This window comes from Macaca nemestrina, chromosome 5 (genome assembly GCF_043159975.1).
Source record: "Macaca nemestrina isolate mMacNem1 chromosome 5, mMacNem.hap1, whole genome shotgun sequence".
Taxonomy (NCBI): domain Eukaryota; kingdom Metazoa; phylum Chordata; class Mammalia; order Primates; family Cercopithecidae; genus Macaca; species Macaca nemestrina.
Genome location: NC_092129.1, coordinates 95,765,995 through 95,910,173, shown reverse-complemented (window position 1 = coordinate 95,910,173; position 144,179 = coordinate 95,765,995). Strand labels below are relative to the sequence as shown.

At 38.2% G+C, this 144,179-nt stretch overlaps 1 protein-coding gene and 1 long non-coding RNA gene across 4 annotated transcripts; both read right to left on the bottom strand.

Annotated features, from left to right (window-relative positions):
• Window positions 1–27,071: 27,071 nt before the first annotated feature.
• On the bottom strand, window positions 27,072–30,453 carry LOC105496636 (uncharacterized). Its single transcript, XR_011623082.1, has 2 exons — window positions 30,016–30,453; window positions 27,072–27,359 (listed from the first exon to the last, which is right to left on the bottom strand). It is a non-coding gene; the product is annotated as an uncharacterized lncRNA (long non-coding RNA).
• A 30,885-nt stretch (window positions 30,454–61,338) lies between these two features.
• LOC105496641 (mitogen-activated protein kinase kinase kinase 7) lies at window positions 61,339–134,357 on the bottom strand. 3 transcript variants are annotated; one of them, XR_011623535.1, is made up of 18 exons: window positions 133,827–134,357; window positions 119,117–119,227; window positions 115,708–115,773; window positions 108,125–108,170; window positions 106,578–106,716; window positions 103,080–103,204; window positions 100,036–100,164; window positions 98,621–98,751; window positions 97,086–97,167; window positions 94,673–94,803; window positions 93,888–94,017; window positions 91,186–91,266; window positions 82,699–82,763; window positions 71,450–71,555; window positions 67,016–67,077; window positions 66,214–66,329; window positions 62,812–64,447; window positions 61,339–61,578 (listed from the first exon to the last, which is right to left on the bottom strand). XR_011623535.1 is itself a non-coding variant. In XM_011767173.3 (17 exons), the coding sequence occupies exons 1-17, from the start codon at window positions 133,944–133,946 to the stop codon at window positions 64,267–64,269; spliced, it is 1,821 nt and encodes a 606-aa protein (XP_011765475.1). In that variant the 5' UTR covers window positions 133,947–134,357; the 3' UTR covers window positions 61,339–64,266. The 3 variants fall into 3 exon arrangements, 2 of the variants coding, with proteins under 2 accessions (XP_011765475.1, XP_011765483.1); XM_011767173.3 differs by having other exon boundaries at window positions 61,339–64,447; XM_011767181.3 differs by lacking the exon at window positions 91,186–91,266 and having other exon boundaries at window positions 61,339–64,447; window positions 133,827–134,355.
• Between the last annotated feature and the right edge of the window lie 9,822 nt (window positions 134,358–144,179).

The following is a 144,179-nucleotide window of genomic DNA, read 5'->3' as shown; positions in this document are numbered from 1 at the left end:
GGTGGGTGGATCACTTGAGACCAGGAGTTCAAGACCAGCCTGGCCAACATGGTGAAACCCCATCTCTACTAAAAATATAAAAAATTAGCCAGGCATGATGGCAGGTGCCTGTAATCCCATCTTCTTGGGAGACCGAGGCAGGAGAATCCTTTGAATCCGGGAGGCGGAGGTTGCAGTGAGCCAGGATTGTGCCATTGCACTCCGGCCTGGGTGACAAGAGCAAAACTCTGTCTAAAAAAAAAAAAAAAAAAAAGAAAAAAGAAAGAAAGGAAAGAAAAGGATTTCATAGACGAGGGTATAACAGAACGTGGCTGGAGGGTTTATTGCTGGTGATTCATGATAGGATAATTGTTACAAAGATTCTTACAACATGTCTTAGAGAAAAATATGGTTGACAAATATGGATAATAAATGGTGCTAACAGAGCACAGTGGTTAAGAGGGTGGACTTTGGCATCAGCCACATGTAGGTTCAAAGCCTGGCTCTACCACTTACTGGCTTTGGGACTTCGGGCAAGTAATTTAACTCAGTTTACTCATCTGTAAAATGGTCATAATAACAGTACCTTCTCCCACCGAGTTGTAGTGGGGATTAAATAATTCATATAAAGAATAGAGCATAGTTATTGGTATACAGTTAGAATTCTTTAAAACTGTACCATTATTACTACTAGTGAAAACTAAAAATGCAGTGTAAAGATGGGTTGCCATAAATTGCACCAACAGGTATTGTGAATTCTAATTATTTTTCAAAGGTGGGTTGATGAAGGAATTAACACAGTACTCCCTGGTGTTTTTTTTTGAGACAGGGTCTCACTGTGTCACTTAGGCTAAAGTACAGTGGTGTAGTGATCACAGCTCACTGTAACCTTGGACTCCTGGGCTCAAGTGATCCTCCTGACTCAGCCTCCTGAAAAGCTAGAACTACAAATGTGTATTACCACTCCTGGCATTTTTTTTTTTTTTTTTTTTTTTGTAGAGAAAAGGTTTTGCTATACTTGCTCGGGTTGTTCTTGAACTCCCAGTCTCAAGCAATCTTCCTGCCTCAGCTTCCCAAAGCTCTAGAATTACAGGCATGAGCCGCCATGTCTGGTCTCCATGTATTACTATACTGGTATTAATAAGTCACTCCTAAGATTTCTTAGCAATAACTTCTACTGATTACATTAGAATAGAAGCTTAATTGACAAGCCAACAGATTTGTCCCACGAAACAAACATTTTGCTACTGGATAAAACAAAAAAGAAAAATCCTCCAGATATTTATACATATTTATTTTATGCACATAAATGTCTCATTTAAAATCTATTCAGGAAATATAAGCAAGTGTGTAACTCTGACAGAGAAGCTACAGATAGTGTAAAAAAATTAAAATTCAGAGGAAAATATGCAGTGGGTCAGCAATGTGAGGGATTCTCATCTTACTATATGAATACTTTACATTGTGAGGGATGCAACACACTATAGCAACCTTTCAAAAGGTGAAGAGTCAGCTGCCTGCCTATCATCAAGAGAGCTCTGCTCTGCCATGTTTGATTATGTTGGGCTTAGCTCATGGGCCCTATACTAGCATATGAATTTCTATCATGGTTATCTGAGTTAGTAAAATAAGATAATAATGCAGCAATTCTGATATTTTTGTCCCTGCCCAGAAATATCAGAATTCAACACAGGTTGAATGAGGCTAATCCAGACCACATGTTGTGCAAAATTAAAGTAAAAACCTGTATAATTTACAGTAGAAGGTTATATATAAATTCTGTGTTTTATGAAGCTTGATAACTTTTTGTAATTATGTGCAATAATTCTGTTAAGTTAAAATAGTACAGCTATGCCAGGGTGCCCATAAAACTATTGTACCTTTCCAACCCGACTCTTGGAGGAGTTAGTTATGTAGGAGACAGAGTTTTCTGAGCTTGGGTCCCCGTTAGGGAGGGCTCCATTGTAGTTCTCCTTTGGTACATAGGTACCTGGGGAGCTTTAAAACTTTGTAATGCCCTGCCCTCACTGGAGGTGTGTGAAGCTAGAAGCTCTGGCGTTAGAGCCCAGGCGTGGGTGTGTTTAAAAGATTCCACTGTGATTATGATGCACATGTGCACACTAAAGGTCAAGAATTGCATCTAAAGCAAATCTCTCAGATTTCATAAACTGCTATATAAATATATGTGTGTGTATATATACACATAGATATATATTCATTTTCACTAAAATATTTAGGATTATCTAATGTCTACAAAGCTAATGCTCTTGAGAGTGTGATTAGGAAGTCAAAGTGACTGAATTTTTCTGCTAGGTCAGCAAGGTATTTCAGAAGTTTATCACAAAACTCTTTATCAGATAAGAATGTTTTCAGCAGTAAGCAACAGAAAGCCCATCTGAGTCACTGAAATAGATAGAAAGGTATTTTTTCTTATAAAACTAAAAAGTCTGGGCCAGGCACGGTGGCTCACGCCTGTAATCCCAGCACTTGGGAGGCCAAGGCGGACGGATCACCTGAGGTCAGGAGTTCAAGACCAGCCTGGCCAACGTGGTGAAACCCCATCTCTACTAAAAATACAAAAATTAGCCGGGTGTGGTGGTGGGCACCTGTAATCCTAGCTACTCGGGAGGCTGAGGCAGGAGAATCACTTGAACCTGGGAGGCAGAGGTTGCAGTGAGCCGAGATCATGCCACTGCACTCCAGCCTGGGTGACGGAGCAAGACTCCATCTCAAAAAACAAAACAAAACAAAACAAAAAACAAAAGTCTGAAAGTAGGCAGCTCAAGGCTGATGCAACAGCTCAACGATGTTGATAAGAACTTAAGACTTTTTTCGTTCACGTCTGACATCCTAACCATGGTAGCTCATGATTTCATGGGTACAGCGTGGCCGTGTTAGCTCCATCCATCATGCCCCCATTCATGGCAGGAGGAAGGAAAGGAAAAGTTGCACTGGCCATGTTTTTATCAAGAAAGAAGCTCTTTGCCCATATCTTTTTGGCCAGAACTATATCTTATGGCAATCTTTTGCTGGAAAAGTGGCTATTTAGCTTTTCTTGTCCCCACAGTGGAAAAGAAACAAAAAGGAATGAGGGTTAGGAATGGCCAGCCCACACTGATAACCACATTTTGTAGGTCTTTCTGCCTAATCTATTAACTTGCTTCTCTGGCACTGAGGAAAGCGTCTGAATATACCTTCCCAGATCATTTCATTTTTCTTACTTTCATTACTGTCATTATTTTTATTTAAAATGACAACAGAAGCTGCAACTATAATTTATTGACTACCTACAGTGTACCTGGCATTGTGTTAGCTGACTTTTCTACCTTGCTTCCAATATAGTTACAGTAATCCCCACTGCAAGATGAAGATCACTGTCCTTATTTCACAGATAGGAAACTGAGGCTTAGAGATGGTAAATGATTTGCCCAGGACTATATATGAAGAAATGACAGAGTTAGAAATTGAACTTGAGTTTACATGGCTTTAAAGCCTATGCTCTTCCCAACAGAGTCACTGCCTCTGTACCTCCAACAAAAATAGCCTGGAGTAATCTACACACGAAAGAATATACATTTTTCATAATCTCTACATGTTCTTTTTATAGAGGCTTCAAGTATTACTCAGTTGCTGCTCCCTTACAACTCCCTGAAGTCATTTAAGAGAAAAAGTGTCATCCTGATGTTGATGATATCACCCGAGTGCTGTCTGGAACTGAGTGGGGGCAGCCAGTTCACCCTGGGACTCTCCACTGGCCCCTGAGTACAGCAGTCCCTTGTGCTCTTGTACGTCTACAGGATGACGCATTGCTTGGCAGGTTCTTGTTCATCTTTCCAGGAACTCAGTGAGGTATCTGGGAAACATGGGAGGCACACAGTTTGAAAAGTGAAAGTGCTATGGTCATATTACTTCTACAGAAAGCAGCTTTACAGTGGCAAGGTGAAGCCCAGGTTCCTGGGGGGGCCCAAACTGGACAATGGTAAAATGAGCAGGGAGTAGCATGTGGCAAATTGGCAGCTCTGGGTTCCATGCTTCTGCACCGGCACAGGGAGTGGACCTATGTGAGGCAGAGGGGCCTGGCTTGCTGAAGTCTGATCCTTGGGTGCTGTGCCAAGGTGCAGCACACAGAACCTCTGGTGGCTCCTCAGATGGAACTTTCTGTAGAGAGAGAGCCAGCTGCACTTGGGAGTCTTTCCCTCTGTTCCAGAAAACCTATGGGGATATTTTTCTACTGGGTTTATAAAACCAAGATCCCCTAGCTTTACAGACCAACCTCTCATGGCCTTGGGATTCTCCAAAATGCTTTTGAAGTCTTTGCTGTATGATCCCTTGAACAGTCAGAAGCCACCCGTGGGTGGAGACAGCTTCTGAGGGATCTGCTTCAAACTATGGAAGGGAAGCCCAGGTAAATATAACAAGATCTGCAGGCTAGTCAGTGCTTAGCATTCTCTTGAGACTCAAAGGCAAATCAGAAGACATTTTCCTAATTTTGACTCCTGCAAATCCTCAGTGTTCCTTGGGATTGTATGCATTAATTGTTTACTCTCAGGAGGCAGACCATCATGGGTGACCCAGGGACAATGCATCTTCTGTTTACCAACAAGCTCCCAGGAGCCTCTGGCTCCCGTAGGTTGGTGTGAGCCAGAATGGGACTTTCTTTCAGGTTTGGATGGCTTTGGGCAGGCGGCCCCCATAAAAACGCCCCGGGGACTTGGAGCCATAAACATGCACACCCTCTTCTTTTGACCATGGCAAACAAAGAACATCCTTTAGTTCCACTCTGTCTCCACCTTACCTGCAGCATTTTTCTCCACCAGCAAGGAGTTCCACATGTCAAGACTTTAGTGTCTGCTGCCTGCAAATCCTGTAAAGTGGGAAGTGCAGGGGAGAGATTTCCAAACTCAGAGGTCAGCCTAGAGCTCTGCCATGACCTCACAGCCATAGTAAACTACATGAAACTCCAGAAGAGTCTCACGTCATTTGCTTCTAATAATGGGGCCCTAACATTTCTAAGTTCATCAGTTTATAAATATCACTTCTCTCCTTTTCAAAGGTTAACAATTCAGATAAGGTTGTAAATATCTGAGGGTCCTCTGAGCTCATCCTCCAGACTCAAAATTCTTTCAGGCTTTTCTTGCAAAGCAGTAGAGGACTTGGGGTTTATCAAATTTTCCATTCCTGTTTTTGTTTACCTTACAAGGAAATAACCCAAATCACATAGCTTTTGCCATTATGTCATCCAATATGTCTCATGCCTTATTCCCTCTCAAGTCCTTAATTCTCTGTGACTTTTTGCTCTTCCAGGGATAAAATCCTTAGGGTAGGGATGAGAAAGGAGTTCACTTGTCCTACAAATGGGCCACCCTGCCCCAGGAGGCAGGAACAGCCTGTCAGTTGGGGATGTGGTGCATCATTTTCAGTCATTCTGAGTCAATATGCATTCAGCAAGTTTCCTTATGATATCACCATTTCTATCCTCTTGTCTTCAGCAATTCAGCAGGAAATTAGCAGCACACCACCTTCCCACAAATGTGGCAGGATTGTGGGGTGAGGGTGGGGGGCGAGGTGTCTGGTTCACCACAGACTTCCAACAGGGGAGTCACCGGAACAGTTTAATTTGAGTACAACTTAAAAAAAAAAAGCAGGCTATAAAGTCACTGCTGGCACTCCAGTGGTAAGAACAGACGGTCCCTAAATCCCTCTAGTGGAAGATACATTTGGAGATGTCTTCCCAGCTCAGGATAACTCCGTCTTCTCTGGGAATGGCTTTCACCTCTCCACTCCATCCAGAAACCATGCTTGCTTCATGGGACTCTGCCTTCCCTAGTGACAGTTGATTGGACCAGAGGTGGACAACACCTGGGGGTTTCCAAGTCAGTCTCTGTGGTGACCAGAAGTCTTTCCTCAAGTCTTACCTTCTCCCTGGGGTTTACTCTGCCCATGTTTAAAAGTGCATCCTGCCCACAGCACCCCTGTTCAGGCCACCTCCTGCTCTGGATCCCCTCTTACTCCACTCCATCCTTCTTTCTCTACAACCCTTATCATCTAACAAGCTATATGTGCTCATTGATTACACTCATGGTCTACCTTTCCTACTAGAATGTAGCATTGTTCCTGACGCAGCCCAAGCACGCACACCAGTGCCTGCCACTACAATATACAAAAATTAGTAGTATCCCAGCACTTTGGGAGGCTGAGGTGGGCAGATCACCTGAGGTTGGGAGTTCGCGACCCGCATGGAGAAATCCTGTCTCTACTAAAAATACAAAATTAGCTGGGCATGGTGGCTCATGCCTGTAATTGCAGCTACTCGGGAGGCTGAGGCAGGAGAATCACTTGAACCTGGGAGGCAGAGGTTGTGGTGAGCCAAGATCACGCCATTGCACTCCAGCCTTGGCAACAAGAGTGAAATCTCGTCTCAAAAAAAAAAAAAAAAAAAAAAAAGTAGTAGTTAAATAAATGAATTGGAGTTAGAGTGGTCATATCCTATTCTATGATTCAGAGGCCAACAGGAGAGCAGAGCCTTCTCCCAGAGATCCAATCCTTTCTTAAGTCCAGGTTTCCCTCCTGCCGTTATATTTCATGAGTTCTTGTAGTAAATTGTTTCCTTTTTCCCCTTAAGCTAGCTGTAGTTGGTTTCTATGACTAGCAAGAAAGGGGCTTGCCTGAGTAAACAGACAGACAAAAATCCCAGGCTTCCTAGAACTTACATTCTAGTGGAGACAAGTTTGAGAAACACTAAGGGGACCAACGTGGCAGGAGCCCAGTAAACAGGAGAGAAAAGCAGTGGGAGGACCAGGAAGCAAACGAGCAGGGTGGAGCCTTGTGGATACTTGAAGGACTTTGCCTTTTGGCCTGAGTAAGATAGAAAGCCACTGCAGATTTTGAGTGGTTTTGTATTTTAAAAGGGTCTGGCTGGCTTTTGTAAGAGCTCAGCCTAAGGATTGTGGTGGGCACGGTGGAAGCAGGAATTCCAGTAAGGAGCCCCTGCAATAATCCAGGAAACAGGAGGTGGCCCTGAACAGGGTGGCAGCTGAGGAGAGGGCTGAGAAGTGGCCCAATTCTTCATACAGAAGACAGAGCTAACACCTCCAACACCTGAGGCCCCATTCTCTGGAACAGTAGAGTTTGCATTTTGCTGTGTTGGAACAGCTGGGCTTTTGGTCCACTGTATCCTGCCAAATCCCCAGCCCATGCCCTCCCCATCCCCCAGCCATGGCCTCTCCTTCCACTTGTGAGGATGAGCACACACCACTAAGTAAAATCCTGTACAAGGCTGCACATCCCTTTCCACTTCGAGTCCTCTTGTGGGCTGTTTGCTGTTAGACTTTTCATCCTTTGGATGTGCAAGGGTGAAATAGACCCTGAGTGGCAGATTTGGATCTAGTCCTGTGCTTGGCTCTGATTCAGTCCTCAGTTTTCTCATCTGAAATGAGAGGCCTGATCTCCAGGATCACTCATGGTCCCTTTGAGCTCTCATAGGCTATAATTCTGAGGATCTGAGGACTGAGCGAGTCTATCACTGAACCCAGGTAAACCAAAGGTTGCATCCTTGGTCATAAAATAAGTAATAAATCGTTGCAGTGGTTTCTGGAGTGATTCAAGATGCTCAGACTTGCCTGGAGCCCACAGCTACTAGCCATGAAAATGGTCTGTGATATATTATTAGCTGGAAGGAAGACAGGTTACAGAAATGGAGGCTTACATTACATTTATGTAAACAAACAAAATAAGGTACATGAAATACTCCTAGTTTTAGCAAAGGTCCTCTCTGCAAAGCAAAGTTATAGACTTAATTTTTTTCCTTGAACTTTTCTATATTTTCCAAATCTTTTAATATGATTTAATAGATGCATGTATATATGCATAAGTTACATACTTTCATACTGTGGTCTTTCTTTGTTTTCCTCTTTTGATTGTTCCCTCCTGCCCCTTTTCAATTCTATACCTTCAATATCCATACCCCTACCCAGTCCCTGCTGTGATAGCCCAGAAAGCCATTGTCTATAATGAACATCAGTATTACTTTGGCAGTCACACAGCAATTGATCATTAATTCATTTATTTAAAAAAGTGACAGCAAGTCACAGTCTCAAAGCCTTCACCTAACATGGGAATCATCCTGGCTCTGACCTGTTTTTGATGGGGAAAGGAGCAGATGACCAAACCTGAGACAAGAGCATGGGGAGATTTCTGTTTCTTGTTTCCTGAATGAGAGTGAAAAACCCTAGGAATAGGCCAGGCACAGTGGCTCATGCCTGTAATACCAACACTTTGGGAAGCTGAGGCTGGAGGATCACTTGAGGTCAGGAGTTTGAGACCAGCCTGGCCAACATGGTGAAATCTTGTTTCTAAAAAATACAAAAATTTGCTGGGCCTAGTGGTGCATGCCTGTAATCCCAGCTACTAGGGAGGCTAAGGCAAGAGAATTGCTTGAACATGAGAGGCAGAGGTTGCAGTGAGCTGAGATGGCACTACTGCACTTCAGCCTGGGCAACAGAGCAAGACCCTGCCCCAAAAACAAACCACAACAAAACCCCTGGAAATAATAAATTGGCTCCTGTTTGTAACATAAGCAGACAACTGTGAAAGTGAGTAGCTTCAGGCTTTCCTATCAGCCTTTGACTCAGGGCAAATGACCACGGGACATGCAGTTTCTTAACATATAGTTTTACTAAGGAACTAGGAAGGCCGCATGTGTGAGAGTGGGACTGAGGGGTTGGGTGGTAGCATGCCATTTCCTGAGACACGCTGCCCTATAACTTTATTATAGAAACTGCGAAATGGTTAGGAGATACCCAATCGGTCAGCCACTCTAGCCTAAAAAGTCAAGCTGGGTGGCAGGCAAGCCTTCCCCAGCCAGGAACAGGATGTGTAGGAGGCCCCATGTGACTGGGCAGGATGTTCACTGGGTCATTTCCTGCCTAGGAGAGTTACCTTGATGAGACTTGATGAGATGAAAGAGCACTAAACTCAGGGTTATCCCAGTTCTCTGAATCTGCTCTAGAACACATATTTTTATATGTGCATGTATTCACATGTATGTGTTTGTGTCTATTTTTTTCCTTCTTCCCTTTCACATCTCTGACTGGGACTTTGCTGGTGGTGAGAAGAAATGCTTGTGTCCACTGAAAGGCAGGAACACTGCATGTGAGAGAAACAGGTCCCCAGGAAAAGGTGGGGGTAGCGGGGACAGACCAGCTGAAAGCCTTGAAATTCCGCAGTCCACCAGAAGGAAGTAGATAGAAACATAGATCGTAGCCATGAGGGACCCCAGAGGACATTCATTCTAGCCCCTCTCTTTGCAGGTGAGGGAATACACCCAGACATGTCAGGAAAGCCCTACTCTTCGGTAGCTCAGTGACCACAGATTAGACCTACGCATGTCTGCCTGCTTCAGCGAGAAGTGGTGGTTTTTATTAAGAAGAGAGGAATTAAGAAGACATATATTCTTCCTCTGTCATAAGAAAACTTTTTTTTTTTTTTTTTGAGACAGAGTCTTGTTCTGTCATCCAGGCTGGAGTGCAGTAGAGTGATCTCGGCTCACTGCAGCCTCTGCCTCCCTAGTTCAAGTGATTCTCCTGCCTCAGCCTCCCAAGTAGCTGGGATTACAGGCACGCGCCACCATGCCTAGCTAATTTTTATATTTTTATTAGAGATGGGGTTTCACCATGTTGGCCAGTCTGGTCTCGAACTCCTGACCTCAGGGAATCTGCCCGCCTTGGCGTCCCAAAGTGCTGGGATTACAGGCATGAGCCACTGTATCCGGTCCCAAATTTTATTGATTTCCTGAAGGCAAACTCAAATTGTTATGAATCCTTTTTCCTTTTCTGAACTGAAAAGTAAATCGTTCTTCGTCTTTCTGTGGGTGGGGAAAGATTGAATGTGTTTACGCGTAGGCTGTGCAAGATAAATCGCCCATGGATCTTATCTTCAGAGCCTTCTGAGTGGAGTTAGAACTTTTATCTTGTGGTTTGGATTTTTCATTCTTGGTAACTTAGTATTATTTTGGGAAAACCTAAGGAAGCGGATGGGCCTGAAAAGTAATCTTTCCAAACACCTTGATTTGGAGACAAGCATGCCCCAAAGCTGGGATTCTTGGCAACAGTGTAGCAGGGGCACACTGTTACCAGCCAGGAGTCTCTCTCCTACAGGTTATAAAATACAACAGAGGATTTCCTCCCTTTTCTGAAAGCCCACTGGGTCAATAGACCCTGGCTTAACAGTTTTGAAATATTTGTATATAGGAAAATCTCCTTAATTTGCACTTCTCAAAGAAAACCTGAGAGAACTGATTTAAAAGAAAAGTAGAAATATGAAATTCTAAAAAATAAAAATAAGGCAGTTACCAGAATCTTGTAATTAATCTACCCAACTTCTAGTACATAAGAATTAATATTTAGCACAGTTTCATTAAAGAGATTTGGTATCAATTGTTTGAAGTACAGGTACCGTTAAATAGTGCTAAAATACCTCTCTACTCTTACTAATTAAAAAAAACTATCAAGTTGTTAGTAAGATATTTTATTCCTAGAGATGGACCTGTGAAGTAGAAAATTATCACAGACTCCACATCCGGTTCAAAGTGTTTGAGAAATATTTTCTGGACAACCTTCACATGATCTCTACATTCTGAGATGTCCTTGCTTTTCAAATAGTAGTAAACCGATAATATTTGCTTTTTGTTTTTTAAACACAGGTATTAGGGTTCTCTAGAGGGACAGAACTAATAGGATAGATGTATATATGAAAGGGAGTTTATTAAGGAGTATTGACTCACACGGCACAAGGTGAAGTCTCACAAGAGACCATCTGCAAAATGAGGAGCAAGGAAGTCAGTCCAAGTCCCAAAACCTCAAAAGTAGGGAAGTTGACAGTGCCACCTTCAGTCTGTGGCCAAAGCCTGAGAGCCCCTGGCAAACCACTAGTGTAAGTCCAAGAGTCCAAAACTGAAGAACCTGGAATCCGATGTTTGAGGGCAGGAAGCATCCAGCACGGCAGAAAGATGAAGGCTGGAAGACTCAGCAAGTCTGCTCTTCCAACTTCTCCTGCCAGCTTTATTCTAGCGGAGCTGGCAGCTGATTAGATGGTGCCCACCCAGATTGAGGGTGGGTCTCTGCCTCTTCCAGTCACTGACTCACATGTTACTCTCCTCTGGCAGCACGCTCACAGACACACCCGGGAAAAATACTTTGCATCCTTCAATCAAGTTGACACTCAGTATTAACCATCACAAGGTCCTCTTTGAAAATAAATCATGGATGGAATAATAAAGGAAACCACACTTCTGAGCTATCCCTTGGTCTTAGTTGTCACCTGGCTGTAGAAATGTAGGTGGGGCAGTATACTCCCATGAGTCAGATAAGAAAATGGTAAATTTGGATGCTTCATACGCAAAAGCAGTATCTCCATCAATCCCTCCATGGGCAGGAGAGTCACTGCATTGCTTCTGCCCAGAGTCATTCTCCCTCCTCTCCACTCTTGAGTTCCCTGTGACCCATCACATCCAGCGGCGGGGATGGGAGCAGGGAGTCTGTGACTGCACACACCCCTTATCTCAGTGGAAGTCAAATGACCCCAAGAAGTATCATCTCCTCAGCATTGTCTCCATTATCACCCTTGTCTAAAAATGGTATCCTATGTTTGAACATTGTTTTCAAAAGGATTTGCTCTAGAAGACATACTGGCCTTTTTAGAAAACAGCTTCTGGCATGCACCAAGACATTTTGTGACTCTCAGCTCTTTGAGAAGGCAGTGTGTCTCAGAAAGCCAGCGGTAAAAGCGATGGTTGCTAAGGGAACAATTGAATTGCTGACACTGAGACATGCAATGTGACTGAAAACTCTTTTTTTCTTCTCCTGCCACATGGAAAAGCAAGCAGATGAGTCAGAGGTAATGGTGGACTGTCCTCTCTGGCCGTTAGGAAAGCTGAAAGGACCTAATAGCCTCTTAGCCTAAAGGGGAAGAGCCTCACGGTAGTTAAAATTGACGAAAGCTGCTTGCGAGTTGTGGATAAGTTAGTGAAGGCTGGGGCTGAAACTGTGACTCAGAGTGAGTTGAAAAGAAGAAAAGCCACCTACGAGCGAGACTGACATTTGACCATAGCTGATAACAAAATGCAGAAAGCACTACCTAGTCATATAGAGATATATATATCTGAACGCCATCTCCTAAATACTTTGAAATATTGTTTAATTGTTAGATTCATTCACTCATCTACCATTCAATTGCCATTTGGGGGAGTCTTCTTTTTTCGAACACCTTTTTTGAGGTATAATTTACCTACCTGAAAATTAATCCCTGTAGCTGTATAGTTGAATGATTTTGGGGGGGTAACTTTAGAGTTCTGCATTCCCCCAGTCCAGTTTTGGAACATCTCATCTCACTAACACGTTCCCTTTTGCCATTCACAGTTAATCCTTCCTCTTCGCCCCAAGCAACTACTGATGTGCTTTCTATAGAGTTCTATAGATTTGTATTTTCTAGAAATTTTATCTAAATGGAATCGTATGATCTACAGTCTTTTGTGTCGGGCTTATTTCATTTTGCATAATGTTTTTGAGGTTCATCCATGTACCATGTATTGGAAGCTCATTCTTTTAATGCTAAATAATATTCCATTGTGTGGATATATCCCATTTTGTACGTCCATTCACCAGTAGATGGACATTTGGGTTGTTTTCAGTTTAGAGCAATTATGAATGATGCTCATATGAACATTTATGTACAAGTTTTTGTGTAGACATGTTTTCATTTCTTGTGGGTACACAGCTAGGAGTACAATTACTGGGTCATATGTAAGTATATACTTAACTTTTTAAGAAACTGCCAAACTGTTTTCCAAAGTGGTTTTATCATTTGCATTCCCATCAGCAGTATGTGAGAGTTCCAGTTCCTCCACATCCTCTATGTTTGGCATTGTCAGTCTTTTTGATTACAGCCATTCTAATGAGTGTATAGTAGTGTCTCATTGCAATTTTCTATTACATAATTCAATTCAATTTCACAACTGTAATGACTAATGGTGTTGGTTATCTTTTCATGTCCTAAATGTTTCTTATTAAGAAAAATATTTGAAATAATACAATTTTGAAGGGAAAATCTGAAAACTATAAAGCACATGTCTAAATATTCTCCATCAGAATTTACAGAACAGTGTTTCTCAATGCAAACTGTGTGCATTAGAATTACCCAGAGTATTTGCTAAACATGCAAATCTCCCCCAGCCTACAGAACCAATACCTGGGGTAGGGGCTCCAGAGCCCACATTTTTATTTTTTAATTTTTTGTAGAGATGGGATCTCACTTGTCGTGCAGGCTGGTCTTGAACTCCTGGGCTCAAGTGATCTTCCCACCGTGGCCTCCCAAAGTTCTGGGATTATAGGCATGAGTCACCACACCCATCCAGAGCCCACACTCTTACTACTTCCATCACTGATGGGTGATTCTCACACTCTTACTACTTCCATCACTGATGGGTGATTCTCACGGACACTGGAGTTTGTGAGTCACCTCCCTAAACCCAAGGCACTTTTGCTAGCTTGGTGACCATTGCACTGACTGCAGGTTCAAGAATCACTGTCTCAGAGATAAGTAACCCTCTAAGACAGGGGTCCCCAACCCCGGGTCGTGATGGTGGTGAGTGGCAGGTGAGCATTACCACCTGAGCTCTGCCTCCTGCCAGGTCAGCACCAGCAATCATTTTTCATAGGAGTGAGAGCCCTAATGTGAACTGTGCATACAAGGGATCTAGATGGCACACTCCTTATGAGAATCTAATACCTGATGATTTGAAGTGGATGATTTTCATCTGGAAACCCTCTCCTTCTCCACACCCCTTATGTGGAAAAACGGTCTTCCATGAAACTGGTCCCTGGTGCCAAAAAGGTTGGGGTCCAATGCTATAAAAGATACCTTTGCCCCAAGCATCATGAACTCAATGTGTAAACCTTCAGGGAAAAACATTTTTCTGACTCTAGGACAAAATGGAATTCATCAGACACAATGTATGTAATCCTTGTGCCCTGGAAGTATACAAAGAAATGCAACAATGTTGTTCTTCCCTCCCTTATCAGTGGACTAGAGGAACACAGACCGGAGAATGTATGTAGGCGAAGTGCCCCGAGTTCAAATATGAAAACACAGTCTCAACCAAAATCATGAAAACACTAGTCATTTTTGAAAAGATAACACTGTTTTCAGTGTTATTCCAAGAAGCAAGGTTTTAACTTTATCATCGGATCCATTAAAAATTTATCAGTAAATGGCTTCAGTCCTTTCTCTGCAGGACTGTGGGTCTAGTGGCCCAGGCTGGATGAAAGCATCTTAATCATGTCACCAGCTCCACAGATATTTATCTGTTAAGGTTGGCTGACCTAACTGATTTAAAAACTACTCTTAGACTCAGAGTTCATTATGATCAGTAGGTCATGCTTTATGCGTAAGTTTGTAAGTGCTATTGCTGTAACACACACAATAAGAACAAAAATCCAAAATGCCTTGACCACTACAGGCTTTGGGAGGAGATTTTACTTTGAAAAGAAGGGTTGGGGGCTTAAATGGAAACATTCTTTGTACCTCATGATGATGGCTCCAAGGAGAAAGTGTTAATAAAACCAGAAAAAAAAGGGTTCAAAACAGCTTGAAGTGGGGTTGGGGCTGGTGGCCTGGAATCTTACCAAGACGCTGCTTTTCTTTCCATAAGAAGTCAGGCTAAAAAGAAATCTTCCCATTTGTACTTCAAATGAGTTTTAAATACATTAGGAAAAAATACATATACACACAACAAACCTCCTGCCCAGACACCCTCCCCCTTGCTGGTCCTTCTATTTGGAGGGTCTGTGGGTGGCATCCTGTGCAGCTGATACATCATTGTGTACTCGCCGTGTCTTCAGGGACACATAGAATATGCACACGTGATGGCAGGACAGGGTGCGCACTCTACCTGTGCTCTTTGGGGGACCATTTCCTTACAAATGGCTACTTGGAGGCATTGTGAAGTAGGATTGCTTTGTAGGAACCCAGAAATGCCAACATTTATGGAATTACTAGGCACAAATTACTTGGCACTGCAAATTGGAACAATTAGCAAACCTTTGTAATGAAGGAATGCTGAACATGAAACAACTTGAGAGTAGAATAAAAACGGACCTATTGTTCTTTGACTCAATTAAGTGCACATAATATATTCGGTCTGCTTTTGCCAAACCATATATTTACCTCTGCTGTTTGAGACTGAGGGTGGGACTACTCCCAAGGCCCATTGGCCCTAGCCCTGGCCCTTACCAACTTGGAATGAAAGGAACAAGCAGTTCCTTCAGATGGATGAGAACTAGCTCCATTGCACAATATCTTGTACACAAGTCGAATGATGCCAATAGCATTAGGTTAGTTTTTGTAATGGCCACAGATTTTTATAGAAATCCGTGAGAGAGAAGTGGGCCATCTGAAATAATGCCATTTAGTAATGTGACTTTTTCCCCTTTTAGATAAGTCCACATTACGGACATACTGTTCCCTGTATTTGCCCAGATGGTAAACGAGACATGTTGGTTGGAAGTGAGCTTTAAAATTGGCACATAATTAGAATCTCTGTCCTACTAAAATAAAAATATCGAGTAGCTTGTTAATACTTTAACATTTTCTAACGACCACAAAACCTTCTTCTGGCTTGTCTCTATCTGTATTATATTTAAATGTCACCTGTAGAATTATTGATGAACACCCTGTATGGGGATGAGTAACCAGTGACTCGAAGCTGCTGTCAGAGCTTGAAAACACTGTAAAGATGATCTTGGTCTCTCTTCCCTTCCTGCAGGTCAGGCGAACCCTCATCTTCTGACTTCTTGTCTAGGCTGCACCCCATGTTATAGGGTCTTAAGTATGTGCAAAAAATGATATTTGAGAGCTGAGTGAGGCTGCACAGCCTATCCTAGCCTATCATTCAACAGGGACTTTGTCTGGGCATTGCTTTGTTCTATTACCTCTTTCTTTGTCTCTCTCTCTTACGCTCTGCATTTTTTTTTCCTTTGAAAGTTATTTTTGCTATAACACAAATATTCTCTTCTGTCCCTCAAACTTTTCTAATTCTTGGCAGTCCTCTTGGTATTTATGTTTATAAAGTCATTTCTGTTTCAGCTGTGGTCTTCTTTCATGTTAAGACTCTCAAAATTAAAAAAAAAAATTGGTAAATTTAAAATTTTGAACTCATTTCAGAATTCCTGAAAAGCTGCAAAAATAATACAAAGAATTTCCACATGCTCTTTACCCAGGTTCTCCAATAGTTGATTTCCCTATTTACTCTATCATTGTCTCTCCATGTGTATCTACATTATTAGTTTTTTGTCTGAATGATTTCAAAGTAAGTTACAGCACGATGCTGCTTTACTCATACATCCTTCAGTGTATCTCACTATGAAAAGTATTGCACTTCAGTGCTGAAAAAAGAAAAAGCAGACAGGCAAAAGAAGGTAATTAAAATCCATCTGGAATCCCACCAACCAGAAAGAAACATTTTGCTGTCTATTCTTCCACTTCTTTTCCATGCATATATTCACATTTCTTATACAAATGTGATATTGTACATGCAGTCTTGGGCCCTGCTGTTAGAGGCAGCATAGTGGGCTGGAAGAGCTCTGGTTCTGGAGTCACTGTGGGTTCAGATCCGGAGCGTACCACTCACTAGCTGTGTTCGTTTCCACAAACCAGGTGGCTTAAAACAACAGAAATTTAATCTCACAGTTCAGGAGGCCAGAAGTGTAAGATCCAAGTGTTGGCAGAGTTGGTTCCTTTTGGAGGGTCTGAGAGGGAGTCTGTCCCCTGCCTGTCTCCTGGCTTCCGCTGACTGCCGGCAACCTTTGGCGTTCCTTGGCTTGGAAGCACGTGACTCCAATTTCTCTTCCACCTTCACATGGACTTCTGCTCTGTGTCTGTGTGTTTCTCTAGTCGCTCCTTCCTTTCTCATATAAAGACACCAGTCATTGAGTTTAGGGCCCACCCTAAATCTACGGGGATTTCATCTCAAGATCTTTAACAAATTATATCTGGAAAGACCCCATTTACAAATAAGGTCACATTCTGGGTTGTGGGTGGACGTGAATTTGGGGGAGGGGAGTCATTGTTTATCTTGCTACCCTGGCTCTGTGTCCATGGAGAAGGAACTTCACTTCTCTGAGTACCTCTAAGAGAGCGTCTCTGAGAGCCTTACTTCCTGAGTACTCTAAGTGTCATTTCCCTGGGGTGTTTAAAGGATTAAATGTGATGATAATACACATAAAGCAATTAATAACACCTAGCACATAGTTAGCATTCAGTAAATGCTAGTTATTGACTATGGCAATAATATAGTTAACATAATTTATTTGACCAATAGCCTATTGATTATTTAGGAGGTTTTTCCCCCCCATTTTTGTTATTATAGACAAGCTCCTAGTGGGCACTCTTGTGACTATTTTTTTTTTTTACATATTTATGATTATTTCCTTAGCATAAATCTCTAGGAGTGGTTTGCAAAATGTTAAGCCTTTTAATTTAACAATTCTTGGCAAGGCACAGGGGCCTGTGCTTATAATCCGAGCACTTTAGGAGGCTGAGGCAGGAGGATCAGTTGAGCCCAGGAGTTTGAGACCAGCCTGGGCAACATAAGGAGAGCCCCGTTTCTACAAAAAATACAAAAATTAGCTGGGTGTGGTGGCTTATCCCTGTAGTCTGAGTTAATCGAGAGGTGGAGGTGGGGGGATCACCTGAGCCTGGGAGGCCGGGGCTGCACTTCAGCCTGGGTTCCAAAGTGTGACCTTGTCTCCAAACAAGCGAACAAAACATTCCTTTTTGCACTGCATGCTTTGATGATTGGCTTTTGTTGCCCAGTTTGTGAAATTATCTTTTGCACAGCAGTCTGGAGGTCCATCTTAGATTTCCCCAAATGACCATTCCTAGAGACACACATTATGCTGAAGGTCTGAGAATGCTAGTGCTTGTTCACCAGCTGATTCTCCTGATGGTAACTCACAGAGGCCCGAGAGATGGGACAGCGGCGTGTCGCGGGGAACCAAGGCCGGTCAGGCACAGGAGAGGCGCCTGATCTGAAACAAAGTCACTGGATTTTGCAAAGCAGTTTTGAACACTCAGGTAGACGGTAAACCACAACAACTGTGGCAGGAAAACAGCCCACCACAAATAAAAGCCTAAAACCCCAGCTGACTCTGTTCATGCCTTAATAAGAAATTGCTCAGCAGTTCAAACGCCCCGGTTCAAAGCCCTCCCCACAAGGCGACGAACCTGAGGCCATTGTTCCGGGTAACCCTCAGGCCACGGGTGATTTTGAACAGATTGCACAAGGGCACAGGGTGTTTTAGAGACGCCCTCATCTTTGTCAATCCTGAACCCTCCCACTTCCTTCTCCTCAGCCCAGAGGTGCTACGGGATGAGAAAAAGGAAAGGGCCCTAGTGTTCCCAGCTGAAGTCAGAGGACTTTGGTTTCCTTTTTTTTTTTTTTTTTTTTTTTTTGAGATGGAGTCTTGCTCTGTCACCTAGGCTGGAGTGCAGTGGTGTGATCTCGGCTCACTGCAACCTCCACCTCCCAGGTTCAAGCAATTCTTCTGCCTCAGCCTCCTGAGTAAGTAGCTGGGATTACAGGCACCTGATACCACACCAAGCCTTTATGTGTGTGTGCGTGTGTGTGTGTGTGTACTTTTAGTAGAGACAGAGTTTTACCATGTTGGCCTGACTGGTCTCGAACTCCCGACCTCAGGTGATCTGCCCGTCTCGGCCTCCCAAAGTGCTGGGATTACAGGTGTGAGCCACCACAAGCGGCCTGGTTTCCAATTTTAATTTTGCTTTTCATCGTATCAGAATGAAGAGAGTTGCATCCAAATGCACCAGCAAACAAGGTCATAAAGGAGATGACAGAAGGCACCTGTGCACTAAGGCAGTGGCACATGACAGCAACATTTCCTTCTGCAACAAATACATGAACCTTTAGTCAGCTTGTTTTGACCACAGTTAGAAAATATTACCAGTGTAGTGACCACAAATGGTATTTGAAAACATCTCGACGGTTTGGAGGGGCCAAAACAAAAAACTCTCCACCTCCCACATATTTATACAGCCCAGCCTGTCCTCCACCTCCCACATAAAACTACCTTTCTTTTGCTTAACATTCTTTTTTGACATAATGTTTGAAATCGTTCAAAAAAGTCATGAACTTGGAGGTGAGTAGGTCTAGCTAAAAATCTATATTTAGCTTTGCAGCAGGCTTGTAAAAACTTGTTTTTATTTTGATTGTTGTGGGTTTGCACCCCTGGAGTTTCATTTTGACTTTTAGGGTTAAGTAAGTTTCAAAATGAAATGCATCCAGTTGTCAAATTTTCCCCCAGGTTTTAAGTTTTAAAACTGAGGTCTCTCTTATTTCATAGGTTTTAACGATTAGTTTTTTTCCCCCCAAAATTCCTCTCCTCTCCCTCTGGTACCTTGACAATCTCCTTCCTCCTATAAGTGTAATCCTTTTCTCTTGCCTCCTTATTCCCTTGGGAAACAGTAAGTAGAGGCCAGAGGAACACCCTTGTTTTAGGTGTCAAAGAGCTGAGCTCACATTCTTGCTCCTGGGTGGTGAAGGAAACTTGAGGAGATTGCTGCCTCAGTTTCCCCTTTGGAAAAAGAGGATGCAAATAAGAGCTCCCCTCTATTTCTTAAAGGTACCACGACTGCAAAACCAAGTTGAACTTGACTGAAAATTAAGGAGCAACGTTCCTCCTAAGTACAAACTGTCACGATGGTGAGGGATTCACTACTCAATGATTTCTATAAGTATTCGCAGCCTCAGGCCTTGGCACTGGAAGCTACAAACTGGATTCCTGCTACCCAAGGAAGGTATAGCCTCAGATAGGCAGGTACTCTGATTGGCAAAGAGAAGAATAAATTATTAAGCCAGTCTGCGAAGCCACAATAAGGTGAATGAGCTAATGGCACTCTATACTTCTTGCATTATCACATTGTATTGGGACTTTTTAAATGTCTGTTAAACATGAGGCAAGATGTTTCATAAACTAAAGCTACATTCGGCTTGTATTCATTCCGTATTGCTGTCGTAACAAGTTACCATAAACGCTGTGACTTTAAGTACACACAAATTCACTATCTTACGGTTCTGGAAGTTGGAATTCCAAGATCAGTTTTACTGGGTCAAAATCAAGATGCTAGCAGGACCTTGCTCCTTGTGGAGGCTCCGGAGGAGTATCTGTGTCCCGGCCTTTCCCAGGGACTACAGGCTGCCTGTATTCCTTGGATCGTGGTCCTCAGCTCTCTAACCCATATTCCTGCCTCCCTCTCAGAAGAATCTTTGTGATGACATCAGGCGTGCCTAGGTAATCCAGGATAATCGTCTCATCTCAAGATCCTTAACACAATCACACTTGCAAAATTCCTTTTGCCATGTAAGCTAACATATTCAGAGGTTCTGGGGATTGGGATATAAACATCTTTGGAGGACTCAGTATTTAGCCTAGACAAGCTATAAAAGCAGGGACTTGACCTGCCTTGCTCGCTGTTGATCCTACTACTTAGCACACACCTTGTTCATAGTAGGCACTTGATTAATGTAAATACAATGAATGAAAGAAATAGATTATGTCTGGTTTTGGCAGTTCGGATCATCAGATGCTTATTGTGTACCAACTGTAAGCCACACCCATAGGGGTGCAGAGCTGTCCTGTAGCATACAGTCTGACTGGCAGACAGTCAAGGAGAAAACTGAAACAATTGAAAGTAAACCCTGGTGTCCAGAAGCCCAGGAGAGCCAGGGCATCATAACAATTCTGTTTTCACTCTTGGAATTTCTTTCTTTATTGGTTGGCTGCTGCCTTCTCTAAGAATTCTTCGAGGCCAGGCGCGGTGGCTCAAGCCTGTAATCCCAGCACTTTGGGAGGCCGAGACGGGTGGATCACGAGGTCAGGAGATCGAGACCATCCTGGCTAACACAGTGAAACCCTGTCTCTACTAAAAAATACAAAAAAACTAGCCGGGCGAGGTGGCGGGCGCCTGTAGTCCCAGCTACTCTGGAGGCTGAGGCAGGAGAATGGTGTAAACCCGGGAGGCGGAGCTTGCAGTGAGCTGAGATCGCGCCACTGCACTCCAGCCTGGGCGACAGAGCGAGACTCCGTCTCAAAAAAAAAAAAAAGAATTCTTCGAACACATCCCCTTGGCAAATGTGATTAATGATATTTAGATTTATTTACTTCTAGTTTTTTTTTTTTTTTTTTTTTCTGATGTGCTAAGGGTCTGTACTTGAGAATCATTAAAAGAATTAACAATTAAGTTTCTGCAGAACCTCCTCATCCCCACCCTCTGCCCAGCATAGGGAAAGCTCAGGTGGCTTGAAGGAGGTCAGAACCAAAGTTCAGAAATACAGAAAAGCTTAAAGGGATTTCCTGAGCTAGCCTGGGAACCTAAGCGCTGTCATTCACTGGGTTTGTGTGTAAATGTGTTTCAAATTTCAAACAGTAGCAATACACGTGGCATTTCAGAACATAACTGCCAGCAAGTTATATGCCGCCTGCTTGTGCACCAAGGTCCAAAAACTGCTTTTCTATGTTTCAGTTGAAAATGACTCAGGTGAATTACAGAACACCTTATGGTTGAAATCCCTTTTATATGTGGTCTTCTGGGTTTCAGAAGGGCTGTCCACATGCAGACCTTCTAAAGAGCCAACCACCAGTTTCCTGTGTCCCCAGCCTTGGGGCTTTTTGCCATCTCTCTGCTTTTCTTCTTTCCCTTTAAATCTCTCTGTTATTAAACAGTCCGAGGTGGGCTGGGGGTGGTGGCTCATGCCTGTAATCCCAGCACTTTGGGAGGCTGAGGTGGTTGGATCATTTGAGGCCAGGAGTTCAAGACCAGCCTGGCCAACAGGGCGAAACCCCATCTTTATTAAAAACACAAAAATTAGCTAGGCGTGCTGGCAGGTGCCTGTAATCCCAGCTACTCAGGAGGCTGAGGCAGGAGAATTGCTTGAAGCTGGGAGGCAGAGGTTGCAGTGAGCTGAGATCATGCCACTGCACTCCAGCCTGGGCGACAGAGCGAGACTCCATCTCAAAAAAAAAAAAAAAAAAGTAAACAGTGAGAAATGGAGTCCCCTTTGTCTGGAGGGGGAACGGCTGGCTGGGAGGAGGATGTCAATGGGAGGCTGAGGGGAGATAGCTGCAGAGACTGCAGCAGCCATGGAGGGCAGGACAGAGGTGGATGTGGGAGCACTAGTGGACAGGCCATGTGTACATGGAGGATACTCAAAAGGCAAGGACTGTCTGACACTTGCAAACCCGCACCACCTCCCCTCCTGCCTCTAGGGCACCAGGCTCTTGAAGAAATATATACTTACCCATGTTTGAAAGGTTGACAGGTCTTCTGAGAGTTTGAAGGGGTATTTTCTGTTGTTCAATTGTGAACACATTTGGTTGCAATTTTGAAGACTTTTCTTCTAGAACTTTTCATGTCCTTTTAGCTGAGAACAATCCTGAGCATGAAAGTCTCTGTGCTGCTGCCCTTTGGGTACGTTGGAAAAAAATAGACTCTGCTAATCCTACGCGCCTGCTTTCAATTCTGCCCACAGGAGTTTGGTGCAGGAGGTTTGTTCCCTCTGAATATTTCTACGCAATCTTCAAAACCTGCATTTTTTTATACTAGCACATCTCTGCTGTCGGCATCTTAATGTACACACACATACACACACACACACACACACACACGTTGGGGCTCCATAGTCCTACCATTTGTGTTCTCAAAGGGAAGAGTTGGCGAGGGTGAGCTAGGATGACCACTAGATGACAGTATATAAAACACTTATTAGATGCTCAGGTGAATGAAGTTTGAAAACTGCCCAGAGCTGCGATTCCCAGATTCTCATCTGTAAAATTTTTTAAAAAGAAAAAGAAGGCCGAGTGTGGTGGCTCATGCCTGTAATACCAGCACTTTGGGAGGCTGCAGTGAAAGAATTGTTTGAGCACAATTTGAGACCAGTCATAGTGAGACCCTATCTCTACAAAAAATAAAAAAATTAGCCAGGTGTGGTGGCACACACCTGTGGACCCAGCTTCTTGGGAGGCTGAGGTGGGAGCATTCATTGAGCCTGGAGGTTGAGGCTGCAGTGAGCCATGATCACACTGTGTGGGCAACAAAACAAGACTCTGGGCGTTCCAGCTTGGGCAACGAAATGAGACCCTGCCTTTAAAAAAGAAAACAGGAGAGAGCCATTGACTTGCCAAGTTTTTATTTTGCCAGGGGACATCATTAAGATATAAATCAACTTCCACTGCTCCCTAAGGGAAACATTTTAGTCATGAAGAAATAGAAAGGACAGAATCTCAAAACAAGCAATTATCTTGTAAACCCCAAATGTAGCTTTATGAAAAACTTACCACACTGTCCTTTTGTGCCCATTTTGATGCAGACCAGTGAAAGAATCATCATGAACAAGCATTTGGGAAATAAACCTAGAGGAAGATTTATAATTCCAGGTTGTGTTTCCATGAGTGAAATTAAGATAATTGATCTTGCGGTATGTTATCTTCAAAATGAATCTAAGAGCTAAGTAAAGTTTCAGTCCAGAGGCACAAAGAAGAAACAGGGATTGCCATTTGATAAAACTAACTGCTGTGGTCTGAATGTCCCCCAGATTCGTGTGTTGAAACTTAATCTCTACTGCATTGTCTTAAGAGGTGGGGCCTTTGGGAAGTGGTTAAGTTGTGAGGGTTCCACCCTCATGAAGAGTTTAGTGCCTTATAAAAGGGTTGGAAGGAGCCAGCTTAGACTCCTCTGTTGCTCTTCCACCACGTGACAACACCTAGGTGGCCTCATCTATGAGGAAGGAATGAGCCTTCATCAGACACTGAACCTACCAGCACCTTGATCTTGGACTTCCCAACCTCCAGAACTGGGAGAAATAAATTCCTTTTCTTTATAAATTACCCAGTCTCAAGGTATTTTGTTATAGCAGCAGAAATGGACTAGGACACTCACTAAGATGAGGCGAGCACACAGGAATCACTGCATATGTACTGGGTGTGTTGCTGAGCCACCTCCCTCTTCATCTGCGCCACCTCAGCCTTCTGTTTGTCAGGATCAAAACTGATGATTGCTAAGCCTCCTTGGCCCTAGGGATGGGGTCGTTGAGCTGAACCTCTCCTGAACCAGGCCTGTCGGAACTGCATTCAGGTTCCAGGCTGGTGGGGAGGGTCAGCTCACGCTCTCCCTCCTGCCATCTTGCTTGACCTCTCCAAAGAATTCTGAACCAGAACACGGGTGTGCAACCTTCTGTGGCAGAGATGGGTGAAGTGAGATGCTATGCCCTGTTAAACGATGTGCTAAACACTAATATCGTGAGTCAAATTCTAACCTTCAATTAGAGAGCCCTGATTTCAAATTCTGGGGCTTGGGCAAGTCACTTCACCTTTCTAATATTCAGCCTTCTTGTTTGAAAATCAGGCCATTTGAACACCTACCTCTTAAAGCCATTGTGAGATTAAACGAGATAATCTACATAAAGTATATAATGTAGCACTTACTGTGTGTCCAATGTGCATTAACTAATATTAATAACATTGGTGCAGGGTGCTCCTTTCCAGAGGCAAGCAGGCTGGATCATCCTAAAAGATGCTTTGAGATATGTGCTGAACATCATGTTTTGGAAGAAATTTGCTGCTAGTAAATCCCTACCTCTGAATCTCTGATTTCCTTTTAACAGCGCGTACTCTACGGCTGGTCACAACGTGGAAGGAACTGGAGTGTTTGCAGCCTGAGGAGTTGCTTCTGTAGAGGAGATCTGAAGTGTCGCCTTCTGGATCCGAGAGGCCCTGCTTATTCATAAGGATGGAAATGACTTGGTATTTAAACGGTGGGGAGTCCAGTTAAGCTCTTCTCTCATTCACTATATTCAAGATCCCAGAGTAGGTATCTCCCCAGCAAAACTACACAGCCTCTCGTGAGGCTGGAGAGCACAGAGAAAACTCCAGATTACCAAATACACTGACAGCGACACCACACACTGGAGCTGTGCGATGACTCACCCTGCCCGGGTAAGAAAACTCTCCCGTCACTGCTGAGAGCAGGCAACGTTAAGGGGTCCTTGGAAGGCTGTGCTTGTACTGCCACCTAGTGGTTAAAAAAAGTAAGGCCCGCTCTGGGAAGGGTCCTGGATCCCATAGTCCGAGCTATGCAGTCAATCATTAAGTCAGCATCTTCCTCATGAAAATTTAATAAGATGAATATGTTATTGAAAACTTGGCATGCTAATTTCCTAATTTAATTTCATCATTCCCCCAACAAAGCACTGAAAAGTTTGTGAGAGTCAAAACAGAGTGAAGAGCACCAGCCTAGGGGTTCAAAGTCTCCTTTGAGTGACAACTCCCAGTGTAACTTGGAGGAAGTGGCTTAAACCTTCTGTTTTCTCTAGGAAAAAAATGGAAGTTAATTCCCCAAGTGTACCTCTCAGTAAATGGTTGTGAGGTTGAAATGTGGAGACACTTGTTCTCCTCTTTCTAGCATGCTGCTTCCCTGGCCCCATGTTCTCTGGCTTCTAAGCACACGTTCTTTGCATTTCTTTTTAATTTCTGAATTTGAGCGAAATAGTCTCTGTCTCTGGAGACCCTTTGGTTTCAGAACGTGGGTTTGTTCCCGTGAATCAACTGCTCCAGGAATATCAAACAGTGCTTACATGGGCCCGTTCTCTGTGGGTGCTTTTCTCCTTGACATAGCAACAGTTACACCAGCTCTGCCCCCAAATGTGCCAAGCTCTTGATACACAAAATTTGGGTGTTGTGTTGAAGTGATAGGTTCAAGATCCTAAGGGTCAACAGTCTGTAAACCTACTGTGAGGGAATTTTAAACTTCTCTAGTGTGGTGTGTGAGCGCAAAGGGGCATAGGACGGGAACTCTGAAGACCTTGGTCTACTCTCCAGTGCCCTTTGATTCTGGGCTCCTCACTTAACATCAGCACCCTCATCTGTAAAATGGGACTATATAATAAGAACTTCTCAGGATCGTTAAGGCGATCCAGTGAGGTAATGTTTGAGACAGTTATGTGTAAAACAGAGAGGCCCATACTGGTGTTAGTTACTGTCTTTATGATTGTTCCCTCATTTGGCACCTCTTCTATAGCAATTACGGTACTGGATTTGGGGTAACCACCATTACCTCAGGTTTACCAGGTGTATGCGTTTCCCCCCCCAAGATTTACTGTATTTAAACAATTGATGGATCCACCTACTATCATTATTTGAAGATGATGTAGTCACAGCCTATGTGGTTTTGTGAGCCAGCAAAGAATAGTTTAATGGTTCAATTAGCTCCTTGAGGAGATACATGGTGGTTGAGATATGCCAAATAAGCAGCATGCAACCTCTGTGGGGAGAAAAGAAGTCAGCCGACTTCTTGTGAAGACACAGCTTCCTGCAGAGCCAGATGTAGCTCGCATTTTCCTCTTGCTTGTTCCCAATAGCAGTGCTCAGGGGGGATAAACTTTACTTAACCTAATTAATTTTAATCACAGCTTTCAAATCTCATACTGTGAAAAGAATTACAAATTGGAATACATTAATAGAAGCCATAGTTTATGCTGCAAGCTAATCATGAAATGTGCATTTACATTTTCTGCATGAGTTTGCAATTACCATTAAAATAAAATTCCGTTATGTCCTTTTAAATTACCAAAATGTGAAGAGCAGATTGAGCCAGGCCCATTTTTGTGCTACATTACTAGACGAGTGTCTAAATTCCCAAGAATTAGACGACTTCCTCCATTTGAGTTGCAGTGAGGAATGATTTCCAGTTGTCTGCCTTGGGCAATTTCCGTTTTTAAATAATAATCTTTTAAACTGATTGTGCAAACATCTCATCCACTTTAACAAGAAGCCCTTTAAATGTAGTACAGAGAAGAAATTTTATGTATATATAAAAATTACGTGTGTATACATACATATATCTACATATGAATGATATATGCATGTAAGTTTTCATTTAAGTTCCATGTAAACTTTTATGGAGGTATACATGGAAGTAAATGCCAGCTGGTTCCCCAGAGAATCTGAGGCATTTAGAGGAAACACAGAAGGTATAAAAATAAAGCTTTAATAAAGAGTTAGTGCCCAAATTAGAATAGAATGGCAAGACGTCTGCAAAGTCAGCATGGCTTTTACGTGTGGAGGACGTGGCCATTTTGCCCCTCTTTCACATGTATCATGTTGCTCGGTCCTCACAGCAGTGATCCTGAGGTGGGCAGCACAGGTGTGATTTGATTGTCCCCATTTTACAGATGAGGAGACTGAGAGCACATCAGTGAGGAGCAGTGTGGGTCTTTCAACTCCAGGCGGAGACTCTTTTGGCAGGGAGGCTCCCTCCATCTAGAAAAACAATTTTTAAACTATCACAACTCAGTAAGGAGGGACAAGTAGGCATAAGCAGTAACTGACCACCTGCTAACATCATCCTGATACCTAAATAAAAGTGATGTAAAACACCATGGGGTGAATGCACCTTCATAATAAGTTATGCAACTTTGGCTGATTTGTTTGGCCAGCTAGCTGGACTTACGCAGACTTTGGATTTTCAGAAATCTTCTATGTATAATTATGCCTGAGAATGTTCCTAGCGTACTGCTGACTGGTTATTAGGCATGTGCAGAAATAGTACCCCACAACAACAGTGTAAGGAGGGGTAGGTAGTATCTTTTCCTCACTCATGGAATGAGGGCCTTTGTACCTACTTCAGAGGAAGGTTAGATAATTCTTTCATGGCCTGCTTCAGGGCAGAATGGCAGGAGAAGGTCAGAGAGACCTTCCTGCTTCTGTTTTCTAAAATGCTGAGGTGCTATGTATTGTGGTAGCATGTCCCGAGCTTCATCTTCATCAACAGCCACCACCACCACAACAATAGTAGTAAATAGCAGCTACCAAGTGTTGATTGCTTACTGTGTTCTAGACACCTTGTCATGTGATAGTCTTTTTCCATTTAGTTCTTTGTTGATATGGTTTGGCTCTGTGTCCCCACCCAAATCTCTCTTTGAATTGTAATCCCCATAGGATCACCACATGTTTACGGAGAAACCTGGTGGGAAGTGATTGGATTATGGGGACAGTTTCCCCATGAGCCTTGCTCGTGATAGTGAGTGAGTTCTCACAAGATCTGATGGTTTTATAAGAGGCTCTTCCCCTTTCACTCATTTGCTGTCTTTCTTGCCTGCCACCATGTAAGATGTGACTTTGCTTCTCTCTCATCCTCCATTATGATTGTAAGTTTCCTGAGGCCTCCCCAGCCATGTGGAACTGTGAGTCAATTAAACCCCTTTCTTTATAAATTACCCAGTATTGGGTATGTCTTCATAGCAGTGTGATAATGAACTAATACATCTGTCTTCTTTTTTCTCAGGTAAATATTCCATTTCTGCCAAGATGCCCACCAACCAGTGCATGCCAAGACTATGAGGTGCCATGAATCCCTGGCTGGCTCACGTGAAGGCAAATCCCCTTCAGGACCAGGAAGACCAGGTCACTTTGTCCAAAGGTGGTCCAGTTCCAGATACTTAGGTCTTCTTTAGATGTCACCTTCTCTTGACCTGCTTTCTCTTGGCCTAGCACCTCTTTCAGTCATCACTGATATCACTTGCTTTCAGATTCAGATATCTAAAGACCCTCCCCTAGGGCACAACGTCCTGTATCATCCATCTTTATGAAGATAGTGCACAGTGGGGGCAGGGGGTACCTGAAAGACCTGGGCTTTCACATTGTGCAGACCTGGGTGTGAGCTGGGCTCCACTGTGTGCCAGCTGAGATTGGGTGATTTGCTGAACTGCTCTGCACTTCAAGTTTCTCATCTGTTAGCAGGGATTTAAAATCTGTTTTGCAAGGATGTTGTGTGGAGATGAAATGTGACATCTATGTGATGCATGCAAACAGTCCCTGGCACAAAATCAGTGCTTGATGCCATGACTCAGAGGCTCTGCCTGGTCCCTTGTCCAAGCTCGTCTATCTTTCTTTTTATGTCCCTTAGTATCTTTCTTAGCTCCTTCCATAGGAGATATCGGGGCCCATTTTCTGAGCAAGCACCAGCTCCATCCCACAATTTCTACCTCCTTCCTCCCCACTTTCCTCCCCACCATCCAATTCTGGGTCCGTGGACTTAGTTACATACTAGTCAGCTCTCTGCCAGCCCTGAGGGCCTGGCTGGACTCCTGCTGGATGGGACCCTGTGCCTCGGGTGCAGGGAGGATCTGGACAATCTTCCAGCAGCCTCTGCACTGTTGGCCATGGAGTTGAGGGCAGTGGATCCCTATGGTTCGTCTCAGTTGCTGTGCCATCAAGACTGGGGGATGGGGTGGGCAGCGAGTGGATTAGATCTCAATATTCAAGTGTTGTCTGTGGACCGGCAGCACTGGCGGTCACCTTGGAGCTTGTTAGAAATGATAAATCTTGGCCCACTGAATCAGAATCTTCATCTTAACAAGATTTCCAGTCATTCCTTCTGAGCCCTGGGTTGGCCCCTAGTGGGCAAATGCCCCTCAAATCACTACACAGGAGAACTGTTGGCAAGATAATTCTTCCCTCCAGGGTCAGCAAAGGTATCTGCAAATCCTTCAGTAGGGGTGTTTGTGTTTAAAACACGCACTAAAGTCTAATTTATTTATGCAGGAATCATTTTAAAATTTCTTTCCAGATTGTTAAAGTAAACCTTTGAATCCTGACCCATCTGTGATGTAAGATGTGGCTGGCCTTGCTTCATGCATAGAAGTCACACCCCACAATAACAATGTAGGGGAGGGAAGGTAATATCGTTTCCTCACCCATGGAATGAGGGCCTTATGACCTACTTTAGGGGAAGCTCAGGGAATTCTTTTATGGTCTGCTTCAGGTTAGCAGGCCTGTGCCCATGTCATTCAGTAAAGTCTCCCTAAACCATAGCCACACTGACCCTTTCTCATTACGGAGACAGAATCACACACACATACACACATACACACACAGGCCATGACATGATGTTTTCCACCCCCGAACCTGTGCTTACATGTTATCTCTTCTGCCTGGGATGTCCTTGCTGTCCTTTGGGTGAATTTTAGTCATCCTTTAAGTTTCATTTAAAGTGTCAGCTCAGTCACAGTGCCCTATGTAAGATGGCTGCGTGATGGTGTTTCTGCTGTTACCACATTGCATTCCAGTGTTCTGTTGATGGTGTGATCACCTCCTGGAAACATTGAACTCAGTGAGGGCAAGTTCTGTGTTGTATTTATTCATCTTTGTATCTCCAACACCCAGCACAATGACAGGCACGCTGGAGATGCCCCATAGACGCTTATTGCATATGCAGAAAAAAAGCTTAGCTTGCTGTGATGGCTTTTTGTTTTGTCCTTTGAAGTTTAATCAGAATAAAAGAAAATAACTGCAGACTCTAAACGTTTGGAAAGTTTCTGTAAAACCTTACAACCCAAATGAAGAAAAAAGATCAAAGGGAAATTAGACAGCAATTTGTTTTAAAAAAATGTAGTGGCATTTTAATTAGAGAATATTCTTCTCATTGAAATGAGAAACTCCCAGGGAAATACTTGATGTGTTAGAGTCTCCCTCCTCACATTTTTTTCTCCAGCTATTACAGGACCTGCTGAGCAGGCTTTGTGAAGGAAAGCTCCTAGGATGCTGCACAATGAAGACACTCAGCACTTACACAGCGCTCTGCTCTTGCCACAATTAAGCCTTTCACTTCTCCCGGCCCAGTCAGGGGGAAGCCCGAGTTATTGACTCAATTTGATGGCTAAGAGGCCCTGAGGATAAATGACTTGTTCGAGTCTAGGCAACTGGACTGTCACAGGCAGAATTCAGAGTTTTGGACCTGCTTCTCATGCCAAGCAGTTTGTTCTGACCTCAGAAGGGAATCCCTTTTTGATAAGCAATGCACAAGGACCCCAAAGAGTCCCCAGAAGGCAGTCGTTTGGAGGGGATCACTGGGTGTCACAAATTGGTAACATTTTTGAAACTCAATATGGGAATGACTGTAGGATTGCCATCTTTTAATCTTGCTAATTAGGAATACGAAGAAAATATATGGCCAGAATTATGCCTTAAAGAAAATAAATGTTTTATACTAAAAAATAAGGAACTGTTTCAGAATAAAGCCCAGGTTTTTTTTTTAATTGAATATAGTTTTATTAAAAACACAGCACATTGTAGTTATTTTTCTCATTTTACAGGAGACCAGTGAAAACTGGCAGTAGTTTAGATTAGTGTTTGGGAATGGCTGTTTTTAACTTAATATGCTAGATCCCTGTTTTCTGTAGAAACGCCAAAGCCAACCTTCTGTAGCAGAAAAGTGAGTTAAGATTCACCTGCTGGCATTCTATGCCCAGGGCAGTCACCTGCTTCCTCTTTCCGCAACTATGGAAGTAGGCGTTACTTGACATTCTGAAAGTACTGTCAGAAAGTAATTCTGACAGCACTTTCCATAATTGGTGTGTTGTGGCTCTGCTTCATGTTCACTAGAGAGAGAAGATGGAAGACTAAGGAAGCCTCGATGTAATCTTTCTTAGTGAGTTTTAGGTAGGAGTAGGTGATATAGTTTGGCTGTGTCTCCACCCAAATCTTACCTTGAATTGTAACTTCCACAATTCCCAAGTGTTGTGGGAGGGACCTGGTGGAAGGTGTTTGAATCATGGGGACAGGTCTTTCTCATGCTGTTCTCACAATGGTGAATAAGTCTCAGGAGATTTGATCATTTTATAAAGAAGGGTTTCCCTGCACAAGCTTTCTATCTTTGCCTGCTGCCATCCATGCAAGACATTACTTGCTCCTCCTTCCCTTCTGCCATGACTGTGAGCCCAACCCCCCCCAGCTATGTGGAACTGTACATCCAATAAACCCCCTTTTCCTGTATAAATTACCTAGTCTCAGGTATGTCTTTATCAGCAGTGTGAAAGCAAAACAAAAGTTTTGAGCTTATATTCCACAGGGGAAATAGAAAGAGGTTGACGCTGCAGTGAACTGTGATAGGGCCACTGTCCTCCAGACTGGGTGATGGAGTGAGACTCTGTCTCTTCAAAAAAATGTAAAGAAGAAAAATTAAAAAATCTCCCTAAACTCTTTGTACAAGCTATCCTTCTACCCTCCAAGCTGTCCTGGGTGTGGGCCAAACTGATTTTGGGAGAAATTTAAAGTTTAAATATAACAACACTTCCCAAAAACAAAACTGCCCTTGTAAAACTAATACAAGTCCGCCAGGTTAAGGGGATGGGAGAGGTCACAAGAGTTGAAATGTCCCCAATTACTCGTGTAATTAATATCACTATTGTAGAACCTAAGATTGGCCTTTTGAGATCTTTTCAGGCTTTTGCATTTCTGATGACTGGATGGCCCCACCTGGACCTGGACCCAACCAGTTCTGTGGTCCCAACCCAGAAGGGGACTCAGCACATAAGGACCCTTTTCCACACCCCTATGATTGCATCCCCCAACAATCAGCAGCACCCTTTCCCTAGGCCCCTGCCCACCAAACCACCTGAAAACCCCCCAACCTTCTAGCCTCTGGAGAGATTGATTTGAATAATAACTCCTTCCCCTGCTTGGTATGCCAGTCTCACCTCAGTTAAACTCTTTCTTTATTGCAATGCCATGGTGTCAGTGGATTGATTTTGTCCGTGCAGCAGGCAGGAAGAACCTGTGGGGCAATTACATGAAGGAGGACAATTATGGATTTTTCTTTTATGTTTTCTAAGTTTTGTTACTGTATTTATATTACTTTTAGGATTTTAAGTAATTTTGTAATGATAAAGAAATGAGAAAAATTGAGAAATTACACCTTACTGATTGAATTTTCCAAAGACGGTCACAAGATTGCCACTGCTGCATGCTCCTCTTCCCATGGGACCTTAACACTCCTCCTTTGAGCTCCTCCCCCAAAACCCAGACAGACCTTTGTCACTGCCTCAGCTGAACATAGTAGAAGTGATGTTACTGGAAAGGGGTCCTGATCCACACCCCAAGAAGAGAGGGTGCTTGGCCTCGCACAAGAAAGAATTTGGGGTGAGTTCACAGAGTAAAGTGAAAGCAAATTTATTAAGAAAGTAAAGGAGCAGAAGAATAGCTACTTGGAGGAAAAGGATGGGCAATTTCCAGAACTGAGGGTTCCTCCCATTTTTAGACAATACAGGGTAACTTCTTGATGTTGCCCTGGCATTTGTAAATGGTCATAGTGCTGGTGGGAGTGCCTTTTAGCATGTAAATGCATTATAATTAATGTATAATGAGCAGTGAGGGTGACCAGAGGTCATTTTTATCACCATCTTGGTTTTGGCGGGTTTTGCCTGGCTTCTACGCCGCTTCCAGTTTTATCAACAAGGTCTTTGTGACTTGTATCTTGTGCTGACCTCCTATCTCATCCTATGACTAAAAATGCCTAACCTCCTGAGAATGCAGCCCAATGGGTCTCAGCCTCATTTTACCCAGCCCCTATTCAAGAGGAAGTCACTCTGGGTCCAAGGCCTCTGGCAGTGACACAATGTAACTTGTGAGGCTAGTGTTAAGTACAGTTTACAGGAGTTCACTATTTTGGACTGAGCTCCTGCAGACTCAACAGACCAAACCAAAACAGCATCACTCATGCCAAAGTTTCATATCACCACACCAATATTTGTCTGACCTTCCCAGGAATCAGGAAAGAGAGAGAAATAATAGCCAAATTCTGAAACAGATCACTTTTGGCCAGCAGGATAGGAAAATCCACTCTGCTTTACAAGGAAAGTAGCTTTGAAATGACCAATCTGCTTTTTGTTCCTTGTTTCTGCCTTCTCTGGCCTTTTTCTCTCAACTGTCCATGTTGCAGAGTGGCGTTCTTGGAACCTTTTCTTGTTCTGAGGATTACTTAATTCTCAAGTCATTCTTTGCTCAAAGATACTCTGTTAAATTTATTTTGGGTAAACTTTCTCTTCTACTGTTAGATTGTAAAAATTCTATATACTTCTGCTTTGCACCTTGGAATGTGGCCCTTTGATGTGGCTGCCACATTATGAGGAAGTGCAAAGCAGCTGCCCACATGGAGGGTCCACAGATAGGTGTTCCGATCAACCGTCCAGGTGAGGACCCAGATTCAAGTGCTGGACACGTAAGTGAAGAAACCTCCAGATGATTCCAGCTTCCAGCTATTGAGTCTTTGAGTCTTTCCAGAGGGGGCCTCTGATGCCATGGAGCAGACACAGCTGTCCCTTCTGTGCCAAAGTCAAATTCCTGCTGCATAGAATCCCTCATTCTAAGCATGATTAACTGGCTGTTTTGTATCATTAAGGGTTGTGGTTTGTTTCACAGAAGTATATGTATGTTATAACTCTCTTTTAGTAAGAGAAAGCAAGCAAAGCAAAAACAAAACCCAACACTCCTGAACATCTGCATATATATTTTTAAAGTAAAAAATGTTATGTTAAAATATACATAAGGTTTAACTTTTTTAACTCCTTTTAAGTACACAGATTTATAGCATTAAGTATGTTCACATTGTTGTGCAACCATTACCACTGTCTGTCTCTGGAATTTTTTCCAACTTCCCAAACTGCAACTCTATACCCATGAAACAATAATTCTCCAGTCCCCTCCTCAGAACCCTTGGTGAGCACGATTTAACTTTCTATTTCTATAAATTTGGCTACTCTAGAAACCTCTTAGAAGTGGAGTCATATGGTGTTTGTCCTCTTGTGACTGGCTTATTTCACTTAGCCTAATATAGGTTCATCCCTGTTGTAGCATGTGTCAGAACTTCCTTTATTTTTAAAGCTGAATAATATTCCACTGTATGTATATACAAACTCCTGGGCTCAAGTGGTCCTTCCCCTCAACCTCCCAACATGCAGGGATTATAGGTGTGAGCCCCTGCACCCGGCCCCATTTCCTTTTCTATTCATCCATCAATGGACACTCGGGTTGCTTCCACCTTTTGGCCACTGTGAATAATGCTGCTATAAATATGGGTATACAAATGGGGGTTTAAGTCTCTGTTTTTAGTTCTTTTGGTTACATATCCAGAAGTAGAATTGCTGGATTATATGGCAATCCTGTTTTTAATTTTTTGAAGAACTGTCACACTATTTCCTATTGTAGCTGCCCCATTTTATATTCCCACCAGCAGTGCACAAGACTTCCAATTTCTTCTCATCATCACCAATACTTGCTATTATTATTCTTTTTATAAAAGGCATCCTAAAGTATGTGAAGTGGTATCTCGGTGTGAGATCTCATTCTGATTCATGTTTTCCTAATGACTAGTGATGTTGAGTATGTTCTCATGTGTTTATTGGCCATTTGTATATCTTCTTCGGATAAATGTTTATTCAAGCCCTTTGCCCATTTTTAAATTAAGTTGTGTGGTTTTTGCTTGGAAATATTCTTTTAAATGTATATATAGACAAGGCAGAGGTATAGAAACAACAGGCTGTTACCTCAGAGAGTGTGTGTTGAGGTGGAAGAAGAGCAAACGTGATTCTTTTCTGTCTTTTATGTAATTGTACTGGAGGGCTCCACATATTACCAGCATGTGTTACTAACTGAATAAAGAAAAACAATTTAAAGAAATTATCAGTAAAAAGTCATCCTGTTTAAGTATCTCAAAATGTCTAACTTGAAGTTTTTAATGGTATAGCCAAGAAAATGAAAGAATCTTGAGCTGAACCTCCACACAGATTTCATTGGTAAAATTTTAATAATGAGAAGAAAACTTCCCTTCATTGTTCTAGTCATAGATCCTTGGCCTGCCTTTTCCACCTCCCCCCTCCTCCCTTCTGGAAAGAGCTCAGACTAAGAGAAGAGCCTGTCTCTCTTTAAAGAGACTATTTGTTTCCATGGTAACTTGCCTTCTTCATCTTCAGAGCTGTAAACTGGGAAATTCCATTAGAGGCTTATCCGGGCAGTTGCTTTTGAAACGGTGTCTGATATTAGCTGTCTGCTTCATTCACCTTTGCTGCTCAGTAATCTTTTGGATTTGGTGATTTTGTTTCTATCAAATGAAGGGAGTAAAATAAAACAATATGAAGCTGATTATAATCGGTCTTGGTGGGCCAGCTGTGCACTCTTGTTAGGCCCTGTGGTGGGACCATCATGGTGTGGCCTCCCAGGTGACTGTGATCTGTGCAGCTCAGGCCCTGTGAAGCCCTGCACACAGAGCTGGCCTGATTCAAGATGCCCCATGAGGTCATCTGGAAAAGAAATAGGAACCAACTCTGTTGTCAAAAATGACTTTGATTGTTAGTAGATTTCAAGTTTTATCTGTAGGATTCTGATTTGGGCACATGGAGATGCTAATACTGCTGGCTGTGAAAGCAACCGTACTTCAAATAGCTGCAAATAAAGCAAATAACCAGATTACCTGAGGCTAATGATTTTAATTTTTCTAGTAGCACCTATGATTATAAAGCTGCATTTATTGGCTATTGACATAGAAGGCTTGGGGGATTTTTATTGACCAGCATGGTTTATATGCATAAAATCTATATCATTTTTTGTTTCTCCAGATCCATAAAGGACATTTAAACAACAGTTAATAAACATAGAAAATATCTTCAAAACACCTTTTCTATTCAGGAAATTCAGTTACTTTATTCCTCTTGATAACAACTTCATCTGATTATATTGACAAAAATAACATTATATTTGGTTTTCCATTTATTTATTTATTTAGACACAGGGTCTCACTCTGTTGTCCAGGCTGGAGTGCAGTGGCATGATCATGGCTTACTGCAGCCTTGAATTCCTCGGCTCAAGTGATCCTCCTTCCTTGGCCTCCCAAAGTGTTGGGATTACAGGTATGAGCTACTGCACCTGGCCCGGTTTTCCTTTTTTCAAAAAAGCTAATTGCTGGCCGGGTGTGGTGGCTCATGCCTGTAATCCCAGCACTTTGGGAGGCCAAGGCAGGTGGATCACAAGGTTAGGAGTTCGAGACCAGCCTGGCCAACATGGTGAAACCCCGTCTCTACTAAATATAAAAAAATTAGCTGGGCCTGGTGTTGTGCACCTGTAAATCCCAGCTACTTGGGAGGCTGAGGCAGGAGAATTGCTCGAACCCGGGAGGCAGAGGTTGCAGTGAGCCAAGATCACGCCATTGCACTCCAGCCTGGATGAGAGGGCGAGACTCCATCTCAAAAAAAAAAAAAAAAAAGCTAATTGCTAATTGCTGATCAATAGTATACTTCCAACTTTTGAACACATTTCCTAGGTAAAATATTTATATTTAAAAGTAATGTTTAGATTGAATGACAAAAAGGTTCTGGAGATGGATGGTGGTGATGGTACAATGTGAATGTACATAATGTTACTGAACTCTATAGTTTAAAGTGGTTGAATGGTAAATTTTATGTTATGTATATTTTACCACAATAAAAATAATATTCAGAATTGTACAACTGGCAAATATGAAAGTATCTGCAATTGCTATGGAAAAGCATATTAACTGAAGCATAATTTGATGAGAGTCTTAGGCTCTTAACTTTTTATGTAGCTTTCCTTCCTCCTTAAACTTAGACTCCCAAGAAAATTCCAAATTTTGGTTTCCTTTGGCCTCTTCAGTTTTGAAGCATTTGAATGCATGCTTCCTTTTTCCCATGAGAGAGCATAAAAATACTATATTTTGTAGCCCTTATCTCTAGAGACATTTTTGTATTCCTTTGTTCTCAATCATTGCCTTGGAGAAGTTCACCGTCTTATAAGAGGAATCACAAAACAAGAATCATCTCAGAAATGTAGGGATCTCTGTGCAAACTTGTCCATCATCTTACCAAGGCAGGTGTCTTAGTTCTTTTTGTTCTGTCATGACAGAATACCTGAGACTGGGCAATTTATAAACAACAGAGATTTGTTTCTTACATTTCTGGAGGCTGAGAAGTCTGAGGTTGAGGGGCCTACATTCTATTCAGTAATGAGTAGCTCTCTACTCATAGGCTGCCCGTTCCACTTTGATCAGGCTCATTTACTAAACATTCACTCAACAGTTTGTCTTGACATTGTGCAGGGGGTACTGGGGATACCAAAGGGAGTGAGATAGATGTGGTCTGACTCTCATAAAGTTTACATTAGAATGTTCTTCTATTTTTTTAATTGAAACTTTGTCCATTTACCTTAGGCCCATTCGTTCTAGTTACGACCTCAGAGTCATAAAGAATGCACAGCACTGTGCACTGTGCCAAAAGCCCTATTGGCTTCATTTCTTTTGCTCCTCACCAGAATCCTATGAGGCAGGGAACATCACTGTCTCAATTTCACCACTGAAGAAACTAAGACTTAAAAGGGTAGGTATCTTGCCCAAGATCATACAGCTAGTATCTGTTTCTCCATTCACATTAATTCATCATTCATTCATTCAGCAAACCTTGGTTGAGAATCTACTATATACTTTGGCAATGTCAAGAAAACTTGATAGCTGCCCGTAGAAACTCACAGCCCAGCGGGGGAAGAAGTCAAGCAAACAGGTCTACTGCAGTGTGCTGTGCAGTGTGAGGGAGCCATGCTCTGCGGCGATGACAGCTGGCAGGCCGGTCTCTCACCCGGTCGAAGAGTTCAGTCAGGCTCCTGATTAGCACAGTGGCCCCTATTGGTCTCTGTAACACCTCACCCCTCCAATCCACCCCCCACCCTGCATCCGGAGTGATCTGTCTAGACTCACAGTTAAGATCTGTCTAGACTGATCTGTCACATTCACTCATTTTTCATTTAGCCAACAAATATTTTTGAGTATCTACTTTGTTAGCCCTTGGAGATACAGTGGTGAGTAAACCAGGCTTGGCTGGGACCTTCACAGAGCTTGCAAGGCAGGTAAAAAACAGAAACAGGAAGATGCACAGAAACATTAAAAAAAAAAAAAAAAGTTGGAAGGCACATAGCCACTGTGGAAGACAGTTTGGAGGTTTCTCAAAACATAAAGCATAGCGTTACTAAATCACCAGCAATTCTACTCTTAGGTATATACTCAGAGGAATTGGAAACAGGTACTCAAACAAATGTATCTACAACACTTGAAGGTTCACAGCAGCACTAGTCACAATAGCCAAAAGGAAGAAGGAATCCGGATGTCCATCAATGATGAATGCATAAGCAAAATGTGGTCTGTTCTTACAATGAATGTTACTGAGTCATAGGAAAGAAGGAAGCAATGATATAGGCTAAACAGAGATGAATCTTAAAAATATTATGCTAAGTGAAAGAAGCTAGACACAGAAGGTTATATATGATAGGATTCCTTTTAAATAAAATATCTAGAACAGGTAAAGCCATAGAGACAGAAAGTAGATTGGTGGTTTCCAGGGGTTGGGGGCAGGAGGAAATACGGAATGATGGCTTAATGGGTATATGGTTTTATTTTGGGGTGATGAAAACATTCTCGAACTAGATAGAAATGGTAGTTGCACAACATTGTGAGTGTACTAAATGCCACCCTGAATTATACGCTTTAAAGTGGTTAATTTTCTGTTATGTGAATTTCGTCTCCATTTAAAAAAAGAGTATAACAAGGGGCTTAAATTAGATTGGGGATCAAGGATGGTTTTGAGCTGAGACCTAAAGACTGAGCAAGAGCTAGCTGGGAGAAGGATGTAGGGAAGAACATGTCCCTGGCAAGAGGAAGAGGGTATGGGATGGAACTGAGGGGAGGCAGGGGCCAGATGTGGTACAACTCTGTAGGTCATGCAACATGTCCCCGATCTTAACCCAAATGCCTTGGGAAATCTACTGAAGGGCTTTCAGCCAGGGACCACGACAGAACAATCTATCTGTTCTCAAGTTCATTCTTGCTGCTCTGTGGAAATGGCCCACAGGAGCACAATCACAGCAGCTACAGGGAAGGACAATGGTGACCAAGGCTCCCTGGGGCTGTCAATTTAGTCCATATCCCTCCAGGGGACACACAAGGCTCCACGACCTAGTCCCTCCCCAGATCCCCTGGCGTGTCTCTCTCTCTGCCCACCTCACACTCTCTGCTCTAGCCATAGGAAGTTCAAGAGGTGAGCTCTTTTTCTTCAGGCCTTGGAACAGTCTGCTCCTCCTTGGGCATGTTTCCCCATATTTGCCTGGCCAAGTTCTCTCCAATCTTCAGCATTCTGCTAAGGCATCACCCCCTTCCAGATGTTGTCCTGGCTCCAGGCTTTAATAGGGCCTGACTTTGAAGCACCTTCCAGCACTTTGAGCCTAACTCTACCACAGCGGATACCGTAGCAGGTGGCCACAGCCTCCTTTATCCCCCTGAATTTTTCCCTTAAGTAATGAATTCCTTAGGGCAGAAACTCATTTGTCCTGGTGTCACTAGCACATGCGCCTGAGTAAATTAATGAATTCTTTCAAGAGAAGTGAATTGGAACTCAAGTGGTGCTCCTCAATCTTCCCTTGAGTTCTTGTTTAACCCCTATCTTTTTTCTCCTGAGGATGTTCGTTTCCATCTCCCACAGATACTGCCCCTTACTGAAGTGCTCGCCTTTTCCCACTTTTCAGAATCTCTCCATCCTTATAAAGCTTGAATTATGTTTTAGTTCTCCAAACTTTTCAGTGGTGAACAAGCCTCTCACCACTACTTTCCTTTGTAAAGAGAACACATTGGAAAATGTTGAAATGTTTTTTAGCAGAAAAATTTTCCTCATTTTCCGTGATCACATTTCTAGTTCTTTAATATGAAAACTGCCAGTTTATAACTGATTTCTTAATCAAGATATTATAATTCTAATGAACATCTCATACTCAGATTATAAGTGCTGGCCAATTTTTTTCCTCTTTTGGGGAAAAAATTTCAGAAAAAAATTCATTTCAATGTTTTTCAGGACTTTTACATTTTCTCAAAACATTCACCTACTGTCTCCCCTGGAGTGGTGTTCAGACTTCAGCACAATGTTGAGTCCAGAGCTAAACTGCCCACATTGATCCCACCTCTGCCACTCACTAGCTAAGTAACATTAGGCAAACCGTTTCACCTCCCCACGCCTTTGTGTGATAGGGACCAAACATAATATTTTGCTCACCCATCAGGTGCATGGCTGAGACTCCCATAACAAAAGATAGATTAACAAGAGAAAAGTCCAGGCACGGTGGCTCAAGCCTGTAATTCCAGCACTTTGGGAGGCTGAGGCGGTCGGATTGCTTGAGCTCAGGAGTTGTAGACCAGCCTGGGCAATGTGGTGAAACCCCAACCTTACAAAAAATACAAAAAATTAGCCAAGTGTGGTGGCACGTGCCTGTGGTCCCAGCTGCTAGAGAGGCTGAGGTGGGAGGATCGCTTCAGCCCAGGAAGTCAAGGCTGCAATGAGCTGAGATTGCATCACTGCACTCCAGCCTGGGCAACAGAGTGAGACCCAGTCTAAAAACAAATGAACAAAAACAACAGAAAAGCATACAAACTTATTTAATATAAGTTTTATGGGGCACGGGAACTTTCAGAAATGAAGACTTCAAGAAACAGGGAAATACGTGTATAGTAGTCTTCCCTAATCCATGGTTTCAGTCACCCGAGGTCAACCATGGCCTGAAAGTATTAAGTGGAAAATTCCAGAAATAAGCAATTCATGTTTTAAACTGTGCACTCTTCTGAGTGTTTCACCTAGGATGTGAAACATCCTTTGTCCAGCATATTCACCTCATCACAAGAAGGTGAGTATATTAAAATGTTTTGAGAGACTACATTCCCATAACTTCTATTACAGTTATATTTTATTATTGTTCTACTTTATTATCAGTTATTGCTGTTAATCTCTTACTGTGCCTAATTTATACACTAAACTTGTCATAGGTATGTATGTACAGAAAAAACCCCAGTGTATATAGAGTTCAGTATTATCCATGGTTTCAAGCATCCACTCGGGATGTTGGAATGTATTTCCATGAGTAAGAGGGGGCTCTGTATTTTTATGGATAGTTGCACGGAAGTATGACTGGAGGACGAAAGGCTATGGTCTAATGGTAATAAACTGTGGGGGCGGGGGGCAGAATTTAGTAAGGTCTGTTTGTTCAGTCTTCTCTGTGTCTTATTTTTTTCTTCCGGGTATAGGGAGGGCCCTTCTGAAACGAGAGTTTTACGACCAATTTTCAGGGGAAGGTCAGTGAGGTTTAATGGCCCATTTCAGGGGAAAGAGGGCGACGGAAGATCAGAGAGTCACCTTCTGCTTTTGTGGTTTTCTCAATTTCCTTCGAGTCTAAAATACATAGTATGCCAAGATGACGTATTCTGGGGTAGCGTGTTCTGAACTCCGTCACTGTCCTCATTTGTAAACTGCGGATAATAATGGTACCTAACTCAGAAAGATTTTGTAATCATGGAGTAGGTTCATACTTGTAATACACTCAGAATAGTGGCTGGTAATTGCACCAGTAACAAATCCCATCTGAGGAAGAGGAAGCAACAGGAGCTGTGCAGCTGCGGCTGCTGCGACCTCCTGTCTGCACAATCCCACCTACTCCTTTATCTGCTGAGTGAAGACAGATCAGCCAATGTCGGGCCCAGGAAGACTGCTGCACTCCAGTCACCCACGGGAGCAAAACACATCCTTCTGGAGTCACAGTAGCCTTGGGAACCTTGGTCTGGTTATCATAGCCATGACGTTGATTTAACAGATAAAAATATTCTCTTGAATCCCTAGCCTGTTTGAAAAAAATCCCCACCTATCAAAAGAAAGGAAAAGAGAACATTCTCTGGCATTACAGCTTAAACTTAATTTTCATATCAATTAAGCCTTTAATTGATAAAAAATAATCTGGGACAGTATTAGGAATAATTAGGAATGGAAAGTATTTTTTGAGGGGATGATTTTGTTTCCTTTAAGCAAAACTACATGATAGAGACATTTTTTATTCTATCCACTTTCTGATTAACCTTCAGTTTATTGAGCAATTATACTCTGCTCATCTGAAAAGTAAGTAGAAGTAGTTATAACTGCAATAGAATGGGTAATAGAATGAGGGATTTAATCAGACTAGAAGCCATGTAAGGGATGAAGTCATTTGGCCTAGATGCCATCTGCTGGGTACTGTGATGTTACTCAGGGGGCAGGACACGGAGCCAGGCACCTCTCTGAGATTGAACAAGGGTTGGGGAAGGAAAGGTCAGCAAACTCAGCTGAAGGTCAGGAAAGTTGTTTATCCAGGCAGGAGGACTCTGGTGTCCAGAGAGCAAGGTGCCCAGTAGAAGGTAATGGTGTGATCATTCAGGCAAGTAGCTGACCTTGAAAAGGTCCACCAGAGGGTGACAGGGTCTCATGAGCTGCTGGATGGGACATCTGGGAACAGACTATATTTGTCCAGACTAGCATGGAATTGCCCAGCCCAAGAAGGATGGGTGTGCTGCTAAGAGGGTCCCTACCGACAGAATGGGGTATATAAAATTTCAGATTCCATGATGGGCATTGGTGGGTTTAGGGCCAGCAAGGGAAGATCAAGGCAGGACTCCAACCCTAAAGTGAAGCAGTCATCCTATGAGGGTACAAGCTCAGAGTTAGATCAGCAGTAAGGAGAAGTCAATGGTAAGTCCCTGCATGACCCACATCCCCCATCTGTGGATAGGACTGAACCAAGCAAATGAACAATCATGGCAGGGACATGGTGGTATAGGAAAGGCTCTCCATGACTCCTGGCATCAGTTAGGCATACTTTCAGCTACAAGTGGCAGAAAACCTGAGTTGGTGTAACTTACTGCAAAGGGACATTTATTGCTTCCTTAAGAAGTTAGATGTGTGGTCTCAGGATTGCTGGTGCAGCCCATCAAGGTCATTCCCATTCTCCGCTCCTTCAGCTGCATTTGGGCTCTTTGTCACCTTCATACATGATAGTTGCAGACACTAGGTCCTCACAGCACATCCTAAAAAGGAAGGACAGGTGGGAGCAAGAGCTTGCTTCCTCCCAAGCCTCTGCTTGTCTGGAAAAAGAAGGCTCCATCAGAAGCCTCCCAGCAGCCTGCCCCCCAAGTACTCATTGGCCAAATATGGGTCACTCAGCTACTCTGATTTGCAACAAGAGCCGGAAATGCAAATCTTGTGTTTCTAGCCTCTACAGAGTGAGGCAGGCAAGGGGGAAGGGTGAGTGAGATGGTGGTAGCCAATAATCTTTCTTCTTTTTCTCTTTAATTTGAGCAGCACTCTAGATTCCCCTTCCTGCTTCCTTGTCAGAAGTATGTAGAATTGCTTTGGATAATTGGTGTTGCTTTTCTTATAGGTTTGCAGCTCATTCCTCCCTCTGAGATTGGCCAACCATGATTCTTCAGGGCCAGATGTTGGAGCATATGAGACCTGCCACCATACCTTGTGGCCCACGGTGAGACAGGGCAGCAGGTGCTGGATGAGAGGGAGCACAAGACAGCATTCCTCTACATTTTCTGTTGTGGAAAATGGCCAAGTCCTCATAGTCCAAAAAGAGTCGATTTCAGGCCATTGAGTTCTTCACTCGTACCTTCTCTCTCCCCTCATCCCAATCCATGTCCTTGTACAGAAAAAAACCCAAGGGTTCTTTTTTTTTTTTTTCTTTTCTTTTTTTTTTTTAGGCAAGAATTTCCTTAACTGTTAACAGGATGGACCTTTCAATGCTGAAAAGACCAGTCCCCCAAGTCTAAAATTGTACGAAAAACAGTTGAGTAAGAAGGCAGGGACTGCAGAACTTGGGTGCATCTTCGGAGAAAGAAATAAAGGGGCCACTGGGCAGCTGGTGTAGAATAAAGATACTTTCAGTCGTATAATGAATTTAAAAATTGACCTCATTTGTGCCCTTTCTGATGAAACCATTGGGCAAAATCAGTGCATGAAAGAGTAAGCCATGAAAAAGAAAAACATGAAATCCAGGAAGTAGGGATCCATCCCAAGAAAACAGCAAAAGGAAGTCACAGGATGACAGCTCAGCACCGGCCTAGACAGAGTTTGTACTGGAGCTGGAGAAATTGTATGAGGCAGCTGCAGAAAGATGTCTTTGAAGGAGAAATGGATCTGAGAGGTCTGGTGTTTGAGCAGTCCGGTGTTGAAAAATTATTGATAGATGTGGGTGATACATGTGTTGAAGCACGTATTTAAAAGGGTGATAAATCTATGGGCAAATGAAAAATGTACCAGGAGAAAACAAATAATCTTAAGAGAAAGGCAATATAATTATTTTCTTGTTCCATTCAGGCTGTTACAACAAAATACCATAGATCGGGTGGCTTATAAATAACAGAAACTTATTTCTCACAGTTCTGGCAGATTTGCCTTCTGATGAGGACACGCTTCCTCGTTCATAGTGCCATCTTCTCACTGTGTCCTCACATGGTAGGAGGGTGAGAGTTTTCCAGGGTCTCTTTTTCATAAGGGAACTAATCCCATTCACCAGGGCTCCACATTCATGAACTAATCACCTCCCAAAGGTGCCTTCTAATGGCATCACCTTGGGGATTGAGATTTCAATATATAAATGTTGAGAGGAGAGAAACATTCAGACCATTGCAATCATAGTACTACATTACTTGAATCAGCAGTAAACATAAATTATATAGTCATAAGCTTGATATTATAAAATAATAATGCAATATTTACTGTGATCGATTCTAACATTGTGATCCAACGCTACAGGGATAAGAGGGTAAAGGAGATGGCAGAGGTGTGCGTAAACCAGCTAAATCCTCCATTACTATCATGTTAGTCAAACATTTGGTAGGCAAAAGTGATAAATCAGGAAATAGCAGTATAAGCATGTTATTTACAAATATGGGGTAAATAGAAGAAATGGTTTGAGAAATGGTTTAGTCAAAATTTTGGTGTGCAATATTGATAAATGAGGAAATAGCAGTATAAGCATGTTATTTACACATATGGGTAAATAGAAGAAATGGTTTCAGAGCAGGAGATTGGGCAGCAGCTGCTCATTTTGTAAAAAAAAAAAAAATTGATTTAGAAACTATGTGCATGAATTATCTTAAAAATTAAAATTCATCAATAAAAGACATTTAAAAGGTAAGGCAAATTGTTAATTTACTAAGGTGTATTCTGCTTATTGGTTGGAGGCTTCTCCAAACCTGTGGCCAGGCCACCATGCATGTGCCATAAAATCATGGCCCTTAATGAGCTGACCCCGCAGGCAGAGGTGGAAGAGCTTGTCAGCACTTCTGGGCTTGTTTTGCCCTTGCGTTAAACAGAGCCAAGTTCTGAGGAGTTTTAATTAAGCTCACATGGGGAATGAAGGTGGAGGGGGGAACTGGGAGAAAAGATGGAAACCCCATTCCTTGTTACAGCATGCCTTGTCACGCATTATTGCTTACATGGCAATGATCTGCCCTACTAGCTATGCCCGGCTATCACAGGGGAAATTACCATATGTACATACAAAAGTCAGGATTACAAAAGGTCCTTGAATGTTCAAAGTGATTAGTGTTCAACTTAATCTTCAGGGATTAGTATTCATGCCACGTTAATAACTGAAGGGATATTCTGTAAATGACTCATTTAGTCATAGTGTACATTTATGGTTTTACAAAAATAATCGCTCCAATTTATGGTGATTAGAGTATTAAGTTCAATTTCCACTTATGTTTGGAAGCAGCTGTTTTTCTCGGTGTCCCTCAGGTTTATATAACAAGACTTACAATGGGTCGTATATTGTATCTGGGAATGTTACCCTGCCATTTTATCCTAAAGACTTGCTAGTGAGCTGGTATTGCCAACACACCCCTTTACAGAGCAGCGGTAACTTGGCACAAGGACTCTTCCTACTGTCTGAGAGATCTTCCACTGGGAGCCTGACCTTTACCTTTGTTCCCAGGATATTTACTGATTCTTAAATCAAGGTAAAGTTTTCAAGATGACTGTGAACAATTTATGTTAATATTGTTGTAACTGTGAGAGGATTTAGCATCTTTTCTAAAAGTAGGAATAAACAAATTCACGTTATTTCTATTTTTCTCCCAACATTTTGATACACTTTTTATCGTTAACACCTGAAGTATGTGTAACAGAGGAAACGAATTATCCCTAGTGGAGAATGGGGATGGTAACATTAACAATACTGAAAGATTACAGGCGTTTGGAATTGGATCTGGGCCATCCCTCTGCGTTCACCTAGTGAAGAAACTGGGGCCAGGCTTGACCAGATCAAACTGCGAAGCGGTGTCCAGTGAGGGCCAGCACGCATCTGCCTCCCAGATCTTTGCTGTTTGCTCATGCAATCAGCTCGAATCATCCTGTTTTGAGGCTCCAAAGTCAAACTCATTTGATGACTGCAGCTCCTTTCCTGCATCCTAGTGCAATTTTATGAATGCTGATGTAAGAGAAAGTAGAAATGTACTCATTAGTTGGCAAGCCTACCTTGGAATTACAAATAATAAAAACTGGAGATTGTCATGTCAGTGAATAGTCTGTGTCCCCATTACTATGGTTGTTCCCTTTTCCATTTCCTCTTTCTTTATATATATATATATATATAAACTTATATACATATATATCATAAATATTCTGTATAATTTTCGTTATATAAAAGAAAATATATATGTACATATACATTGTAAATATGTACACATATATGTACACATGTATATATATATACTTATACACACATATGTGTATATATGTATATACGTATATGTGGTAAATACATATATAGTACATATGTATACATACATACAGATATATACACTTTTATACAGATATACACACTATACATGTATATATGTGTGTGTATATGTGTGTGTATATGCGTGTGTGTGTGTGTGTATATATATATATGCATCCCTTTACAGAGCAGCAGTAACTTGGCACAAGGACTCTTCCTACTGTCTGAGAGATCTTCCACTGGGAGCCTGACCTTTACCTTTGTTCCCAGGATATTTACTGATTCTTAAATCAAGGTAATGTTTTCAAGATGACTGTGAACAATTTATGTTAATATTGTTGTAACTGTGAGAGGATTTAGCATCTTTTCTAAAAGGAGGAACAAATTCACATTAATTCTATTTTTCTCCCAATATTTTGATACATTTTTATCATTAACACCTGAAATATCTGTAATGGAGGAAATGAATTATCCCTAGTGGAGAATGGAGATGGTAACATTAACAATACTGAAAGATTACAGGCATTTGGAATTGGATCTGGGCTATCCCTCTGTGTATATGTATATAAATCACATTTACATATATGCAGTATATGTATATATACACATATACACACATATAAAGATCACTAAAAAATGTTACTCATAAAAATAATTAAAGGGAGCATATCCACATGTTCTTAAAATCAGCTTGAAGAGGGACAGTCTTGTAAGATGAAAGGTCACATATTTGTGGCTACTAAAATGCCCTACTCCTAACTGCCAGCAGTATAAGAGAATTTGGAACAAAGGTGGTAAAGGAGACCTTTTAAGTAATAAATATTTAATTGGTGGTCCCATTTGGCTTTTTAAAAGTGTAAAATAATGACCAGGCATGGTGGCTCATGCCTGTAATCCCAGTTCTTTGGGTGGCCAAGGTGCAGGATTACTTGAGCCCAGGAGTTTGAGACCAGCCTGGGAAACATAGGGAGACTCCATTTTTACAAAAAATTGAAAAATTAGCTGGGTGTTGTGGCACGTGCCTGAAGTCCCAGCTATGTGGGAGGCTGAGGTGGAAGGATCACTTGAGTCCAGGAGGTTGAGGCTGCAGTGAGCAGTGATTACACTACTGCACTCCAGGCTGGGCGAGAGGGAGCCCTTATCTCAAAAAGAAAAAAAAAATTAAAAAAAATAAATAAATACAATAAATTAAAAAAAAGGAAAAAAAGTACAAAGTAAGACAATTTTTCTCTCAAATAATCAAAGCATTGTCTCTGAGTTGGGGCAAACTTGGCTGTTTCATTGTTTCATTTTGATGAACCTGCCTCTTGCTTACCCACGGAACAGTCTGCTACAACAGCCTGCCTGAATACTTTGCATTTCGGACCAACCACCTCCACATTTGTCATTATGACAGGTTGTTATTTACGGGGAATGGCAGGTTGTTGAAAGCCTAAATGAAGCACTAAGGAATGAAGCTCTAAGGACCAATTATAGCAACAATGCTTAAACATTTCAGGCAGCAAAATTGTCTCAACTACAAGCTTGTTTAGGCAAGAAAAAAATGCATATTTCCTATATTTTTGATTTACAGACCGACCCAAAGAGTGTGTGATTTCTGTTGATTTTAACATAAAGTCACCTAAATTAGGAGTATGCAGTTTTAACTGCAATAATTGGCATGGCTAATATGGGAAAAAGTAGATTAACCCGATGCCTCCCAAACGTGCAAATACGCTAAACCATGTTTAAAACTAAGGTATTTCTCTAGGGTAATTTTTCTGGTCTGCTGTGATGTCCCCAAGTGGCTGGCAAGTGTCATCTATTGGCAAGGCCTGAACAAGAGCACAGCAGGAAACTTTCCCTTTATCTGTTTGAATGAATGACTAAGCAAAGTTTAAAGGCCATTTCACTCTGTTCTTAAAGGTATGTAAGCATGAAGATGACATGCTCCTTTGGTTCCCAATTTCAGTGTCTGATCAGTTAGGCATAAAGGTGCTTTTGTCTGTGCAAGATTCATATGTATGTTCTGTTGATGAGTCTGTTGACAACTCCATAAACTAAGTGTCTCCAGGGCAAGCAGAGATTGAGATTTGTTTCTCAGAGATTAATGAATGTGCCTCCATTTCTTTCCCTCAAAAGAGACAATACCACTTCCTGTAGCTTTCCTTGTGTACTTCAGATTGAAAACCTTATTGGGCTGCAGAAAGATTTATGATTCACGTATATGTAGGTGGTTATTACTGTAGAATAATCTGGAAAACTGCTAGTCACAATTTGTTCTCTCTCAATTGTTACAGACTGATTCATTATGCTGGGCTCTTGTGTCTTCTCTCCTTTCTTCACATCTCTCCTCAAAAGGTTAGATTCTTTGCCATGCTATTTACAGACTGTGGTAAATATAGCAGGTTGATATCAGGGACAGTTGTATTATATATGCTATAATGCCTATACCATGTATTTTTATGTCAAGTGATTAAGAAATGTATAAGAAAAATGGTAATAACTTTTCCAAAACCATCCACCCTTCCTGGGATAAACACTGTTAAGAGCATCCTTCCCTCCTGTTTTCTGTATTCATATGCATGTCATATTATAATATTTTTGTCTTGCTTAAGTTTTTTTAACCAAAATAGAATATTTGCTCTTCAATGTCCTATTTTCATGTAGCAATAGGTCACAGACATCCATGTAGATCTATATATATAGATTGAATGCATTCCTTTAAAAATACAATATTAATTTACCATAATTGGTTCAATCTTCCCCCTATTGATAGACATTTTTGTTGTTGAGGTTTTTTTTAAATAAAAAATTTGGGGGCCATTATACACACTGTTTCAAATAACTTCTTGGTATCTATGTCTTTATATACAGATGTTCTTAATGCTACAGATTCCTCAGAGTAGGAATGTTGTGTCCAAGGGTATAATTTTACTTTTAATAGATGCTTGCCTTGTTATATTTAATACTTTCTAAGTAATAACAAAATATAATATAATATATTATGTATCTATTATCATATATAATAAATATAACAAAATAATATATTAATACTTTCTAAGTAAGAACTATAACAAAACAAGTCCAAGATCTCTACACTAAAAACTACAAAACATTGCTGAGGGAAATTAGAAAAGATCTAACTAAACGGAGACAATTCCTATGTTCATAGATTGGAAAATTCAACATTGTTAAGATGTCAATTTTCCCCAACTTGGGTCTATAAACTTAAGGCAATCCCAATCAAAATCCAAACAGACATTTTTTTTGGTAAAAATTAACAAGCTGATATTAAAATTTATGCAGAAATTACTAAATAAGTTTTTAAAAAGAACAAAATTGGAGGACTTACATTACTGATTTCAAGAGGTGCTATAAAGCTACAACAGGAAAAAGCTACAACAATGGAGAAAAATAGTGAATTATCCAACTGACTCATATACATATGGTCAACTGATTTCAACAAAAGCAATAAGGCAATTCAATGAGGAAAAGAAAGTCAATTAATAGTGCTGGAATACAGCTGCATATCTGTATGGAAAAAAAATGAACATTGATTCTTACCTTAAACCAAAGATAATAAATACTCAAAAGGGATCACAGACCAAAATGTAAAAGCTCAACTATTAGGTTGGTGCAAAAGCAATTGTAGTTTTTGCCATTAAAAGTAATTACTTTTGCACCAACCTAATAAGTAACTTCCAGAAGGAACAGAAAGAAAAATCTTTGTGAAGGGTAGGCAAGATTTTTCAAAACAGAACACAGGAAGCATAAAATAAAAAATTAATAAATTGGATATCATAAAAATTAAACTTTTTTCTCTTTGAAAAATATCAGTAAGAAAATAGAAAGGCAAGCATAAAAGAAAATATTCACAGCACAAATATCAGACAACAAACTGTAACAGGAATATACCAAAGTCTTACACCTCAATATGAAGAAGGGAAACAACACAATTTTTTAAATGGGCAAAATATTTTAAGACACTTCACAAAAGAAATTATATGAAAGCCCAATAAGTACATGCCAAGGGGCTAAAAGTAGTCATCAGGGAAATGCAAATTAAAACCACAATAAGGTACCACCACACACCTATTAGAATGGTTAAAATGAAAAAGACTGACTATACCATGTGTGGGCAAGGATATGGAGTAAACACAATTCTCATACACTGCTGCTGGGAATATAAAATCACGCAGTACTTTGGAAAGGTACGGCGGTTTCTTGAAAAGTTAAACATATACCTATCATAAAACTCAGCTATTCTAAGTATTTACCCAAAAGAAATGAACACACAGGTCTACATAACGACTTGTACACAAACATCCATATCAACTCATTTTTGTAGGAGTGCCAAACTGGAAATAACTCAAAATATCCATCAATAGGTGACAAGATAAACAAAATTTGTTCCACCTATGCAATGGAATCCTGCTTTAAAAAAGGAAGAAACTATTAATATATGTTAATAACTTGGGTGAATATCAACTCATGCTGAGTGAAAAAGTCAGCCAAAAAGAGACTACATCTTGTAGGATGAAATTCTATAAAATGCAAAAAATTATAGTTATAGAATGTAGATCAGTAGTTGCCTAGGGATGAGGGTGGAGGAGAGATGTATTATCAAAGGGAACAAGGAATCTTTTGGGATTGGGGAAACTCACCATTTTGATTGTGGTGGTTTCACAGGAGAATACATTTTGACAAAACCTATCAAATTGTACACTTTACATGTACAGTTTGCATATAAATTATACCTCAACCTTTGAGCATTTATTTCTTAAGAACTTTAAAATCATTTTGTCCAGTTCATAATAAACCCAATCTCAACTCCATTGGATTTCCAATTGAAATTGCATTAAACAAATACATAATCTATATGCATGTATATCTATACCAAATATTTGATACTGTCTTATCATTTAGGAAAATGTTAAATTCAGGTCTTGTTTTGCATTATTAATGAAGCCTCTTTAGCGCTATTTCCTGATAAATGTTTTTCTTGATATTTTATAATTTTATTGCTCTTGCCACTAAGTTTTTAAAAACATCATTTTTTACTTCTGATTATTATAAAGAAAAACTACTGATTTTGATATATATCAGATACAGTCACCTTATCAAATTCTCTTATTAATTCTAACAGTATTTAAGTAGAGTCTCATGAACCCTCTATATTATCAAGTTTGGGAAATTTCATTTTAATCCTGTTTTATTTGTAAGTATTATCAAATGTCATTTGGGCATCTATTGATATAACTAGTTTCTCTCCTTTAAATTATTTAATTAATATATCACATAATTGATTATATAATTCAGCACATTGCTTACATAATTGTTTACATAATTAACATGTTACCTAATGAATACATAATGAATGAAAATGTTGCATTTGTATTATAAACCCTGCTTCTTGGTGTGTCTATCTTTTAATATTTTAAGGGATTCAATATGGACAGATTTCACCAACAGAACTATATCATGCTTTTTAATGGCTACACAGTATTACATGGTGTAGCTCTACTATAACTTACTTAACCCTGATTAATGAGTATTTAAGTTGTCTTTTTCTCTTTTTACTCAATGCTGTGATAAACCTAATTATAGAGTAGTATATCTCTAAAATTAGGTTGGTGCCAAAGTAATTGCGATTTTTGCCATTAAAAGTAACAACAGAAACCACAATTACTTTGGCATTGACTTAATAATTTATAGTTTTACATTTACTCTGTATGCCACATTTTCTTTATCCATTCATCCGCTGATGAGCACTTAGGTTGATTCCATATTTTGGCTATTTGAATAGTGCTGCAATAAACATGTGAGTGCAGATATCTCTTCAATGTGTTGATATCTTTTCTTTTGTGTATATACCCAGTAGTGGAGTTGCTGGGTCACATGGTAGTTTTGTTTTCAGTTTTTTAAGGAACGTCCATACAGTTTTCCATAGTGGCTGTACTAATTTGCATTTCCACCAAAAATGTACATGGGTTCCTCATTTTCCATATTCTCACCAAATTGTTCCCTTTTTGATAAAAGCCATTTTTACTGGGGTGAGACGATATTACCTTGTGGCTTTGATTTGCATTTCTCTGATGGTTAGTGAGGTTGAGCATTGTTTAATATACCCATTGGTCATCTGTGGGTCTTTGTTTGAGAAATGTATATTCAGATCTTTTGCCCATTTTAAAGTTGTATTGTTTTTTCCTATTCAGTTGTTTGAGCTCTTTGTGTACTCTGGTTACTAATCCCTTATTAGACAAATAGTTTGCAAACGTTTTCTTCCATTCTGTAGGTTGTATCTTTATTGTTTCCTTTATTGTGCAGAAGCTTTTTAGCTTGATGTAACTCCACTTATTTTTGCTTTGGTTGCCTGTGCTTTTGAGATCTTACACAAAAAATGTCTTTGCCCAGACCGATTTTCTGGAGCCTTTACTTTCTTTTAGTAGTTTCATAGTTTCAGGTCTTGGATTTAAGTCTTAAATTCATTTTGATTTGATTTTTGTGTATGGTCAAAGATAGGGGTCTAGTTTCATTCTTCTGCATATGGATATCCAGTTTTCCCAGCATGATTCATTGAAGAGACTCTCCTTTCTCCATTGTATGTCCTTGGAGACTTTGTCAAAAATGAGTTGCCTGCAAACACATGGATTTCCTTCTGGGTTCTCTATGGTATTACATTGGCCTCTCTATATTTTTATGCTAGTATTAACACCATGCTGATTTGATTACCATAGCTTTTTAGAATATTAAAAAATATTCAGGTAGCGTGATACTTCCAGCTTTGTTCTTTCTGCTTTGGATTGCTTTGGCTACTTGGGATCTCTTTTGGTTCCATATATATTTTAGGATTTTTTTTTTTTCTATTGCCGTAAAAATGTTATTGGTATTTTGATAGGAAATACATTGAATCAACAAATGGTTTTGGGTAGTATTGTCATTTTAATAGTATTACATCTTCTGATCCATGGGTATGAACTATCTTTCCATTTTTTGTGCCCTCTTCAATTTCTTTTATTAGTGATTTATAGTTTTCCTCTATAAATCTTTCTTTGGTTAGATTGGTTCCTAGGTATTTTATATTATTCGTAGCTACTGTAAATAAGATTGTTTTCTTGATTTCTTTTTTTAGATGGCTTACTGTTGGAGTACATAAATGCTACTAATTTTTGTATGCTGATTTTTTATCTTGTAGCTTTATTAAATTTATCAGTTCTAACAGTTCTCTGTTGGAGTCTTAGGTTTTTCTAATTATTAAGATCATGTTATCTGTGAACAAGGCTAATTTAACTTCATTTACAATTTGGAGGCCCTTTCTTTCTCTTGCCTAGTTGCTCTGGCCACAAGTTGCAATATTATGTTGAATAAAAGTGGTGAATGTGGGCATCCTTGTCTTGTTCCTGATTTTGGAGGAAAGGCTTTTTATTTTTCACTGTTCAGTATGTTGGCTGTGGGTCTGTCATATATGGCCTTTATTATTTTGAGGTATGTTCTTTCTACACCCAGTTTATTTAGAGTTTCTATCATAAAGGAATGTATTTTATTGAATATTTTTCAGCATCTATTGAAATGACCATATGATTTCTGTTCTTGGTTCTGTTAATGTGATGTATTATGTTTATTGACTTGCATATTTTGAATTGTCCTTGCAACTCTGGGATGAATCGCATTTGATCATGGTGAATGATCTGTTTAATATGTTGTTAAATTCAGTTTGCTAGTATTTTGTTGAGGATTTTTGTATCTATTTTTTTTCTTTCAGATTAAAGAACTCCTTTTAGTTTATCTTGTAAGATGGGTCTGGTGGAGGTAAATTATCTCAGCTTTTGCTCATCTACAAAGATCACCTCTCTTGTTTGATAGTTTTGATGGTTGTGTCCCTCTTAGATGGCAGTTATTTTCTTTCAGCACTTTGGAACGGTCATCCCACTCCCTCCTGGCCTGCATGGTGTCCATTAAGTCTGCTGCCAGATGAACTGGAGCTCCTTAATATATTATTTGCTTCTCTCCTTTTGCTGCTTTTGGAATTCTTTTCTCCTTGACTCTTGACTTTTTTTTTTCTTTTTTGAGACAGGGTCTCAATCTATTACCCAGGATAGAGAGCAGTGGCGTGATCTTGGCTTACTGCCACCTCCATCTCCTGTACTCAGGCGATCTTCCTATCAAAGTCTCCCAAGGAGCTGGGACTACAAGTGCATGCCACCATGCCCAGCTAATTTTTTTATATTTTAATAATTTTTTTTTTTTTTTGTATTTTAAGTAGAGATGGGGTTTGGCCATGTTGCCCGGGCTGGTCTTGAACTCCTGCAGTCAAGTGATCCGCCCGCCTCGGCCTTCCACAGTGCTGGGATTACAGGCATGAGCCACCGCGCCTCGCCTTTGTCCTTGACTTTTGAAAGTTTGATTATATACCTTGGGGTAGTCTTATTTGGGTTGAATCTGTTTGGTGTTCTCTGACCTTCCGGTATCTGGCTATCTCTTACTCAAGTTTTAGAAAGGTTTCTGTTATTTCTTTGAATAAGCTTTCCACCCCTTGCTCTTGCTCAACTCCCTCTTGAACACCAATAATTCTTACATTTGGTCTTTCGAGGTAATTTTCTGTATCTGGTATGTTACTTTAATTCTTTTTTCTCCTCTGTTTTCAAACAGACTATCTTTGTGTTCACTGATTCCTTTTTCAGCTTGATCTATTCTGCTGTTGAAAGTCTCTAGCGAATTTTTCAATTCAGCAAATATTTCTCAATTCCAAGATTTTTTTATTATTTCAATCTCTGTTAAATTTCTCTGATAAATTTCTGAATTGATTTTCTGTGTTATCTTGAGGATCACTGAGTTTCATTGTAACTGTTATTTTGCATTCTTGTTGAGTTCTCATATCACAACCTTGTTGGCATCCTGGTTCCTTATTTTGTCTGTTTGGGAGGTCATAGTTCCCTGTTTGCTTATGTTTCCTGTGGATATACATTTATGTCTTTGCATCAAAGCATTAGTTATTTACTCTTGTCTTCTCTGTATGGCTTTTTTTTTGGATACGTTTGTTAGAGATTTTTTTGCCATCGACCTACTGATTTCCCAGCCCATCCCCCCCCCACCCCCAAGTCGCTGCCTCTTTTCTGGCACTAGATGGTGTCTTAAGCCCAGGTTTGCCACCCACCCAAATGGGGGCAGAGAGGTACCCAAAGGGGTATCTTGGTAGTGTGGGAAGGCTGGCCAGGGGTTCATGCCCAGGGAGCCTGTGGAATGAACCTTATATACTCTGATGCTGCTGAGAAGCCACTCTGATTTGGTATTTCCTTTGGCTGAGTTACAGAGCTGCCAAGGCTTGCCTCCTGCCTTTGTCTCTGGATGACCTCAGGGATATTTTTCCCTTCAGGCACTCTTGATGCTTCCCATGGGTTGAGGCAGGAACAGGTCTCCTGACAGAGAACTCAAGATGGTGGGGAAGGTGGTTGTTAACCTTGATCTCTTTTTCCAGTGTAGGAACTCTGAGCTGGGGGGTGAAATTTTGGGGGGAAGGGCACTGTGGACATGGAGGTCCAATTCTCTGACTACGTGGTCTTTTAACTTCTCTATGGTTCTAGGAACTATATCTTCTTTATATTTAATTCTAGAATATTGCTGGTGATAATTTCAGCACTATATGTTGTCTTTTTTTGTGTGTGGGAGTTAGAGGGGTGGGGAGTAAAGCAAGCTTGCTTCTGTGCTACCATTTTGGAACCAGAAGTCTTGGTGGTTCCCACATTTGTGCAACAGAATCACTTGGGGAATAGGGAAAAAAGTTATATCCCTGGTCCTACACTGTCATTGTGAAGCAGAATTTCCCCAGAATGTATACTTTCTCCCATCAAACTCTGGAAACAGCATTTCTCCCATCAAATCCATGGGAATACCTTTAGAATCCCCTCCTTTCAGATCCACCCTTACCTGGAGGGATCCAGGTTGGGGTCAATAGTGGGATGAGAAATTCCAGCTCTTGTAGGCTGAATGTAATTGTGTCCATGGCAAAGGGCCTGGGTACCTGGCCCATTAAGCTGTCCTCTGGAGTTCCCCACAACAATAAAACTTGGTCAGAGTGTTGTCTAAGACTTCCCCACATCTTGGTTTTTATTTTTATTGCACAGAAAACAGTAAGAAGGGAAATAACTTTTAAAAGGGAAAAATCACCACAATGCCAACATCTGGACATTAACCACTTCACTTTTTAATTTTCTCTCAGAGGCTTTTGTAATTATTCCATTCAATGGCATTATTATTTCATTTATATTAAGGATCAAATATACTTTTTGTGAATGAGCCTAGGACTCTAGCTCTCTTCCCTTTTATTAAAAAGAAAATACACTCCAAGTTCTACACTAATTAAAAATAGAGTTTTGTAGGGCTTAAGGCTTAGAAGACCTGGGTTTGAACTACAGTCCATAATTTACTACCTGGGCAAACTTTCAAACTCCTCTGTGCTTCAGCTTACCTCTAAAGCAAGGGTCACATTTAAGAAATGTCTGAAACATAATATACACTTAATAAATGTTAGTTTCTTTCTCTTTGTCTTTGTTGACATCTCTAAGTTTGTTAACACCTTTTTATCCTTGTAAGTTAAATTTTGTTTTCTTTTCATAATGGACTTCCTACCAAAGTTTCTTTTCTAAGGGACACTGTCTGATACTGAATATTTAAATGATTTCAAGTCTAGTTTCCAGCTAAGGTGTTTCAACTTAAAATACATTTTAAAGTTTTATTTTTCCAAGCTGTATCAATTATAAATACATGAAAATCTCCAGGTATGTGTACACCATATTGATCAGAGTTTTACATTAATGAAGATGCAAGTTACTGGTGCATTCTAGGAGAGGCCAAGTTTTCCTGCTCCCCTTTTATTGTGGAGAGTGGGGAAGGAGGAAGTGGTTAAGGCAGTGGCCTACTTTCCTTCCCAAGGGAGTGTGGCAGAGGCTATTCTTGTCCCCTACAACCTTTCAGTCCTCCACCTGTAATTTAACTCTATCTGATCTCCTAAGTGAAGCATGTGGCTATCCATTATACAGATGTTTCCCAGCCTCTCTGCAGCTAGGAGTGGCCATGTGACTACGTTCTGGTCAAAACATAAGTGTAAATGATGTGCACCTTCCCAGTTCTTATCCTTTTCCTCTTCCCTTTGGCGGCAACACAGACGTGTAGAATTATACTATTTTAGTTTTTTATATGAGAAAAAAAGAACTGCTAACTTGTTTCAGCCATTATTTTGGGCAGCAGCCAAACTTACATCCTAGTGAATATAGAGAGATAGTGAACATGGTCTGAGGCACTGAGGTTAAGGAATTTTCTGATACGGATAAAAAAGAAAGTACAATAGGAAGAAATGTTCGGTGTAGGCCAAGGAAATCTATACTACTTCCTCAGTCCTCCTAAACATAAAACTTGGAACCATGAATGCGAAGATAGTGAAACTGAAATCTGACTACATAATTCTAAGAATGTACTAATAGTATCACGGGCCCAATGTACAGAAGTAGATCTGCTTTGTAAGCATATAATTCATCCATTTCATATGCAACTCAGATAATATTCTCAGGATACATGCAAAAGGAACAAGAGTGGTGTCAATTTTTCTAAGTAAGATGTCAATTTTGGATAGATATTTAGTTAACGACTTTTGTAGGAAACTGATTAAAAGCCAAAAGGGTTCTAGAGCATGTGATGAGGGAATACCACCATTAATTCTACAACCTAAGTCACACCCATTTTCAGGTTTCTTCAGTCTCTTAATTTGAATTTAGTAAATGGGCCAATCAATGATTAATGTAATCATTCCAGTAATAACTAAAGAAGAGGTATCCACAAATAGAAACAGGCAATAAGTCTGAAAAGTAACTGCATTTTGTAAGTTACTGTTGCTTTTCAGAGGATAAATATCCAGCATTTACTCAGTAATTTCTGGTGCTTTCAAAGCAATAATCCTGCTGCTATATGGCACTGATAAGATATCATTAACCATTAAATTAAAGGAAAAGGAAGGCCTTTCATGACTTGGAAATTTGAAAGTACCATGACACTCAAATAGAGTTAAATAGCCATTCATTTCTCAAAAAAGCTTCATTGAAAAGTGGACGTATGTATTTTGGAAGACTCAAGTTATGCATAACACAGATGCTACTGATTTAAAGGCTGCCTAAAGTAACTGATGGGCAGGTCATTTAAACTGAAGTTCTGTTTTGGTGGAACTGCATGGCAGGGGGTGTTGGAACCTCCAAGATCAGTGTCTAGTCATGGATGGAAAAGGAGCATAGGGCCTGGTGTTAAGCGTTATATCATCTGCCAATGCAAATATTATTTCTATGTGCATCACCATATCAGGAAGGACCACTGACAACATCTGTGTAAGACAGTGTCAAACAGTTTTACAAAGACTTATCTTCACTGTTACTGAAAATACTGTTTTGCAAATTGTTCTGTGGCATAACAACCAACCTAGTCTTTCCCGGGATTTTGAGCAAACAGAAAGCAGCTGCAACTTAAAAAAATAAAGAAAAGAAAAACAACAGATTTAAAATTCCTCTCAAAGGAATTACAAAAACTACTCAAGTGGGGGAAAAGGCTTAAGCAGTAAAGCGTACGTATTTTAGGATTTCATTTATGTAAAACTGTAGAAAATGCAAACTAATCTATATTATTAGAAAGCAGAACAGTGGTCGTCTGGGGACTGGGGTGAGAGGAGGGCTCAACTGCAAGGGGCAAGAGGGTACTTTTGGGGGTGGTAGACATACTGAGGATGTTGACTGCTGGTGTGGTTTCCCAAGTGAATATATAAGTCAAAACTCTGTGAGCAGCACACTTTTACTTAAATGCTCACCAAATTCTGAGGTGATTTAGCTTTCACATTGACTTATTTGGCAGGTAGGATATCTGCATTTTAAAAAATTGGATGCAGTTTATCATACATGAATTATACCCCAATTTGAAACCATGCAGATCTCCCACCTGCCAAATAAGTCAATGTGAAAGCTAAATCACCTCAGAATTTGGAGAGCATTTAAAATTACAGCATGGCAAAGTTGTTTAGATAATAGACTTGGGTTTTAAAAGACACAGGGGTGGGTCTCAGTGTTGGCTTTGTTGCTATCTATAGAGCGGTCACAAAGCCCCTGCATCTTCTAATTATGTTATCTCGTTCTCTTCCTTTGTTTGCCATTCAATCTAAGATTTTTCCTATGCTTTCTTTGCATCATGGACTAACAGTGGCCACGGCGTCCCCATGCATGAGATTCTGCCTGAAACAGATGATGATGGAAAAGCAGACTTAGGCACAAGTCTTAACCTTTAGGAGCCTATTTTCCCATCTGTAAGATGGGAATACTATCTAACTACTGTGACTGAAATGGACATGTAACTTGGTATTGGTAATAGCAGTGCAGTTTATAATATATGATAAACAAATATTTATTAAAAGAATGAGCAAATGAATGGATGGATTTACTTAAATGAAGGTAGAGTTTATAAGAATGTGTGCATATGTTTAGGTTGGAAAGCCAGCAGGTTGATAAAGGAATGAAATACCTAATTTAACTTAGAAATATTCTAAGAAAACAGCTTTCTGATGAGAAGAATCACTTAGCGATATATGACGTGTTGTGCTTCATACAAATTAGGACTCACGAAATTGTGAAGAGCTCCATTTAACACAAAACGTTGAAATGCAAGAGATGATGTGTTAACCGGCCAATTACCCAGCCTCTTAAAAACCCTGATTGTCGTACAAAAGTGCCATTTCAGTTTTGACTAGATTCTGTGTAAGGTAAACGCGGTGCTACAGCAGAACACCTCACAGCTCATTTGCTGATACAAGTCATTCACCACTTTTACGTACCACTTTAGAATAGTAATCTGAATTTTATTAAAAACAAAAATAAATCTAAAAAGCTTCCTTCAATTACAAGTATGGACAAGAATTTCTGCATTACATCATTTGACATAAAATGTTCTGAATGACAGAAGTAGAAGGAGAACTTACTACCATTTGAAGACAGGAGTTGAGCGCTGAAAACCACACACATTTATAGAAAGAAACCAAAGTTTCACAGGGAAGACCTGTGATCTCTGGCTACAGGAGCTGAAATTAGGAACATGAAAGAAACTTGAAGAGAGAAGACATTCAATACTCTAAAATACTTCAGCAAAAATAGTCAAACATTTGTAAACAACTTTTAACAAATCTTTATACGCTGTGTTGCTATACGGTAAATATTCTTAACTGATTATCATTCAACTCAAAAAAGTGATTTTTATTGCTCATGAATACTTCCCACTAGATTAGATAAAAGCTTTCTTTCTTTCCCTGGAGGCAAGAGTAAAATGTAATTAGGGCTTACTCAGTGATTGTTTTTGAATTTCTTAGACTGCAGCATTCCAGCCACTTGCTTGGCTGTTTGCGATTTCCACCCAAAAAAGGAAGGTCAAAATAAATTGTAAAACCAGAGCGAATAAGTTTGGCTCCTTGTTAACATTTTTATTTGCAGGTTTGATGGATAAGGACACTGATGAAACTGGCTGTGGATTTTAATTATCCCCGGTATCTTTTTCTCCCATCTCCAGGGATCATCAGGACTTAAAAGCATGAAATTGACAACACAACTACTTAAAAACAGAGTAAGGCTGAACTGTACTCAATTGTCCAGGGCAACTACAGTACTGAAAATCCCAAGGAACTTACTGTAAACAAACAAGCAACTGTTCAACAGCCTCTTGCATTTGGTACCATGACTAAATCTACTATTTTCTTCCATTTAGCTATTTGGATATTTTTATGAAATGACTACAAGTAAAAACTGTAATAAAATTTCCCTTTAAGTGTGTTATGATACAGCAAAACACATCAATGACTAGAAATAAAATCTGAAATCTTGAATGCTAAATCCTAATGGCAACATCAAGCCTTAGCATTCACGCTTGGATATCTCGTGCTCTGAGATAAAAGGCCTCTTTAAAGCGACTAGGTCCCTTTCAGTGGAGTGACATGTACATACAAGCAACAATGCTATGGAGGAGTCATGCTTTATCCTAGTCTACAGTTATTTTCTCTGCCGATTTTATTTTACTATTACTATGCTGAACCCAATATCTGTTTCAGCTAGGTAATCAAATTATTTGGGAACAATAACACTCCTTTTATTTAAATTAAATGATAGAAGACATTTATTTCCGGGAAGCTTTCTAAAATAGCTTTTGAAGAAGCTAAAAATAACAGTTTAGTACAAACTGTCCTTCACCTGTATTGCTTGTATACACAAGGAATTCATTATAAAACTCAGTGGTAGGAGGAAAAAATAATGGAAGAAAAAGTTACCTGCTTTAGCATTTTAAAGAATTGTTTTGATAACTTCTTAGATCTTGCTTATCTGAAATAGAGCAAAAACTGCAATACGGTCATGACAGAATTCTAATAATCACAGCAATTAATGCCTTCATTTTGAACTTTTTCTTCCTAAAACATTAATGCTATAAAAATCAGATTGATGACATCCTTGTTTGAAAGACACCTTGTATTGGTATCAAAATGTGACTTATTTTAACACCAACTGAAAAAATATAGTTTGCATAGTCTATTATTTCAATGTCATATTATTATTAAAGTTATTCTGAAGGTTTTGGTAGCAAAATTACTGGTAACAATATAAATACTCTGTAAGTGTTGAAATTATTTTAAAAGTGTAGAAAGGCAGCAGGCATTCTATGGGATTGTAAGGAAAATCAAATATTTCAATATCCAGGATAGTTAGGATACTTGTTGAATTTATATTTACTTTTTTAACTTCCTTCTGATTTGCCTGGTTTATTCCTCATTTGGTATCATAAAAAGAAATTTAAGCCCAAGCCTTTTTTAGCTGGAGCAATAATTTCCATTTTCCATTATTTTTCTTCATTTTTTGTTTCAAATACATGAGAAAACAATCCAAGAATCATTGCAGGAAGAAATGATCATTTAAGCTCAATCATGTTCTTTTGCCTTTTAATTTCATTTAAGAGATTAATATTAGTCATAAAAGCTTTACAGTTTCAACACACATACACACAATCACAGAATTAAAAATCTTTACTCCTTAAAAAAAAATGAGTTCCATTTTGTTCAATGTATCACAATCAAATCTTAGTCTAACAAAATCCGGTAAAACTGCTTTCATTAAATAGAGCAGCTGCCACTTACCTTTACATATTTTACGGATGGAACTGAGTTCAGTACTGATCCAAGGATGCTGGCATCAAAGCCCTTACACTGAACTATCCCCAAAGATTCTGTATTTCCATAATATACCACCAATCACTCTAAATTTATAATACCCTGTCTTTAACTTGGTATATACCATCTTTTGGGAAAAAAATTATTAGTATTTTGAGATGAGATACAAGAATAAAGTCATTCTTGAGGTTCCACCTCTAATATGAAAAAATGGACGATGTTTGCACATAGCAGCTAGTTTGATACCTCCTGTTCTGTTCTGTTAGGCTAGCCTTCACACAATGAGCATGCATATACAGCCACAGTTCACCGCATCTGTTTTGAAGTTGCAAAGTGCTGCTCATTCAAGTCACAGATGCTACCATGTTATGCAATGAAACAGTAAAATTGTATGTCCACCATGAGAAAAGGAAAATAAACAATGAAACAAATGCAGCAATATAGGCAGTTGGCATTCAGAACACGCCAAAAAGCTAACACTCATGAATTGTCATTTTAAGGTTTTCCTTTCCTTAAAAAAAAAGTCTTTCTTTGCATATTTCAAAATGTAACGGTCCCAGAGAATCATGAGGTGCCTTGTCGTTTCTGCTGCTGACTTCTGATGACCTCTAGTTGTTTTTTGCATTGCTGGTAGTAAGTAGAAAGGCTTTTGTTTTCATCTAAAAGCTTTTTATGTTCCTGTACCAGGCGAGATGTATTTTGCTGGTCCTTTTCATCCTGGTCCAGTTCTGCAACTAGTTCTTGCCTACAAACAAATACCACATAATATTACACATGATGGAAAAATTCATACCTTACTGGCTGATGATGGAAGCTCAATTAATGAGAATTTTTATTCTGGGTTTATCATTTTGCATCTTAGGTACACTGCTCAAGCATAATTATGGACTGGGGTAGAACTCTCATCTATTTCTAGTGTAATCATACAAATATCATAATCCTTTTATTAAGTAACTGTACTTGGATAAATAGTGAAGCAGATAAAATGGTAAAATAAAAGTTTCAGAAAATTTCATTTTCTATCCTCTTTTTGTATAGGAAGGATGAAAAAAGGCTGGGAAAGGTTCTATCTGGCTATGGGAAAATATCATGAAGTTTTTATCATTCACATTCTACTTTTATACTCATTCGCATTCTGAAGTCACAATCCTACTTAACTATAGTAGAGAGTGGTAAGCTAACAGAAAATTTGCAAGCTAATTAAAATAAATGCTATCGAATTTAAAGCTTTTTCCCATTTTAAAGCAGTGAGAAAAATTACAAAGTACCACTTCTTTTAAAACACTTACATTTGCCAGCATTTTCAGGAAAGACCCTCATTCTTTTATAGTCTGATAAACTTATTTAAGTCCCTTTTATTCGGGAACTATTAAGTATTCCCAAAAAAGATGCATCTTTAGGCATTTCCTAAAGTGAGGTTACTGGATATAAATGAATAATTAATAAAAGGTCCTTAAGCAAAATAATTACCTAATACTATTTCTGAAAGTATTTAAAATTAATTAAAACTGTCACAGTTTTCACAGCCAACAGCCTACTCTACCATTTGTTTTTTCCAGCATAGAATTCTTCTTTCAAATGATTAAAGTATGGCAAAAGTATAGGTTAAATACGTGAAATAAGAAATCGAGCTTTTTCAACATAAAGTGCCAGCAGTTCCATAATTACTTCTACGATTTCCAGACTGTAGTATTTAATTTCCTATTTAGGCTTACCTTTCAAATACTAGGTTGGTTCCATTTAAATCACTGTATCAATAAATTGTGATAAAACAATCTATTCTCTCTTTGTTTTTGAAGCACATACAGAAAGCTTTTCACAAATTTAGGAAAAAAAACTTTCATTTATTTAGATTAAAATTAATGAAGGGAATCCTATTATCATACATATATAAAGTTGCCAAAATTTTTTCCTTAACACTTCATTTTAGTTACCACTAATAATTTAGTTTCCTAAGTATAAAACTTTCTGAAGGTCATGCTTAAGAAAACTGAAGATACATACATATTTAAGAACTGTGAATGTAGTAGTAAGGAAATTAGACTGGATTTCTTTAAAAAGGGAGGAAGGCAGTTTCTATAACACCTTAGAAAAACACTCAGTTATGAAATACAGTCTTTTAATAAGTAATCCAATCCTAAACATACACTTGGAAAAAGTGTATCTACAAAAATGTTTTTAAGATAAGGCACAACTGAATGTTAGTAAATCAAATTATTTTATCTATGTACAAGAAAACAGTAAGTCTTTATACCAATAAATCTAAACAGCTCTGAGAACATAAAACAATGGGTATAGAGCAACAGTTTATTTTCCATAGCACTAATATGATATAGTCAAAAGGATTGAGTTTTGCATTAAAAATTTTTAGTAAAAGGGTGCTTAAAGCTTAAACAAGTTGAAAGTATACTTAATGACTAATTCTAAAAACTACGTTTTCATTGCACCTTATCATATTTTAAACTCAAAATACTAATGTATTTTTATTTTTATTCATAAAAAATAACTTACTTTCTCTGTAATAACAATGCAATTTCTGTTTGAACTTTCATATATTCTTGTGCCATTTTACAATGCTGTTCAAACACTGCCATAGATTCTTTGGAGTTTGGGCACGGTGCTAGAGGCTGAAAATAATCAGGAATGTTAAAACATAATTACATCAAATTTCAATATCTAGCTGAGAGTTAACACAGAGACTGTGATATATTTTTATAGCACTAAAGCAATGATCTTTTAAAAATAACTGTTAAACCATGCCCTAGAAAATCTCAGGGTCCTTTTGTCAGAGTTAACTCAGCATTTAAATTTACTCTTGCTGTTTTAACAGTTTGTTACAGAGAACCATGATTGTTGGAGTTGTAGTCTCTGGTATGACATTTCAGGTTGCAAACAGGATCAAACTAAAAGATGTTTATAGACCTCATACTCATGAGGAGGCACTGAAGTATATTATTTACATTTTCAGTCACTACGAACACGAGAATGTATCACAAATGTATTAGATAGAAATAAACCTATGAGTTTTGTTTTAATGCACTAAAATTAAACAGTGAAAATGTAACGCTTAGCAGTACTAAGGAAAGATACTGGAGGATTTTAAGATGACTGAAAAGAATATGAGTCTGCCAATTTAATGTTTAATTAACTTAACCAAAAAAATTGTTTATTTTGATTTGATTCTAAAAAGTTTAAGAAGGCCAACTAAAAGGATAAATTAAGGACTATAGAATGATGGGTGGCAACACAATTATCAGCTTTAAAGTCTCTAAGAAGAAAAAAGTCAGCTTCCAATGAGAAAGTACTCCTTTACCTGTAGCTGGTGATCCAGTGTAAGATAAGCCATTGGGATGGAGTTATCTGATCCATTGGTATCTGGAATCAAGCAGGTATTTTATTCATTTTCTGTCACAAATAGTTATAAATGAACAGCAAGAAAGCATGAATGAAATGCTTTTTTTTCCTAAAGTAAATATTATGTAAATTAAAAGTTATGGCTATTGGTAATGGAAGAGTCTGTTTCTGAATTCTAAAGGTTAAAAAAAGGATATTCAATTATCAGATATTAGAATGCAATCATATTCTCATATCTATAATTTAAGTTGACTATAAACTGAATAGAACACAATATATCAGAGCTTCTAAGCTCTGAGTTAATTAAAAACAAAAACAGTGATATGAGACCTTTATATTTTAAATTCAGTCTTAATTGACCCTATCTAATCAAACCCCACATCTCTTTTCTTTATCATGCTAAGTTTATTTTATAGAAGGCTATGTCAACTCTGTTAATATCCATGTTCCTTAACAGGGAAAGGGAGAAAGCAGAGATACATTCTCTTCCAGAGGATCACTTTCAATTTATATAGGTTATAATGTGACCCCCACCACTCATCTCACCCTTCCTAGTGAGAATCACTGCAGAAAATGAGATGTTGGTGATGAGAGTGTATTACAAATATGAACAGTAAGGGACCAAAAAGAGGATGAAACCTGTGGCTCAATGTCATGCCCAAAACAGGTAAGTTGATTAATTCAAACAACCAGTCAATTTTATAAAATTATTTGAATAGAATGCTTTTGTTTATATTTCAAAAGAGGTAAAACCGCCATACAACTTGACTGAGATGCATGGGATAGTCTCTTCTCAACATTAATGGTTACGTAGAACAGTTCCAGAAGTAAGCAGAATAACTCTGAAGTAATATAGAATTTTCTACTTCAGAAGTAGTTGCTTTCCCACTGTTAGTAGAGAAAAAATGAGCTAAATGAGTGAGCTGTTCAGCCTTTTTCTGACGAATAACTCCTTGAAGGAGTGGTGTGGATAAAGGCAAGTCAGGATGACAGCAGATGCACTGTATGCAATCCAAAAAAACTCAAGATGGGTTGCTGGCTCAGTAATCTTCCAATTTATTGTTAGCTGATATTCCAGTTTTTTTTCTCTTTTTTTGCTTTTTTTTTTTTTTTTTTTTAAAGCCACTGAGAATGTGCTTGCAAGAAACTCCAAAAGCTAATTAGCAAAATCAGACCAAATGAGATAATACCTGTGAGGAACACCATGCAATGCTGGCGTATATTAAGCACTCAACACATGATGGTAGTTATCATTATCATTCATATTAAATGGAGAATTAGAAAGAAAGAACAATTTAAAACAGTATAGTATGAATTGCATATTGAAAAATAATGTTTATTAAATATTGGAGGGCAATACAGAAAAACAGTAGAGACTTAAGGCACTTACCATTAAAGCTCATACACAGTACTAACATAAATGTGTGTTTTTCTGAAGTGGCTCAACAAGAAATACACTTAATTTGTTATTTCTCTGACCAACTCTCCTCCCACCCCAACAGTAGTTTCAAACTATGCTCCCACATAAATACTGCTTTCCACAAAACTAAAACTGATTTAAAACGACTGATTTCCTTCTGATTTACTAGAAAAATTTAAGTGTCTTGAAAAAGTTTCCTCAATTTAAGATTTCCATTCCTATTATTCTTTCTTAGATCACTGATACATTATCTATCTCATTATATCAGCACCCTGTATCTGATATGTATTTTAGAATTAAGTATAATGCATCAATGTTGCACGGTATTCTGAGAGTGGGAAAAAAGTCCAAGGATTGTGTTATTCAAATAATTAAAATCCTTCTATGGTGGGGAACTTAAGGTCCTTCATTGAATTTCATCTTCTCTCTAAAACAAGTAAGTGGGATTTCACTTTCTCACTTTCAAAGTAAATTGAAATTGAACTTCCAGTCCCTACTAGCAATAATTGGTCAAAGATTGGAAGATTATTTAATGAAAGTTGTGTGTGTGTATGTGTGTGTGTTTCAATTGCTAATCAAATCTAATTGCTTCTCCTGAATGTCAAGGCACATGTCGGTTTGGTTAAATTAGGCAAACTCTCTTTTCTGACCCTTCAAACACAACACTTGTTACTATCTCATATTCTTTGAGTATGCATTCCCTTCAGTGGAATGTTGCCTTCTCCTTTCTGCTTTATGACTAAAGAACAAGTCTCATCATTTTATGAAAAGGTCAGAGACCATGCCAGGTCTTGTTTAATTGATTTCTCTTATAACTATCGAAACACTCAGCTTGTACTATAAATTTAGTAAGTTATTATATAGTATAAGTTTATTTTTAATGTGTCAGTATTATGCCTCTAACCAGACTGCAAGGAATGGGGTCATGCCTTATACTTTATATTAATACATCTTCACAAACTACTAAGCACAGGTGAAAATTCTTTAGTGAGTTTCCCCCTCTGCGGCTCCCTCTATTGTGCGTCTAGATATCTCTCTCACTAGATCCTCTCAGTATGTGTATCTTTTTAAACACCCATTATATTATAAATAGGAACTGAAGAGCACTCATTATTGGCTAGGATTATTAAATTGTTTTGCTCTTTAGCTTTCTCTGAAAATATGCAAAAACCTCTCAAATTAAAAAAATTTAATTAGGTTGTTTTAACTTAGGTTTACACTCTTAATTTTTTCCTTGGTCAGTGGGCCTGCAAAGAAAGAGACTTTACCTATCTGTTCCCTAATTTAGGGTTCCCAATCTATTAGCTTGGCTATCAATAGTTTTCTTAGAAATACCGCAAAGCTGAATTAATTATAAACTTAAACCAGAGCATCCATTTTCAAAATGTATTCAAAATTATAGCCACACATTTGCAATATATTTCGAGGCAAAGACAAAATTCAACTGATATTGCAAATTATCTCTAGCAATTGGTATTTTGTGGTGTTTCTAGGTACAAAAAAGCAACAGTGGGACAGGAGTTGGAGGGTAGAAGCAACACATGAAGCAGAAATGTAGCAGTTATGTGAGACAGAGGCTTAAACATTTTTTATTTTACCCCCATGAAGTCACAATCTGCCACACTGTTGACTGGCATATATAGATTAGTATAGACTGAAGACAGGAGGCTCTGCTGAGTTGAGTACCAGACCTGGGCAAATGCTGTAATGTCAGGGAGCGTACTCCCTTGCCAAAGGGTTCAGAAATCAAAAAGAGCTGCTGTCACATGAATGTTAATGATAAAATTGGGTAAGAGCATTTCCCTGTCTACCACTGGGGAGGAGCAAGTCTATAATGAATTCTATACATGTGCTGCATAGTGGTGAATGCTCTGGACAGTCCTAGGTTGGGCTGTGCTAGGGGTGAAACAGGAGTTTTTGCCACCACTAAATTTAAACTTCCTAAAACTGGAGAGTACACCCTGGCTAAACATAGTTCTATCTTACATGACACAGAGAAAAACCACCCAGTTAATTTTTTAAATTAAATTATAAACTTGACCAAACCACATCAGATAACTATAAATACTTGAGTTGTATTTTAGTTTGTAAAGGCAGAAAGCTGACTTTTAAACTTCAATCTAATTGCTACTATTAATAACATAGTCGATCTTATATAAAATATCAAATGCTTTAATTTTCCAAGGGCTTAAGAGATCATCTTTCCCTTCATGACTTAATATAATATAAATAAAAAATTTCATAAGTACACTTAAAAACATTTATCAAGGTATTCTTTTAAAGTTAGAGGAAAAATTAATTCTACTGTGGCACATCATTTCCTGTTTGCCCATACTGAAACAGTGCCATCACTACCTTTAGGCAGGTAGACATTAATACTAATATTGTGACCAGTTAGTTATTCATGTTGGGGAGCTTTAATAACTCTTCACAGGCTTCTAAAGGTCTAATAGAATATTTGTATAACTGAAAATGGGGTCTCTTATCAGTTAAAAATAATTCAAAAGGTCAACGGTCAGAATTTTTTTCACCTTAAGGTACATCTTATGTCCTTAGAACAAAAGACTGAGAGGAAGATGATAAGGATGATTTTTACCATTCTCCGATTTTGGTTACTGAAAAAATAATGACTTTACTACTATCATCTAGTAAGATGCATCTAGTAGGAAAATCACAGGCTGAAGTATCAAGAATTCAATATGCTTTGCAACTGGAAAAAACCCCAGACAGATGATCTTTAAAATACATGTTTAGTATCTGGATAAAAAAAAATACAGAAGGCAAGGCAGTCTCTGTCTCTGTATTCAAAATGGCATTTTAACACGTATTCCTAAATAGTTTATTTCATATAAAAATCTAAACAGCAGTATAATGCCTGCCTTTGTAAAAATTAAAGCAATGACATGGTCAAATGAAAATGAATATAAACATGATTGACTGAACTTCGTAAGTATGAAGAAACAGACTGGTCACCTGTGGAATCATCAGGGGTCCATGGATGACTTCGAGTTGGCTTTTCTGAGGTTGGTCCTGAGGTAGTAATCATTCTGACACTGGGACTGGATGACCTACTGCTCACCTACGACAAGAAGTGACAGGAGAAACAAAATGTGATTTTTTGATCAAAAAATGAGAACGTTTCCATTAAAAGGCAAAGAAGAGACTTAGAGATCTCCAAAAAACTCTTGTAAACAACAAAATAAATCCTCTCTTATATGTATGTAAAAATTTATATGCACTCACACATGATACCTCTTAAAAACTGATGAACTTGCAAGAAACTAAGAAATACTCTGAGATTAGAAACAAAACAAGATCAGGAAACTAGCAAGTGCCTAAGCTGACAGCCCTGGGAATTTCAACTGAACACCAATGGCCTAGAGCTACTGTTTTCATAGGATGCTGCACTCAGAGGAATGGATCATAAAGCCTTGGGCCTTTGTAGGATGGAAGTAAGACTGCAGAAACCTCTGCTTAAAGCTAAAGCTCAGCAAAGGCTTCATTCTCAGAGAAAAGGTCACACAACTAGGGGAAAAAAATTTGTCCTACAAAAGCGGACAGGAAATCAATTTGTCTCTCTTGGGTTAGTGGCTCTGGGTGGAAGGGAGAAATGTATTAACTGTGAATCCACAAAAAATTTCCAGTTTGGATGCAGATTACAACAAATTCCAACCACAACAAATCTCAAGCATAAGAAATAGGAAGAAGCTCACAAATTGAGTTCAACATGGAACGTATACATTCAAATTCTAGGAAACAATCAATAGGAGATAGAAAAGCAGCCAGAAGAAAGTAGAACAATATCTTCGAAGTACTGAAAGAAAGTAACTGCCAGTCTAGAATTGTCTAGCCAACAAAATTTGAAGAATGAGGCCAAAATAACATTCTTAGATGGGCAAAAACTGAGTTTACCTTCCATACATTTTTACCACAGAAATTTTTCAAGCACATATTTTTGGAAGAAGAAAAATTTTACTTGATGGAAGGATCAAGACACAATAAGGAATAGAGATAAACAGAAAATAAATCTACACACTGAAAACATTCAGTGATGGAAACAGTGAATTTATAGTAAGTATCAAACAAATAAATAAGATGGCACTAAAATTATAAATAACAATAGCAAAAGCATGAAGAGCACTGATTTAAAAATCCTTGTATTGTACAGATCTTTACTAGGTTGGGCATGAATGTTAAAATTTGAAAGGTATTTACAAAAAGTAGTAATATGTAACTCCCAAACCAGAAAGAAAACAATACAATTAAAAATAAATGTATTCAATTCAAAAGAAAGCTGAAAAGAGAAATAAGAGAAAACATAAGAAAGCAAACTTATCAGTAACCATAATAAGTGTAAATGAATTAAACTCTCCAGTTAAGATACTTAAAAAAAAATCAGATTGTCAGGATGAATTAAATGCTATTTATAAGATATATATCTAATTTACAGAGACAGAGAAAACAGAAAGTTACAGGATAAAAAAAAGAAAACCAGGCAAAAACTACCCCAAATAAAATACCTATATTAATATCAGAGAGAATATATTTTAGGGTGCAAAATATTACTAGAGAAATATGATAAGTGGTTCAATTCAGAATACAGCAATTCAAAATTTATTTTTTTAAAATTATTATTATTATTTTTTGTAGACATGGGTCTTACTACGTTGACCAGGCTTCTCTCAACCTCCTGGCCCCAAGTGACCCTCCTGCCTCAGTCTCCCAAAGTGCTGGGATTACAGGCATGAGCCACTGTGCCTGGCCAACGATTCCAAATTTATATGCTATATGTACAAATAGATAAATCAAAAAAACTGCAAGGAAAAAGGACACATCCACCATCACAGTGAGATTTGTTTTTAAAGACAAGGTCTTGCTTTGTTGCCCAGGCTAGAGTGCAGTGGTACCATCATAGCTCACTATACCCTCAAACTCCTGGGCTCAAGCGATCCTCCCAACTCAGCCTCCTGAGTAGCTGGGACCACAGGAACACACAACTGTGTCCAGCTAATTTTAAAATATTTTGTGGAGTCAGGGTCTTGCTATGTTCCCAGACTGGTCTCAACCTCTTGGCCTCAAGTGATTCTCCCTCCGCAGTTTCCCAAAGCACTGGGATTGCAGGTATAAGCTACTGTGCCTGGCCAACAATTCAAAATTTATATGCTGTACATATAAACAGATAAAGCAAAAAAACTCAAGGATGTACCCTCAAACTCCTGGGCTCAAGTGATCCTCCTGCCTTAGTCTCCCGAGTAGCTGGGACTACAGTTACATGCCATTGCACTTGGCTAATTTTTAAACTTTTTGTAGAGATGGGATCTTGCTATGTTGCCCAGGCTGACCTAATGGCTTCAAGAAATCCTCCCACCTTGGCATCCCAAAGTGCTGGGATTACAGGTGTGAGCAACTGTGCCCAGCCCCACAGTAAGATATTTTAATATTCCTCTGTAAATTATATAAAAGGAGATCGAAAAATAAAACATACACACACAGTAAAACTTGAACTCCATTAAAAAACAAGCTTAATCTAAACATAAGTGACTTTATGCCTAGCAAATGAAGAATACACATTCTTTTTAAGCATTCATGGGACACTGATGAAAACTGATTATGAAAACTGATTATGTACTAAGCTATAAAGCAAATCTCAAAAAAGTTAAAAACATTTCAGTATCATAATTTAATTACTTTTTATACTGATTTCAAAACCTTTAAAAATCTTTTGTTTTGAAAAACACTTCTAAATAATTCATTGGTCAAAGAAGAAAACAAAAGGGACATTAGAAAATACTTGAACTGAATTTTAACATGATCATGCTAACACTTGGGGATGCGACTAAAAGAGCACTTAGAGGAAAATATTTAACTCTAAATATATATATGAAAAAACCAGAAACACTGATAATTTATAAGCTAGAGACCTTAGTTAAAAAAAAGAATTCGCCTCCCAAAATGAAAAATAGTAAAAGATAGTATTTTGAAATCAGAGACAATACTATAAAAATGAACACATTCTTAAAAAAAAAAGTTTCCAAAATTCCTATACATTATAGAAAATACCAAGCACAGAGGAGGGTTTTACAGGTAAGTTCTATCAAACATTCAAGAAAAGGATTTTCCCAATCTTAAATTATCCTAAACAAAGAAAGAAGAAACTTTCTGACTCATTCTGTGAAGGCAGTAAAAATCAATACATAAGGACAGTGTGAGAAAGAAAGTTACAACTGAACCTCACTTCCAAAAAATAAAAATAAAAAAATAAAAATAAAAAGAGACACAAAAGTCATAATTTCTAAAAACTATATTAGCAAATATAATGTGGCAGTGTACAAGCAATAAAAATCATTAAAAAGTTTGGTTTATCCAACTTCGCAAATGACTGCAAAGGTCACTCATCTGACATTAGGAAATTCCATTAATACAATTCATTACATCAACAGATTAAAGGACAAAACCTCAACAGATGCAGAAAAAGCATTTAACATCTACTTATAAAAAATACATTTAACAAACTTAAATTCTATGTATGAGAAGATAATTTCTTTTTCTTTCTTTCTTTTGTTTTTTTGTTTTTTTTTTGAGACAGGGTCTTGTTCTGTTGCCCAGGCTGGTGTGCAATGGCACCAACACAGCTCACTGCAGCCCTGACCTCCTGGGCTAAGTAATCCTCCCACCTCAGCCTCCTGAGTAGCTGGAACCACAGGCTCACGGCACCATGCATGGCTAATTTTTTAAAAAAATATATTTGTGTAGAGATGGGGTCTTGCCCATGTTGTGCAGACTGGTCTCGAACTCCTGGGCTCAAGCGATCCTCCTGCCTTGGCCTCCCAAAGTTCTGGGATTACAGGTGTGAGCCCCTGTGCCCAGTGGGAAGGGGATTTCTTAATCAGATAAAAGGTATTTATAATATCTGGAAACATGATATATGACAGAATGTGGCACTGAGGGTTGGTGGGGGAATGACAGGGAAGGTCACAGGCGAGGAACACACAGGGACCAACCCTCACTGGGATTGTTAGTGTTCCATTCCTTAAGCTGGGTGGTGGGTTCACAAGTGTTCATTTTATTATTTTCATAACTTATATATTATATGCATTCTTATCTACATATTAATATTTCATATATTAAAACCTTTCAAATGATACAGAAACTAAAATGGCCTTTTTTTTTTTTTTTTTTTTTTTTGAGACGGAGTCTCGCTCTGCTGCCCAGGCTGGAGTGTAGTGGTGTGATCTCGGCTCACTGCAAACTCCACCTCCTGGGTTCACACCATTCTCCTGCCTCAGCCTCCTGAGTAGCTGGGACTACAGGTACCCACCACCGTGCCCAGCTAATTTTTTTTTTTGTATTTTTAGTAGAGACGGGGTTTCACCTTGTTAGCCAGGATGGTCTCAATCTCCTGACCTCATGATCCGCCCGCCTCGGCCTCCCAAAGTGCTGGGATTACAGGTGTGAGCCACTGCGCCCAGTCTCCAAAATGGATTTCATAAGGACTTTTTAAAAAGTCCTTGATGTGTTACTGAGTACCAAAAAGGAGACTTAAAAAGAACTTAAAAAGTACACAGAGTTATAGAAAATAAAACATAAAATAAATTCATGAAGAATCTCATATCTAGCTTTAACATAAAACACTCAAATTCAAGACTGCAACAAGTAAAACGAAATGCAATACAAAAGTACCTTTGAGTAGAATCCATCGTATGTGAGTTCTAATTATGCTGTAATATCTGCTTTAGATCACTTCAACCTCTCTTTATCTAGAGAGGGGTTGGGGCTGGGTTGAGAATGTGATGAGAAGTGTTCCATATAGTGCTAAAATTCTATGATTTCAGGCCTTGAAAACCCACAATGGATTCAGGATAATAAACAGTGAGAGGTACTTTGTTTTCCTCTCATTTTTTTAAAAATAATTTTTAATTTTTGTGGGTATATAGTAGGTACATATTTATGGGTCAGTGTATTGCTAATGCACATTTTAAAAAGAGAAACATGTTTGTGACATGTGACAATCAGTATCAGTTGTGAGAAATCAACAAGATACAGTAGAAGTAATAATTAGGTTTTAAAAATGAGAATGGATTCAGTATATTTAAAAAAGAGGCCACTGAACATTTGCAATATTAAAACAAATAAGTTGGCCCTAATACGAATTTCACAGTACTACTCCTTAAGTTTAAATCTTTTGCAAAACGATTCTTTGCTACATGTTTCTTTTTACCTTCTACTTTCCAAGAAACTCTTAACACCTTCTATGCATGCTTGTTTGTCCCCCTTGTCATTTCTAACAGTTATGAAACTAAGAAATATAAGACTCGCACTTTTAGTGCAAGTTTCAAAACTGTCTTTAGATCAGCATAGAGTTAGATTTAAATCCATAAACTAATAAACAAATCTTTATATTTTAAGAAATGTCTATCTCAATAAATAATATGCTAATACGTTTGTATAAAAAACTAAGGAAATATTTAAAAACAAGGCATAACTGTAGTTTTTGAATATGTGAATAATACAAGACACAAATAAGAGGAACACATAACGTCTGACAATTAACCAAAAAATTCAAAAGTAGTCTGTGGCTGAATTTATGTTACTGCTTGTAACCAACTACCAAAGAAGTTTTTATAGTAGCTATTTTTTAAAATCACTGATAAAATTCTAAGAGTCACAAATGCTCTCAAACTATTGAAACTCATTTAAGTTGCTCCTTCCTTTAAGACATTTACAATTACTTATTCTATCCCCACATTAACTGCAAAGTTTAAGAGATATAGGCAAACCTGACTTACTAAAAGGATTGGATATGAAAGTGGTTCCAAGAGTACAGAAACGCAACACAGCAATTTAAGGCAGCAAAAGAATACTAAGCCAAATTTAAACCGCAGGGGCAGTCTACCATCAGTAGACATGAACTAGAATTGGCCTTTGACCAGAAATTTATCCCTATATTTATAAAAAGGAATTGGAAGTTATTTTACAGACAAAAATAAGGCTCAGCTTTTAATATCTTACCTGAAAGACTAGGAAAATATTTTCATAAGTCAGGAATTTACGCCCAGTGTTATTATTTAGACTGACATTTAAAACCTATTTAATACCCTCAGAAATCTTAGTAGCTAAAATTATACAAGCACAAAACACAGAGATTAAATGATGACTTATATGATATTTTTGCTAAAGTAACTTCTCAATAATATAAATATTTTTAAAATGGGTATAAGTTGGTAATGTGGATTTCCATGGGTACTTTATTATGGTAGTCACAGATAATTAAATCTATACATGAAGGTTGTATTGAAAATATTCTTTCTAATCTAAAGGTCTGTAGGCTTGATCTAATTTTGGCTTCACTACAGTGTTTCATAAGGGAATTTCAGAATTTTATTATTCTTACATGGTCTTCTACAATAGAAAGGTGTCTATTCTCCAACAGAGGCTGGGCGTAATGGCTCACGACTGTAACCTAGCACTTTGGGAAGCTGAGGCAGGCAGATCGCTTGAGGTCAGAAGTTCAAGACCAGCCTGGGCAACATGGTGAAACCCTGTCTCTACTAAAAATAAAGTAAAAAAAATATTAGCCAGGTATGGTGGCACACGCCTGTAATCCCAGCTACTTGGGAGGCTGGGGTGGAAGAATCACTCGAACCCAGGAGGCAGAGGTTGCAATGAGCCGAGATCACACTACTGCACTCCAGCCTGGTTGACGGGGGGACTCTGTCTCAGAAAAAAAAAAAAGAAAAAAAAGAAAGGTGTCTATTCTCCAATAGAAAGGTATAGTATGAAGAAGGAATTATTCAAAACTATTATGTAAGTTTTTGATTTAGAGTTTAACAGAACATTTGTTTACACAAAAGGAGGTGCAGAATGAAGATGGACAAAAGTAGTATGATAAATCACATCCCTTAAATACGTAATAACAATGTATATTAATATCACTCAATATGCGACGAGACCTTTAAAGCAAATCCTTTCCATGATCCTCGACACAAGGTTTCCTTATGAACAGAAACAACACTGGTGGGTTTTACTTCTTTCCCTTTCCAAGTGCTATTTTCCTTTTGTTTCTGGATGGTAACACACTGTCATGAGAGCAAGGAAGTGGCGTCAAGAGCCCGGTGAGGCACACTGTGGAGAGGCCGGCATACAACATGGATTAGTATCTACTGTGTGCCCTGGTACTTTCACCTCTGTTAAGAACTCTGGGAGCTGGGTGTTATGGTCCCTATTTGTAGATAAGGGTGCAGAAGCTCAGGGAAATTAAGGAACTCGCCCAAAGTCACATATTTGACAATAAAAGTAGATTATAAGGTCCATATGGAAATGTAATATGTCCACTTCTCTAAATAATCATAACTGTATCATCTTGCAGTCATAATTTTCACTGATTGAAGCCCCCTCTAAGAGAATTCTTGAATATAGATCTATACTGAATACAATTCCAGAAGTGGTATTCAGGCATTTATAAGAATGTATATTGTTTTAGTGAAACACAGAATGGCTTACCCAGGTGTATAAAACATAAATTTGTGCGGTCGTCGGTAGAAATTTATTACCAAGATAGGTTAACCTTGCTCAATGATATGACACAGCTACAATTCATCATCACTTAACAACTATTTAAATAATTAATGACAATGCAGACTATTAGAAGCTAAAATACCCAAATGTAAGAGATCTAGGGCTATAACAGCATGCATCACATCTAGTTTCACATGCAAGATAGAACGATTAGAGTATAGAGTTTGTGTGCTTTGGAATCAGGTCTGGATACAAAACCTGGTTATAAGAATTACTGGCAGTATAAGGAAGTAAGAGACTTAGGTCAGTTTTTCTCATCCTCACTTTACTTGGCTGCAAATGAGATGAAAAAGTACCAACTTCACAGGATTAAGATCCTGATAACAGGATTAACATTCTGATAATGTATACTAAGAGCCTATCTGGCACAAAGTCAGTGCACAACAAATGGAAGCTGTTATTACTCTAGTTTTCTAATTGATTTGGGCATAAGTCTGATCTCTCCAAATGAGGTGCTTGGGGACTAGGCTTTATTGGTATTGTCAAAGCCCTCTAGCCAAAGACTGCCAGGAACACACCAATAGTGGAAAGAGTTGGGTTTGATATTTATTGCAGTGAAGGAGAATGCTTACCATGGGGCAGCATGGGTTGTATCAGTAAGAGGGTTTTAGAAAAAGAATGTATTATAGAATTTAGGCTTTGGTTGGGTGATTTTGGGGAAACTCTAAGGAAGGAGGGGTTCATTCCAGATTGGCTGCTGTCAGAAAGCAAGGGCAATTCCACAGGGAGGGCAGTCCAGAGTGAGGACCAAGCTGTAATAGGTACAGAAGCAGCAGTCACTCTTAATAGCTGGGAGAGGACAATGTTAAGTATTTTGTGGGTGGCACAGTGACCTTGTTTTTGTCTGTGCTTAGAAAACATTCCGATGTAGTCTTGTTTTGTCTCCTTTTATCATGGGCTCAGCATTATCTTGTCTGATGTTGGTATTCTGAGAGATTATGTCCAATAAGACAGTAACATGGTCTAGCCCTGACAGCCAGTCATTGAGAGTAACGCCAGCTTCTAACAACAGTGAGGCCACAGTGTCAAATCAGTTCCTGGATGTCAGGGACTGCTTTTTTCTTTCTCAGTATCTTTTCAAAGCTTCTAGGAAGTCACATCTATTGAGCGTTTAAAAAGCTTCCTGAATTAATGAAAAAACCATGTTTAAAAGTGAGTTGTATGTTGTAAGAATGCAATCTTTTACAACTATACTTATATCATTACTTTTAATTAAGAAGCTTGCTTCATTTACTATTCCTCTCAAATGAATGGCAGCAGAAAAACCAATTTAATTTTAGTTTACAGTTGGAAATTCTAAGTGATTTTACTAAGATTATGTTTTGAGTCAAGAGCCACAGTACAATCAGTTTACTTTCCTCTACAAGATGTAATGTTATTACATTTTATTAGGAAGTTCTCTCTCTCTTCTCTGATGATTGTACTCAGTGGGCCAGAGTCTTTTCTTCATGCATTCCCATGGCCAGAAAAAGAAAAAGAAATTAACTCTGAGCATCTGCCTAATCACACTTAGCCAGACTTCAAAAAGGACGGCACCTTCCAATTTTGAAAACACATATTGTGAATACTTTTCTTCCTCAAATGAATATTATCTTTGTGAGTAATTTAAAAGACTTAATGGTCACTTATCATACACTTTTTGGGAGAAATGTTTTCATAGCACATTAGGATTAGTATTTGCCACCCTCATGCCAAGCTGAACATTAGGTATTTTAAGGTTATAACAGAAATAATTTTGAAAGAGTGGATCAGTTTTAAAATGTGGCTACACAATGGTCATATATCACCTGTTTCAAAACAGGTTTTACTGCCATATCAAACTCTCCCTCACCCCAAATCTTTCAGAGTGGTCTATGACAGTTCCACAAATAACTGTCCCACACTCATAGTTGGCCTCAGTTCCAGCGTTTTACTACCTGAAGGTATTGTGAATTAAAAGGATAACAACCAAAATCTCAAATAATGTGGAACTTGTGAAGAAATAAGTAAGACCTGGTGTGGGAAGATCAGTCCTGAATTATGGCAACACCTTTATTCTAGAGTCTACAGAAAAGCTTTCAAACTAGTAGCTGCTCCTGATATGTCTTAGGGCAAGCTTCTCATTCCTAGTCCAACACTTGGCTAGAAGTTCTCATAACTGGAATATCAGTGGCAATAGTAAACAGAGTTTAAAAGGCTGAGCTCATCAAGCCTCCAAAAAATCAAAGCAAATAGCAGATGTCAAACTATCTGTTACTAAATGGGCTGATTACAACTTTTAAGTATCTGAGGGGGAGAAAATGGGAAACTTCAGCCAAAAGTTCTGGGGTCTTAACAAAACAGATATACCGAAAAAAACTATCATTAAATAATGAAATCAAGATTTAGAGTCACTAGTATCACAAAACATAATAAATTAATGTGTCTATATATATTTTATTTATATATGTGTGTTTATAAGCATTTTGTGAAATAAACATATTTCCAGATATAAATGAAGATCAAGGATATTCACCACTTAAATATTTGAAGTGGTTTTTGGTAAGCTGGTTAAGTTGATGGGTATAAAAGGCTTTTTTATTAATGACTACAAAGAATCTCCAAAATTTAAAGTTTATTATGAAAATGATATAATAATAAAATACCTTTTTAGGATGACAAGTACTAATATACATTATCATAAATTACATCAGATTGTTTTTAATATATAAATGGTAAAATTTTATAAAAATATGGATCATGAAGTAATAATTTCATTACTTAATACTGAATAATTTAATGCTTAATACTTCTTAATACATAATAATTTCATTACTTCATTAATTTCATTACTTTTATGCTGCTCTCATAAAACTTATACAGCTGAAAACAAACACCTCATAATTAATCTTCATTCATTTTACAGAATATAGTATATAATAAATTATATATGTCAAGTGTATTAATCTGAATAATAGAAAAAACAATGATTGAGCTACTTTTATATACCTGGTGGGTTAAAACTCTGTACTAATCAGTAATGGCTTAAATTATAACACTGTCTGCATCATCTGCAGAGCAGTAATAAAGAGATAAGGAGAGTTTAGAGGAGGATCCAGAAATATAAACAATGAAATCTTAACTGGAATAGAAGCTTTCGAGAGTTTACACATTTGCTCAGTAAATATTATTTTAAGGATATTTGAAAAAAATATTAATCCAGTGGATATGCCAAGTTAAAAGATGTTAGAGTTCTCCACGTATGCCAATGCCCTATGTGGCCCTAGAGGAGTAGCAACTTATTGGGGAAATGTTTGTTACCCTTATTAGTAAAAAGGAGACACACTAATGATTAACTTTAAAGGACACTTTAATGATAAATCATTACATTATAAAATCGAATACTTACTAAAACATATATAAAAACCATATAACACATATACAGTGCTAAAGAACAATTTACTTTTTCATGGAGTTTAATAAACCTACTTTCAGAAATTATCTTTCAAGTTAAATTAACAATGGCACCTATGTTTTTTCCCCCCTAAGTGTTTAAGTTCAGGTGCAATGAATTTCTCTATCACAACTTTAGGTCAACTCATAAAACTAGTTTTGCAGAGTAGATTACAGTTAATTCTTGGTTTCTGCCTAGTATTCTTCAAAGATAGAAAATTTGAATACTGTCTTACCTGACCAGGTTCTGTTCCAGTTACAGTCAAGTCTTGGATGGATCTACGTCTTGGCTGTCCGTTGCCTTTAAAAAGAAGAAAAAAAGTAAAATACTAAAATCTATTCAAACAGACAAAAAGGGAGTAATTGCTACAGCAGAAAGTTGGAATTTGTTGCTCCTTGTATCTACACAAAATGTTTGTGGGGGGAAAAAAAAGTGAGTTTATTGCTAAGAAAAAAAAAAAAAAGAAGAGAAAGATGTAAAGAAAGGAAGAGAAACAGCTGCAGTGTTTTAACTCAAAAGTTGCTGGCCTACAACAGAGTATGTCCTAATACAATAACCACTTCTACCACATGAATAGCTGCTGAACTCTCTTCCACCATCTTCTGTCATGTGTTTAAATAGATGAATGCTTGGGGGCTGGGGCTGATGACGGCATCTATTTCAAGGGCCTTACGTTACAGTTTTTACAGCAAGACAGCTAGCAGGTTGTAAGACACAACTGACTTTAACTGGCAGCAATATCTTTTTCATTTCAGGGTCTAAAAGATGCTTAGGCTTAAATTTATTATACTGAGTCACGCTTACTTAATCCCCATTAGTCTTTGTCAGAATCCAGTAATTTATTATTTGTGAACAACAACTCTTAATTTCCCACTGGATGTTAATAACTGTCACTCTGTTCTCAAATACACAGCTTGTTGAAATGGGCTATTTTGTTAATTCTGCTTTAGAAACTTCTATGCTTATAATTTATTTAATTAAAAATCAATTTATGAAAGAATTATACACATATAAGTCCTCAGCAAAACAATGAATTGAGCAATAGCTTCACTCAGCACTTTTATTTGGGAATAAGGCTGTTTATGCAGTATCTTCTAACATGAAAGCTCAGCTGTCTAAAAGGAAACACCAAAATACTCAGTAACAGCTGATACAATACTCAAAATTCTTTTGACTCTGAAATCTGTATTATGTAATTTCTCAACTAGTGGCAACACTTAGAACATGTACTCACTCTAATTGTAGTTTCCTGATTAGTAGACAGAATTCATTCTTAAAATTTTAGACTTCCAGAATCTTTCATAGAAACATCTTTTTAAAACCAATCAGCAATATAACTTAGCACCTTAACCCACATGACCCCATTATTATGCTGCAGATAAACTAAAAGGACCTTACAATGGAATAAGAATGTTTAATGGAATAATATATGTAGTGAATATAAAAACTCAAATTTGTAACTCCTCTTGCAAATGTAAGACATCATCAGTTTTTTCCATTTTAAGTTATGTTTTATGATTCTTTGCATAATTTGAATTCAAATTTACTTCAAATGTCATTTTATTCCAAAAATTTCAACTTTTCATTACAAATTAAAACAATAAACTGTGCATGTATTGAATTAGACCCACTAGATCACTTTTATGAATACTTTCAACTACCCCTGTTTCCCGAGGACAAAAAGGATCCCCACAACCATGACTAATAAGCAATTTTAGGCACATTTCATTCAACACACTCCTTCTAAAATTAGCGGTGATGAGACAGGCTTGAAAAAGTGTCTGGAATTCTCTTTTCAGATTAGCAACACGGCAACATTTGTGAATCTGAGGAACCACCCAACACATGTGTCTATAAACCATTACATCACCATTGCAATAACAAAAACTGAACTCAAATTTAGGTGGAAGAATAGGAGAAAGGGGAAGTAAAAACTTTTAAGGAAGTAAGGTAAAGAAGAGCTGACAGTTAACAAATGCCATAAAACGAAAAATCTTTAAGCTACCACATGAATCAAAGCAAGCAGTGTTAGGCAATGCATTTTAATTAGCACAACCATGGCAGAAACCATCTGGCAGATAGTTCAGACAAAGCAAAACAGGATTGCAATCAACAAATACTTGTTGCTCCAATATTAAATTTTAAGTCATAATTTAGAAATATGAATGTAAGAAAAATCAACCTCCTATTACTTCAAATGAAAATTACTGGGTGTGTTCTCAGTAAATTTGAATTGATTCTGAAGTTTTTTGCAACAGAATACTAATTTAGACATTCACTCATTTTACCTTTTTTGGTCCTTCGATATGTACATACCTATATTATACATGGTAGTGTAGATGAAAAAGTAGTAGAAAGGAGGACAGCATGATGTAAACAGATGCCTGATCAAGGAATCTGAAACTTGCATATGCTATCTTGAGTATTTCATTCTGTAATGAATTCTGGAATGTTCATGTCTTATAATAGAGAACAAATTACACTTTTTAGAATGACTTCTAAGAATACATCACATTGCCAGTGCATACTAAATCTGCACTCCTGCCCCCTGCAAATAGAAAGCAACTTAGGGGTCAGTTCCATTCTTTTTACAGTAATGTCATTAAGACAGAGCCCCTCTTCAAAAAAGCTGCTCTTTTAAGTACAACTGATTTCCTGAGCTGGTATTTAAAAGTTATCCCGGAGTTCTTCCAGAGACTGCTGGCTTAGATCCCAGACAGTCACTCCTATAATTTTTCTTATCAGTTAAGCTCATAGTTTTCCTTGACTTACACTACTCTTATTTTCTACTTTAAAACTTCCTGAAGACTGTCTTCATGTAAAAATCAGCACTACATTTTCCGGGAGACCTCTCTTAACCTAAATGTTAGAAATTTTGAGATTCACAAGTTTTGAATATTACAAATTATGGGACACCGTTCTCTTCATGTGTAAAATACCCAAGATTAAAAAAAAAATGCATAGCATGATATAGTAGCATCACATTACTGCTTCATGGTAAACTGAATATGTAATTTTAAAATATATGTTCTCATTTAGGTGGCCAAAGTTTCATATTTCTTTACTAATTTCAACAAACTCTGGCTCTTTCACTGGAAAGGTCGGTCAGGTGGTTTATTTGCTTTGCAATAAAACAGCTTTATTAGGTTAGAGTTGAATTTTTTTAGACTACAAAAAGTGATCTTGGTAGACTATTCAATATGGCAGAAAGGCCACCTAAATATTCATTATAAAGTTAGATTAACTTCCCTATTTAATTTGCCACAAATACAGAATTTTATTGAAAGTGAGGTGGCTATATACAGAAACTAGTACAGTACATCTTAGTATATAGCACCCCTTAACCCCAGGATCCCTATCAAAGGCTTACAACTGCTAATGACACTACCTGTGCTAGGTAAGAACTTGCCAGATCTAGAAAAACTCAATTCTGTCTCTCATTGCCTCTTCATATTGGTGCTGCAGTAGTTTGGGGGAAATATTTAATAACTTACATGCTTCCAGTTAAAGATAGGCTTACAAACATTAGTTATCGACCAGCCCTTGAACCAAATATAGTATTAAAAGAGTGATCTTCTCATCCTGGTGGAGAAAGCAAAATAGTGCTCACATGTCCTTGAAAAGTATCTCTGCTTCCAGTTGTTTAAACATTCTATAAAACCCTCCCCACCTAGGTAATTTATTTGCCAATACCTGACATTTGAAACTTCTGAAGGAGGGCAACAAGATACAAGTATTAGAAGCCTAACTATCCATCTATTTTTCTGTTAAAACGTTTGGGCCTTTCTACATTCTACTTATTACAATTTACTACGTATCATACTCTTAGTAAAAAGTTAAAAAACCAATATACAATAGAGCTAAACGTCCTTGACTGAAATTAAAAGCGAATACGTGTTAAGTTTTTGATCTAAATGCGGCTGAAATCATAAGGACACCTAAGGTTTCTTTTTAGCTTTAAGAATGATATTACAAACAATAAATATCAATTAAGTTCAGGCTCTTCAGGAAACTAGACAAAAATCTTACATATTTCAATAAGATCTGACTCAAAAACATTTGTATATTCAATCTTCTCTTGCATATCCTTAAGAACAGTATGTAAGACAGAAAATCCTCTTTGGTCAAGGCATTTTATTGCTCTCGAATGTTATGCCATATTATTTGGGCTTAGAAATAACAAAAGGTACAATGTTCAAGGTTCTCAAATTGAAGCACTTCAAAGCAATGCTCATCTATAGAATGGATAGTTTTCAAGTACTTAAAATGAAATCAAACATTATAATCTAATCTGAACTAAGAAATAAATTCAGAATTATCTATGATGATATAATAGCATTAAAAATTTCTGTAATTTAGAAAATTTTACTCTTGCATATCACATTTGGGAAACTAGTTTCACTTTACAAAAGCAAACAAGCAGGTATGAACCATGTACAACAAATTTTATATCAGAGTAGAAGTGCAGAAGACTAATGTTTAATTAAATCGTTTATAGGTGGTAAGTATATGACAGTATTTTTTTCCAGTAGGTTTTAGAATGCATTATCATTACAGTTTATTTCCTTAAATGCTATAACTACTCACACAAAGGCTCCAGAGCAGAAGTGCCCATCTTCCATTATTGAAGCTACAAACATGAAAAAAAAATTCGCTTTCTTAACTACTTATTCTCTTACTCTACATGTTAAACTGGAAAAGTTTGCTCCTCTTTTTTGGTAATATTTAGGCATTCTACCTGTTCCTCTTTGACACTTGGATTTTTAAAAGGAATGTAAAACTTAGGTATTCTTCTAACATCAGATGAACTGCATTGAATGTATTATATAGTTTCACAATCACAATAATCTATTTCATTTGTGTATTTGAGATGAAGGTGGGTGAAAAATAGATTCTTGGAAGCTTGGATAGTGACAAAAGGAAAATATGGGGGAAAGTAAAGAAAATCCAAGCAAAACAAAGATCTATGTTCTTACTGCCCTTATTAAAGTCCTACAACAAAAAAAGCCTAGAAAAACTTCAAGGAATCCGATAATCTGCCACCCATTCCCTTTTCTTCAAATGTAAGTGTAACAAATTAGATATACTGGCTGAAAGGAGAAAAGATAAGGTTTTTAAAACTCAAGTTTTAACAAAAAACATTTAAGAAAACCTATTTTTTTCTCTAAGTCCCTTCCAACTTATCAGCAAGCAAATGTATTAGAATACTGTAGTTCAAAAGGTCTAAATACTGGGCAACAAACTTCCACATTTACATTTACTTTGCTTAGGTAGCACACTGCCGCTTGGCAGGACCTCCTCTACAAAGGAAGAGTCAGCAAAATGTCACACATTCTACTGGTAATTTGCTTTTAGCTGCGTGTCTTCCCTGTAAAAAGGAGCCAGGCTAATCTATAAAGCTCATTCTTCTAAGGGCAGATGGACAGTGGAAAGAAGGAAGGATTACCATACAAAGGTTTGCCAATTCTTCTTCAGAGCCAGTGATATGGTAGAAGAGGTATAAAAAATTTTACAGTCTGACCCACAGGGAGTCCTAAGGTATTAAAGGTTAATTTCTGTATGACCTGAGAGACTACTAAATTGATAAATACTGCTGTTTTGCTAAGTTGCTTTTTTCTTTCACATTTGACTGATGGCATAGTATACATATTTTGAAAAGCAAGCAAAAAACAAGATTAGGGTCTTCGCATTTCTTTATCTATGACTAGGTTGGACATTTTCGTGACTATAAAGATGTATATACAAAACCTTTTTGTGATGCTTGAAGGATTGCTCTTATTAAGAGAGGTAGTTCATTCCAAGAAGTACATTAGACTTAGTATATTGCACTTGGCCAAAGGGAAGTATTATTGAAACTACTTATCCATATAAATAAGATTTTAAAAAAGCTATATTTAAAAAGAATGCTTGCAATTGGGTTTCAATGCTAATTAAACAGTTTGAATATATCAAGACGTATTTGCTAACACCATAAAGCTTGTGGGAAATCCACTTAGAACAAAAAAAAATTCTATAAAGTATTAAGAAATTTTGGAAATTAACTATCACCCTTCTTTATAATTAAAATGTCATGTATGAAATCTGAGATATTCCTAAAGGGTGGGCGGTATTTTTATATTTAATTAAAAAATATTACCTATGAGCACATTCATAACTGGCTTTTATGACGACTAGTATCAATTCTACAGCTTGTATTCTTCTATTAAAAAAAGTGCATCTGAGTAAGTTAATATTTGATATCTGAGGGGGGAGAAGCCTAAAAAGAATGTTTAATAAAAGGTATTACTTTGGGAGGCCAAGGCGGGCGGATTACAAGGTCAGGAGATCGAGACCACAGTGAAACCCCGTCTCTACTAAAAAAAAATACAAAAAATTAGCCGGGCGCAGTGGCGGGCGCCTGTAGTCCCAGCTACTCAGGAGGCTGAAGCAGGAGAAATGGCGTGATCCCGGGAGGCGGAGCTTGCAGTGAGCTGAGATCGCGCCACTGCACTCTAGCCGGGGCACAGAGCGAGACTCGTCTCAAAAAAAAAAAAAAAAAAATTAAAGGTATTACTGAATAATATTTTCACATGAACAGCACTGCTGCTCTGGCAATTAAGAGAATTAAGGTTACCTGATTCCATAAAGGCCCAATGTCATAAAAGAGGATCTCCCTGGCTGAAGAGCTCTCCTTAATGTGAACACTAAGAGAAAGCAAGAAGAAATTACTCTAGCTTCTCTGACTTACACAAAAGAACAAAAAATGGATGTGATTTGGAGTCAAAGATCCAGGTCATGGTCCTGGCTATATGATTCTGTAAAAACTACTAAACATCATCAGATCTAAGTTCTTCATCTGTTAAACGGCTTTAATTTCATCTGATAACCTAGTTATAAGGTTGTCAAAAAGGTGAAATAATATGTACTTTAAGCTACTTTGTAGGGCACAAAGAACATCTAATCGGGGGGTTTCAGCCTCAGCACTGTTGACATTTTGGGCTGGATCAGATCATTCTTTGTTGGAGGAGACTGCCTGGTACAAATCAGGATGTTTAGCAGCATCCCTGGTTTCTGTCTACTAGATGCCAGTTGTACCTGACATTTGCAAACTATTATTCTTTCCTTATTTTTCCCTCCCCCATTATCTTGTACAGTATGGGCTATACTGCCACATATAAATTTATTCTTAATGCTTAGCCATAAGATTATACTGCCAACTGTCTAAGTTTTCCTGATTCCCTCAAACATTTAAGGGAATCACAGTTCGGCAGTATGTAAGTTTAAATGCTTCCACCTCTTTAAAGTACTAGTCCCTTATACACAGTACCTTTCAGCATGGAGGTAAAATGATCTCCATGTAAAATAATCTCTTTGTTAATTTCTAAAGCAGTCCAGATTCAATAAGTACAAATCACCAAGTGAAAAATGGGTTAACTCTATTCTTTAAATAGCAATAGTGATGATGTTGTAAAATAAGAAACCACTTTGATAACCAGGGAAAAATAAATATAAAATAGTTATGTACAGACAAAATGGCACATAAGAATTGTATAATTCATATTTTCATTTTTGTATGCTAGTTCCTCACCAGTGGAGATGCTTAGTAAGTCTGTTCATTTACTTAATAAACATATTTATTAAACACTATGTTAATATGCTTAATATGTGAAGCACTGAGCCAGCAACTGCTGATAAAATCAATAATAACCACCACCACCAACAAAAAAATAATGCACAAAAATATGGTTTCTATCCTCACATGGTTTTCAGTTTAGTAGAGGAGAAAATAACCATTAAGTATTCAACTAGAGTATCAACACTACTAAAAACAATCACAGGTAAAAGACAGCGTGCTGAAGAATTCATCTAACTCACACTCATGAACATGTGTGGAAAATATGTATTTCCTTATCAAGATTTTGGGTAAAGAGGTAGAGAAAAACCTAAAGGGATAAATAAATGATCATTTTGATAACACATTAATCAATATTGAAGGTCAATATGCCATTTAAATTTCTATTAAAAATGGTAACATATTCATCTATGAAATGATCACCATAAGAATAAAGCAGTTTACCAATTTTAGACACTAAAGTACCATGTGTAAGTTAGGTATAAAAACATGTAATTTATGAGATTTTCCTGATAATACACAAAAATCAGAATTGACCAATTATTTTACATGATTCTTTGGCAAGATACCCTGCAAAACAGCACATCTCATTTAGCTTTACTTTTTGTTTTCTAGGTTAAGGCGAAATGCTATTTAGCAACTCTCTTCTCTCAACTTCGTATTCACTTGCTACCAACAGAAAGAGGCTAGGATAGAAAGTCTAGAGGGGACCCCAAAAGCAGTAACTCAGGAAGGAAAGGAGCCAAGGAAAAGAACAAATTTTAATTAGGAGTTTCCTCTTTCTGTTGGGTGCAAAAAAGGTCTGGGTTTAAGCTCATGTGCTCACTTAAAAGTAGAGAGGAAGTTGGTAGAATTCTGGGTTGGTGTTCTCCCTTCTCCAAAAAGGTTTACTTTCTCTTCTATTTTATCCTCATTTATTGCAGATCAGAGGTATCTTTTCAAGACTGCTTCAGAATAAATGTAGTTTTTCAATAAGTCTCCCTAATTACTGCATGCAAGGTATCCATTTTTCATGTCCTGTAAAAATTGGAGCAAGAAGCATTTTACAAGTACCAGGGATCATTATTCTGGTTCCACAGTTATTAGACCAACTCAGGTGGTCTGTGATACCTGATATGACGATCTCAGGGACATCCAGAATGTTGCCAAATGAAGCGGTTTTACGGTGGCCCCGTTTAGGCTTGGAATAGGCTGCAAAAACACATATATACAGTATACATGCAAACAACCACAAACAGTAACACAGAAAATGATTAACTACAAAAATAGACTCATTTTCAAATAGTTCATGTTAATAACATTTCATGCAGAATGGCATGCAGAACTACCTAACTTTTCATCCATGCTCAGAAAAGGCGAGATTAAAGAGCAAACAACTACCAAACACAAGATGTCCTACACACTGGTTTTAATCAGCAGAAAAAATAAAAAGAACAGAGACAAAGCTGCAGGGTAATGAGGAAGCAAAATTTCAAATATATTCATAGAAACACTCTACCTAAGTGAAATCACTGATATGTGATGGGGGTGGGGGAACGAAGGAGGAAAGGAAGAAAGGCATTAAAAAGTAAGTAGTCATATTTGTTTTAATTACACAAACACAGGAATATATGTTCAAGTTAGGTGATTCTTGAAGTGTGCTATAAAGTAAAATTCAATGATTAAATACTAATTATTGAATCAAAGTGTGAAATGTATATACTTTTGTAATCATACATATTTCTAGTAAACCAAATATTTATTATATTTTCCAAAGTTTAGGGTACATTCACAGTAAACACAAAGTCTGTCAAAAGGCTGGAAAGTATGAATCTTTCCAAGTAAGACAATTCATGAAAAAATATAAATTGTGTAAAGCTCAAAGGATGTACAATAGCATTTGTTCTACATTTAGGCAAAAAAAGATAGGGTAATTTTAATGTGTGTGGTTATCCTTCTAGCAAAGTCATTTCTGTAAATAATAATAAAAAACCAGTGCTTGACTAGAAATATGATACCAGCAAAGACATGAAACCATTATTATAACAATTTTCAGTTTTGAGACAGCAATCAGAATGTGGCAGATCTATCCTTAATAACATGCCTGAAGTGAAAAGGGTTCCTCAAAGCGTGAGGGTATGTCCCTGTGAGTAGGGTTCATCTGACACTACAGTGAGACAACCCTGCTCCGAAGAAATACTTGTGATTCATGGAGACTCTGGGCTTGTCAGTGGCTGGTGACTTCTCAACTTGATAGTTTCTGAAGATCCATCTGTGGCAGACACAGCTATCTTCTGCCGGTCTCTACTCTTCCCTTCTGTTTTAGCAATAGTACTCTGATTTTATTTAGGACAGAAAAGTCATCAGATAAAAAAGGGCAGATCTCCTCTTCCCTTGGAGCTACGTGTAGCCATTCGACCATGTTACTCTGACCAATGACGTGTGGACATTGTTAGGAAAGGCATCTGGGAATGTTCCTTCAAAGAACTTGGATGCCTATTTGCCCTACCCCCATGTCTTCCTTCCTGCTGCCTGGAATGTAGAAGTGATGAAAGGGAACTTTAACAACCATTTTGGAGCACAGGATAACTTTGAGAATGGAAGCTATACAATAGGGATTACGGCACAGAAATAGGAGACCAGTTACTTCAAGATCACAGAGCCCACTACCTTCAGACTTGTTTATGTCTGAAAAATAATGCTTATGTGTTATAGACACTGTTATTTTGGAAATCTGTTATATCTAACGGATTCTAATACTAGCTGATAAAAATCAATGATCATGATTAGTTGAAGACAAGTATAGTATGATGGTCCATCTTGACAACTTCTTTCTGAAAGAGCTCCACACACAATAAGAATATTCTATTTAGAAAAAAACCAAATAAATGAAAAAAATACCTAAAAAATTGGTTAGCTAAGTTAAAAAAGATGCAAATACACATAGAAATACACATTTATACGTATATATATAGTTAAAAGACTGGGGTAAATACACAAAAATGTTAAGTGTTTATCTCTGAGTGGGGTAATTATGTAAGTTTTTTTGGCTTGTTTACATTTCCACATTTTCCACAACAGAAATGTGTTTACTTTTAAAATCAGCTCCCCCCAATCCCTGGAAAGAATCAGCAAAAAACAACAAAGTCCAAACTAAACCAGCATTACTAAAATGAAACCTGGTCAGAAAATTAGGTTGCCAGTTTACTTAGGTAACAAAACATGTAATTGTTTTTGTGCTGACCAGTTCTTCCATGATTAATAATTTTAAGAACTGAACAATGGAATTTAAATGCTAGCTTTTCCAAGATCCAATAAAATTATGATCTTTTACTTTACAATTAAAAAAATTAACCATAACCAGCTTAGCTAATATTTTGTCACTGGAATGAAGGAGCAGATAGAAGGTCAAATCATACGTGGATCTGGAATACATTTTTCTGTTAAATTTGAAACAAAATATTTGCTATTATTAGAGTTCAGCACAAAAATCTAGTAGTATCACTCAAAATCCCCAAAATATTCCGGTTTTGGCAGAATTTCTCACTCAGACTTTCAACTCATGTTTGAGCAGAAAGAATTACATTTGATAAAATCTGTAAATGAGGAAGGCATGCTTTCTCATCCAAATAATTTTACAAGTCATACCTTCCTTATTTGGAATTTGAGATAAATGCAAAATTATTGCTAGTAACTTAGAAAAATATATTGTAAACCTACTTCCTATTTAAAAAAAAAAAAAGACACACACACAAAACCTCTGACAACTGAAACTACCATGGCCAAAAAGGCTTATATACATTTCACTCTTCAGACTTGTAGTTCCTTTTTACCTGTGGTTGCAGCGATCCTAGCTTCTATTTCAGACATGTCAGCACTCATCCTCTTTCCCTCAGAGGTTGGGGGCAAGCTCTCCACACTGCTCCCACGGGAGGCTCCCAAGCTTAAACGTCCAGATTCACTCTGTTAAAATTACAGGTCAATCTGAATTACTGAAGTTCTTTAGATCTAGCAGTCTTAGGCAACCTAAAAGGAGGAAGATGGCAAGTAGGATTCTGATGGATCCTGTTCTGCTCTGAAAGGAGAGGGAAGTTTGCACGAGAGGGAGCTACAGTAGTAAGGGAAAGCAAGCTGCAGATACTGTTTTTATGAAAGAGTAGTCACTAGAACTGGGGCTAAAAGCCCCAATTATTCATTAACCTAAATGCCTCAGGCAAAATGAATAAACTCACTCCTTACAATATTTTTAAAAATCAACAACGGCAAAAATATAAAGCTGAATAGCATGAAATGATACACTTAGGACAACTCCTCTAACTGGGCAGCACAGCCAAAATATATCCGTTTTACATTTTTAACCATCAACCATTACATTTAAGGATTATTATAGATAGGGAGTTAGAGTTGGCAAAGGTAGCAATCATTAGAAGGAAAAACCATTTGGCAATAAATGGTAGGAGAATCTCATTACAAGTCTCTATTTGTAAGCTCTTCTATATGTTTCAGGAAGAAAATTCAGGATTTATAAAATAGAAGATGGTAAATAATTAATTTCATTTAGTATAATATTGTGACTACTGTTAAGGTTACCAATTTTACTTGTAATAACAAAACAAACCTGTTGCTTTGCCTGATTTTTCAACAATTTTGACTCTAAGCGCTTAATAGTATCATTTGTGGCAGGAACTTGCTCCATATTAGTGTCACTTTTATTACTCGTATTTGTAGAAGCAATGTCCATGAATGAGCCTAGGAAAAGCAGAAACATTTATGACTACTGGTTGGAAATAATAAAAATGCTTCACTTAGTATTATGTAACTTACATTCTTTTATAAACTAGCCAGGCAGGAACAGAAATAAGACTTTTCAAGCTAATGAAGATATCCAAACAAACCCATTTTAAGCAAAACTTAAGGCTAGCACAAAAAGGAACCAAGATGCCTAAATAGTCTTCTAATAGTCAAGAATAACTTAAGGTTTTTAACCTGAGCTAGTAGAAGAACTGAGGGCTATTAATTGAGATGGGGAAAGACTACAGGAAGATTGAGTTTGAAGGAAGTATCAGGAACTCTGTTTGGAAAATATTGAGTTTCTAGTAGATGTAAAGAAAGTAGTTGGATATATGAGTATAGAGTTCAGGTATAAGATGGAAAAAATTATGAGCCAGCAGATGGTATATAATGCCACAATACTGGATGAGGTTACCAAGGAAATGAGTGCAGACAGATAAGTGAAGAAGCCAAATGACTGGGCCCTGGGCACTTCAACATTTCTAGGTTGGGGAGATGAGGAATAACCAGCAAAGAAAACTGAGAACAGATGGCCAGAGATGTAAGATGGAATCTAGGCTAGTATGGTATCTCAGAGGCCAACTGAATAAAGTGCTGTGTGTAAGAAGGAGAAAGTAATGAATTAGATCAAGTGCTACTGAGAGTCAAGATGAGAAATGAAAATGATTCCTTAAATGTAGTGATGTAGAGATAACTAGTGACCTTGACAAGAACAATTCTGAAGTACTGGCATAATATGTCTGAATGGAGTCGGCTCAAGAAAGAAGGGGAAAAGAGAAGCTAGAGAATGCAAATACAGACTACGTATGTTCTAGGAATGATCCAGTAGAAAGTTAAAGCTGATGATGCAAGAGAGAGAGGAGAATTGCTCAGAAAAGTAGATGGGATATAATGCAGATGGGATATAATGCACAGGCAGAAAGGTACACCTTTGGCCAGAAGTATGGATAGTTCAGCCAGAGTAACAGAAGAAGGCAGAGTAGATGGGCACAGATGTTGTGGAAGCTGTCTTCTGATTACTCCACTTTTCTCAGATGAAGGGCAAACAAAATCAGCTGAGAGTGAGGAGTGGTGAGGAGGTGTTTGAAGCCCGAGGAGAGGCTACAGTATAAAATTAAGACATATAGGAGGAAAGAGATGAACTACAATATAGTACAACTGTCCAATAGCACTAAACATGCATGTGAGGATATCTCCAGCCATATTCAGCTGCACTGGTACAGGCAAGGGGTAACCCGAGTGTTAGCTTTTATTAGGCTTGTGGTTTAGCCAAGCAAGCTTGAGAGAGAGGCTAGAAAGATGAAAATTATTCCCAAAGGAATTATAATAGTTGATTGGAATTAAGTGGAGGGAGAAATAAAAAAGGACCTAAGAGGACTGAGGACCAGTGAAAAGGTGGGAGGCTAAAAAAACTCAAGGTCACAGTAAGGAAACGAAGAGAGGGTTTGAAGGACGTGGGAGATGCAAATTATAGAATTTTAGAGAAGTACATTTTAGAATTCAGAGCAACTCAAAATATTTTCAGTAAAACTGGAATTTGAGAATAACTAGCCAAACCATAAACCATCTCAAAATAAATAAAACTATTCTTGAGGTGGGAGAAATAGATCAGTAAAAGTATTCGTCAATAAATGCAGGGTAAATACATATGCATATAGACACACGTGTAGTTTTTAGTTTTAATTAATAATGAAATGCTTATAATGCCACTATATTTTGAGAAGTACAATATTTCTAAGTTACAGTATTATTTCTACTATCTTTTTGATGACCACAAATTACATGTCCCACTACTACTTCACATTTCGGAAAACTAAGGAACTTTTAACATAGCTTCTTAAATCACAGTCTCTGTAGAAAAGAACAAAAATTAGGGTGTTCATGATGAAGAAATGTGTTAAATACATTTACAATAATTTCTAATACCACTTGATCTAGTAGTATCCATTTAAAAGTTATCTTTAAAGTTAAGAATGACATTTACTGCAATACAATATGCCATCTTTTTATTCATAATTATGTAGGAATTCCAAGACTTGGAAGCAGGTCTTCAATAACTCTTTAATCAGGGTATCTTCATGAAGAATGATGCACCTGTAAACTTAAATTGCAGTCAATCATATGAAATGAAGGAATTAAAATGCAAATGGGGACATTATTCATTACTTCTTGATTATAATTTCACGGGAATAGAGACGAAAGAAAAATCGAGTCGATACTCTTCCAATCTATCCATTTACCTGTACTGGTGGCAGAGTTGCTCTGTCCTTCATCTGAATACTGACAAGGATACTGTAATGGCTCATCTGCTCCTGGAAAGTACTATACACAAAAAAGTAAACCACAGCTTAAAATTTCCTTAATACAAATTAAATCCTGTTAATGCTTTATTTTCCCTAAGGTATATACTAAATTTGTAGGTGCCTAAATTTTTTATTTTACAAAGATTACAATAATGTACTCTTGGATTTCAACTTTGATCAATGCCATGCACCTACCTAAGAATCTAGCTTACATTGGAGTCTAGATAGTCTTGAAGAAAACAGCAAATATTTCTCTAGAGAAACATATGAAATAAAATAGTATCATTTCTCATAATTATATAAAACATATGCATGTTCTCACAATAGTGATGTAAACTTCCGTATTGTTGCAATGACTGTTAGTCTGATAACTGAGACTATTATACCATAGAATAATTGTTAGAACATTTTAAATATTAAGAGAATAGATTATGAATATCTTTCTACAAACTGGAGGCATAATATTCAAAGTATATGCTGGACAAAAATATTAGAATTTAGAGAAAAAAAGGAAAGGTATTCTCCTCAAATTAGACAAAGCACAGACTTCAACAACTTATATATCCCAAAGTTTTAAGTAATCTGACTACAGAGACTAAGTTGTTTTCTTATGCAAAAGGTTCTACATATGACTGGTATCCAAATATGATGGTAAACTTTTAGTAGATTAGTTCAAGCTGCTTTGCCTAAGAAATTTTTAATAGATTGAATAAACAACCTTTTACCATTTAGGAAATCACTCAGTCTATATTTAAGAAGATTGTAAGATTCTTCTACTGAACAAACTGTTCCAAAATTCAGGCACTTTCACAGATACGTGAACTTTTTAAAGTCAAGATATCACTTCACAGTTTTTGTTAATGTACCAAAAACCAGACGTGTAAAATATTCCAAATAATTCTAATGGTGCTTAATTCATAGACTAGGAAAATTTGATAATAATTTAAAAAGGGTTCTTCTAAACAGAAGGAAGTTTAACTTTTTACTGGGATATAAAAACCTGATAATAGGCCAAATAGTAAAAGTCACTCAAATAAATGTGTCTGAGAATGCAACCTATTGCCTTGCATAAATGACTAAACGCTTGATGAAAATTGGCATCAGAAAAATGTAAAATTTAGTTTAGCATATATTGAAGTCATAATATTAATGTATCTAAGTCCTGTGACGGCTTTAGAGATTATTTCAGTTTCTCCCGCATTACAGATGAGGCAACAGGCCCAGGGACAAACATACTTGTCCACTAATGTAAGCAAAAAGAAAAAAGCAAGTCTAGAAACCTAGTCCAGCCATCTTTCCAGTGATAAAGAACTAGATTTTCCCTCTCAAAATAATGTTTCCTCTTCTGACTATGAGTAATAAATGCCCATTCTCACTTAGAAAACATAGTAATATATAAAGCAGAATATCATTAAAACTCAGCACATATTAAATTCCCCTAAATCCAAAGCCCCTCAAAAGAAGGATTATACCCGCATCAAGTGAGTCATTATTTTCACAATTTCCTCCATTGAAGGGCGCTGGGAAGGATCTTTAGACCAACAACGAGTCATCAGGCTCTCAATGGGCTTAGGTAAATTTTTTATCAGTGGTGGTCGAGTACCTACAGTTGAAAATTAGAGGAAGAGGGGAAGAATGTATTTACCCAAAGAATGATGCAAACTCTTTGTACATATTTCCAAAGTGGTATTTATTTTATAGATCTTGTAGTTTAAGATCTATATTGGAGTAATAAAAGTGCTTTGTAATTTTATCAATTAACAAGTTAGTTCTTTTATTCCTTACCTCATGGACGTTCAATTATTTACTGAAAACTGACAGAAAGCAAGCAAGCAAGCTGTCCTGGTCAATGCTGTCACAGTCTCTACAATGATACTAATGGTAGTAATATTAAAGGCAGTATAGGAAACTGGTAAAAACAGCTAAGATTACTCAGATGATGGTACTGTTTGATAAATCTATGAACGACCTAAATAGTTAGGCAGACATTTGTTTTTATACTTGTGGAATAATGTAAAAAATGGCCATTAGTTACATGATTATAAATAAGGCATAGAAATGAAATAAGAGTGGCGCTAAAGTTAAGAAGGTAAGTAACTTTCCTTCATGAAAAGCTATTTTCCCAAGCAAATGTAAAGTAACTATACTAATGAAGGATGCATTCTAACATCATATGTGGTTAAAAACAATACCAGAACTATAAAAGAAACAGGATGGATGCAAGGACATTGAGTCCATAAGTCAATATGACTGAAGATATGAGCATTCAAGTCAGAAGCATCTGGATTTGAATCCCAGCTCTACCACTTACTAATCTTGTGATATTAAGCAAGTTATTTAACTTCTTTAGGCCTCAGTTTCCTAATCTGTAAAATGAGGCAACAGTACTTACCTTCTAAGGGTAGGTGAGAATATAAACAGGAACAATATGTGAAGCATTATTATGCTTTGCTTTTTCTCCTTGATGAGGCCCTTGCTTCTTCAGGAGAAAAGGGCTACAACTCTCCAGTTATATTAACCATGTCAGAGATTTTATGTATGTATTTTTTTATTTTTTCCAGGATCTAGCCTGAGGTTTCTCCCTAAGAGACAGCCAACCTAGACAGTGGGCTCTGGTTGTGTACTGATGGCCTTTCCCTAATTAGCGCAGCCAGTGAACATCCTCAGCTGCATGTGTAGACCAGGACTACTCTTAATCCTGCTCTGCTGGACTCTGGGGCAGGGACAGGGCAGAGTCTGATAATGGTAAAGGAGTCTCTTAACAAAGAATTGTACATTTTAATTGTACATTAAATGTACAATGATATTATTTAGGGAAGGGGACAGGAGCAGTCTTCCAAGTAGAAAACACAGTAAGTACATTTAAGAAAAATTGCGTTTTACGAACCATTATGAACAGCCCACATGATTCGGAAAGCTGGGCCACCAATCTCATCAAAGGGTTTCCGACGCGTTATCACTTCCCAAAGAATAATACCCCAGCTGAAGACGTCACATTTTTCACTGTAATTACTACCTAGAAAAAAAAAGGTGGTATATAACCTAAAGACTATTTTTCCACATGACTTACAGAAACAATGGCTTACATTTTGAGAATGGGTATCATGGATAAAAAACAAGGCTGTCACACATAGAACTAAGAAACTACTCTTTCTGAAGTACTTTGTCTTTTCAACAAGTACATTTTTAAATGAATTAAGTATCAACGATACACTAAGAAAATCTATTTCAGAAACTTGGTTATTTTCTATCTTTTCATCATGAGGCATAGGACTTGACTTTTATGTATTTAGACTGATACTTTCTCTGGGGCAGAGTATGAAACATCTGTACGTTCCTTTATGTTGTTCATTATTATTTTATTTTGAGACAGGGTCTCATACTCTCATCCAGGCTGGAGCTCAGTGTAGCCTCAAACTCTTGGGCTCAAGTGATCCTCCTGAGTAGCTGGAGCTATAGGCATGCGCTGGCATAACTGGTTAATTTTCTAAATTTTTTGTAGAGATGGGGTCTTGCATTGCTGCCCAGGCTGGTCTCAAACTCCTGGGCTCAACTGATCCTCCTGCTCTGGCCTCCCAAAGCGCTGGGATCACAGGCATGAGCCATTGTGCCTAGCCTCCTTTCTGTTACATTTTAATCTTAAAATTTCTTCCCATTCTCTGATGGACAGCACTACTCTGCTATCAAAGCAGAAGAACTTTCTAATTTAGTGTTACAATTTCTTCCTCAATATATGGTGAAGGGAAATTCTTAATTTGTAACTTAAATGTAAGTTGTAAGTAATGAAAATTATGGATAACCCAAGTTATACAGCAAAATTTACAAACTAAGTAGGTGGTTGAATCAGCACAGTAAACACCCTTCATAATCTCCCAAAAATAAAAACTCAACCCACTGTAAGAATGAACAATTATTATAGCTATAGCTTTACATGCTAAGCAGTACACTGTAATATAGCACTACAACCATGCTACAATCTAATTTGGGCTACAGGTTGACTGACATCTTTCAGAAATGAAGAAACACAGCCTAACAGTCTGCATTTTGTTGCTCTAGACAATTAAGGGTTGTCTAGAGCAATAAAATTAATCTTTTGTATAAACAAATCTTTTTGCTCTCCACATACAGTAAAATGACATTAGGTCATTTTAACTCACATAAAAGTATATTAAATAAGTAAATAATTTTAAAACAATGTCAAATGTATACATTCTGTATATGAAACAGGAGGCATTATTTAATCTTGTGTAATATAACACCTGATTGTTCATTCATTATTAAATTGAATTTTAGGGCAAAAGAGCTCCACTCAGGTGACTAGTTGCGTTGCAATTTCTCTTTCCCTGGGGTGGCTAAAAACAAACAGAAAACCCAAAAACTTTAAAGTCATCAAAAATAAAAGAAACACGCTATAACCAGAGTCTGATTAACTGAATGTATCTGAATTTTATGGGCATTCACACTTCCTAACATACAAATCACACATCTTCAGTTCCACTTCTCTCATTTAAAAGATAATTTGATGTTTTTATACACAAACCTAGTATATAATTTACAGACAACTCTTTTAGAACTTCAGTGACATATGGAGGTATAAAAGAAGGTAAACATATAAGCTTGACCTTTATTGGTGGTCAAGCAATTTATTTGTAATTCTTAGTATCTTATTTCTGTCCAATTACTTGCATTCTTTTTTTTTTTTTTGAGACAGAGTCTCGCTCTGTCACCCAGGCTGGAGTGCAGTGGCGCGATCTCGGCTCACTGCAAGCTCTGCCTCCCGGGTTCTAGTGATTCTCCTGCCTCAGCCTCCCAAGTAGCTGGGACTACAGGCGCTGGCCACTACGCCTGGCTAATTTTTTGTATTTTTAGTAGAGATGGGGTTTCACCGTGTTAGCCAGGATGGTCTTGATCTCCTGACCTCGTGATCCGCCCGCCTCGGCCTCCCAAAGTGCTGGGATTACAGGCCTGAGCCGCCACGCCCGGCCACTTGCATTCTTTCTAAGGCATCCTCATTTAAACTGTAGGGCTCTCAATTTTTAATTGCTAGGAAACCAATACAAAAACGCAGTTAATTCTCATTATTCCTGGCATTTATGTTCTATAAAGTTTCTGAGAACACTGAATTAGTGAAGACCGAATCATCGCTCCTAGGGAAAATACAGGGGTAGGTTCCTGTGCACCTCTGGTCACCACGTTTTTGTCAACTGATCAATATATAACCTTGTTTCATGTGTGTTTCTGCTTAAAGACACCTGATTCTTATATACTGTTGATTCATTACCATTGAACTCATAGCCAACATTTCTGTAACTCATGCCTGAATGAAGATAATCTAACACATGTATATTGTCTGTTAAGACACATCACAGCCTTCTTGTACTTAGGCAGTACTATGCTTGAGGGCCATTTTAAGTACCAAAATTACCAACAAAAATCACAAAAATGAAAAAGGGCTCTAAACGGTACAAAAAAGACACCTGCTTACAGCATGAGAGCTGAAACAAGACGGAAGAGCATTGTCTTGTTCAGGCTTAGCTGGGAACATGTGTTAGATGACTCAAAATGTGCACTGCTCAGTGCATGAACACTGTCTGCGAATACATGAAAGCACTGTCTGCAAATAACCATGAAAGCACCATGAGTATTAATTTTGGTGTTACAAATAAAGTTTAGCAAATAGGCAATTTTGCAATTAAGAAATTGGTGAATAATGACGATCAACTGTACATATGCTTGAACCTGCATAGAAGATTTAAATCTTACTATAAAATTTAGGATATAACACTACATTTAATATCCCCTTAGATTTCATTGTATACTTTATGTATTATGCAGAAGTAAAACCATGGAAATGGGGAAATCTATAAAAACATATTGAATTCACAAGGAGTGAGGGAGATTATCAAACAATCCATACTTTTGCCATTTTACCTTCAAAAACTTCAGGTGCCATCCAAGCAGCACTCCCCTTGTTATTGGTCATGTGTGTCTGAATGTCACAGGCTGTACCAAAATCACAAATTTTCAGAACTGTCCCCCCTGCAACCAGCAGTAAGCTGTTTAAAAAAAACAAAAAACATCAAAAGTTACAAGGCCAACATTTTATTCTCAATAAAAGAAGAGACATTTGTGGAAATGGAAAAGGTTAAGCAAAATGAATGTTATCATTCAACTTCTGTGAAATGACTAATTTACGTAGTTACTATAAAAGCCTAATAGTTCAGAGAAATATAAGCAAAAATTAATTGACCATAACCTAGCTCTCTTTGGAAGGCTGCTAGACTCACATTCTGATGTCTTCATCTCTAGCTCCATAATCTTTCCTGACTATACTTCTCTCCGGCCAAAATAAAATGTGGGTTTAAAAAACTTCTAGTAGGTCAACATTACGGTATCCTAAAATGAGAGTTTAATCATAAATATGTACTACTTAAAAAATAGTAACACTATATAATTTAATTAAAGAAAATAAGCCAATATAGAAGGAAAAAAATGGTTTGTAATTTAATATCTTTATTTTGAAGATACTTATAAAAATGCTCAATCCCAAAACCATTTTTGTGCTTAGACTATGTATGTGTGGGAGGAATAAAAATCTATTATAGCTAAAATGACCTAATGAGAGACTTCCGGAAAATTTTCTGAACTTAGGATTCTGACTTTCCTAAGTGTACTGTTACCCAACTACAATCACCAAGTAGCATACTCTTACTTACAATGCTTTGCTTTTCACGACAAACAGAAATAGAAATGGGTAATATAATTTGCACAATCACATTGTAGTAATATATCCAATAGCAGTATATAGGAATTCATTTTAATTACAAATTTTATAAACTTTTTATATCGGGAGAGATTATTTGGAAATTTCTTCTTTTAGTCCAATGTGACTAAAATAAGCCAGATAAACTACTATTCACAGTTCCATAATACCAAAAAGACTCTCATAATCATTCCAATGAAAAGAATGCTAAATCCAGTATACCTCTACATGTACTTCAACAAAACTTTTTCCCCCATCTCGATGTTCTTGTTCAAACTCTTACACTTTTTACCCAAGAAAATTATAAGAACTCTGTAACTATTTTCCTTGTTTTACACTGGTATATTCAAGATATCAAGATAATTTTTGATAATTCAAGATAATTTTCCCGAATGAGTTTTATGTTAGTACTCCTTTACTCGACTTCAAAAGTTCACCAGCCTTGAACAGGAAATTCAAGGCTCACTGAGATCTGAACTTAAATTATCTTTGTAGGCTTATTTCTCATGTACATGTGAATAAATTTGCAAAAGATAAAATACAAGCACAAGCACAACTTGATTGTGTATAAAACACCTCCCTAGATCATCAGGTACCTTCTTTAGATACCATTTGAGGAACTCTTCCTGACCACAGAAACTGTAGGTTTTCCACTGACAATAAGATATAGCAGGTATTGGCCGGTAGCGGTGGCTCAGGCCTGTAGTCCCAGCACTTTGGGAGGCTGAGGCGGGCGGATCACGAGGTCAGGAGATTGAGAATATCCTGGCTAACACGGTGAAACCCCGCCTCTACTAAAAATACAAAAAATTAGCCAGGCGTGGTGGCACCTGTAGTCCCAGCTACTCTGGAGGCTGAGGCAGGAAAATTGCTTGAACCTGGGAGGTGGAGGTGGCAGTGAGTTGAGATGGTCCCACTACACTTCAACCCGGGCGACAGAGTAAGACTCCATCTCAAAAAAAGAAAGAAAGAAAAAAAGATATAGCAGGTATTCATGTACGTCCAATTGTATATAAAAGCATAGCCATTCCAAAGAACTTTCTTTTACCCAGTACTTTCTGCATTAGAATCAATTCTGATTCTAAAGTTCAACTTGTATACCAGGGGCTCCAAAGATGATCTGCAAAATGAATCCAATCATGGAGAGGCCTGGAATACATGACCTAGACCAGACCTTCTGTAAATATATTAATGGTATTTACTAGCAAAAGGAGAGTCTCTATCTACAAATGATTTTAGAAGGATACATCTGGTCTAACTAGGTTGACTAAATAAACCTAAAATTTATGTGGCACGGTTGGGTGAAGATTAGGGATAGTCGTTTAAGCTGTGTAATTAGTGCAATGTAAAAGATGTTAAAAAATGGAAATGATTTCCTTTTGTAAGATACTTCTCCATATATTGTTCAATAGCTAATAATTTATTCCAAAGCCAAAACATATTGTAATGAGGAGAAAAGGGATACTTTTGGGTGTTGCATCAGATGCGTTCAGGCTCTTTTAGGAAAATAATGCTTTGGCTGTACCTGATGCTTGCCTATATCCTTTGGATCATTTGTCAATTTGCTGCTGGTTAAGAGCTGTGATTCTCATGAGTTTGCTTTAATAATTCAACTCTGTTAATATAGTGGGAATATTCACAACCAGGAAAAAAAAGATGGAGTGATTTCTTCATTAAGAAATCACTTAATTTTAAGGCAGGTAACCAAGATAGTAGCCTCAGGAAAAATAAAAGCTTAAACATTATTTTATCAGTGACCTGGGGAAACAGAAATCAGTTTAAGTTTGGGAGCAGAGATAAGATACACTAGCAAGAACAGTGATTCTAAGAGTTGGAACCTATGTAGAGTATATCAGATTAGACCTGAGAGTGACAAGTTACACCCAGAAGGGATGTTTTAATGCTTTAACCCAGTATCAAGAGAATGAAATAACTGAAGACTATATTGATTTCCTAAGGGAAATCTCTACTGTAAAGACTAATGTGCTGGGGTGGGAGCTTGGGGAAGGGTAAAGAAGATATGTGGAGACTATTTTTACTCTGTCACAGGGGCATAAAAGAAAAAAAAGAGAGAAAAGGAAACAATATGTTTTATGTGTATATTTTCTTTAACTGAATATCTATACAAACAAAAACCCCGAAGTTTTAGTCTTTTAAAATACTTATCTAAGGAATTTGTAAGTTTTAAAGTCCCAAGTATTCACATTATGAAGAATCCAGAATATTTTCAATTTCTACCCAGATACCAAGAAATGCTCTTTTACTTCCCTCTGAAAGAGCAAGTAATAACAACTCTGCAAATTTTTGTAGAATGTTTATGTGCTAGGTGTTAGGGACACAGCAAGAAAAACGTCAGACCTGTCTCTGCCCTCAAGGAATTGTCTAACAGCAATATTATATACTGCAGGCACAAAATGAGATTTTTATAGGCTAACAGAGTCTAGAAGTATGCTAATCTAAGGTAGAAGTTACCAAAAATAAAAATCCCACTAAAGACAACATCTAAAATACAAGCTTAGATAAATGACTCAATGATGAAGGTGAGTTAGTAAACATTGAGTAAGCCAAATAGAGAAAAGAGAAACTCCTGTACAATAATCAGCTTGAATTCGAGAGTGAGAGAGAAGGAGGAAGGGGCTGAGGTGTGTCACGTTATTAGAACTTACTTTGGTGGTTTCAGGTCCCTGTGAATTAGCGCTTTGGGTTGCATGCTGTGAAGATAAGCCACTCCTTGGGAACACTGTAAACACCAACTCATTGCGTGGGCAGCAGTATAATATGGCAATGGTTCAGCACCATGCAGCACTGCAAAAAAAAGGCACAAACTAAAAAGAACTTTATTGCATATAACCAAAGACACAACGTGAATGCAAGCACTATCAGAATACACGACTGGGTATTTTTCTACATATACATATGCTCTATCAGTTCTGCTTTTAATTGTTTTCTTTCTTTTTTCTTTTTGTTTTTTGAGATGGAGTCTCACTTTGTCGCCAGGCTGGAGTGTAGTGGTGCGATCTTGGCTCACTGCAACCTCCGCCTCCTGGGTTCAAATGATTCTCCTGGCTCAGCCTCCCAAGTAGCTGGGACTACAGGTGTGTGCCACCACGCCCAGCTAATTTTTGTATTTTTAGTAGAGACAGGGTATCACCATGTTGGCCAGGATGGTCTTGATCTCTTGACCTCATGATCCGCCTGCCTTGGCCTCCCAAAGTGCTGGGATTACAGGCGTGAGCCACCATGCCTGGCCTTTTAATTTTTTTTTCTAAATAAAAAGGATGAAAATATCTAATAATTTTGAGTGGATAACTGCCATAATAGTAACATTTAATAGTACATCTATTAAATGTTATTTCTACATTCAAGTAAAATCAAATATACATTACCACACTTTTTCAAACACATAAAGACTTTCATAAAGTAATATAAATTATGAGCAGTCTTACGGCACACTACTACAAGAGAGAGGCAGAGCATAGTACAGAAAGAAACAAAACAATGTATATCAAGATGTTTGCACCTGTATTTTCTGTAATGGCTAAAAACCAGAAGTAGTTCAATCAAATAAAACAATAGGGTATTAGATATCCACCAACAGTGAAGAACACATGGGCAGTAAATATAAGTAAAAGTTTACATAAAATAATGTTAATTATAAAATAAGATGTAACAATTTGTTTTATATAACTAGTGCTACAAGAGACAATACATGTCTGCATATGGTTGGTATTTTTAGGGTAAAAGAGTTCTGTTCTAGAAAGGTAACTACACAAGGTTTTTTTCATTGCTGCAAATAAAAGGTTGTGTGAAATGAGTTTTCACAATTTTTTTTTTAAAAAAGAAAAAATAAAGCAGAGTGAAATGGAAATATGGTTAAAGAGTTCTAAAATGAGGAGGCTCAACATTATGAGGGCAAAAAGAAAAAAATCTGAAGATATTTTAAAATCTATTTAAAAAGTAAATTTTTACTTAAATGCTTTTAATGAAATGCAAAGTACCATCTACTTAAAAAATTGACAGACCTCTAAATTTCACAAACTAATGTTATAGAATCTTATCTTTCCATTTTTATTCTTTAGTAGATTTTTAAAAATCATGTCCTTTTGAGACTCTGATGGCAAATTGTGAAGAATGTTAAACAACTTATGGTTTATATTAGAAGTTTTCAAATTATTTTAATCTGCTAGATAAAGACAGGTCTAGTGACACTCACCATTATATAAAGAGCCCCCTTCAGCATATTCCATCACAAGACACACCTAAAGGAAACATATACAAGAAGCATTAACCAAGAAGCTCCAGCATCTTAGGGCCTTTAATTCACTCCCCTGATTTTACAGATATATTAAAAATCATTCTTGGGCCCCTACTATGTGAACAGTACTAGGGAAAGAAAAGATATCTATGACCTAAGACTGTCTTCTAGGAGTCCGCTAAGAGTGAAGATATATGTAAAATACAATCACAAGATATTTTGGGGACTTTCTCCAGTGTCAGTAAGTAGGTGCTACCACAGGATATCAAAAGCCTCATAAGAAGATGAGGTTATTGGACAAGATCACCTAAAATAGCTCTTCCAACACCCTGTTTTGCTAAAAGACTAGAAACAAGTCAAATGAACAAACTATAACTGTTCTTTCAGAAATACATCTAAGATAGTAGATCAAAATAGCTACACAGGAGGTTCCAAGATGGCCAAATAGGAACAGCTCCAGTCTACAGCTCCCAGTGTGAATGACACAGAAGACAGGTGATTTCTGCATTTCCAACTGAGGTACCAGGTTCATTTCACTGGGGCTTGTCAGACAGTGGGTGCAGCCCATGGAGTGTGAGCTGAAGCAGAGCGGGGCATTGCCTCACCTGGCAAGTGCAAGGGGTCGGGGAATTCCCTTTCCTAGCAAAGGGAAGCTGTGACAGATGGTACCTGGAAAATCGGGACACTCCCACCCTAATACTGCACTTTTCCAATGGTCTTAGCAAATGGCACACCAGGAGATTATATCCCATGCCTGGCTTGGAGGGTCCCACGCCCATGGAGCCTCACTCACTGCTAGCACAGCAGTCTGAGATCGAACTGCAAGGCAGCAGCGAGGCTGGGGTAGGGGCGCCCACCATTGCCGTGGCTTGAATAGGTAAACAAAGCAGCCAGGAAGCTTAAACTGGGGGGAGCCCACCACAGCTCAAGGAGGCCTGCCTGCCTCTGTACACTCCACCTCTGGGGGCAGGGCATAGCTGAAGAAAAGGCAGCAGAAACTTCTGAAGACTTAAACGTCCCTGTCTTGACAGCTTTGAAGAGAGTAGTCATTCTCCTAGTATGGAATTTGAGATCCGAGAACAGACAGACTGCCTCAAGTGGGTCCCTGACCTCTGAGTAGCCAAACTGGGAGACATCTCCAGTAAGACACCTCATACAGCCAGGTACCCCTCTGAGACGAAGCTTCCAGAGGAAGGATCAGGCAGCAACATTTGCCATTCTGCAATATTTGCTGTTCTGCAGCCTCTGCTGGTGATACCCAGACAAACAGGGTCTGGAGTGGACCTCCAGCAAACTCCAAAAGATCTGCAGCTGAGGGTCCTGACTGTTAGAAGGAAAACTAACAAACAGAAAGGACATCCACATCAAAACCTCATCTGTATATCACCATCATCAAAGACCAAAGGTAGATAAAACCACAAAGATGGGGAGAAACCAGGGCAGAAAAACTGAAAAATCTAAAAATCAGAGCGCCTCTTCTCTTCCAAAGGAACGCAGCTCCTCGCCAGCAATGGAACAAAGCTACATGGAGAATGCCTTTGACGAGTTGAGAGAAGAAGGCTTCAGATGATCGGTAATAAAAAACTTCGAGCTAAAGAAGGATGTTTGAACCCATCGCAAAGAAGCTAAAAACCTTGAAAAAAGATTAGACAAATGGGTAACTAGAATAAACAGCATAGAGAAGACCTTAAATGACCTAATGGAGCCAAAAACCATGGCATGAGAACTACATGATGCAGGCACAAGCTTCAGTAGCCAAATCGATCAAGTAGAAGAAAGGGTATCAGTGATTGAAGATCAAATGAATGAAATGAAGTGAGAAGTTTAGAGAAAAATGAATAAAAAGAAATGAACAAAGCCTCCAAGAAATATGGGACTATGTGAAAAGACCAAATCTACGTCTGATTGGTGTACCTGAAAGTGACGGGCAGAATGGAACCAAGTTGGAAAACACTCTTCAGGATATTATGCAGGAGAACTTCCCCAACCTAGCAAGGCAGGCCAACATTCATATTCAGGAAATACAGAGAACGCTACAAAGACAATCCTGGAGAAGAACAACTCCAAGACACATAATTGTCAGATTCACCAAAGTTGAAATGAAGGAAAAAATGTTAAGGGCAGCCAGAAAGAAAGGTCGGGTTACCCACAAAGGGAAATCTATCAGACTAACAGCGGATCCCTCGGCAGAAACTCTACAAGCCAGAAGAGAGTGGGGGCCAATGTTCAACATTCTTAAAGAAAAGAATTTTCAACCCAGAATTTCATATCCAGCCAAACTAAGTTTCATAAGTGAAGGAGAAATAAAATCCTTTACAGACAAACAAATGCTGAAAGATTCTGTCACCACCAGCCTGCCTTACAAGAGCTCCTGAAGGAAGCACTAAACATGGAAAGGAACAACCGGTACCAGCCACGCAAAAATATGTCAAATTGTAAAGACCACTGCAGCTAGGAAGAAACTGCATCAACTAACGAGCAAAATAACCAGCTAACATAATAATGACAGGATCAAATTCACACATAACAATATTAACCTTAAATGTAAATGGGCTAAATGCTCCAATTAAAAGACACAGACTGGCAAATTGGAAAAGAGTCAAGACCCATCAGTGTGCTGTATTCAGGAGACCCATCTCACATGCAGAGACACACATAAGCTCAAAATAAAGGGATGGAGGAAGATCTACCAAGCAAATGGAAAACAAAAAAAAAGCAGGGGTTGCAATCCTAGTCTCTGATAAAACAGACTTTAAACCAACAAAGATCAAAAGAGACAAAGAAGGCCATTACACAATGGTAAAGGGATCAATTCAACAAGAAGAGCTAACAATCCTGAATATATATGCACCCAATACAGGAGAACCCAGATTCACAAAGCAAGTCCTTAGAGACCTACAAAGAGACTCAGACTCCCATACAATAATAATGGCTGACTTTAACATCCCACTGTCAACATCAACATCAACAAGACAGAAAGTTAACAAGACAGAAAGTTAACAAGGATATCCAGGAATTGAACTCAACTCTGCACCAAGTGGACCTAATAGACATCTACACAACTCCTCATCCCAAATCAACAGAACATACATTCTTCTCAGCACCACACTGCACTTATTCCAAAATTGACCACATAGTTGGAAGTAAAGCACTCCGCGGCAAATATAAAAGAACAGAAATTATAATAAACTGTCTCTCAGATCACAGTGCAATCAAACTAGAACTCAGGATTAAGAAACTCACTCAAAACCACTCAACTATGTGGAAACTGAACAACTTGCTCCTGAATGACTACTGAGTACATAACGAAATGAAGGCAGAACTAAAGATGTTCTTTGAAACCAATGAGAACAAAGACACAACATACCAGAATCTCTGGGACACATTTAAAGCAGTGTGTAGAGGGGAATTTATAGCACTAAATGCCCACAAGAGAAAGCTGGAAAGATCTAAAATTGACACCCTAATATCACAATTAAAAGAACTAGAGAAGCATGAGCAAACACATTCAAAAGCTGGCAGAAGGCAAGAAGTAACTAAGATCAGAGCAGAACTGAAGGAGACACAAAAAACCCTTAAAAAAAAAAAACAATGAATCCAGGAGCTGGTTCTTTGAAAAGATCAACAAAATTGATAGATCACTAGCAAGACTAATAAAGAAGAAAAGAGAGAAGAATCAAAGAGATGTAATAAAAAATGATAAAGGGGATATCACCACCAATCCCACAGAAATACAAACTACCATCAGAGAATACTATAAACACCTCTATGCAAATAAACCAGAAAATCTAGAAGAAATGGGTAAATTCCTGGAAACACACACCCTCCCAGGACTAAACCAGGAAGAAGTTGAATCCCGGAATAGACCAATAACAGGTTCTGAAATTGAGGCAATAATTAATGGCCTATCAAACAAAAAAAGTCCAGGACCAAACAGATTCATAGCCAAATTCTACCAGAGGTACAAAGAGGAGCTGGTACCATTCCTTCTGAAACTATTCCAGTCAATAGAAAGAGAGGGAATCCTCCCTAACTAATTTTATGAGGCCAGCATCATCCTGACACCAAAGCCTGGCAGAGACACAACAACAAAAAAGAGAATTTTAGACCAATATCCCTGATGAACATCGATGCAAAAATCCTCAATAAAATACTGGCAAGCTGAATCCAGTAGCACATCAAAAAGCTGACCCACCATGATCAAGTTGGCTTCATCCCTTGCATGAAAGGCTGGTTCAACATATGCAAATCGATAAACATAATCTGTCATATAAACAGAACCAAAGGCAAAAAAACCACATGATTATCTCAATAGATGCAGAAAAGGCCTTCAGCAAAATTCAACAGCGCTTCATGCTAAAATCTCTCAATAAACTAAGTATTGATGGGATGTATCTCAAAATTATAAGAGCTATTTATGACAAACCCACAGCCAATATCATACTGAATGGGCAAAAACTGGAAGCATTCCCTTTGAAAACAGGCACAAGACAGGCATGCCCTCTCTCACCATTCCTATTCAACGTAGTGTTGGAAGTTCTGGCCAGGACAATCAGGCAGGAGAAATAAATAAAGGGTATTCAATTAGGAAAAGAGGAAGTCAAATTGTCCCTGTTTGCAGATGATGTGATTGTATATTTAGAAAACCCCATCATTGCAGCCCACAATCTCCTTTTTTTTTTTTTTTTTTTTTTGAGACGGGGTCTTGCTCTGTCGCCCAGGCTGGAGTGCAGTGGCCGGATCTCAGCTCACTGCAAGCTCCGCCTCCTAGGTTTATACCATTCTCCTGCCTCAGCCTCCCGAGTAGCTGGGACTACAGGCGCCCGCCACCGTGCCCAGCTAATTTTTTTTGTATTTTTTTGGTAGAGACGGGGTTTCACCATGTTAGCCAGGATGGTCTCGATCTCCTGACCTCGTGATCTGCCCGTCTCGGCCTCCCAAAGTGCTGGGATTACAGGCTTGAGCCACCACGCCCGGCACAGCCCACAATCTCCTTAAGCTGATAAGCAACTTCAGCAAAGTCTCAGGATACAAAATCAATATGCAAAAATCACAAGCATTCTTATACACCAATAACAGACAAACAGAGAGCCAAATCATGAGTGAACTCCCATTCACAATTGCTTCAAAGAGAATAAAATACCTAGGAATCAAACTTACAAGGGGTGTGAAGGACCTCCTCAAGGAAAACTACAAACCACTGCTCAACGAAGTAAAAGAGGACACAAACAAATGGAAGAACATTCCATGCTCATGGATAGGAAGAATCAATACTGTGAAAATGTCCATACTTCCCAAGGTAATTTATAGATTCAATGCCATCCCCGTCAAGCTACCAATGACTTTCTTCACAAAACTGGAAAAAACTACTTTAAAGTTCATATGGAACCAAAAAAGAGCACGCATTGCCAAGACAATCCTAAGCCAAAAGAACAAAGCTGGAAGCATCACGCTACCTGACTTCAAACTATACTACAAGGCTAAAGTAACCAAAACAGCATGGTGCTGGTACCAAAACAGAGATACAGACCAATGGAACAGAACAGAGGCCTCAGAAATAATACCACACATCTACAACCATCTGATCTTTGACAAACCTGACAAAAACAAGACATGGGGAAAGGATTCCCTATTTAATAAATGGTGCTGGGAAAACTGGCCAGCCATGTGTAGAAAGCTGAAACTGGATCCCTTCCTTATACCTTATACAAAAATTAATTCAAGATGGATTAAAGACTTAAATGTTAGACCTAAGACCATAAAAACCCTAGAAGAAAACCTAGGCAATACTATTCAGGACATAGCCTGGGCAAGGACTTCATGACTAAAACACCAAAAGCAATGGCAACAAAAGCCAAAATTGACAAATGGGATCTAATTAAACTAAAGAGCTTCTTCTGCATAGCAAAAGAAACTACCAACATAGTGAACAGGCAACCCACAGAATGGGAGAAAATTTTTACAATCTACCCATCTGACAAAGGGCTAATATCCAGAATCTACAAAGAACTTAAACAAATTTACAAGAAAAAAATCAAACAACCCCATCAAAAAGAGGGTGAAGGGTATGAACAGACACTTCTCAAAAGAATACATTTATGCAGCCAACAGACACATGAAAAAATGCTCTTCATCATTGGCCATCAGAGAAATGCAAATCAAAACCACAATGAGATACCATCTCACACCAGTTAGAATGGCGATCATTAAAAGTCAGGAAACAACAGGTGCTGGAGAGGATGTGGAGAAATAGGAACACTTTTACACTGTTGGTGGGACTGTAAACTAGTTCAACCATTGTGGAAGACAGTGTGGTGATTCCTCAAGGATCTAGAACTAGAAACACCATTTGACCCAGCCATCCCATTACTGGGTATATACCCAAATGATTATAAATCATGCTGCTATAAAGACACATGCAACATGTATGTTTATTACGGCACTATTCACAATAGCAAAGACTTGGAACCAACCCAAATGTACATCAATGATAGACTGGATTAAGAAAAAGTGGCACACATACATCATGGAATACTATGCAGCCATAAAAAAGGATGAGTTCGGCTGGGCGTGGTGGCTCACGCCTGTGATCCCAGCACTTTGGGAGGCAGAGACAGGCTGATCTCGAGTTCAGGAGATTGAGACCATCTTGGCTAACATGGTGAAACCCCATCTCTACTAAAAAAAATACAAAAAGAATTAGCCAGGCGTGGTGGTGGGCACCTGTAGTCCCAGTTGCTTGGGAGGTTGAGGCAGGAGAATGGTGTGAACCCGGGAGGCGGAGCTTGCAGTAAGCCAAGATTGTGCCACTGTACTCTAGCCTGGGCGACAGAGCAAGACTCCATCTTAAAAAAAGAAAAAAAAAAAGGATGACTTCATGTCCTTTGTAGGGACATGGATGAAGCTGGAAACCGTCATTCTGAGCAAACTATCGCAAGGACAGAAAATCAAACACTGCATGTTCTCACTCATAGGTGGGAATTGAACAATGAAAACACTTGGATGCAGGTTGGGGAACATCACACACTGGAGCCTGTTGTGGGGTCGGGGGAAGGGGAGGGACACTATTAGGTGATATACCTAATGTAAATGACGAGTTAATGGGTTCAGCACACCAACATGGCACATGTATACATATGTAACAATCTTGCATGTTGTGCACATGTACCCTAGAACTTAAAGTATAATAATAAAAAAAGATATCAAAAACAAATAAGTAACTCAATAAATACATGAAGAGAAAGAAAGAAAAAAAAGAATAATGTGGGAGCAATGCTGTAGTGCTCTATTTTCACTGTTTAGAGTGTGTTGATGACATATTGTGTGTGTATAATAGTCACATATACTCGTAATAGTCTTTGAACTATTGGGATCACTGCTGATATTTTAAAGTATTGGAGGTACCTTTTTATCTTGAAAAAATATAATATTTTTGAAAACCTTAAAAAAAAAGCCAAAAAGAAAAACAAAAGAGCTACATAAACTACACACATCTGCCATGTCATTTCTCATAGGTGACGATGAAAAAGTAACAAACTTACTGGATTCAAGCAGGCTCCATAAAGCTTTACAATATTAGGATGGTTCACACGGGATAACTGCCGAAGCTGTTAAGAAATTAAGGTTTCTTTTATAAAGTGATAACTTTTGAAGTACTGATTTCACAGTATCATTAAAATCTTACTGTTGTACAAAACATTTGTTTAAATCATTCAACAATCACTATTTACTATGTAACAGGCATTGTAATCATAGCCTGAAAATACCAAGTGCCTGCCCAGAACGGCACAAAATCCCTGTTTTCCAGTTCATACAGTTTAGCTGGATAGACATGTAAACAAATAATTAAATCAATGTGCAAAGTGCTATAACAGGAGTTATGAACAAGGCATGATGAGTATATAGAATAAAGAAGAGATGAAATCCCAGCACTTTGGGAGGCCGAGACGGGCAGATCACGAGGTCAGGAGATCGAGACCATCCTGGCTAACATGGTGAAACCCCGTCTCTACTAAAATATACAAAAAACTAGCCGGGCGAGTCCCAGCTACTCGGGAGGCTGAGGCAGGAGAATGGCGTGAACCCGGGAGGCGGAGCTTGCAGTGAGCTGAGATCCGGCCACTGCACTCCAGCCTGGGCGGCAGAGCAAGACTCCGTCTCAAAAAAAAAAAAAAAAAAAAAAAAAAAAAAAAAAAAAAAGAAGAGATGAACTCTGCCAAGAAATGTTAGGATATGATCCCAGAGATGGTACTGAGCTGCATTATCCAAAGCAGAAGTCATGTTATCATTGTTATCATCATCTTCATAGCTATGGTTGAACAGTCTAGCTACTCTGCCTGGGGCCCTAATGTGCAATTTGGAGATATCGTATAATTATCACAACTCTGCAAGGTAGGTATTATCATTTCCATTTTAAAGATGAGATTTTAACCTTAAGTCTCAGAGAGAGTTAAATGACCTGTTCTATAGTTAAGTGGGATTTGAACTTTAGTCTATCTGACTTAAAATGTGCACTCCCTCTGTATACTTGCCTTCATTCCATTTCCCATTTCTTGAATTCATTCTCTCCTCTCCATTCCCACTGCCATTGCCTTAGTAATCCCAACATGAACTGCTGCAGTGATTATCATAGCCTACTAGCTGGTTTCCCTCTTTCAGTTTTAATCATCCCTGATCCAATGATCCATACTGAGGTCAATGAGGGGTTTGGCTATACTCACTTCTCTTATTCTAGATCTCAAACTTCTTTCTTTGGAGACAGGTTTTGCTCTGTCACCCAGGCTGCAGTGCAGTGGTACAATCTTGGGTCACTGCAATCTCTGCCTCCTGGACTCAGGCAATCCTCCTACCTCAGCCTTTGGAGTAGCTGGGACTATAGATGCACAGCCACCATGGCTGGCTAATTTTTGTATTTTTCTGTAGAGATGGGGTTTTGCCATGTTGCCCAGGCTGATCTCAAACTCCTGGGCTCAAGCAACCCATCTGCCATTCCCAAAGTTCTGGGATTACAGGTGTGAGCCATCATGCCTGTCTTCAAACTTCTTTCTATTAATGCATCCCGCCCCACAGCAAACTGCTTCTTGCTTTCATTCTTTTCTCCCTTCTCCTCTCTTTTCTGCGCTTTTTCCACTCTTCTTCCTCTTCTCTATTACATACATTATGCTGCTGGCTCATATTCAGTCCACTAATGTCTCTAAACCTTCATACTGTATGCTAATAAAAAGCTCTATCTATATAGAGCCAACATGTGTGGATTTTTGGTCCTAATAGAAGAATTAGTATCACTATTTATTGTATTTATTTACTATATGAAAATATATTTACTATATTTCATCTTGCTAAGGTTCAGCACTGAGATTCAGATAGTGGATTATACAAGCATTTCTTCCTCCTCTTTCCCTAATTCCCACTAAGATTTAAAAAATTTTAAGGCATAACCTCAGAAGGATGAAGATAATGTAAAGTGCACAAACAGCATACATTTTTGGAAGCTGGAAAGCAAATGACTAGCAATAACTGATACAGCCACCTAGAAGAGCTGCATCATAAACTGGCAATGAGAAAAATGGAGAAGCAACCAGATTTATCTCACAAAGCTTCCAAAAGGTTGGGGAGTGGCGGCAGAGCTAGTTACCTATGCAAATGAGCTAATCAAAGGACAGGGCAGGGGACAGCTTAAAAGACTCAAAGATTCCTTCCTTGACTTCAAATAGCTCAATGACTATCTCTTCTCATCCCAGCAAAAGACTAGAGGTTGATTCTTTAGAGAAGGGGTAATAAATAGCATCTGGACTGGGGACACCAAACATAAATGAAGGAATGAGCTCAAAGTAGTTGTCTCTGGGAAGCAGAAAATTAGATTGGAGGAGGTATAGGAGACTGAAGTCTTTTTCATTAGAATTTTGGAGAACCATTTTATATTACATGCACATCTAATCTGGATTTAAAATTTTTCTTCACGCTATTATGATCTTTTTGACTTGTGATTCCTAATGTTTAACACATATGTTATTTCACTCAGCTTTGTGAAACTGCTAATGTAACAGGAAATGATAAATAGCTTTATCTAAACTGTAATAAAAATATTGCATAAGACAAAGCTGAGGCCAGACTCCTAGAACATACTACTAGAAATCATCTTTTTTAATGCTGACAACAAATCACTTATCAGCATTTCTCAACTCATTCAGCCACTTATAAATCACTTTCTCATATCACAATTAAGTCTTCATTTTTCCATGTTATACATTAAAAAATATGAAGCATATTTTGAAATTATGATTAAATGAAAAAACAGATATAAATTCAGAAGGCTTATAAGGTAGAGGCCACTTATCCATTGGCCAATGAGGTTTAATAGTGATAAAAACATTGATTTAACTAAATAATGTGATCCAAAATACAAAATAACAAAGTTAGTAAAGGATAAATTTGATAATATGCTAATCTCATGATTATTGGATTTTCCTTCATCATTCAATCTAATCTATTTCTAAGAGAATAGTTGCAAATTTTCATGCTAAATGAGAAAAATCAAATTTGAAATAATTTTTCTTTAAAATAATCTAATTTGAGTTTCTAAAAACATTCCATTTAAAATAAGTGTATAAAATTTCTTAATGTTAGATAATGGGAAAGCATACCATTTCTTTTCTATTTTAAAATTAAAATACTATGCCTTGAAATAGATCTGAATTCCATGGATGAAACTGTTTTAATTCAGGGGTGAATTCACTTATGTAGTTAAGTCTCTTTTCCCCTAATTTTTAATCAGAATTAAGAGTATGAATGAGAAAATGTTCCTACAGCACTAACCTTTGATTAAACCAAATTGCTGATGTTCATGTATACAAAGAAATGACATCTAAGAAACCAATCTTTTTCATAATATTAAATTCACAGAGTATCTTAAGTGCAGAACTACACAAAAGAAATGACATCTCAACTTACCTCTACAATAAAGGCTTTCCTCTCAGATTCACTTTCTATTTGTTTAATAGCAACATCTTTTGCTCTCCACTTAGCTTTGCAAACAACTCCAAAGGCTCCTCTTCCAACAACCTGAGTTAAACAAACAAAAAAACAAACAAAAAATACCACAAGAATCGGAATCAAATAGATCCAGCCCAATATAAAAAACTGAAGCCAATCTTTAAGACTTTAAATTAAAAAAAAAAAAAACGTGGAAATCAACAGTACCTGGATTTGCCACTGAACGAGTATGAATTTTTGTTAAAGTGAGAAGATAATTAAACGCACGCTTGTCTCTATCTTTGAAAGTTTGTTTCTGTACACCCATTCATTCTCAAGAAAAACCAAAAAAGACACACGGAGGAACAAAGTAAAGTGATTTGTTAAACGGAGAAAAAAAAAAAACTAAAACAGGCAAGATGAATGAGAACACAGAAGATGATTTGGAAAAACAAAAAGCAGGAACATATAATAAATATTTTCAGCTATCATATTTAAGAAATTAAAAATAGCCTTTGAATAATTCAGTAGGGATAGGGAATGGAGGAGAAAGGATCCAAATATAGATGTTAAAAAGACTGGCCATAAAGGACAGACAAAATATAGTATTATTTATTCCATGGAATTTTATTCCACAAGAAAAACTACTGATATATGTCACATACAATATGAACTCCAAAAACATGCTAAGCAAAAGAAGTCAGACACCACAGACCACATGTTGTATGGTTCCATTTATACAAAATGTTCAGAAAAGGCAAATCTATAGATAGATACCTGGGTCCGAGGGTGAAAATAAGAATTAACAGTAAATGAGTAGCTGGTATCCTGACAAAGTGATGAAATTATTTAAAAAAAAAAACAAACAAACCTAATTTATGGTGGAGGCTGACAACCTGGTAAATTTGCAAAACCCACCAAATTGTACACTTCACATGGGTGAATTTTATGATGTGTAAAATATATCCCATTACAGTTATTTTTCAAAAGTCATAAAAATAAAGATCAGCCATGTGTCATACTATTGTTGAAGCCAACTGATGGGTACTGCATGGGTTCATTGCTCTCTCATGGTGTCCTATTTTTACAAATGTTTGACATTTTCCTTAATATAAAAAAATGAAGAAAACAAAAATAGCTTTTGATACTTGTTAGAGTAAATTCATTAGATTTTATCATTGTGAAAGGACCTTAGTTCAGTACCATCTACTCCAATCTCTCAGTTTCCAATGAACCTAAGCACTTTGTATCAAGGCCTTTTTCTTTAGTGAAAAATCTCCATCTCTAACCATATTTATATGTACTTTCTATATAGCAGGCACTTAAATAATGCTTTACATATCTCATTTACACGGGCCTAGAGGAAGGTACTAATGCTATCCTCATTTTACAGTTGAAGTCCCTAGCTTTAAAGAAGTAAACTAACTTGCCCAAGGCTATATAGCTAGCAAGTGTTAAAGTGCAGTCTGATGCTGGGTAGTGTAACACCGGAATGTTACCAATCCTAATTTGTAACATATATAAAGCCTCATGTCGGGAAGCAGAAGTTAGTATCTTCTCTTGGAGGAACTTTCACTTTAGACTTACATGAACAAATTCCTGGCACAAAACTCTTCTATAACAAAGCTGACTATAGCTAGGTTGATCAAATGAGTTATTATCTAACTGAGGGCACTTTGGAGATTAAAAAGGGGGCATTAATAATAATAATATTAGGATACTAGTTGTAAACTGGGATGTGTATGGCCACTCTAGCCATAGCTTAAATTCCACTTCATGAATCACATAAGGCAGAATGAACATTTACCATATTGTTCAATGTCTAAATCCACTCAAATGGTTAACATTTATTGAATATTTACTATGTACCAGGTACTATTCTATGTGCTTTTCATGCATTAATATATTTAATCCTCTTCCATTTAAAAGGGAGGCAAATGGAGTCACATGGTGGTAACTTGCCCAAGATTGGATGGTCAGAAAATATTCAGAGAAGCCAGGATTTGAAGCCTAGAGCACGTAATAATGAACATACTCTATATTCAGCTTCTGTTCATCAGTGGCTTAAAGGAAATGGAGCTGCCTATAGGCAAAATTGCAAAGTAGGCCAACATCTCTGGTAGCTAATCTTTGTTTTGATGACTTTCCATTTTACTCGTCCTAGCCCTGGGCACTCAGTGTTCTGTGGTTTAGGTTCTTGTTCTCCTTCACAACTCTCATCAAACATTTGTACTTGCCATTCAGTTACTTTATTGTGAATAGAGGGTACTGGCTACCTGGTACCATTAGAATAAATGAAAGAGCACACCCAGGCTCTGAAATCCAATAGACTTGAGTTTGAATGCAGGGCTCTGTCCACCAATTAGCTCTTAATGGTGGACAAGTTTGAGTTTCTGTTTTCTCAACAGTAAAAGAGAAGTGCTGACGTTTTCCCTGGTGAATGTCTACAGGATTTGTAAGTTAAAACCAGGTATTTCCTCAAATACTACGAAGAACAGTAAGTGCTTGGAATTGGGTATGAATCAGTGTAAAGAGCTACAGTACTCATTTCTTTTCTTTCTTTTTTTTTTTCTTTTGGGTAGAGATGGGATCCCACTATGTTGCCCAGGCTGGTCCCGAATCCCTGGAGTCAAGTAATCCCCCTGCCTCAGCCTCTCAAAATGTTGGGATTACAGGAGTGAGCCATTGCGCCTGACCTGTAGTACTCATTTCTTTCGCAATAAACTAAGATGAATAGCAAGCAGGTCCTAAAAAATTTCAACTTTGTGGCAACATTAGTCTAAGAACACAGGCATGGAGACCAGACTATATCTATTGATATTACTATTAAATACAAAATGATTATCAAGTAATTTATTCTTCAACCATGTATTTATAAATACATCACAGCAACTAGTACTTACTAGGAATCCCCTTCTTTCATTTTCTCTATTTTGAAGAATGTCCATGCAGGGATTCCAAACATTATCTATATTTGTGAATCACACGTTTGTCATAAAAATTCATTTGACTATTTGTAATTCACAAGTGCCACCTAGTGATGAGAGTAGAGCTGATTCTAGGCTTTCGACTTAAAGCCATGGGAACAAAATGTGGCCAAATGAGGACACGATAAACTTTCTCCTTTTTGCTCAAGAAAGCAATTTTCTAGAACACCCTGAAATACAAAACAGGCCCATCCCTGTAAGATGAACCCAGGGGATCAAGAAGCCTCCATTCTTATTAGAGCCATAAGATATTTCACATGTACAGTGAAATGACAGGGTCTAAAATTATAACAAAGAAAGGTGAAGATGTCCAAGGTTGTAATGACCTGAAATATATGATAGAAATAATAACTGCTGTGAATTCACAGGAGTGAGATTATAAGCACAGTTAATACTTAAAGAATTAAGTTTCTGTGTATCAAAAATGACTTCCCATTTTAAAAAATAGCATAAAGGTAGATACTCTGGGGATAAGAAGAAAAAATATATATAAAGAATGGACCCCTGCCTTCAAGGAATGAAAGTGCGGTAGAGAAGAAATTTAAGACTAAATAATAGTACTTAAAAACTTTTAAACACTTACCAGCTGAAGAGAGCCAAAGGCAAGGGTCCATGATGAAGGCTAATAAACTCCTCCCTCCCCCTTTTCAGGATAAGGTTAGGGTAGGGATTCAAGAGAAAAAAGACTCATACCCCTCTCTTCTCACTTAGATCCCCAAGAGCAGGCATCCTCACAGAATATGCTCTGCAAACACCAGAAGCTTCAAAGGAGTAAGGATTGTGGCAAGGAAGACAGACCGAGGGAGGCCCTACCTCGGGTTCCCTCAGCCCCAGTAGAACATGTAAGGGATATAGAAAAACTCTTGTGAAGCAAAAAGCAAGGTAACTGAGAATTAAGGAGTCTTCTGACTGCAGGAAGGTGGCTGTGGTAGGGCAGAGTGTTGAGACCTACATGAGAGGTCTGTGGGATGGTAGCTAGCTCAAATACTTAATGACGAACACAGCTGGGTTTCAGAGGATTAATGAAAGCCAAGGGGAAGGCCTGGTCAGCAAGCAGGGAGAAATGGGTTAGGTCTTCTGCCTTCTGCCTTCTGATGCAAGTGAGGCTTGATGTTGAAAGAATGATGAACTTCATTTGTTTACTCCTTAAACCAGTATTTCTTTAGTGCCTACTACATCCAGCTACTGTTTGGGACAACAGAAATACAGAAAGAAATAAGACAAAGGCTCTGATCTGATCTACACGAATGCATTTTCTAGTGTATGTGGAGGGAGGGGAGAAGGAGAAAAGACAATCGATATACAAACAAAAGATGAGTAAGAAAAAAATCAGACTCTAAAAAAATGCCACATAGAACGACGAAAACAACAAAAAATAGGATGCTATGGCCAAGAGACTAGTGGCAGCTCCAGGCCGGGCAGTTTGAAAAGGCCATATAAAGAGGTTACTAATCTGACATTCAGATGACACAATGCACCAATCCCAGCACTTTGGGAGGCTGAGGCGGGCAGATCACGAGGTCAGGAGATCGAGACCATCCTGGCTAACACGGTGAAACTCTGCCTCTACTAAAAATATAAAAAATTAGTGGGGCATGGTGGTGGGCGCCTGTAATCTCAGCTACTCGGGAGACTGAGGCAGGAGAATGGCGTGAACCTGGGAGGCGGAGGTTGCAGTGAGCCGAGATCATGCCACCGCACTCCAGCCTAGGTGACAGAGCTAGACTCCGTCTCACCAAAAGAAACCAAAAGCAAAACCAAAACCAGAAACAAAAAAAACCCAACAACGAATATAAAGCTTTGCCCTAAGGGAAAAGAAAAACCTCACTACCTTATTCACTTCAATATGTGAGCCCCATCTAAGGGCTATGTGCTATTCTAGGCACTGAAGATACAAGAGTGAACAAACAAAATCAAAATCCTTGTTCTCATTGTCTATATTCTTGTGGAAAGAGACAAATAAAAAGGGAGTTGTGTGCTAAGAAGAAAAGGAGTGTAATTGTGTGTGTATACACACATGTATGCACTCCGCCTTACTCCAATTTTAGACAAGGTAGTCAGTCATGGCCTCACTGAGAAAGCTGACATTTTAGTAATGATCTAGAAAAATACTTGGGAGTGTTTGGTGTGGCTGGTGTATAGTGGAGGAAGGGAAGAGTGATTGTAAGGTAAGGCTGGAGGGACAGGCAGAGGTTGGATCCTGAATGGCTCTACCTACCATGAAAAGGAGTTTGAATTTCAGTCTAAGTGCAACGTGAAGGAACTGAAAAGATTCAAGGAAGTAAGGATGTTATATGACTTTAAACAAAATCATTATAGCTCTTAAAGAAAGGATTGTAGGGAAGCTAGTATATATAGAGACCCATTAGGAAGCCATTATAGCAGTCCAAACAAGCAACAATAGCTGCGAGGGCAAGGTCAATGGTAGTGCAGAAACCGGGCAGACCTGGGAAATGTTTTAGAGGTGGAATTAATAGGGTTTGCTGATGCTCTGCATCGGGGCAGGACAGGTGTAGAAGAAAAGAGATGAATCAAGGAAAACACCTAGACTGGACAACAGTTTACTGAGGGATAAGAATGATGCAGATTTTTTTTTTTTTTTTTAAATAACTCAGAGTTTGGTTTTAGTCATATGAAGTTTAAGATGCCTACTGGATATCCAAGAGGAGATATCAAGTAAGAAGGCAGAAACGTGAGTGAGAGGATCTATGGAGAAGTCAAAGAGATACAAACTTGGGAGTCATTAGCATGTAGTCAGTTTTTCTAGGCAATCAGTTGGAAGAGGTAACCAAAAATAAATATGGAGATATTGGAGTCCAGGAACTGAGCTCTGAAGCAGTTCAACATTTAGATCACAAGAGAGGAGAAGGAATGGGCAAGGAATAGGAACAAACAGTCCATATGGTAGCAGGCAAACTAGGACAGCGTCAGAGAAGCCAAAATAAAAACACGTTTCAGGAGGAAAGCAGATATAAGGACAGTGAAAGCATATGCCAATGGCTCTAAAAGTGTGGTCTCTGGTTCAGAAGCATCAACATCACCTGGAAATTTATTAGAAATATAAATTCTCAGGGTGCAACCCAGAATTACTGAGTCTGATGGTAGGGTCAAGCAATCCATGTTTTACCAAGCCCTCCAGGTAGTTTCAATGTTTGAAAACCACTGCATTAGGCTAATCCATTAACAATACATAATAAGGCAAATATTTCAGTGGAAGCCGTCATACAGACCACAGAGCCCTCCTTTGCTGTTGATACTATTTGTGGAAGCTTTCCACAGCACCCATAGGTCATCTTGGGTAGGAGCAAGGGAAAAAGAAAATCCTTATGAGGGAAGACTGAATTCTGAAATAACCGAATTAATCTTGAAATTTCTGAATACAAAGATACTTAAAAGAGATAAGTATTACATTGTAAATATCTTTGTTGTGGCAAGATTAAATGCTTTTCTCTACGGAGTTGAAAAGAGGAATGACATAATTAAATAGTAGTTACAGAAAAATAGTTAAATTTCTGAACTTTTAAAAACAAGTAAGAAATAGAGACAGAAGGAGAGGAGTTTTTGTTGTTGTTGTTTTTTTTTTTTTTTTGAGACAGGGTCTCCCTCTGTCACCCACGCTAGAGTGTAGTGGCGCGATCTTAGCTCACTGCAGCCTCTGCCTCTCTGGTTGAAGTGACTCTCCTGCCTCAGCCACTTGAAAGTAGCTGGGATTACAGATTTGTGCCACCACACTCGGCTAATTTTTGTATTTTTAGTGGTGACGGGGTTTTGCCATGTTGTTCAGGCTGGTCTTGAACTCCTGAGCTGAAGCGATCTGCCTGCGTTGGCCTTCCAAAGTACTGAGATTACAGGTGTGAACCACTGCACCTGGCCATAGACAGGAGTTTTGTGCTTTAAACAAAAAAGACTATAAGCATATATCCACAAGAGTAGAAGATAGAATAATTAGATGATATATACAACAGATAAAGTTGTTTCCTGGTATATTTTGCATTCTGATATTAGCTCTCTAAGGGAGAAATCTGAATGGGAATTAGAGGTGGCAGAAGGTGCTATGTAGCAAGGCAGGGCATTCCAATATACTTCTCATTCCTTTCAAGAAATAACATTCTAAAGAAATGCAATTTTATTATCTGTATAACAATAATGCAGCCTTATATTTAATAAGGTATTATAACTTGTAAAGCTCTTACAAACATGATGGAGTCTGTCACCATAAACCCATGAATATATAGGATTTTTTATTCCAACCTTAGACAGAAGAAAACCAAGGCTCCAAGAACTGAAGTTACCTATTCAAGGATCATGGAATTAGTAAATCAGAGTCAGCTTTCAGGTATGTTTCATGGTGCCAACAAAACAGAGGCCTGCCAGATACACACAGGATTTGGTCCAGTGCCTGGTACAGAGAAAAATCTACTCAAAGGTAGCAAGTATGATAACAACAATCAACTCTTCAAAAGATTATATTTGAATCAGATTTTTAGCTGTTTAGAAGGGGGTTTTAAAAAGCCCTAATCTCCTTTAAGAAAAAAGAATGAAGTTGGGTTAATACAAGGCTTGTGTATAAAGGGCTTACGGTAGTCTCCAAAGACGGCTGTCAACAATCCCTTCTCTGCCTGTCTCTGCTTAAGAAAGAGTTTTATTTTAGCCTCCTTCACTGATTCTTCCTTCCTCTGTCCAAAGCTTAGATGCTGCTACTTTCCAGGGTTCTGTCCTTGTCCCTTTTCTTTCTGAATCTGTTCTCTAATCTCATGGCTTCATACTCTCAAATCTCACCCATCCAGGTTTTGCCCAAGCTCAAGATGTATTTAAAACTGGTTTGAGACTCAGGGGGCCCTACAGGCTTATTAAGTTCAATATGTCAAATGCTGACTCCATTATCGGTCCCTCACTTGTGTATATTGTAGTTTACTTGACATTAGTTAAGTAGATTTACAGATATTATCTCATTTTAATTAAGTCAATTCTCACATTTTAGAAAGGTTTTATTTCCAAAGTACTTATTGCAACTTGAGCCATGATCAAATGATAGTATGAAACCTTCCATCGCCCATTGTTTAAAAATATTTTATACATACACACTGAAAACTGAGTATACAAAATAGAAAGTGTTTTGTTTTACCAGTAGGAGACAAACAAAGAGTTGTGGACACCACTGCTCCAACAGGAAACGCTCGTTAAGAAAGTTCATTACTGTCTGCATTCCACCTCTCTCAGGCTATGTAAAACAGTACTCCACTGACTGGGGAAAACCTTACATGTGTATAGATTAAAAAATATATATATCACATATACTTCTAAGAAAATGTTTCAAATGCAAATATCTTGGTAACAAATTTCCCTGTTGTATTAATCAAGAACATAAAATGGTGGAGAAGATCAGATGTAGAATAATAATATGTCTGGACTACCAAGGCCAAGCCTAAAAACACATAAGGAGATTATGTACATTATTAGATAAGGAATAAGCCAATGTTACAAACTACAGAAAGCAAATTTGATGTTTTTCTTGACATATGGTAGATCAATAGAAAAAACTGGGATATATGGCCACTCTTGAGACATACTGGCAATGGAGGTAAACGATGAAAAAACTTAATATTCAAGTTGTAAACCACTGAAAGAAGGCCACTTTTTATTTACTACTAAATTTCTAGTCCAAGTTCACAAATCAAACATGCTTTCTGAACTGTATTCTTTTCTAAATAATATAGTTTATTTGACACACTATAATTAACAATTCGGTTTTTCTGTTTTTTAAAATTTTTTATAGAGACAGGGTCTCACTATGTTGCCCAGACTCGCCTCAAACTCCTGGTCTCATACAATCTCCCACCTTGGCCTCCCAAAGTATTGGGATTACAGGTGTGAGCCACCGTACCTAGCCCAACATTATTTTAAATGACTGTTTTTTCCCCAAAGATGAATTTTCATCAAAAGTGTAAAAAGGAGAACATATCAAGTTACAAGTATCTCCCCTACCATACGCATCCAACTAAAATGTTGATCTACAAATAAATATTCCAGATATTCTTCATGACCCTTCATTTGTGAAAAACAAGAGGAATGCAAAAAGGACTTTGGTTATAAAAGGGAGGTCAATTTGGAAATATTTCCTTCTAAATTTATGAATGTTTTCTAAATCACAATGTTTTTGATTAATTACTTTATGATAAGCATTGCTCCCCCTATGGTTGAATCCTCTTTGTTTTGGGTCTAAAACTTTAGTCTCATACAATTAAGTAGATTTAAATTTAATTTTTTAATAAAAATATAGAAGAATATGAGATGGTATATAGAATATTTCCATGCAATTACTATTGAAGGCACAAAAACAAAAGTCGCGTTTTGTGTGTATGTGTTATTTTTAAAGAAATTCCTTTAAAAATTAGTTTCTTGATGATGCAAGATGACCCCATTCCTTCAGACAAGTCATGTTAAAGAAAACAAGCAAACACACACCTAACCTAAACTAAATGGAAAAGGATGTATGCCTTTGTGCTCTTAATTTATTATTAAATAATTCTTTTAATTGTTCCGAATTCATGTTATTTTTAGTTCAGTGACCATAGCTTCAGTTTCATTTGGCTCTGTTCTATGAACTATCTGAATGGACCCCTGGTGATACTGGCATTGTTCTGGCTAGAAATGCAGAACATGACAGAACAAGCAGAGATCATACATTTATTAGTTAGGACTTGGAGCCTCCAACTATGTTAGAACTTCAATATCTATTAATAAACTGCGGTAGAGTGGAACTGCCATCTGCTGACAAGATGGATTTGATAACATAAAAGTAAAGCTTTGATTATTCAAGCTTTCTTCTGACTTTTTCATGCAGTCTTTTAATACCTGCCACAATACATCTCACCCGTTTACTAGGCTTTTATTTCAAATAATATGCTCATGCTATCTTTTAAGCTACACATGTACAATACAAAAATTATCTCTGTAGCTACCTCTTTAGTAATTCCAGATTTCTACTGAAATCAGTGGTCACTTTCACATCAAAGAATGTATTTATTTTAGGTATCTATAATTAAATAGTGACTAACAAATCTACGTACTCAGTTTGTTTAGACCACTATAAATTAGGTTTTTCTCTAATACCAATTCCCCATATATTTATAACTTAAACCTACAAAATACATGCAACTGTATAAGTTCTATCTATATTTCCTCTTGGTAGTATATTTTAGCTTTTAAAACAAAACCTTTGTGTGTCTCCTTAACAAGGCTGAAGAATACATACAAATGCTGCAGTAATTTTATGTGTCCAATACAGTAGCTTTGTTCCTACACTATAGTTGAGGTCAGCATTATGGGTCTCCCTTTTCAAAAGCAACTATTGTAAATAGGGTCTTTTTAGCACTCTGTAGTAAAGACCTACCATTCGTGGCTTACTCATAGCATCTGGCCCTTTACAGCATCTTTTATCCCTGCTAAACAAAAGTATCTGCTAACTATAATAGAGATGACATTAAAACAAGACTCAGATCTCATTTCTAATGTAAGTGTTGCCTTAGCCAAATCACGTAACTTAGCTCGTTTTATCACATGTAATATAAGAGAACAAGATAGGCATTTAATTCTTATGATTATGCTGTGATACTTTCATGTACTAATTGAACAAATATTTATAGAGATTCTAGATTCTGGGCATTGGGGTTACAAAAGTGAATAAAGCACCTTACATTTTGCTGAAGTAGAGACACAATTTCAGTTACTGGTAAGTACCATGAAAGATAATAGAAATGACAAAGATCTAGGTTGCTCAGGGAATGCTTCTCTAAGGAAGTATTAATAACATTTGAGGTGGGACTTGATTGGTGAGGAGTCAGTCATTTTAAGTTCTGGGGGAACAGCACTTCAGGCAGAGGAACAACTGCAAAGAAAATTCATCTTAGTGACTTTCCCAACCCATGATGGTCACCTTATTCAAAACCTAGTTTTAAACTTGTCCCTACTCAATGGAACCTTCTGTTATTAACTCTATTTTCAAATTATGGCCTAAGTGTTTAATTTACACTATATTCACAGTTTTAAATCTGTGGTCTATGGTTAACTGTTCTGTGTTTACTCCAGTCTCATATCATACTAAGTCAGACATTTTAAGGAGGTAATCCTAGGATTCTTCTGTCATCTATTTTTTTTTTTTTTTGACACAGAGTCTCGCTCTGTTGTGCAGGCTAGGGTGCGGTGGTGTGATCTCAGCTCACTGCAACCTCTGCCTACTGGGTTCAAATGATTCTCATGCCTCAGCCACTCAAGTAGCTGGGATTACAAGCTTGTGCCACCATACCTAGCTAATTTTTAGCAGTGACAGGGTTTCTCTGTGTTGGCCATGGTGGTCTTGAACTCCTGGCCTCAAGTGATCTGCCCGCATTGGCTCTCCAAAGTACTGGGATTATAGGTGGGAGCCATCGCACCAAGCCCTATTCATCTTTTATAGTACCTCAGAGTATTATGCACAGATGAGAATGCTCATTAAATGCTCAGGACCAAGTACACTAAAAAGGAAATCAGTTTTTTGTTTCCCCTTTCCCATGTTAGGTTTGTTTATAGAGTACTTCAGAAAGTACTGAGTGACACTGTAAATCCAGTGGAAAGGGCAACTGACTCACAAGTGAGAAATCTCATATTCATTTCCCAGCTTTACCATTTACTTAGGCATGCAGCTTCTGGCAAGTCAAACTCTATGACTGCTTGTCAAGATCTGTAAAATGGTATATCATTTGCCAGGTCAACCCAGGATTAGTTGGTCACCAACTAAATTCTACAGGAGACCATGATCACTGTCCGTAAAGAACTTCTAAGGTTACTGTAGAAAACAGTTAAATACTGGAAAAAATGAATGTGTTTTCATTTTAGAACTGGAAAAGACCTTAAATGATCTTGTTTAATCCCTCAGTTTACATTAGTAACCACAGGCCCAGAAAAACGTGGTGACTTCCTCAAAGTTACAAAAATATATTATGGCAGAATCAGTACAGCATCTACATTTTCTAATTTTCAGTCCAGAACACTTTCCACTATACCACCCTGTGTAACACTTCTTGCAACCCATCCCCTCTTTTATTCCAATATTCTTTACAGCCAGATCTAGATGGTAAACACTAAATGACTTTTAAAAAGTACCCAGGCAGATTTCTGAGGCTGAGACTTTACCTAATTTGATTGAACTGAACTGAATCTAAGATGTGCCAAACTAATACTATTGAGTTACAATATTAGAAATGCAAGATCAGCTGATGTCTTAGAAATATGTATCTACTAAATGATTGCATATTTGGCCTGTGGTTGAATTATTTTTTTTTACAGTTTCTAATTATATTGATATAATGCAATTCAATTATATTGAGAAATACATAATATGATTTTCTTAATTTAGAAGGTAATATTCTCATACAATATAAAATATTGAAAGCAACATAAAGTAGTTTTTGTTTCTGGTCATCTTCCTCTGTTATCTTACAACTGAACTGGAAGTGTAATCTAAGTTGACAAATAGCTAATAAGTGTCCTTGGTTCACTCTGGATTGTGTAACACTGGTTTAATGTATGCAAATGAAGAACATGATGGAAATTATGTAATGCTTTCAATATCAGAAAGATCCAAATACAATCTTTAATGCAAAAATGAACTGAGTATTAAAAATGAAGGGGAATAAAACAAACAAAAAACCCAAATGACTGCCTAATATTAAAAACAAATTTTTGTCTAAAAACAAAATCCTACTCCCCAGAAATGTCCTAAACACACACACACCCACATACACACAAAGATTGAAACATTATCTAAATTGAGAGAAGGGTCTTGGAAACACAGAAACCTAACCAGAAGTGAAATAGCTTTAGGGGAAGAACATCAAAATGATAACTACCTCCTTAGTAATTTGTTTTTCCATGAATCAAGAATGTAAAAAGCTTTAGAAAGTAGCATACAAAAACTAAGGTTGTAAGAACCAAATGAAGTAAGTTTGTGAAAGCATTTAGTAGACCATAAAGCACAAGTTATTATTATATAACAATTTGTAGTCTACAAGCATAGCAATTCACCACAGAGGAGACGTAAACGCTTATTTAAAAACTGCAATTCTTGTATACTGACTCACGGAATTTTTCTTCTTAAAAAAGAATATTAGCCATGAAAGTTGGATCAACTATCCACTTCTGGAAAAGGAATTTATCATAGCCTCAATGTAAAAAAAATAAACTTAAAAACATTCCCCCCTCTTTTCAAAATACAGGTCTTCTTTTAGCCATGTGACCTTAAAGCAGGTCACATTTCCTCTCTGGAACTAGGTTTCCTAATATGTGTCAGGCCCTGTGGTAGGTGTTTTGCATATAATGTCTACTAAGATCTGTTATGCAGATAAGATGAAACAGAATTTATTAGCCCTTTCTAAAACTAAAATTCAAAGGGGTTAGGAAACTTGCCCCAAATCACACAGCTAATAATGGCATATCTGATACATTGAACTTTCCTCTAATTCCAAAGACCTTGCTTTTCCCACCATATTATCTTGTAAAATGAGGATGTTCTCAATGATCTCTAAAGTTACTTTATGTGATAAAAAGTATATAATTCAGTAATCCATTACTCTTCCAAAACATGCACAGGAAAAAAAAATTTATTTGTTGAACGTTATCTCACTACTTCGAACTTGCTGACACTTAAAAATAATTTTAGAATTTTAAAGTAGACATAACTTGTTGACAATCTATAATATTTCACTAGGTTTTTCACGGGATATATAACGCAAGTGCTTAATAAATTAAAAAAACGGCAAATAAATGGTAAGATATAGTATTTTCAGCCAAAGTTTTTAACAAGTTCTAAAGTCTCTTTAAAAAATATATATGCAGCTTTTACTTTTCTAAATTTTATAGTCATTAGAACCCAATTTACCTCTCTGTTAATCTGAAAAGCAACACTTTAAAGTCACTTTGAAATAGCTTGTTCTAAAATAAATTACTGCAGAATAAAGAAAGGATATGGGTTTTCTGATAGCGATTTCCAGTCTAATGTTATATTCTGATTGTCACCGATCATTCGTTATCTCTTCAGAATATGCTACTTGAAACATCTTTTGATCGTAGACCAGTCTGTGTTACTTATGGTGAAATTCACCTACATTAGCCCAACTGAAAGCCGAGCGTTTAAACATTACGAGTATTGCTGTGCGGTATCGGAGAAACTGAGAACCATTCGATGCTAAGGGAAACACTTTATTAGACTTGATGATCTACTAATTTAACAAGCATTTATTGAGCATCCCCTACATACCAGATACTGAAGTAGAAGTCGAACATAATACAATTACTGGCCATTAAGAACTTCACGTCCAGCGGACTGAAACTCCAGAACGGCTACGATCTTCGCTGAAACTACTACTTACAGATACGAGAACTGGAGGACCACACTGTCTCACCAGTTCATTCTCCTGTTTATCACCGGAATATCAAATCCAAAAGCAAGAGTACTCAAGACAGGAAAAAAGGCAGCTACTCCCGAGCAGTTGAGCTCAGAGAGTAACCCCCACTCCCACGTCAGTGAAGGCTGTTGGGTCTCCCGGGTGGACCCCACAGGGTCCCGCGAATTAGAGGGGCCGGGGAGGCACCTTCAGAGCCGGGAACAGGCAGAGGCAGGGGCGGGCCGGGCCGGTACCGGCGTCTCCATGCAGGGCCTCGCTCACCTCTTCCACCTCGATTTCCTTGTAGTCGATCTCTTCAAAGTTGAGGACCTGAGAAGGGGCTTCGATCATCTCACCGGCCGAAGACGAGGAGGAGGAGGAGGCGGCAGAGGCTGTAGACATGATCCCTCGCGGCGCCCGGTGGGGCCGGGAGCGGTGCCGCCCGGACAATCCGGGTGAGATCCACGCCCACCCGCCTCCGGACCGACCCTCAGGCTGGAGCCGCGCAGTCCTGCTACCCGGCGATCCGTGGCGGGGATAGCGGCAGCGGCCACAGCCGGGTCCGGATCTGGCTCCGCTGCGTTTTCCGCCGCTGGGCCCCGCCCACTACACTTCCGGTTCCGGGCTGAAATCGGAAACAGGAGGTGGGCCGTAAACTCCGGGGGAGGGAAGGGGAGAATTTTGTGACTTGGAAAGAAAAGGAGGGACAGGTTGGGGGTGGGGTGGAGTAAACTAAGAAGCAAGCTTGGACCTCTAGAACAAATTTCGCGAGACCTTTATTACAGGGCCTCAGCAACCGAATGATACCGCGAGAGAGGACGCCTGACGTAATTGAAGTGCGCGAACGGAAGTGGCGCGGAACATGACGGAAAATCAGCACGGTTGGTCCCTTAAGGACCAGCGGGAAAGATAAAAGCTGGCGTTTAGTCTCTGCTGTGTGAAGTATGTCTTGGCCTCTCTTTCTCTCCTTTGAGCTGCCAGCAGACGGGCGAGGTGGTGTTGAACTGTGTTTTTTGTGACGAAGCTTGCTTTTAAGTTTCATCCCTCAACTAAGGTGACCTGTTTCTTTAAGACGGCTTGCAAAATGTGTTTTCCTCAATGTGGGATATGGAAGGAAGCAGTTGCTCCTGTTACTTTGAGTTAGTCCCTGACGCTATGAGAAATTCTAAAAGAGCGAATCAGATCATGCAACATGAATAACTATGGAGGCTGAGTGATCAAAAACAGAAGTTAATATTTTGGTGTTACAAACTTTACACAGATCAGGTGGATAAGATATTTACACTTTGGTGTGTTCATCTCAAGTTATGGATTACGAGTGCGGGGCACTAGTGCTTTAGATTGGTAAATGAATCATCAACAGTCTCCTTGAAAATCAAATATTTTCATCACCATTTTCAGGACATGAGAAAATACACTCAGAGTTTAAAGCAATTATGGTCCTTACAAACTAGATCAATCTGTCCCCAAGATGGTCAGTATTGCTCATGTTGTACTACCAGCACAAGTTTTAGGTTTAAACTAACTGTTGAACTTTATATAGTCCGTTTGACATAAAGCCTAACTGTGGAAAATTGGAGTTAGAGATGAAGATTTAAAGACCAAGGATGGATTCCTGCGAATGTCAAATTCTAAGTTTCAGTAAGAGACTGAAAGGAGGAAGTGAGGAAAATAGTAATTGGAACATCACCAGAGGTGAGCTTTCCAATGAAGAAGTAGCCAACCAAGTATATGCTGTACAGAATTATGTTAAACACATTTGGGATTGCAACTAGATCATTGGATTTGACCATCAAGAAGTTACAAACTTCTTGGAAACGTTCTGTCACTTTTTATTCACAGTTCTAGTGACTCACAATGACAGTTTGATGAGTGGATAAAAAAATGAAAGAAGCAATAATTTCTTTCCACTGTACACTCTTTGTTTGCATGATCTTACCCAAGGTCTCTGTTTCTCATACCATTTTTATAATGATGATGACTTCTAATCTCCGAATACTCAAGATTTTTCCTGAATTCTGGACCTATTGGACATCTCTATTTAGATAAACAACTACAAGATACCACAGCAAATTCAAAAGTTGTCACCCACCACAAATATATTTCTATGTGATTTTCCTATATCACGTAAGGATGCCATCACCCAGTTGATTGTCTGAGAAGTCAGGGCATGTGAAATGATGTGTGGTGCACTGATAACCAATATAAGCTGATTTAATCAGTGGCACAGTCATTTTCACCTGTCATTCCCCTTGCATTTCCAAACAAGGATGGTCACTTCTTACCTTGTGCTATAACTGCAGGTCTATATCTGATTTCCCTTTAACACCTTGATCTTGCTGCCAGGTGGGAACTCAATAAATACTTACATATTCTGTACAAATGAATAGCTTTTGTCAGTCCTCCCTTTCCCTGGAGTATAAGACATGTTTTCTGTACCTTCAGTTTAGGACTGGAATCTTGACAAAGGGCTAATTACTACAGCCATGATGCAGTTCTCCTGCTTATTTTTCCCCAAAATTTTGTTACAAAAATGTCAAATATAGAGAAAGGTTGAAAGAATGTTATGGTGAACACCTATATGCCCACCACCAAGATTCTACCTTTAACATTTTACTATACTTGCTTTATCATAATATACATATGTGCATCTCTCCATCCGTATTTACATCCATCTACCATTTTGCTAGATGCATTTCGAAGTGAATTGATTACATGATTTTGAATATCTTCTACCCCAACACTTCTGTGTTTTATCCACTGATTTGGACTTCTGATATTGATGCCAGTCTAAAATCAATTTTTGTCCAACTTGCTTGGAGATTATTTTTTTCTTTTTTGTCTGCCTGCGCCTTTTCCCTAGCTTCTGATAATAGATGGAAAGTTTCATCAGTGTTTATGTCTCTGGGTTCAGTCATTCCCAAGGTTCAATCCATCTCTCACATTCTGTGATTTGGTTATGTGAGCTAGTAAATTACCATTTCATTTAAGCTGGTCCCAGCTGCATTTTTTGTATGACAAAAAATGCAGGATTATCTTGCAACCAAATAATCCTAAGTAATAAAGTTTAAATGCAGAGGAATGATGGAGGGGAACTGAACCTCTCTCAGTTCACTTCAATTTTGACTTTGCATTTCCTTTAACTTTCATGAATAAAGGATAGAAACTTGACTTCACAATTTCATGTCAGCTTCAGTCACCAGTCCATATGTCTCTACAAATTTCCAGATACATATCAAAACTATTTAGGTAAATTCCTTGAAGTCCCTCTGAGTTCGAGCACTCTCTACCATTCTCCCTCATGTCAGCACCCTAATAACTACTCTCTAACTTCCAACTCTGTCTTCAATTTTGGCCCTTTTATACTCTCCAGGGGATGAGAGGACAAGGGTTTCAAAATCCATTTCCCACCTCCTCTTCACTTGTTCTAAATGAGGTTCTGATCCTATTTGGCTCATTTTGGGTGTAGCAATATCTGGGACCTATTTTCATGGAGGCTTAGCAGAAACTGGGACTAAAGTAGCAGCACTTTAATGTTCTGGGTCACATATATGTCAGACAAGTGCTCCATATTTCCATCATAGGCTTGATGATAACATCAATAATTGAGTTTCCATTATTCTCTTCTGCCTTTTGTGGTATTTGCTATAGTCTAGAATAGTGTTTCTCAATCTTTTTTTCTTTCATTATTGCTCTTTTAAGGAGCCTTTTTAGACTTCTTAATGCCCCTCCTCAAATTTTAATACCTCAGATACACTGTATATCTATTTATGTATTGTATGTATATTTGTTCTTTATGTGTAAAAAAGGTAAGATTTTTCTCTCCCCAGTTTTTGCCCCATTTGGAGGTGTTATTGCCTCCATTGAGAATGCATGTACTACCAGTTTCATTCTTCACATGACATATCACAAAGTACAACAGAGAGCATCGCTTGGTAGCCATCTCAGAAGAACAGGTAAACATTCTCTTTCAAAAGCCCTTGGTAAGTGTATCCTTGAGGGATGGGGAACAGGATGCATGAGGATACACACACAGTCATGCGCTGCATAATGATTTTTTGGCCAACGGACGTCATATGTGGCAGTGGTCCTATATGATTATAATGAAGCTGAAAAAATCCTATTGGCTAGTGACATTATAGCCATAGTAATGTCATAGCATGACACATTACTTAATAGTTCATTACTCGTGTCTGTGGTCATGCTGGTGTAAACAAACTTATGCTGCTAGTCATACAAAAGTATAATACAATTATGTCCAGTGCATAATATTGATAATGATAACTATGTCACTGGTTTATATAACTACTATACTATACATTTTATTATTATTTTAGAGTATACTCCTACTTCCATAAAAAACCTATAAAACAGCCTCAGGCAGGTCCTTCAGGGGGTATTCCAGAAGAAGGCATTGTTATCATAAGAGGTGACTGATCCGTGCATGTTATTGCACCTGAAGACTTTCTGGTGGGACAAGATGTGGAGGTGGAAGATAGTGATGTTGATGATCCTGACCCTGTGTAGGTAGACGTAGGCCAACACGTGTTTGTCTTAGTTTTTAGCCAAAACGTTCAAAAACTAAAAAAAAAAAAAAAAAAAATTAAAAAAGTGTATAGAATAAGGACACAAATAAAATACTTTTGTACAGCTGTTCAGTGTGTTTGTGTTTTAAAGCTAAGTGTTATTACAAAAGAGTCAAAAAGTTTTAAAAAGTTTAAAAGTTTTTGAAGTTATAATAAGCTAAGGTTAATTTATTGTTGAAGAAAACTTTTAAAAAATAAATTTAGTGTAACCCAAGTGTACAGTGTTTATAAAGTCTACAGTAGTACACAGTAATGTTCTAGGCCTTCACATTCACTCACCAGTCATTCACTGGCTCACCCAGAGTAACTTCCAGTCTTGCAAACTCCATTTATGGGGAGTGCCCTATATAGGTATACCATTTAAAAAAATCTTTTATATTGTATCATTACTGTACCTTTTCTATGTTTAGATACACAAATACCATTGTGTTACATTTGCCTGCAGTATTCAGTATAGTAACATGGTTTATACAGGTTTGTAGCCTGGAAACAGGTATACTTGTTATACCTAGGTATACCATATAGCCTAGGTGTATAGTAGGCTATATCATCTATGTTTGTGTAAGTACACTCTATGATGTTCACATAATGATGGGATTGCCCATCAACACACTTCTCAGAACTTATCCCTGTAGTTAAGCAATGCATGACTGTACGTTGTTTAACTTAGATTGAGGGCTCCTGGAAACATGGGCTCTAAGGAGGAGGAGGAGATGCTAACCCGAAGAAAAATCTTAATACCGTTAGGAACAGCAAAGCAGGGAATGGTTGGTGGGTGGTGGCTGTGCAACCAGCAAATGCTCATTATTCGTATGTTTATTCAGATTGAGCTCTGTGATGGTTAATTTTGTGTCAACTTGATTTGGCTAAGGGATACCCAGCTAGCTGGCAAAACATTATATCTGGGTGTGTCAGTGAGGGTGTATTTGGAAGAGATTAGCATTTGATTAAGTGGGCTGAGTAGATCTGCCCTCACCAATGTAGGGAGTCATCATCCCATTGTTGAGAGCCCAATAGGACAAAAAGGTGAAGGAAGGTTGATTCACTCTCTCTTCTTGAGCTGGGACATCTATTTCCTCTGTACTCAGACATCAGAGTTCCTGGGTTTTGGCCTTTGGACTTCAGGACTTACACCAGTCCTCCCCTCAGGCCTTTAGAGCTGGTCTGAGAGTTACACCCTTGGCTCCCCTGATTCTCAGGCCTCGGACTGGATTACACCACTGGCTTTCCTGGTTCTCTAGCTTGTAGAAAGCAGATGGTGTAACTTCATGGTCTCCAAAATTACATGAGCCAATTTGCATAAGAAATCTCCTTATATATATCTTACAGGTTTTGATTCTCCGGAAAGCCCTAACACAAGTTCTATACCTAGAAAGTGCTATTTTTACTGCCTGAGAACCAAATCCACCCAAACCCAGTTAAATATTATTCTTTCCAGGAAGTTCAGAAATAGTTTTCTGCTGCACTATATTCAGAACTGGAGTATGCAGAGGATAGCCAGTCCCTTAGCATTTTAGTGACACTGCTAGAGAGCAGCATTTCTTTGATATATGCATTTGTTCTATATTTTCTACCCTCCGTATCTTCATCCGAGGTCTTTGGCATCCCAGGAGAAACTAAGCTGGAATTTAGCCAACTCATGGAGCTGAGGAAGGGTAGGTGTTCCAGTTACCCACAATGTAGCTTTTAAGGGTGAGCATTGCCAAGGTGGAGTAGAGGCTTCCGGCAAGTGCAACTCCGAGACATTCTCTGACATCATAGTTAGCTGACATTTCTGTTTGCAGGTAACATTCTCTCCTTTAACCCCATCCCCATCCAAGTTAGTTATAGGTGACTTTTGATGATGTCTGTGTGTTCTGCAGATAAAAATATCCATCATTTTCTAAACACTTGATGTGAGAAAGGGTACAACTTATCTCAAAATTTGCTTATATTACCACAAGACATTTGAACCTTGTATTTGACAACTAAAGGAGAGCTGTTTAATTTCAACCGTTGTAAATTTTAGAATGGTTATAAAAATGCTTTTTTCATTTACTTTTATGAAGAAAGTTTTTCTCTGGTGATGACTATCAAGAATTTCAAGAGATCATCCTTAAAGAGTCTGGATCAGGAATTGATGGTGGTCATTTCAAATGTAATATTTTATATTAAAATTATATTCATGAAGGAAAGCTTATTAAAAATTCTTACTAAAATTTCAAAGAGTCCATTTGATGTTTTGTACAAATTTAGTGTTTAACATTGTCTCTAATATATTGTATTTTATTTTTCAAAATTATATAATGTAAAAAAAGGGGATGATTTTTAAAATTAAGCCCTGAATAGGTGACTTCAATTCCTTCTAGTTTATCCCAGAGTATCTTAAAATATTATCTTTTTCTTTCTTTCTTTCCTTTTTTTTTTTTTTTTTTTTTTTTTGAGACAGAGTCTCGCTCTGTCACCCAAGCTGGAGTGCAATGGCATGATCTCGGCTCACTGCCACCTCTGCCTCCTGGGTTTAAGTGTTTCTCCTGCCTCAGCCTCCTGATTAGCTGGGATTACAGGCATCTGCCACCACACCTGGCTAATTTTTGTATTTTTAGTAGAGACGGGGTTTCACCATGTTGGCCGTGCTAGTCTTGAACTCCTGACTTTAGGTGATCTGCCTGCCTCAGCCTCCCAAAGTGCTGGGATTAGAATTGTGACCCACCACATCTGGCAAATATTATCATTTTCTATGTGTGCCATGACATGAAGAAGTTTGGGAAACACCGAGTTAGGAGGCTGTTGCAGTATTCAAGGCAAGACATAGTAGTGGTTTGAACAACATGGATAGTGGCCATAGGGGTTATAGATAAATGGATAAATGGGAGACATTGAGGAAATAGAAGTGGTAGAGTTAGTGATTGGTGAAAGTTAGTGACTGACACTGGAACTGGGGAAGGAGGTAAAGGAAAGGGCAATATAGAGGAGGATTTTTAGATTTTTCATTTGCGCAATTCGTTGTAGAAAGGGCGCCTTTTACAGGAGGCAAGAAGAAGAGCGGGAACAAGGTTAGGGAAGAAGAGAATACAGAAATAAGTTTTAAACATGTTGAGCTAGAGGTACCAGGGAGTATTATGATCAAGTAGGCAGGTGATCTTCGAGGAAAAGACAAAGCTAGAGAAACAGATGCTGACCTACTGATGATATTAATAATTAAATTCATAGAAATTGAAAGATGTGTAAAGTGAGACTAGGACTTAAGAAAGAGCCATAAGGAATAACATGGTTAAGGGGTGGGTGGAGTTGGAGTAACTGCCAAAGACATTTGTGGAAAATAATAAAAAGAACCTATGATATTGTAGAAACCAAGATGAAAAGGATGTTTGTGTTGAATACTTATAAGAAGTTAAACATGAGAAAATCTTGAAAAGGGTCTGTTGGGTCTAGGGACTCAGAGGTCACCCACAACCTTGACTAGGACAGTTTCCAAGATAGGAACAGAAACTAGATGAGTTGGACTGAGTGAGAGATGAGGGAAATGAGAACAGTAATATGGACAACTTTTTGAGAAATTTGATTTTTAAGGGGAGGCAAAATATAGAACAGTATAAATTAAACCCACATTGGGGCAAGGGAGTTTAGGGCTTTGGAAAGAGTATAGCTGAATGATGGGCCATGGGAGCTAACCTGAGGAGAGGATAAAGAGATAATAGGAGGGTATGATAGTTTGGGAGAAGGTAGAGGGGTAAATAGGGTGGAGGTTTGCCATGTGATTGAAGAACAGGTGTGGTGAATGTTTCCTGGGCAAACTGGGTGGATCTGGGGTCGTGTTTAGAGAGTGAAACGTTTGAATTTGTGATTTCAAAGGTGGTGCAGTTTCAGGTAAGGGCAACATTCGATCTGAGATATGATTGGGAGAAAAAGAAGGAACTGAGAAGGGCGGGAACTGAGATGTCAGGATGTCTGTGAGCCATTCATCTAACTGTCTGCAGCTGGACATTGAGGTTCTTTTTAACACTTCCCCCCAACTTTAAATATCACTGAGATGAACATCCTTGTATTTAAATTTAGTGTTCTTAGGGTATCTTCATGCAAAAGCTATTCTATTTCTTTGGTAGTCTTAAAATGCTTCAAGTTTGCTTATGCTTTAGAGAGGGGTGGTAAACTAATTGCAGTTAGGATTTCTGTGCTTTATCTTCAAAGCACAGGTTTTAGAATTCTGATAGAGTTCTTATCTTGATTCTGCCACATATCTTGAATAAATTACTTAAAATTTCAACTTTAGTTTATCTATCTAATACCTACATCAAAGGTTTTGGTGCAGATTAAAAGTGACTGGTTCACAGAAATTAAATATGAAGTAATTGTTAGTTTTCCTTTTTTCCTTCTTGATATGGTGATCATGGGGGAAAGCAGTTCTCCATCACAGATAGTAGGAGGCTATTGTCCCATCATAGCTTAGATGCTAACTGGTATAAAATTGGGAAGAAAAGAGAGGCTGGATTGGGGAGATTTGTTGAGGGGAAAAAAGTGTGCTGGTGATTTTTTTATGTATATTCTCTCCACTAGTCCCAGTAAGAGGGGTCTCTGCTCTGAGCCACATGCTTTAAAATGTCCTTCTACAGCATGTTTCTCATGGGATGAGAGCTCTAGGTATGCAGGACGCTGAAATAGCCCCCAAACAGCCCCGAAGCTATGTGTACAAGTTTATTCTCTGGGTCTGTCCTCCAGACGGCTAGCCAAAGAGTATCTGTGTATGCATATGTGTGTGTGAATGGGCTCAGATGGGCAGGTTGGGGAGCCCACATGTGGGTGTGTAAAGGCCCCTTGCAGTGTAGATTGAGCCCAGAGCAGGAGGACAGGGGCATAAATCAGGAGTTGGAGGCTAGCTTTGCTTATACCACTACATTCTGGTGAAAGGGAATATTGTCATGATAGGAGGATGGAATATATTTTGTTTTCCAGTTTACCTTGATTTACTGCTTATAAATATTTAGGCATATAATATGTGAGCCTCCATTTGTACTCTTACCCTGAGCCCCACAGATGTTAGGAGAATGTCTGCTTTTGTATGTGTTAGATCTCTGTTCCTGTGTACTACTAGTGATTTACAGGTAAGATGTTCCCAGCTTGAATTTGCTATTTCCTAAATATTCCACAGATGTCTCTACCTTATCCCGTAGGTCTCAGCTCAAACAGCACCTCAGAGATAGTGACACTGTCCTCCCTTTGGCTCCCTGCCCCTTCACTTCTATCTATTACTAAGTTTTATTTCTAGCCCTTTACCTATCAACATCATCTTATTTAATTATTTTCTGTCCTCCTAACCCTCACCAGGCCCTGCCCATTGGATGTTAGCTGAACTGGGGTGAGAATTGTAAGTGTTTAGTAGACACTTAATAACTTTTTAGAAAATAAATGAGTATCTACATGTCTAAGTAGATGCTGTTTACTTTATTTCAGGTGTAAGGATTGGGTTAACCAAATATTTTCTATAACTGGGGGAAGATTTAATAAATAAATTGATATATAATTGGCATACCAACTATTTGTAATGAAGATTTCTTGCATATTTGAGGGTTCTGAAAATTCTTTATTCTCCTAGTCAGTTTCAATAGTTCTCCAATCTTAAAGTTACTAAGTTTTAGGATACTTTTTTTCCCCCTGGATTTTCCAAGGGTAAACTTTAGTTCTTTCCAAATACCTATTTAATTAATTTGAAGAGTTTGCTTGTTGAAAGTTAATAAGATATTATTATGGCAGTAATGATTACTTTCAGAAATAACTGATATTCTAACCAAAAAATATGTAAAAATAGAGAGAATAGACAGATTTTTATTTCCTGAGTTTCTGAGGTAAGCTTCATCATCATGATGTGCTTCGGCATCAGTTTTTCATGGCAGAAACTTAATCAGATAAGAACATGAGTCAGAAAAAAATAATCTTCATGGAAATAGTGCTCTTCACTACAAAAGTGTATTCACTGAATGTTTTATATCATAGACTAACATGTCACATCGATGTTCTTAGCTGATCTTTCTCAGAAGAAACTGCAGAAGCAATTTGGTTTCATTTATGGGAA

Excerpts from the sequence above, each read along its gene's own strand:
- LOC105496641 (XM_011767173.3), bottom strand. The coding sequence starts at position 133,946 with ATGTCTACAGCCTCTGCCGCCTCCTCCTCCTCCTCGTCTTCGGCCGGT. Across the intron at positions 115,774-119,116 it reads GGAAAGCCTTTATTGTAGAG|CTTCGGCAGTTATCCCGTGT; the intron begins GTAAGTTGAGAT and ends ATTTCTTAACAG. Across the intron at positions 64,448-66,213 it reads GCATTGTTATTACAGAGAAA|GCAAGAACTAGTTGCAGAAC; the intron begins GTAAGTTATTTT and ends ATTTGTTTGTAG.